This window comes from Macaca nemestrina, chromosome 12 (genome assembly GCF_043159975.1).
Source record: "Macaca nemestrina isolate mMacNem1 chromosome 12, mMacNem.hap1, whole genome shotgun sequence".
Lineage (NCBI taxonomy): Eukaryota > Metazoa > Chordata > Mammalia > Primates > Cercopithecidae > Macaca > Macaca nemestrina.
The window spans coordinates 31,573,087-31,674,884 of record NC_092136.1 but is presented as its reverse complement, the minus strand read 5'-3'; the positions used below and the strand labels follow the sequence as shown (position 1 = coordinate 31,674,884).

At 44.7% G+C, this 101,798-nt stretch overlaps 1 protein-coding gene and 1 long non-coding RNA gene across 8 annotated transcripts; both read right to left on the bottom strand.

Annotated features, from left to right (window-relative positions):
- Positions 1–7,632: 7,632 nt before the first annotated feature.
- LOC105471535 (uncharacterized) lies at positions 7,633–15,486 on the bottom strand. The gene is made up of 3 exons (XR_981196.3): positions 14,861–15,486; positions 12,666–12,780; positions 7,633–11,580 (listed from the first exon to the last, which is right to left on the bottom strand). It is a non-coding gene; the product is annotated as an uncharacterized lncRNA (long non-coding RNA).
- A 15,214-nt stretch (positions 15,487–30,700) lies between these two features.
- Positions 30,701–96,553, bottom strand: LOC105471538 (LIM domain only 2). 7 transcript variants are annotated; one of them, XR_011610699.1, is made up of 6 exons: positions 85,052–85,355; positions 72,813–73,089; positions 72,464–72,689; positions 67,678–67,893; positions 31,761–34,123; positions 30,701–31,535 (listed from the first exon to the last, which is right to left on the bottom strand). XR_011610699.1 is itself a non-coding variant. In XM_011724042.2 (6 exons), exons 3-6 carry the CDS (start codon positions 72,817–72,819, stop codon positions 62,424–62,426), a joined length of 669 nt encoding a protein of 222 aa, XP_011722344.1. In that variant the 5' UTR covers positions 72,820–73,089; positions 85,421–85,484; positions 96,274–96,553; the 3' UTR covers positions 61,640–62,423. The 7 variants fall into 7 exon arrangements, 5 of the variants coding, with proteins under 5 accessions (XP_070930991.1, XP_011722344.1, XP_011722352.1 ...); XR_011610700.1 differs by having other exon boundaries at positions 33,941–34,123; XM_011724042.2 differs by lacking the exons at positions 30,701–31,535; positions 31,761–34,123; positions 85,052–85,355 and adding exons at positions 61,640–62,643; positions 85,421–85,484; positions 96,274–96,553.
- Between the last annotated feature and the right edge of the window lie 5,245 nt (positions 96,554–101,798).

Sequence of the window (101,798 nt, the reverse complement as noted above, 5' to 3'; positions counted from 1 at the left end):
GAGTTTATACAGCAGGGAAGAAATGTAAGTGTATGAGAAAACAGGAACTCGGAAAGGGTCAGGAAGCAATCACGATGAATGAGGGGCCTGGAGTTTCATTGTGTGGATGCAATGATCTGGTGAGTTTCAGATCTTTGATGCTTTTTTTTTTTTTTTTTTTTTTGAGAGACCTGGTGGTCCTTTCCTGGAGGAAGAAACTCTGAAACTCTGATAAAAACAAATGTAAGTTTCAAGCTTTAAGGTCATAAGGGTCAATTTCTATGTTTATCCAAAACAAAAAACAAAAAACACCCAAAACTGTTGATGGGACTAGTGGGTTGGGCTGGAGTGCAGTGGCCGGATCTCAGCTCACTGCAAGCTCCGCCTCCCGGCGCCCGCCTATTTTTTTGTATTTTTTTAGTAGAGACGGGGTTTCACCGTGTTAGCCAGGATGGTCTCAATCTCCTGACCTCGTGATCCTCCCGTCTCGGCCTTCCAAAGTGCTGGGATTACAGGCTTGAGCCACTGCGCCCGGCCGCGGTGGGTTGGTTTCAAAGGCAGATATGACTGCCCCCAGGACTCAGTCTCTTGATTTATGATAAATAATATAAACTTTATTATAGGGAACAGTGGGGAAGGGGAATACTCACGAGTCTGTGAATCCTTGGGTCATGGAGAAGCCAGGTAGTGTTCTTCCCTTCCTTTCTTTTTCTTTTCATCCTTATTCATTGGGTACATTTTTCCTGCCCCGCCGCAAGATCCTAAGATGTGGAACTGCCTGAAGTGAGCAGTCTGACCACCAGGGGGCAGCATGAATCCATCGCTTTGTCTGAAAACAAACAGGTCCTAGTCAGCGGCCCTCCTCTCCATACAAGCTGAGTCTGCACGTTGGAGTCACCTGATGAGCTTTTAGAAAATTGCAGGTGGTGGGCTCACTTCAATTGCCATCTTCTGTCCTCGAGAGCGGGGCGTGGACATCGCCATTATTTAAAAGTTCCTCAGGTGAGCCTGATACACAATGTTGAAAACCACTCGGAGAAGACTCATCTGTGAAAACTGTAAAGGCTTTTAGGAATCACCCAGCCCAGCCCATCTGTTTCCATTTTGCAGCTTCAGGAACTGAGGCCCAGAGATAGAAACAGTAGGCTTAGGGGTGCTTGGAAGACAGCAGCAGAACCCAGGACCCTGACAATCGGCCCAGTTTCCTTCGCCCGTAGCACTTGGTTTTCCATATTTCGGCTGGGCCTGGGCATCAGAGGATACCAGGGACCACTTCCCTCCCCTCCAAGCGCAGAACGGTGCAGTCCCTCCTGGCTCAAGTTGCTCCTGGCTGACAGGAGAATTCAGAACTGGCCTGCAGGAATCAACTGGAGAACCTCCCAACCACGTGTGCACGAGGTTCAATGCCTGGAAACCGGAGGATGGGGACAGTGAGGTAGTGAGGACAGCCACAGTCCAGTCAAGGAGGGCTTCCTGGAGATGAGGCAGGAGGAGGAGATTGGTTGGATTTCAATGACCCATGAACGGTGGGGGCCGCATTTCAAACCAGAGGATCAGGATAAGTAATGGGTGTTCATGGGGCCACGGGTGTGAGTGGGGGAAGATGAGGGCCAGAGAGCACAGGGAGTTAACACTGTGGAGACAGAAGAGGGCACAACACCTGGGTATGTACCTTGACTCCCAGACAGAGGAACCAAGACCCTTTATGGAATGTTCTAGATCTCGACCTGGATGCATGAAGCACGGGAGGTATCTGAGCCTAGGAGGGGCACTTGGGAGTAAGCTAGACCTTAGAAAGACACCCCTGGGGGCAGCACCCGGGGCTACTTTAGGATCATGCTTTCCAGATCCTCCCAACACAGAAAAGAGGTGACTTTTGGAAGGTGTTCAGAGGTATTTGTGGAGTAGAATGCAATACTGAAGTAGAAGATTGCCCTTAACAGTGGACTGTTGAGGAGGACAGGACCGGAGAAAAGATTGGGAATGGAAGTTTGGTGAGCAGCAGGGACTCCATATTGGGGGCGCTTCTAGGTCTGACAGTTTAGGGGAACATCACGACCCCACGGGATAGTGGTGTTCAGAGTGAAGAGACATCGAGACATCCCTCTCTCTCTTCTCCTCTTTCTCCAGGCAGGACATTCTTTGGGAGTCCCAAAAACCCCGACCTGAGAAAGCTCTAGAAGCACTGCGTTAGCCCGCCCCCCACCCTGTACGTCTTGAGTGCTTTGCGATTCCACGGAGCTGTCTGTGACACGTCCAGCCCATCGCCGCCCTGCTCTGCCTGCCTCTCTGTGGGAGGATGGATCTGAGGTTCATGGACACTGCACTTCTCCTCTTGTAGGATTCTCTCCAGTAAAGCCTCTTCTGCATTTAATGCCACATGGCACTGGAGAGGGTTGCCTTTGTCCTTCTTCCATGGCACCCGGCCACACACAGGCACACCGTGTTCCCAATGCTGGGTGTTCCTGGAAGAGGCCTTGTTCCCCAGTACTGAGTGTTTTTGGAAGAGTGCTTGTTCCTGATGCTGGGCATTTCTGGAAGAGGCCTTTTTCACTGGGGCCTCCCTAAGAATGGAAGGGTAATAATTTGTTCCTAAACATCCTGGCAGATCCCAGCGTCTTTATATGGTTGGGATGGGGAGAAATGAGAGTAGCTACATGGATGCTAGCCTCTGTCTGCAAGGCAATACACACTTTTCAAAGCATCATGTCCGCTCTGTCTTTTGTGGTTCACCGGAGCCTTCTGAATTAAAGAGGAAATGGCTGGCAGGGATGATCCCATCTACCTGCCCAGCCAATCCAGCAGAGACAGGTGTCCCTTTCCCCTAAGGAAGCTCTGAGCGGACATGCTGTTTGCTCTTTTGGAGCATGTGCAGAAGAGGAGCTGGAGTCCCAGGACCATTAGGCGTGAGAGAGTTACTCCAATACAGGGCAAGGTTTTTGGATGTTCTGTATTGTATTTATCAATGCTTTTTATTGGGCTTCTAAACACTTTACAGTGTTCTTAGAGCCAAAAAACTATAAAATCATCAAGAACAGGTGCAATAATAAAAGCAATAATGATAATATGAGTAGCTATTCCTTCTCATATATTCGCCGTTTGCCAGGCCTGGTTCTAAGTGCCAGTAAAAGACCAGGCCAGAATTCCAGCTCAGATCTTATTTCTTACTTTTTATCACCTCACCTATAAGGTTTTAACAGGTGTAGGATTTCAGCAGTAAGAATAATTTGATGTGAAACCAAAGAATTCATGAGATAGAAAGACAAAAAATCCTATCCTTTTCCCCTAGGACTAAGGTGGCCGCCATGAGAAAGACCAGATTCTCAAGAAGAAATCATCTGTGAAGGATTTTGATCAGGCAACATGGGCATGCAGGTTTAAACACAGCCCCCATCCTGCCCTGCCTGGCAAGCCACTTTCTCCTATGTTCATGCATGTCTAGATTTCTCAGTGAAAAACACAGCTGAACTCATGAAAGCCTATCTTTAAAAAATATTAAGTAGCTAGTCTTATAAACCCCTATATATAGTGTCACTTCACTTTTTTCGTAAAACATGCCTAGTGGAATGGCAACAACTGGGAAAAATTCAGAGCTCAGCATTCATGTATTGAAAATATCTCTAAGTTGCCATAGGTGTTGGTTTATAAACTCCAGAAATAATTTATAAATAATTGTTTATATTTGCTTATATTAATACTTGTTTATAAACTCGATATTTTCATGTATTTATTTTTTAAGCTTTTTTTGTTAAACATGTAAATGTGATTATTTGCAGATCTTCAATATAATTATGTTTGGGCTATCACCATCCAGTTCAAGATTTAGAACATTTCCAACACTTTCAAAGGTGCCCCTTCCCATTCCATTACACGCCCCCCCACACCCAAGAGAACCACTGATCTGACCTCTATTCCCACAGATTCGTTTTGCATATCCTTGAGCATATAAATGGAACCACACAGTATGTCATTTCTTGTGATAAGATCCTGTTGCTCTACATCATGCTCTACATCTTACATTCATAAGATCCTGTTGCTCTACATCATGACTAGGATTAATCCATGCTGTGTATAATACAGTCATAAAACAATGCAGTACTGCAGGGGAAATGAAGGAACCGCAGTTCTATAAATCAATGTAGACACAATCTCAAAAATATAATATAGACATGAAAAATGATAGTTGCATAAAGTAAAAGTGAGGCAAGAGAAAAAGATTAAAATTTTTTAGGAATGAATTCCTGTGTAGTAAAACAATGTTTAAAAAAAGCATGGAAACATTTCACACAACTTCTAGAGTGATGGGTACATCTGCGGGGCAGGAGGGAGGAGGATGTTCACTTTATACTTTTCTGAACTGAGCACATTACGTTGTTACGTTGGTATACGTATGTATTATATATATCACAGTAAAACAAATGAAAAAAATAGTGCACAGGAAATGAGAAAGTAGGGAAAGTTAAGTACAGACACTTCCCTGAGACATCATCTTTTTTGTCATAACTGCTTATACCTTTATGTTAGTAAGTTTGCCTTCGCTAAGTTCCTCTGGCTGCAGATGTAGTTTCAAACGACAGCAGCATCAGCATTCCCATGGTCAACTATTTAATCTTTAACTGTGTTTAGGTTTGACTCAGATTTCACCTCCACCCTTCTCACTTTTCATTTTGATTACCTGTTTATAGAATGCCACATGAGTTTATCACTGGGAGACGGGGAGGCAACACAACAACATATTTTGCTATCTGTGTGTGAACTGAGTGAGAGATGTGCAGTAAGAAATCAGAGAGGCTTTGAAAGAAGTGGCATGATTGGTCACTGATCATGATGCACATCTGTCACTGATATAGTGACTTTTGGACTGAGGAGCCAGCAGTGAAGTTTGCACTTTATGCAACTACTTACAGTTAATATCCCTTGATAACTGAGATTTGAGATTTGAACTGTATTTTTGGGTAAGCTTGGTGTTATTTATTTAACCCATGGTGACTGAAATGTGTACATATTGGAACAATGCAAATTGAAGACTTTATATGTATATATGTATGTGTATTTATATAAAACATGTATATATTATTTAGATATGTATATAAAATGTACTGTACATACACACACTAAATATACATATACACACACACACTATATATATGTGTATATATATATTACACACACACACAAATATGTCATGGTCAACTAGAATTAATTCCAGGAATCCAAGGTTGGCTTAATATTCAAAAATCAATCAATGTAATTCATTATACTTTTTTAAAAAAGAAAAACCATATAATAATCTAAATATATACAGAAAAATATTTGACAAAATTTAATATGCATTAATGATAAAAAAAAAAAATCTCAGCAGACTTGGAATTTAAGGGAATTTTCTCAGCCTTTTCCTTATCAGGAGCATGTATGAAAAACCTACAGCATCATACTTAATAGTATGATATACTATATTTAGATATACTATATATTATATATATAAAATCCACTGGATACATATATATACACACTAAATATACATATATACATACACTGAATACTGAGTACTTTCTGAATACTGTATAACTGAGTACCTTCTCTTTCGTAATGGAAACAAGGGGAGGGTGTCTGGTCTCACTAGTTTTATTTAACATTGTGTTGGAAGTCTCAGCAAGTGCAAAACGGCATATAGATAGGAAAAGAAGGAACCAAATTTTATTTGCTGATGACATGATCATGTTTATAGAAAATCATAAAGAATCTTTTAAAAAATCTCCTGGACTATTAAGTAAATTTAGCTAAGTCACAAAATACAAGATCACTATACAAAAACTGATTATACTTTTATATACTAGCAATGAATAATTGAAAGTGAAAAAAAATTTTTTTTGAGATGGAATCTCGCTTTGTCACCCAGGCTGGAGTACAATGGCACCATCTCAGCTCACATGCAACCTCCACCTCCCGGGTTCAAGCAATTCTCCTGCCTCAGCCTCCCAAGTAGCTGGGATTACAGGTGCCCACCATCATGCCCTTCTAATTTTTGTATTTTTGTGGAGACAAGGTTTCATTATGTTGGCCAGGCTGGTCTTGAACTCCTGACCTCAAGTGATCCGCCTGTCTCTGCCTCTCAAAGTGCTGGGATTACAGGCGTAAGCCACCATGCCTGGCCTGAAAATGAAATTTTTAAATGCCATTTATAACAGCATCCAAAACTATGATATATATTCAGTGAAATTTTAATGAAATATGTGCAAACATGGACACCAAAAACTACAACACAATATTGGAGGAAAATGGAGATATATACTAGATTTATGGATCAGAAGATTCAATATCACTAAATGGCATTTCTTCCCAAATTGCGTTATGTATTCAGTGCAAACCCAGCACGCTTACTTTTTTTAGAAGTTGGCAAGCTGAAATTTACATAAAAATATGACCTTTGTGCCATAGAATAGCCTAAACAATTTTGAAAAATAACAAAATGCTGAAGGATATAATTTATTTAATTTTAAGACTTAATATAAATATGTAACAATCACATAATTACTGTAGATATAAGTAGAGAAATATAAACCAATACAACAATAGAGCATCTAGAATTAGAGCCATTTATGTGTGGTCAATTTATTTTTTTCAATTAAGGTGCCAAAGTAATTCAACAGGGGAAATGGTATTTTCAACAGATGGTGTGGTAAAATGGGATATCAATTTGGGGGGATAATTGAATCTCAGCTCTTATCTCACATCATACACAAAAGTTGACGTAAAATGGGTCAGAGAACTAAATATAAGAGCTAAGGTTATCAAACGTCTAGGAGAAAATATAGGAGAAAATATTGTAGCCTTTGGATAGGCAAATGTTTCTTGTGTAGGAATAAGAAGCATGAACCATACAAAAAAATAGTTGAGAAGTTAGACTTCATTTAAATCAAACATTTCTCTTCTGCCAACACTCCATTAAGAAAATGAAATTGCCGGGCGCGGTGGCTCAAGCCTGTAATCCCAGCACTTTGGGAGGCCGAGACAGGCAGATCACGAGGTCAGGAGATCGAGACCATCCTGGCTAACACGGTGAAACCCTGTCTCCACTAAAAATACAAAAAACTAGCCGGCCGAGGTGGCGGGCGCCTGTAATCCCAGCTACTCTGGAGGCTGAGGCAGGAGAATGGCATAAACCCGGGAGACGGAGCTTGCAGTGAGCTGAGATCCAGCCACTGCGCTCCAGCCTGGGCGACAGGGCGAGACTCCGTCTCAAAAAAAATAAAAAATAAAAAATAAATATAAATAAATAAATGAAATGAAATGGCAAGTTATAGCCTGGGAGAAAATATTTGCAATACATACAGCTGCATAGGGCTTGTACCTAGAATTTATAAAGTACTCATCCAACTCAGTAAGGAGACAAACCACCCAATACAAAAATGGGCATGGTAAGAAGAATTTTAAACTCTTGAAGCAGAAGAGAAGCTCCCCTGTTGGCCTGGAAACAAGCCACCATGAGTTCTATAGCTGCAGAGACATGAATTCTGCCAACAAGCACATGTGTTTGGAAGAAGACCTGAGTCTCAGATCACACCGTAGCCCAGGCTGACACCTTGATTGCAGACTTGTGAAACTTGGAGCAGAAGCCCATGGAAACTGAGAGACAAGAAGTGCGCTTTAGTTTTTGGTTTAGGCTGAGAAATGTGTGGTGATATGTAGAAAACTATAATACAGTAAGCAAAAGATATGCATATACTTCACAAAACAAGATATATGGATAGCCAATAAACACAAGAGGTTCAACATCAGTCACCAGAGAAATGCAAATTAAAACCAAAATTAACATTCCTCCACACACAAGCACAAAATCGAATGACTAATGTTAGGGGGAAAAACCTGATAATACCAAGGGTGGTGGTATCTGGAATTCTCAGAGACTGCTTTTGAAATGTAAAGTGAAGAACAGTTTGGAAGTTTCTCATAAAATTAAACATATCACATAGCTCACTTATTCCACTTGTATTTACTCAAGAGAAATGGTAACATATGTCCACACAAAGACTCATCGATCAATGTTCACTGCACTTTTTATTCATAATAGCCAAAAAGTAGAAACCACACAATTGCACACCAATAGGCAAATGAATAAACAAACTGTGCTGTAGCCACACAAGGGAATGCCACTCAGCCATGGGAAACCTTTTGAGGGTGATGGGAATTTATACAATGTGATGGCTGTGGTGGTGACTACACAGGTGTATACATTCGTCAAACTCATCTAACTTCACATCTTAAATGAGTGCATTTTATATACAAATTATAGCTCGGTCGAGCTGATTTTTAAAAGTTCACCATCCCAGCATGATTTGCTCAAAAATGATCCCACAGAGAGGGAAAAACTAATGATGCAGGTGGATAGAGGTCAATTACAGGGGGGATGTCCTTGAGTGGGAAGTAGGGTGGGGTCCAGCGCTTTAGAGGAAGAATGGCTATTAATAAAATCTGGGGTAGTTTACATGTTTTCTCAGTTAAACAGGAAGCAGTGTAGCAGCTGAGAGGAAGGAGAGGCAGGGCTGTTGGAGGTATGAGAAGAGATAAAAAGGTGTGAAAGTCATTTCAGAGAGTGGAGAGGAAAAATGGTCCCTAGGTCTGCCACCCACACCTTCCCACTCCCTGACACGCCCCATTCACCTTGAAACTCTTGATTCACATCCTTTTCCCCGTTTATTTGAGCAGCATGAAGAGGCAGCAGTGTCTGCTTAGAACCTTAGACTCGGTACCATTGTTACAGAAACTCCAGGCTACATGACCTGAGACTGTGTAGGGCTGGGCCAAGCCAGAAGTCCACAAGGTGGGGTTGCAGCCTCTGTCCCTGCACAGTGCTCAGGGTATCCTGTGAAGCTTCTGCTTCACTTCCCAGGTCTGCAACTCGCAGAGCGCCAGGGCTTTGAGAAAGCAATCGGCTCCCAGAAAGCAGCCTGATATTGGGGGGTCCTAGCAAGCAGGTGGGGGCTTGGGAAGTTCATGAGAGAGAATTCCATAAGTGGAATGATAAGGGTGATGGGTGGGGAGGGTTGGAAGTGCAAGGGCCCCTCATGACCAGAACTAAGAGGAGGGAATTGGCCTGACAGGCACGGAGACAGGACAGAAGGTCACACTGCCTGGGGCCTGAGACCAGAGAGAAGTCTTGGTGCTTAGACGTGGTTCTTGCTCTGCTCCTCTGGGTCTTCAACAGTGGCTGTGCAGAGAAGTCAGCTTTGATGCGAGCACTGCTTCCTAGCTCTTAGAAGCACTCAGGACGTAGTTCTTCTATGCCCTGAATGTCTGCCTCTCCCTGCCTCTGTCCCCCACCCTGGTCCAGCAGCTCCTGGACTAGAATCTTCCTGTGGCTCAGCCTGTGTACTTGGGTTTTCCCAGGGCTATGGAGTGTATGTGTAGCCAGAGCATCCGACAGGCTGACTCAGGCAGAATACCCAGCCTGGTCTCCCTGTGAGAAGGATGCCAACTCCAGCCTCATCCACTGGGACCAACCCTTCCACCAAGGGGACTTCATAGACATCTGTCACTTCTTCAGCTTTGATTCCTGTTGTGTCTCACCCTTAAGGGACTCTTACTTGGGTCTTACCTGGACTCAGATAGGTACCATCTGCCTTCCCTGGTGCCTGCATGGACACTCAACCTGCCAGAGTCAACTCCGAGATTTCTGGTTTTAACAAACGGTATTCACCACTAAGGAAGGTCACCTCAACTTAGAGCCTAAGAAAGAAATGTCTGCTTGTTTCCAGGAGCCATTTAGATAGTTATGGAGCTAGAATGTTACTAAAAATCTAATGCTTTTAAATAAAATTTTTCTAACATTTTTAAGCTCCCTAAATAATTACTGGTTCACAAAGAAGCCTGCAAACCACAGGACCACGGTCATGAGGTAGGGAGAGACTGGAGCCCCATTGACCTCTCTGCTCTGTGGCCCTCGACAGGGTGGCAGGAGCAGTGAGGTTTAAAGGAGTTATCTTGCTCAACTGACATCACTCTTTCACTCATGTGACATCTCTGCTTGGTGCTCATTGTGTAGAGGTAGTGCATGGAACCCGGGTAAAACAGACGGCAGTGCTGCTGGCCTGGTGCGTCCCAGGAGAAGTGGGAGCTGCAGTGAATCTCCCCAAGTTTCACCCAAAGTCCCCTCACCCCTCCCAGGTGAGAAGCAGCCAGGTGACACGTTCCTAGCCTTGTGTTAGTTGCATATCTTCTTTCTGATGCAGACAGAGAGACAGGACAGGGAAGAGCAACATAGAGCACAGGCATTGTGGGTCGCCTAACCCTGCCCACTCAGAAGAACACGGCGCTAATGAACCCTTCCTCAAAATGCCATCCCTCCCAAAGAGCACGTTAAATATGTGAGTTAGTATCCGGGGAGTCATTCATTGCCAAACCCTAGGGAATTTGCATATTTAGCTGATCCCTGGGAACTGGGCGGAGAGGCGGCTGGTACCGATATCCAGACCTCAGGCACCTTCTCTGATGGTCAGAGACGGGGCTTTCCCACCATAACCTTGCTGCACGCTGGGGTCCTGGATCCTTCCAGGAGTGTGAAGCAGAGGAGAAGGTATGAAATAGTTATCCGCAGTAGTGGGAGAGTGAATGGGCCAGACAGCACCAGAGCCTCACTGGACTGACTTGAGGTTAAAGGCCATGAATTTGACCATCGCAATGGAGGTTTGCTTTCGTTTTCCAGCCATGGCCAGCCATGTTTCTGAAGGTGGGAGTAGTAGGCAAACAGTTGATCTTGGCTGGGCTTGCCATTTACTGAGTAAGCCCGAAGAAGGGAGCTGTGGGTGTACAGTAAAGATTGATTATAACAAAGGGCCATGGAACTTAAATAGCATGCAATATGAAAAGATGTGAGAATAAATTCAGGTTGGGATTCCTGACCTGAGTTGTGTGATGTTAGAAAAATTCCCTAAGTTCTCCAACTCTCTTTCCTCATTTACAAGGCATCAAAGCACCCCCTTCCATGGGGTCGTTATGAGCATGAAGGATGAAGTTTGGGGGCAAGTGCTTCCAGTCTATAAGGTGCTCTGCAAACGGTGGGTCTGGCTTGGGAGTGAGTGTGGCATTACAGGCAGTTCATGTGCACGAATGTTGACCGGAGCATCCCCGGGCAGCACTGAGCTGGGGTCTGAGCTCCTGTGGTCCCTCCACTTTCCCTGGCTCCTCCTCCTGCAAAGTTACCTGGAGCCACCGGGGAGGCCCTCATGGGCATCTCAGATGTTCTCACGAACACATCTGCTCTTACTCATCTTGGCTGCTGCTGCAATGGACCTCCCAGGTACTTTTCTGCTCTTCTAGTCAAAAGGCCAGCCATCAGAGCCTGGCCTTGTGGCCCCCAGGATGAAGGGGGGTAGAGTTCCACCCAGGCTCCTCCTCAGACTTCCATCAACAGGTTCAGAAAGGTCTGCCCAAACCCCTGAGGCTCTGTGCAGAGACGCCTGCAGAGCTGCCCCACCGTCCTCCAGGTCCACTTCTCTGTCCATGGATGCCTCTGAATTGCAGGGCGGAAGTCATGCCTTTGCATGTGGTCAGCCAAGCCTCAGCTTCCTGTCACCTCCTCTCCTGCACCTAAAGTGCAGAGTCCTGTGGACAAAAACCATCAAAAATGACCCTCTTCTTCCCCTGTAGAGTGACAGGCTCCAAGCCCACCCCCTGCATCTCCTGGTGCTCTCTCCAAGGTCCGCCCCAGCTCTTCTCACCTGTACAGCAGCTATTTATTGCCTCAGACCTCCACCCCTGCTCCTTTCCCCCTTCCCCTGCCCAAGGTGGATCCTTGCATGTGAATCCAGACTTCTCAGAGATGTGTGTCCACTACCTATCCCCTCCCTCTTTCAGGGTTGCACCCCTTTCTGCGGATGCCTTCCCACAGTGTCTCAATAAGCTCCAGACAATTCCATCAGTGTCTCAAGCTCAAGTAATCAGCTCAACTCTTGCCCACCTTAAAAATCAAAACCAGGCCGGGCGCGGTGGCTCAAGCCTGTAATCCCAGCACTTTGGGAGGCCGAGACGGGCGGATCACGAGGTCAGGAGATCGAGACCATCCTGGCGAACACGGTGAAACCCCGTCTCTACTAAAAAAATACAAAAAACTAGCCGGGCGAGGTGGCGGGCGCCTGTAGTCCCAGCTACACAGGAGGCTGAGGCAGGAGAATGGCGTAAACCCGGGAGGCGAAGCTTGCAGTGAGCTGAGATCCTGCCACTGCGCTCCAGCCCCGGCGACAGAGCGAGACTCCGTCTCAAAAAAAAAAAAAAAAAAATCAAAACCAAACCTTGCTCTTTTCATTTCACCCAGCAGAGCAGTCTTCCCATTCCTGGGGTGATGAGACAGACTCACCCACACAGCACCTAGAGTTGAGACTTCGATTTTGTGCTGACACCTCCCAAGTCATTGACTCCTTCCCACATCTCTTCCAAACCACCATCCCACAGGCTGGCTGCCTGCTGGATGTGACCGCACAGACATCTCACACGCACATCAAAATCCGGTTTCAAAACCAGGTTACTCCCCTTTCCTCACATAAAAGCACCCCATCATACCTTCCCCAGTGTGACCCTCTCACTGGTGTACACCTTCGTCCTCACCATTGCCAAGACCCCCAAGCCCTTCTCTGGATTATTTTGTGAGCCTGCCATCCCACTCTGTGATTGCTGCCGAGGTCCCCTCTCACCTGGCCTGACGGCCACAGCGTCCTTGTGCCCTCCTTCCTCAGCCAGGGGCACTGTCAATCCCATCCTGCAGGGCAGAGGAAACAGGCAGCTCTCCAAATCCCCTCAGGCCTCTCCCTGCTCAAAAGACATCGATGGCCCTTCAGCCACATAAGGATGAAGTGCAAGTTGCCACCTGTCCGCACCGCGGCCTGTGCTCCAGGGGCTGTGAACACCATTCAGCTCCTGGAAGGTATTGTGCCCTGCTCCTCCAGTCGCTTGCAGAAGCCGCTTGCCCTGCCTAACACTCTTGCCTCTGCTCCTCCCTCTGGCCCTTCCTGCAGCCCTGAGCTTAGATGTCACTTTTGCACTGGGACTCCTCCTCAGGGCTTCCACGGCCTCATTCACATCACCAGTTACAGCGTCTTCCCGCAGTAACTGCACATGCCAGTCTCTCCCACAGCCTGTGAGCCGCATCAGCGAAGACAGCATCTCTTGCTTTGCGTAATTTTGACTCTCTGGTTAGTCCTAACAATTTATGGAGTGCCTGGGTGGGTGTGTGGATGGTTGGAGCTCAGGCTGGTGTGATCCTCAGCAGGGACCCAACTTGCTTTCTCTAAGACACCCCCAGCCCTCGCGCAAATGTTCTGGTTTCCGATCGAGTGTGCCCTCCCAGCTCACCAGACACGTGTGCCAAGGTGGAGTTCAGCTTTTCTTCCCACAGAGTGAGCAGGGGCATGTGGCCACCCTTTACTTCCTTTCACACAGTAATAAACTCCCTCCCATTGTAGCCATTCTCTTCCTGTTGTCCAAAACAAATTGCCTTCAAATGTGACCCAATTTCAGCACTTCTCACTCCCCCAAGGCCCTTTTTCCATCGGTTATACCCCCAGCCTCTTCTTCTCCATTTCTGCCCTGCTTGAAAACATGTCCTGCATGCCCCTCTGAAAAAAACTGCTAGGTGACCCATTCATGCCCCCAAGTTGTTGCCTTATTCCTTTTTTTTTTTTTTTTTTTTTGAGATGGAGTCTCACTCTTGTTGCCCAGGCTGGAGTGCAACGGCATTATCTTGACTCACTGCAACCTCCACCTCCCGAGTTCAAGTGATTCTCCTGCTTCAGCCTCCTGAGTAGCTGGGATTACAGGCATGTGCCACCACGTCTGGCTAATTTTGTATATTTAGTAGAGATGGGTTTTCTCCATGTTGGTCAGGCTGGTCTTGAACTCCTGACCTCAGATAATCCGCCTGCCTCGGCCTCCCAAAGTGCTGGGATTACAGGCTTGAGCCACCATGCCCGGCCCCTCAGTTCATTCTTGACCAGAGGTCTCAAGATGAGTGACCTACATCTGCCACATCGTTTCTTCTCTGCCTACTTGATCTGCACACCTGGCTGCAGCCCCACACTGCCAGGGCCAGCCTGTTCCTTCCCCTCATGCTGCTGGGTGGCTCCTAAAGGGCAGCGTGGGTACATGGGTTGTAGGACTGTACAGTTGTAGATTCAAATTCCAGCTGTGCATGTGTCTGGCTAAGCCACCTGGTGCCAGTCACTTTCTGTTTATGAGCCTCGGTTTCCCCATCTGTAAACCTGGGCAGATAGTAGTTCCTCGCACAGAGTTGCATAGAATTAATGAAATAAAGCATTCATGTGCACACTATGTGTTCCCCATGGTCATCCTGACCCCATTCTGCTTCTTAAAGTCCTCTCCCTACCAGAATTTCAGTGATGCGGCACTAGCTCAGTGTGACTTACAGCCTCTCTTTTATCCCTCTTAATGCACTGAGGCCGGCTAACATCGATGGAACCCTTTCTATGAACCAAGCAACATCCCCTCATTTTACTTTATCAATTTATAGAGCTTTTGCTATAGATACTATAATAGTACCCACTTAACAGATGGAGGTATTAAGGTACAGGGAAGGTAATAATGGCCCAGGAACACACAAGCAACAAGGCTCAGAACAAATCCCAGCAGTTTGGCTCAAGCCCCCATGCTGTCTCCAGTTGTCTGAGTGATCCAGGGTTTTTGGCTTTTGTTTCCTCCTCAAGCAACTCTCTCTTTCCCTGATCATTTATTCACACAACTTGATGTGTTTATTTCATACATCTCGGTGCCTGACTCACCTTGCCCTTCTGAGTTTGCCCTAAACTCCCCAGACTTGCTGGCCACCTCCTCCTGACACCCGTCTTCATCTCAGGACCAGAGAATCCAAACTTACGTCAAGCTCCTTCGTCTGTCTTTGAGGAATGTGATTCTGCAGCTCTGTCAGCGAATCTCACTCAGCCCTACGAGGCAGTTTCTTGTGAGCTTGCTGTGTCCTGTATTAGACCATAAGCCACCAGAAGACAAGACCCTGTCCTCGTGTGCCACTCTCTGCCTCGGGCATCGTAAAGGCAGATGAAACTCTCTTTCAGATCATATTCCCTTCCCATTTCTGTTTTTGCTCAGGGACCTATTATGTGTACTTTCTTCCTGCCTCTGAAATTCTTCCCTTGCCTCATGCCACCTGACCTCTGTCTCTCATATCCCACCCTCTCTGGTCAGGGCTGTCTTCCAACGTCTCAGATTCCTCACGGTTCCCTCATTCCAACTGCCAACTGTCACCCTGTCCCCAGCCCATCACTGCTTGACCATCACGATGGCCGCCCTACCTTCCCCTTATTTTTATTTTTTAATTTGTGTGGGTACATTATAGGTGTCACCCCATATATGTATTTACAAGGTCAGGAGATGTTTTTATACAGGCATGCAGTGAATAATAATCATATCATGAGAATGGGGTATCCATCCCCACAAGCATTTATCCTTTGTGTTACAAACAGTCTAATTATGCTCTTTCAGTTATTTTTAAATGTACAATTAAATTATTATTGACTCTAGTCACCCTGTTGTGCTATTAAATACTAGGTCTTATTCATTCTTTTAAACTATTTTTTGTACCCATTAACCATCCCTACCTATTCTCACTATCCTTCCTAGCCTCTGGTAATTATCTTTCTACTTTCTCTCTCCATGAGTTCAATTGTTTTTTATTTTTGGATCTCACAAATAAGTGAGAACATGTGATGTTTGTTTTTCTGTGCCTTGCTTATTTCACTTAACATAATGATCTCCAATTCCATCCATGTTGTTGCAAATGACTGGATCTCATTCTTTTTTATGGCTGAATAGTACTCTGCCGTGTATATGCACCACATTTTCTTTATCCATTCATCTGTTGATGGACACTTAGGTTGCTTCCAAATCTTGGCTACTGTGAACGGTGCAACAATAAACATGACAGTGAAGATACCTCTTCAATATACTGATTTCCTTTCTTTGGGGTATATACCCAGCAGTGGGATTGCTGAACCATATGGTAGCTCTATTTTTAGTTTTTTGAGGAACCTCCAAACTGTTCCCCATAGTGATTGTACTAATTTACATTCCCACCAACAGTGTACAGGGGTTCCCTTTTCTCCACATCCTCACCAGCATTTGTTATTGTCTGTCTTTTGTATAAAAGCCATTTTAACTGGGGTGAGATAACATCTCATTGTAGTCTTGATTTGCGTTTCTCTGATGATCAATGATGTGGAGCACGTTTTCATATGCCTGTTTGCCATTTGTATGTCTTTTTCTGAGAAACGTCTATTCACATCTTTTGCCTATTTTTGATCAGATTATTAGATTTTTTTTCTCCAGCATTGTTTGACCTTCCTAAATATTCTGGATATTAATCCCTTGTCAGATGGGTAGTTTGCAAATATTTTCTTCCAATCTGTGGGTTGTCTTTTCACTTTGTTGATTGTTTCCTTTGCTGTGCAGAAGTTTTTTAACTTGACGTGATCCCATTTGTCCATTTTTGCTTTGGTTGTCTTTGCTTGTGGGGTATTGCTCAAGAAATTTTTGCCCAGACCAATGTCCTGGAGATTTTCCCCAACATTTTCTTGTAGTAGTTTCATAGGTTCAGGTCTTAGATTTAAGTATTTAATCTATTTTGATTTGATTTTCGTATATGGCAGGAGATATGGGTCTAGTTTCATTCTTCTGCCTATGGATATCCAGCTTTCCCAGCATCATTCACTGAAAAGAATGTCTTTTCCCCGGTGTATGTTCCTGGGACCTTTGTCAAAAATGAGTTCACTGTAGGTGTGTGGATTTGTTTCTGGGTTCTCTATTCTATTCGATTGGTCTGTGTGTCTGTTTTTATGCTAGTTGTTTTGTTTACTATAGCTCTGCAGTATAATATGAAGTCAGGTAATGTGATTCCTCCAGTTTCATTCTTTATCTTGGAATAGCTTTGGCATTCTGGGTATTTTGTGGTTCCATATAAACTTTAGGATTTTTTTTTTTTTTTTCTATTTCAGTGAAGAATGTCATTGGTATTTTGATAGGGATTGCATTTAATCTATGGATTGCTTTTGGTAACATGGACATTTGAATGATATTGATTTTTCCAATCCATGAACATGGAATATCTTTCCATTTTGGGGGGTCCTCTTCAATTGCTTTCATCAGTGCTTCATGGTTTTCATTACAGAGATCTTTCACTTGTTTGGTTAATTCCTAGGTATTTAGTTTTATGTGTGGCTATTGAAAATGGGATTACTTTAAAAATTCTTTTTCAGATTGTTCACTGTTGGCATATAGACATGCTACTGATTTTTGTATGTTGATTTTATATCTGCAACTTTACTGAATTTGTTTATCAGTTCTAATAGTTTTTTGTGGAGTCTTTAGGTTTTTTCGAATGTAAGATTATATCATCCACAAAGAAGGATAATTTGACACTTTACATTCCAATTTGGATGTCCTTTATTTATTTCTGTTGTCTGATTGCTCTAGCTAGGACTTCCAGTACTATGTTGAATAACAGCTGTGAAAGTATGCACCCTTATCACGTGCAGTGCCATGATCTTGGCTCACTGCAACCTCTGCCTACACCTCCCAGGTTCAAGCAATTCTCCCACCTCTGGCTCCCTAGTAGCTGGGACTACAGACATGTGCCACCACACTTGGCTAATTTTTATATTTTTTTGGTAGAGACGGATTTCACCTTGTTGGCCAGGCTGGTCTCGAACTCCTGACCTTAAGTGATCCACTTGCCTCTGCCTTCCAAAGTGCTGGGATTACAGGCATGAGCCATTACACCTGGCTGGTATCAGTTCTTCTTTAAATGTTTGGTACAATTCAGCAGTGAAGCCACTGAGTCCTGGGCTTTTCTTTACTGGGAGATTTCATTACAACTTTGATCTCATTACTTGTTATTAGTTGTTTTCAGGTTTTTTATATCTTTCTGGTTCAATATTGGTAGGTTGTATGTGTCTAGGAATTTGTCCATTTCTTTTAGATTTTCCAATTTGTAGGCATATAGTTGCTCATATTAGCCACTAATGATCCTTTGAATTTCTGCAGTATCAGTTGTAATGTCTCCTTTTTCAGTTCTGATTTTATTTATTTGGATATTCTCTCTTTTTTTCTTAGTCTGGCTAAAGGACTGTCGATTTTGTTTAGCTTTTCAAAAACAAATGCGGCTTTTTTTCATGGATCTTTTGTATTGTTTTCTTCATTTCAATATCATTTATTTCTGTTCTGATCTTTATTTTTGTTCTACTAATTTTGGGTTTGGATTGCTCTTGCTTTTCTAGTTCTTTAAGATGCATCATTAGATTGTTTATTTGAAGTTTTTTCTCTTTTTTGATGTAGGCATTTATAGCTATAAACTTCCCTCTTTGTACTGCTTTTGCTGTATCCCATAGGTTTTGGGATGTTGTGTTTCCATTAACATTTGTTTCAAGAAATTTTTCAGTTTCCTCCTTAATTTCTTCATTGACCCACTGATCATTCAGGAGCATATTGTTTAATTTCCATTTATTTGCATACTTTCCAAAATTCCTCTTGTTGATTTCTAGTTTTATTCCATTGTGGTCAGAAAAGATGCTTGATGTTATTTCAATTTTTTTGAATGTTTTAAGACTTGTTTTGTGACCTTACATATGGTCAATCCTTGAGAATAATCCATGTGCTAAGGAAAAGAATGTGTATCTGAAGCCATTGGATGAAATGCTCCATAAAGCTCTATTAGATCCATTTTGTCTATAGTGCAGATTAAGTTTGATGTTTCATTGTTGATTTTGTGTCTGAAGATCTGCCCAATGCTGAAAGTGGGGTGTTGAAGTCTCCAGCTATTATCGTATTGGGGCCTATCTCTCTCTTTGGCTCTAATAATATTTATTTTATATATCTAGGTGCTCCAATGTTGAGTGCACACATATTTAAAATTGTTATATCTTCGTGGCGAATTGAGCTCTTTATCATTATATAGTGACCTTCTTCGTCCTTCTTATTGTTTTTGTCTTAAAATCTATTTTGTCTGATAAAAGTATAGCTATTCCTGCTTTTTTGGGTTTCCATTGGCATGGAATATTTTTTCCTTCCCTTTATTTTCAGTCTATGTGTGTCTTTGTAGGTGAAGTGTGTTTTTTGTAGGCACCAGAACAATGGGTCTTGGTTTTTCATTTATTCAGCCACTCTATGGCTTTTGATTGGAGAGTTTAGTCTATTTACATTCAATGTCATTATTGATATGTAAGGGCTTACTCTTGCCACTTTGTTATTTGTTTTCTTGTTGTTCTGCGGTCTTCTCTTTCTTTGTTCTTTCCTTTCTGTCTTCCTTTAGTGAAGGTGTTTTTCTCTGGTGATATGATTTAGTTTCTTGGTTTTTCATTTTTTGTGTATCTGGTGTATGTTTTTTGCTTTGAGATTACCATGAAGCTTGCAAATACTATTTTATAACCCATTATTTTGAGCTGATAATGACTTAACACTATTTGCATAAACAAACAAACAAGCATGGCCAGGTGCAGTGGCTCATACCTGTAATCCCAACACTTTGGGAGGCCGAGGCGGGCAGATCACCAAAGTCAGGAGTTCGAGACCAGCCTGGCCAACATGTGAAACCCCATTTCTACTTAAAATACAAAAGTTAGCCAGATGTGGTGGCGCACGTTTGTAATCCCAGCTACTCAGGAGGCTGAGGAAGGAGAATCGCTTGAACCTGGGAGGCAGAGGTTGCAGTGAGCCAAGATCCTGCCACTGCACTCCAGGCTGGGTGACAGAGCAAGACTCCATCTCAAAATAAATAAACAAACAAACAAAAAAGCACCCCCCCCCAAAAAAAAAAAAAAAACCTAATACAAATGCTGTGGCCTCATTTTGTCTCACCACTTTTTAACTTTTTGTTGTTTCTATTTATATCTTATTATACTGTCTATGTCTTGAAAAGTTGTTGTAATTATTATTTTTGATTAGTTCATTGCTTAGTCTTTCTACTTAGGATAAGAGTAGTTTACAGACCACAGTCAGTTTCATAATATTCTGTGTTTTCCTGTGTACTTACTATTACCAGTGAGTTTCATACCTTCAGGTTATTAGTTATTACCCATTAATGTCCTTTTCTTTCTGATTGAAGTATTCCCTTTAGCATTCCTTGTAGGACAGGTCTGGTGTTGCTAAAATCCTTCAGCCTTTGTTTGTCAGGGAAAGTCTATTTCTCCTTTATGTTTGAAGGATATTTCTGCCAGATATACTATTCCAGAGTAGAAGCTTTTTTCCTTTAACACTTTAAATATGTCATGCCACTCTCTCCTGGCCTGTAAGGTTTCCACTGAAATGTCTGCTGCCAGACATATTGGAGCTCCATTTTATGCTATTTGTTTTTTTCTCTCTTGCTGCTTTTAGGATTCTTTTTTTATCCGCACCCACTCACCCACACAACCACTCACACACACACTCATTCAGTCATTACCCACTCACCCACACACCCACTCACACACACACTCATCCACTCAGTCATTACCCACTCACACACACACCCACTCAGTCACTCATCACCCACTCACACTCACACCCACTCACCTACTAACTCATCACCCACTCACACACACACCCACTCACACCCACTCACCAACTCATCACCCACTCACACACACACCCACTCACCCATTCACTAACTCACTCACCTACTCACTCACTCACACACACACTCATTTACCCATTCACCCACTCACCTCCTCATTCACTCACTCACACACTCACCTACTCACCCACCCACTCACCCACTCACACACAGACCCACTCACCCACTCACTCACCCACTCACCCACTCATCACCCACTCACCCACTCACACACATACACACACACTGACCCACTAACTCATCACCCACTCTCACACACACCCACTCACCCACTCACTAACTCACCCATCATCCCACCCACCAACTCACTCACTCACCCACTCACTCACTCATTCACTCACATACTCACCCATTTATCCATTCACCAACTCACCTCCTCATTCACTCACCCACTCACTCACCCATTCACTCACCCACCCATTCACCCACTCAAACACACACCCACTCACCCATCAGCTCACACACACACACTCACTCACCCACTTATCTCACTCACCCACTCACCAACTCCTCACCCACCCACCCACTCACTCAACAACCCACTCACTCACCCACTCACTCACCCACCCACTCACTCACTCATCCACTTACCCACCCACTCACTCACCCACTCATCCACTCACTCACTCACCCACCCACTCACTCACCCACCCACTCACCCCCCTACTCACTCATCCACTCACCCACCCACTCACTCACCCACCAACTCACTCACTCATCCACCAACTCACTCACTCATCCACTCACCCACTCACTCACCTACCCACTCACTCACCCACCCACTCACCCACCCCCCTACTCACTCACTCATCCACTCACCCACCCACTCACTCACCCACTCACCCACCCCCCCACTCACTCACTCATCCACCTACCCACCCACTCACTCACCCACCCACTCACTCACTCACCCACTCATTCACTTACTCATGTGCTCCACTCTAGTGACATTGTTCTCTTTGTTGTTCCTACAACTTCCCAGCAAACTCCTGCCTTAGGGCCTTTGCTCTGGCTGTGCTTTCTGCCTGGAATGTTCTCTCTTTCTTACTCTTTGCTCAAATGTAACAATCTCAATGAAGTCTACCTTGATTGTAATATTTAATTCTGCAAACTGCCTCCACTTCCAGGCCCACATGCACTAACCTTGACTTAATTCTTCTTCCCTTCATAGCACTTACCTCTTCTAATTTAAGTGATTTATGACATTTTTAGTTTATGGTGTGTTCCTGCCCACTAGAATTTAAGTACAAAAAAGACAGGAATATTCTTCTTTTAATTCCCTGATATTTTTCAGGTGGCTGTGCTCATGGCACACAATGGACACTATAAAGGTTTGTTAAATAAATGAATGAATGATGGAATATGTGTTCCTATTTTTTCATTGACTGATTTGTGACCTTGAGCAAGAAATTTCTCTTCTTAGGGCCTATTTCTTCCCTATTAAAGGACGAGGTTGGTTCTTTCTAGTCTGTTCAGGGTTGCACAGCATCCTGCAGAATCTTCCAGGATTATGGACAAAAGACATGGACAAACCAAACTCAATCCAGGTTTTCTGCCATTCAAATTGCATTTAGGGGACAAAAATCATGGAAAATAAATTTCTTTTTTTTTTTTTTTTTTTTTTTTTTTTTTTTTGAGACGGAGTCTCGCTCTGTCACCCGGGCTGGAGTGCAGTGGCCGGATCTCAGCTCACTGCAAGCTCCGCCTCCCGGGTTCACGCCATTCTCCTGCCTCAGCCTCCCGAGTAGCTGAGACTACAGGCGCCCGCCACCTCGCCCGGCTAGCTTTTTGTATTTTTTAGTAGAGACGGGGTTTCACCGTGTTAGCCAGGATGGTCTCGATCTCCTGACCTTGTGATCCGCCCGTCTCAGCCTCCCAAAGTGCTGGGATTACAGGCTTGAGCCACCGCGCCCAGCTGGAAAATAAATTTCTTGCTGTAGGAAATCATTGACCTGGTCATTTACTATACTCTTTCCTAATGTCCATATTTATACAACTTTGGAAATAGACATCCAAACAAGTGAAGTAGCCTGGGGCCTCATTAAAAAGCACTTCTGAAATGGATATGTAGAGTATGATGTTCTTTGTGAAAAAAAAAATTTTTTTTTGAGACAGTCTCTCTCTGTTGCCTAGGCTGGAGTACAGTGGTGCAATCATGGTTTACTGCAGCCACAGCCTCCTGGGCTCAAGAAATCCTCCTGCCTCAGCCTCTCAAGTAGCTGGGACTACAGGCATGCACCATCACACCCAGCTAATTTTGTATTTTTTGTAGAGACAGGGTTTAACCATGTTGCCTGGACTCCTTTGTGAAAATTAAAACACAGAAAGCCACACGATATACTACTGTTGGCTCCTCATCTTTATAGACAAGTATAACATCTATGGCAGTCAATCACCAATTCCATTAACATGGTTTCCTCTGAGGATAATGGTGCAGGCAGGGATACTATGGACTCCTTTGTGAAAATTAAAACACAGAAAGCCACACGATATACTACTGTTGGCTCCTCATCTTTATAGACAAGTATAACATCTATGGCAGTCAATCACCAATTCCATTAACATGGTTTCCTCTGAGGATAATGGTGCAGGCAGGGATACTTGAGATTGTGGGCCATAGCTATATCCTCAGTGCTTTACTTATGAGAGAAAGAGTGCTGAGACCAGCTCGGCCGTGGAGACCCTAACCCAGCGGCGCTAGAGGAATTAAAGACAAACACACAGAAATACAGAGTGTGGAGGGGAAACTCAGGGGTCTTACAGTCTTAAGAGCTGAAAGCCTGGAACAGAGATTTACTCACATATTTATTGACAGCAAGCCAGTGATAAGCATTGTTTCTATAGATTATAGATTAACTAAAAGTATTCCTTACGGGAAACAAAGGCGTGGGTGAAATAAAGGGATGGGCTCTGGCTAGTTATCTGCAGCAGGAGCATGTCCTTAGGGCACAGATCACTCATGCTATTGTTTGTGGTTTAAGAAGGCCTTTAAGCGGTTTTCAGCCCTGGGTGGGCCAGGTGTTCCTTGCCCTCATTCCGGTAAACCCACAACCTTCCAGTGTGGGCATCATGGCCATCACGAGCATGTCACAGTGCTGCAGAGATTTTGTTTATGGCCAGTTTTGGGGCCAGTTTATGGTCAGATTTGGGGGCCTGTTCCCAACAAAGAGAAACTTCTGATGCAAACATTTCAAAATGTTAATGTGTGTTAAATCCAATGGGCAACTTTAGTATTTTTTCCTAGCTCTCTATTTGACATAGTTTATAATGGAAAGAAAATGATTTTTAAGCAACTTCGATAGAAAAGGTAGCATACCACCTCCTTGGATCATAGCTTAGGCACAGGAGTCCACAAAGTGAAAGGCAATTGCTCAGGTCCGAAGTATGATAATCAGAAAACAGGTGACCAGTTGAGCTCTGGCTGCCAGTATCCTGGCCTGTGTTTCCCTTCCTGGCCCACTTCCCCTGGAAGAACAGGACATGAAGGTGAGTTTCTGAAATCTCTGCTACTCACTATCCATCGCAGTTAATGGTCAAGAATAGATCCACTTGTGTGAGGCCTGTAGCACTCCCACCTTTTTTTTTTGAGACAGAGTCTCACTTTGTCTCCCAGGCTGGAATACAGTGGTGTGATCTTGGGTGACTGCAATCTCCGCCTCCCAGGTTCAAGTGATTCTCATGACTCAGCCTCCCAAGTAGGTGGGATTACAGGCGCTCACCATCACACCTGGCTAATTTTTGTATTTTTAGTAGAGACAGAGTTTCACCATGGTGGCCAGGCTGGTCTTGAACTCCTGACCTCAAGTGATCCATCTGCCTCAGCCTCCCGAAGTCCTGGAATTAGAGGGGTTAGTGTAGCTCCTTTCTTTTGGCCAATTTCTCCATTTTTGAATGGGAATATTTACCCAATACCTATACGCCACATTGCATCTGGAAAGTAACTAACTTGTATTTTTATTTTACAGGCTCATAGGTAGAAGGGATTTGCCTTATCTCCGGTGAGACTTTGAACTTTGGACTTCTGAGTTAATGCTGAATGAGCTAAGACTTTGGGGGGATTGCTGGGAAGGCATGATTGTATATTGCAATGTGAGATGGATATACGATTTGGAAAGAGCCAGCAGCAGAATGATATAGTTTGGATATTTGTCTTGCCTAAATCTGATGTTGAAATGTAATCCCCAGCTGGGCGCAGTGGCTCATGCCTGTAATCCCAGCACTTTGGGAGGCTGAGGTGGGTGGATCACTTGAGGTCAAGAGTTTAAGACCAGCTCTGGCCAACATGGTGAAACCCCATCTCTACTAATAATAGAAAAATTAGCCAAGCGTGGTGGTGCACGCCTATAATCCCAGCTACTTGGGAGGCTGAGGCAGGAGAATCACTTGAGCCCGGAGGTGGAGGTTGCAGAGAGCCAAGATCATGCCACTGCACTCTAGCCTGGGTGACAGAGTATGAGACTTCATCTCAAAATAAATAAATAAATAAATAAATAAATAAACAAACAAACAAAAAGAAATTTAATCCCCAATGTTGAAGGTGTGCCTGGTGGAAGGTGTTTGGATGATGGGGACGGTTTCTCATGAATGGCTTGGGTCATCTCCTTGGTGATAACTGAGTTCTTGCTCTGATTTCACACAAGATCTGGTTGTTCAAGAGTTTTGTGACATTCTCTCTCTCTCTTTCTTCCTCTCTGGCTCTCTCTTCCTCTCTCTCTTTCTCCTGCTTTCACCATGTGACGTGCTAGCACCCCCTTTGCCTTCCAGCATGACTGTAAGCTTTCTGAGACCTCATCAGAAGCCAAGCAGATGCCTGGCACCATACTTCCAGTACAGCCTGCAGAACTTTGAGCCAATTAAACCTCTTTTCCTTATAAATTACTCAGCCTTAGGTGTTTCTTTGTAGCAATGCAAGAATGGCCTAAAAAACAGACCAAAAGGCACCTTGAGTAGGTCACGTTGGTCTTCCTATAAGCAGGGTCTACTTCAACATATAGGGGATCCCTGCAAATGCTGGCCTTAAACTGAATACATCCCATCTCAGTCCCATGCAATGGTGGTGTCTCATGTTGATTCAGATCTTTCAATTCTAGAAAGGAACTCTTACTAGAGCTCTTCGAATTCTAGGGTGAAGGAAGGCATCATTAACCCCTTACTAACAATGGGAGAGAGGGAGGCAGGGGACATGGGGGGCGTTAAGGATTCCCAAAGTTCTAGAATTTGCTTGGTGTCACTCAGCAATGTGGAGGTGGCCCTAGAATATCACTCCTTGGCCAGTGATTTTTCCTTATCTGATTAGAAAATAAGGATGATGTTTAGTGGAGATTCATTTATCTTTACCTTTGAGCACTGATTCTAATCTGACTGATAACAGCACATGGTTATACAAATGTATGAGGGTATTTCTTGTGTTCCTTCTTTATTTTGAAATTGTGGCTCTGGGCTGCTGGCCAATAGCCTCAGATGGATTCCCACAGATAGATGTTCTTATTCCACAGGATCCAAATCCCAGCCCAGGCCTCAACCCTACACATCTTGATAGTCACAATAGTACCCATGACCCTTTCATGATGTAAGACCTTTACTGTATATTTGAAGATACAGTTAAAAAAATAAATCTGCATGCAAAATAATGTGTGTCTTTTGGGAACCACAAAATGGGCCTATATAATCAACCTCTAGGTTTAAAAATGAATGTTGAGTACCTCTTACATGCCAGTCAGTGCTCTGTATATAGCTGTGAACAAAATGGACAAAGTCCCAGCTCTCATGGAAATTATATGTGTGGGTGCTGGAGTAGCATGAACAATGAGTACACAAATGATATGTCCATCCCTGAGTGGGCAGAGTTCCAGAAACTATCAAAAACTGAGAGGACCTGCCTATGTGCTGACTTCTCTCTCTTTCTGGAAGTAAGCTTTGATGAAAAAGAACACAAACTAAAAATGTTATGAATGTTCAACACACCCATTCCTCCCTTTGAGGGCTAAGATGAATTGGATCAAATCTTGTGAAGAGTCATTGTAACTGCCATGTCCCGGGGAACAGCTCGGTCCCCAGAGGCTGCTCTTGTCTTCAGAACTTATCTTACCCAAAGCCTCTCCCAAAGAGTATCTGAGTTACAAAGAAAAATGAGTTTTGCTTCAGCCCCTGCCATGGCCCAGCAGTATATTTTACTACTCTTTGTCTCTCTAGATTTGCCTATTCTGGACTCTTCGTATAAATGGAATCATACAATAGGTGGCCTTTTGTGCCTGACTTCTTTTACTTATGTTTTCAAGGCTTATTCCTGTTGTAGCATATTCAGTACTTCATTCATTTTTATTGCCAAATAATATTTCATTGTATAGATATGCCACATTTTGTTTATCCACTCATTCATTGATGGACATTTAGGTTGTTTCTACCTTTTGATTATTAGGAATAGTGCTGCTATGAATATTTATGTGCAAGTTTTTGTGTGGACATATGTTTTTAATTATCTTGGGTATGTGCCTATGAGTAAAATTGCTGGATCACATAGCAACTCAATATTTAACTTTCCAAGACACCAAAAATCTGTTTTCCAAATGGTTGCACCATTTTACAATCTGATCAGTAATGTATAAGGGTTCCAATTTCTTATCCTCATCAACATTTGTCATGAGCATCTGCTCTTTTTTTCCCCCAAATCATCTTTTTTCTCAGATCCCTCACTTTTTGCTCTGGCTCATAAAATACCTCTAAATGTTGCTGAAATGCCAAGATTAATTTGAATCAAAGCTTGGGCACTTGCATGGGGAAAGAGAACCTGACAAGTTTCCTGCTGTTGTATTTGCTGTTCTGACTCACAACGCCCACCAACAACCTCATTGCTCAATTTCCGTATCAGTTGTTCTTCATCAGATTCAAGCACTGTTAGCGATTGTCTCTGAGAGACATCCATCATCTGTCTTTTTGAAGTCAAGCTTACATTTTCTGAACAAAAGAAAATCCAGCTTTAAGCTTCTCTAGCTCTGGTTTGCTTCATTCAGGACTCTTTCTCCTCTTCGTGTTTTACAAAAGACCTTGTCAAATGTTGAGCTATTTCCAATCTCTTTCTCCTGGTATCTTCTTCTCTCTCTTTTCCTGTGTTTTTAATCTGCAGATTTTCTACTTGCATTTGGTTGATTCTTCAAGCCTCGTGATTGCATCTCTATGTCTAGTCACTTCCTCAGAGACTTTATTTTCTATGCTGGTACTTCCAAAAAAGGCCTTTATTGCTCTAACTTATCTTCATACTGCTAATATTATTAGAACTTCTCTGCTTTATTTGAAAATATCTTTAAACTGTTCCTCGGTGACTAGATATCATTTTATCTTGAAGACAAGAGGCTTCCCCAGAAGAAATTGACACCCTGCATTGCAGGCTTCCAGATCATCTTAAGAAAAACAATCGGCCGGGCGCGGTGGCTCAAGCCTGTAATCCCAGCACTTTGGGAGGCCGAGACGGGCGGATCACGAGGTCAGGAGATCGAGACCATCCTGGCTAACACGGTGAAACCCCGTCTCTACTAAAAAATACAAAAAACTAGCCGGGCGAGGTGGCTGGCGCCTGTAGTCCCAGCTACTTGGGAGGCTGAGGCAGGAGAATGGCGTGAACCCGGGAGGCGGAGCTTGCAGTGAGCTGAGATCCGGCCACTGCACTCCAGCCTGGGCGACAGAGCGAGACTCCGTCTCAAAAAAAAAAAAAAAAAAAAAAAAAAAAAAAAAAAGAAAAACAATCCCTCCTAAGATCTTTAGACAGGGGGTTCAGGATGATGGAGACTGTACTGATGTCCAGTATAAAGGATGGAGGGGAAGGAATATTAACCAAAACAGCCTTGAGGCCAGGCCCCAGTCTGTTAAGAAGAAAATTTTTTGAAAGTTCCCCAATTCACATTGGAGCCACATTCAACTCGCTTTATAGGTGTTGAAACAATCTCAGAGGGGCTGATTGACTAGGTCTGTCTGACTCTAAAGTTCTTTCTGTTGCACCCTGCTGCCTCCCCAAGTGAGACAATGGGAAGCTGAGCTCTAAGCTGTGGGGTTTCAACAATCATCATGAAATACCAACCAAATATATGTACATATGCATATATAATGGTGTATAATATATATCACATGATGAAAAGATGACTTTTTTTTTAAAAAAAAGCTAAAAGTCCCTGAATAAATCTTATAGGGATATTTTAAGAGTTCAGTGAAAAAATTAGTGTTTGTAAAGTGCTCAACACAGAGCTTGGTCCACAGTAAGTGCTCAATAAAAGGAGCTGCTATATACTATTATTGATAACTATTATTAATCCTCATCATCATCACTGTCAAAACAAGGCTCACAGACTTAAACTGCACATATGTTATAAGAAAAGGTGCCAAAACCCGAATCCTGGACTATTAGCTACATATTCCACTATCTTTCAGCTAAACTGTACGGCTCTTACTGGGTAAATGTAGCCAAGTAAAACATGGTCTTCTATTAGTGTGGGTAATACGTTCATTTCAAGATAGCGTCAAATCCAGGATCTGTCTGACTCCGTGCAGAGAGCAAGCCCTCTCTGCGTTGCATTTGGGAAGGGGCCTCCTTTGCTACTCTGCGGGGCTCGCTGGATCTTGTTCTCTCCAGGTTGGAGGACCCCCCCATTCCTGAGCAGCGGCTGGAGGAAACCCCGCCCTGGGATCCCACGACGTCCGTAGGAGGCGCCTCAATAGCCAGCCTGGAGCCCCGCAGCGGGGTGGGGGAGAATTCTGGGCCCGGGCTTGGGTCCCCCTTCCCCAGGCATCACCTAATATTACCAGCCCTCTCCCCGGGTGCCCCCGAAGGCATCAAGCCAGGCACCTCGTCGCTGCCTCCACCGCGCCCTCCTATCCCTCCTCCTTTCCTCGCCTTCGCGCGGGACGAAGTGGCCGGCGATGTCCCGAAGGCGGGGCGTCGGTTCCTCCCCCTCGGCGACCCGGCTCGGCTCGGCTCGCGGGGACCCTGCAGCCCAGGGGCTCCCCACACCGCGCCTCCAAAGAGCCAAGTGTCGAAAGCCGCCAGTCCCTGTCAGCGCGGGCAGGCGGGCCGGAGCCAGGTCCCAGCGCCTCCCAAGGCGGGGGGGTGGGGGCGGCCGCCACACCTGGACCCGCGGACACCTGGGCGGAACTCCAAGCCGCAGCGAGGGAACGGCTCTTTGGAAATCAGACTACCTGGATCCCGGTTTTCTCCGCATTCATTTCCCTTCGTGTTCCCGAGTTCCACCAAGGGGAATTGAGGTCCGGTGCTTTCAGGGTCGCAACTGGGTTAACGGGGGAGCTCTGGGGACCCAGACTCGACTGGGACATTGCCCGTGGAGGAACATGGTCCTGTGGTCAGCGCAGAGCGGTTATCAGGCAGGACCTCAAAGGGAGGGGAAGACCGTCCTCCGACCGTCCTCCTCCCACCCAGAGACACCTCCCTTCCACAGGGATCCCCAACCCCCGCCCCACTCTCTCCAGTTGCCAGCCCCAAGCAGCATTATGGTGGCCTCCAAAACGCACAGTAGACACCTGGGCCCCCGCGTTAAAGCTCTGTCCACACCACACCCTAAGGGTGGGCTCTCCTGGGGGTCTGTCCGCCCTTGGAAGGATGTGACCAGAAGAGGACAGCTCCCCGCAGCATCTGGACAGAGAATTCCAGAGTCTTTAGCAGCCAGCAGGAGGGACACTGGCTGAGAGAGCACATCCCTGGGCCCCCAGGATTTTCCATCCAGTGGGAAGGTGGGAGTCCCCAGCAGAGCTAGAGCCAAGTTCTCTAAAGTGTGGAGTTCTTGCTGGGGGCGAAGGGCATATTCTCTCTTTCCCTGCCTGTCTCACTTACCTGAAGGGCTTCTCTCCGGCCCCCTCCCCACCCCATATTTAATTTTTCACTCTCCCTTCATTCCTCTGAGTACTCCCTTCTTACCTCATTTCTTGCATATCTACAGGGGTGTTCCATTTCTTTTCTCCCCTAGCATGTCCTTCGTAATAATAATAATAACAATAACAATAATAATCATAATCATAATAAAATAGCTTACTTAGCACCTGCTGTGAGACGAAGACTTGTGAGTGCTTCATAGATGAGCTCACTTATGAGCTCATAGATGAGCTCACTTAATCTCTGTAACAACCTCATCCTGTGCACATTGGTATCATCCTTGTGATGAGGAATTGAGGTCCCCAGAGATAAGGTGTTTGCCAAGGGTCACACAACTATCAGAGCTGGGGCATGAACCCTCACGCACAGTCTGGTTCCAGGGTCTGGTCCCTTAATCACTGTCTGCTGGGCTTCTTTGACACTTTTGGATTTGATTGAAGCAGCAGAATCTTCATATGGACCACAGGAGTCTTAAAGCAAGCTTCACCTTTTCTCTGGACCCTGTGATCTCTGCATCTTCATAGCCATGCTTATAACCCATGTTGCTTTTAGTTTACATGTCATCTCGGCATTTGCTAAGGTGCTATTCGAACTTTCCAGTCTTGAGGCAGACTCCTTAGAAGGAGTTAAGAGAATAGCAAGGGTAAGCAGTGCCCCCGTGTGGCCAAAATGGTGGTGGCAGGAAAACCAACGAGAAAACACAAAGGCAAATCCATGAATATGAGGGTCAGCTCTAGGTTTGGCCTCCCCTTTACAAGTTTCTCCTGCACCTTCCACCCCAGAAAGTCTGGCTTTGATTTTGTTCTGGACATGGCAATTTATACTTGCTTCTTATCTTGTATTCTCTCCCTTCATGTGGATTGGAGCCCCAGATGTGCCCAGTCTCAGATTCCAGTCTGTCCTAGCCATAGAATACCAGTTCCCTCAAGGACAGAGGTAGAGTCAAGATCAGGACCAACAGGACATCAGAGTTCAGGGCTCTCTGATGAATTCAAGGAGATTCTTATTTAATCCATTCTCCATAGGAAACATTGACTCCAGGAAGAGGTTGGTGTGGGCTGCCTGGGAAAGGAGATTTGGCAGCATATGTTGGCTGGCAGTGTTCTGTTCTGGCTATCTTAACCTTAAGGGGTAGGGAGGTTCTGTCCTCAGACCCAACTGAGTTCCCATCATCCCCCACCGCCCCACCATGCCACCCATCACTGAATACAGGGATGCCCTGGAGGCCAAAGTTCCCCTAAGTGCTGGCTTTTCAGTTTCTCTTCCCAGAACATCAGACTGACTTACCTTTGGAATAACTTGGAATTGCAGACTGAGCATAATGCTTCTGGTGATACTGCAGGATAACCTGAAATGGGCTGCCCTCCGGTAGGGTTATTGGGCAGAGTAAAGGTCAGGATGGAAGTCTGCCACTTTAGCCGAGCCCAATTTATTATTTATCTAGAGACAAAGTCTCGCTCTCTCATCCAGGCTGGAGTGCAGTGGTGCGATCTCAGCTCACTGCAACCTCCACCTACCAGGCTCAAGCGTTCTCATGCATCAGTCTCCTGAGTAGCTGGGACTACAGGCATGCACTATCACACCCGGCTAATTTTTGTATTTTTAGTAGAGACGGGGTTTCGCCATGTTGGACAGACTGGTCTTGAACTCCTGGACTTAAATGATCCACCAGCCTCATCCTCCTAATGTGCTGGGCTTACAGGCATGAGCCACTGCACCCAGCCAAGAAATTAAGTATATTTTCCTTCTATTTATATTTTGTAAGAGGCAGAACCAGGATTTGGACCCAGGTGTCTAACTCTAGAGACTAAAAGCTTTCCATGATACCAAGTTGCCTCACCTGAGCCCGATTTAAAATCAGGTGATCCCAGGTATACAGGACTCCAATAGGAGTCAATGCTATTTTCTTGCTGTTGTATTTGTTATTGTGATGATTCAAGTTTAGAAAAAGAAAGAGCCAAAAAGTTCAGCTGAGGAGCAGACAAGACACAAAGAACTCTGAGTTCTGCCTGGGGAAGGAGCAGGGGACATGAATTACCTTCCCCTTCTAGACACAGGACTGCAATAGGATAATCCTCTCCCAGCTTCCAAATAGGAGTGGCCAAATGTAGCAGCAGGAGGAGCTAGGGGCAACGTGATTGCAACTCCCACCTCTATCCAGAGAACTGGCCCTAAAGCACCTCACCTGCTGTTTCACAGAGAGGCTCGTGGTCTCCAGCATCACCTGAGAGTTTCTTAGTAATACAGAATCTTAGGTCCCACACCTAAACCACTGAATCAGAATCTGCAGTTTAGCAAGATCCTCAGGTGATCCCCATGTTCATTACAGTTTGAGAAGCACCTAGAAATTGACCCTTCACCTTGTTATAACTCAGTACCTTCTCTTGTGAATCAGGCACAATAGCACCTGCTTGACTCACCACTCCTGGCTGTATGAGGCTCAGAGAGGACAATGTAGGAAGGAAGTTAGAGACGGAGGTGCTCAGGAAGTTATCTCTTGTGGCCCCTCTGCCTTCTGCCCTCCATGGAAGCCCAATCTCTCTCTTTCTCAGTGGGAGAGGACTAGCAGGTGGCTCTTCTCTGGAAGAGCAGAGGAAATCAGGGACCCTCCACAGCCCATCCTCCATGGCCCCTGGGGGAATCTCTGAAGACTCTAGCTTTTCAGCTGAAGTTTACGCTGTAATTGACACTGTGTAGTCCAGTAGAGAATTTTGCAGAAATAAATATGAAGCTTATATTTGGGTTTTTAAAAAATCAAATTAGGCCGGGCGTGGTGGCTCACACCTGTAATCCCAGCACCTTGGGAGGCTGGGGCAGGTGGATCACCTGAGGTCAGGAGTTTGAGACCAGCCTGGTGAACATGGCAAAACACCGTCTTTACTAAAAATACAAAAATAAGCCAAGCGTGGTGGTGCATGCCTATAATCCCAGCTACTCAGGAGGCTGAGGCAGGAGAATCTCTTGAACCCAGGAGGCAGAGGTTGCAGTGAGTGGAGATTGCACCACTGCACTCCAGCCTGGGTGACAGAGCAAGACTCTGTCTCAAAAAAAAAAAAAAATCAAATTATATAGCAAATTATTTATGTGTATATATAGAGATATTAGGTTGTTACAAAAGTAATTGTGGTTTTTGCGTTGTTAGAATTTGCCGTTTGATATTGGGATAAAACATAAGGCAAGAAAAGATAAAGTTAAGAACATAATTCTTAAATTATTTACATTTAAGAATGTAAATAAATGTGGTTATCTTATACATCATTTTAATGGGCATTTCTCGCTTTATGTTTTTTTGCTAATGACTTATTACTTACTGTTTATTTATGTTTATTTTAGACTATGGAAATGATGTTAGACAAAAAGCAAATTCGAGTGGTTTTCTTATTTGAGTTCAAAATGGGTTGTAAGGAAGCAGAGACAACATGCAACATCAGCAATGCATTTGGCCCGGGAACTGCTAACCAACATACAGTGCAGTGGTGGTGCAAGAAGTTCTGCAAAGGAGACAAGAGCCTTGAAGATGAGCAGTGTAGTGGCCAGCCGGCAGAAGGTGACAACGACCAACTGAGAGCAATCATTGAAGCTGATCCTCTTACAACTGCACAAGAAGTTGCCGGAAAACTCAGTGTCGACCATTGTACTGTCGTTCGGCACTGAAAGCAAATTGGAAAGATGAAAAAGCTCGGTAAGTGGGTGCCTCATGAGCTCAGCAAAAGTTTAAAAATCATCGTTTTGAAGTGTCGTCTTCGTTTATTCTACGCAACAGCAATAAACCATTTTTCAATCGGATTGTGATGTGCGACAGAAAGTGGATTTTATACAACAACCGGGGATGACCAGCTCCGTGATTGGACCCAGAAAAAGCTCCAAAGCTCTTCCCAAAGCCAAACTCGCACCAAAAAAAAGGTCATGGTCACTGTTTGGTGGGCTGCTGCTGGTCTGATCCACTACAGCTTTCTGAATCCCAGCGAAACCATTACATCTGAGAAGTATGCTTAGCAAATAGATGAGATGCACCGGAAACTGCAATGCCTGCAGCCCGCATGGGTCAACAGAAAGAGCCAATTCCTCTCCACGACAACGCCCAACCCTACGTCGCGCAACCAACACTTCAAAAGTTGAAGGAATTGGGCTACAAGTTTTGCCTTATCGGCCATATTCACCTGACCTCTGGCCAACTGACTACCACTTCTTCAAGCAACTTGACAACTTGTTGCAAGGAAAACCCTTCCACAACCAGCAGGATGCAGAAAATGCTTTCCAAGAGTTCAAATCTTGAAGTATAGATTTTTACAGTACAGCAATAAACAAACTTATTTCTCATTGGCAAAAATGTGTTGATTGTAATGGTTCCTATTTTTACGAATGAAGATGTGTTTGAGCCAAATTATAATGATTTCAAATTCATGGTCTGAAACTGCAATTACCTTTGCACCAACTATATGTGTGTGTGCGTGTGTGTGTGTGTGTGTGTATATATGTAATGTATTTCTAATAAAACATTTTTCCTGCTGTTTCTCCAGTGCCTAGAATAGTGCCTGGCACATAGTAGGGGCTCAGTAAAATATGCTGAACTAATGAATGGGCTCTATGAACCTTCTTAATGTTCTAAAAGCTAGCATTTTATAGATAAGGAAACTGAAACATCAAAAAGTTAACTTCCATAAGTCCCACAGCTAATTTCTTTATCTGTAAAATGGGTGTATAAATATTGCCTTTCTCATTATTATGGGGAATAAATGAATTACCATGTAACACCTTACGGAGTGTGTCTGAGTCAGTGTTAATGCTCACAATTAACTGTCTATGGGCTGGGCGCAGTGGCTTGTGCCTGTAATCTCAGCACTTTGGGAGGCCGAGACAGGTGGATCACAAGGTCAGGAGTTCGAGACCAGCCTGGCTAACATGGTGAAACCCCATCTCTACTAAAAAATACAAAAATTAGCCGGGCGTGGTGGTAGATGCCTGTAATCTCATCTACTTGGGAGGCTGAGGCAGGTGAATCGCTTGAACCTAGGAGGCAGAGGTTGCAGTGAGCTGAGATCGCGCCGTTGCACTCCAACCTGGGTGACTGGAGTGCAGTTGCCTTGGCCTCCCAAAGTGCTGGGATTACAGGTGTGAGCCACCATGCCCAGCCCTAAAATTTTCTTTACATTAATGTTTCCACTCAAGCTACCATCCCATTTCTCTCCTTTTACCATCTTTTAAAACTCCTTTTCAAAAAAGTAGGTCTGAAAACTAATCTATGCTGTTACAAGTAAATAAATCAGTTATTCATCAAGCTATATATATTTGTGTGTGCTTTGAAATATATACATATATATATTACTTTAGTGAAAAGTAAAGAGAGAGAGAGTAGCTTAACTAACCTCCTCCTCTCCAGTTTTCCTTCCCTCCTCTCCCATTCAATCATTATTCTCCCTTGCAAATTGGCTTCCATGCATAGTGTCAAAACTGTGGCCCCTGCCACATCTCAGCTTCCTCACTATACACTGTCACCATGCTGTCCTGACATTCTCCCGTCTCCAGTGTCCACTTGATGCTTTGAGTTCTTTGTCCGCTTTATGAGTCTTGCTTTTCATAGGGCTATCTACACCTGGGCGGCCTTTGGTCACTATCTCTGCCTGCTAATGTTCTGCTCCTTTGTCGAGATCTAACTCAATTCTGCCCCCTTGTCAAGATCTAATGCCTCCTCCTGGAAGCCTTCTCTGGTTTCCCCAATTCTATGTCACCATTGCTCACTTAGCACTTTGGGATAGTGCCTCTTGTGGGCCAGGTACTGTCTGAGGTAATGGAATACATTCAGCCCTGCATTAGTTATTGGCTTAATATTAAGTTTTGCTATTTGCATCACAAGAAATACAGACTCATTTAAGATTGACTTCAAGTACCTGAGGTTGTATAAAGGTAACGTCTTACCACCTTTCCATCTGAGAATTTGTCTTCTGAGAATAGAAAATAGTAATGGATTCTTGGCCATTGTTTGTAAGCAAAGCATGCCAGAGCTCATGTCACTGTTTTCTAGTAAGAAGCTGTGAGTTTGCACTGAAGAATTATAATCAAAATGCGTAAAGCTCCCTCCCCTACCTCCACTTAAAGTTCTTTTGTTTAGGGATCCTCCTGGTTCATCTGAAAGCTCCCTAATTTAAGGGACAAGTCTTTTTTCCCCTTAAAAGGTTTGCCTGGGTTTATAACTCCTCCCCTTCTCCCACTTGCTCTGTCGCCCAGGCTGGAGTGCAGTGGCGCGATCTCGGCTCACTGCAAGCTCCGCCTCCCAGGTTCACACCATTCTCCTGCCTCAGCCTCCTGAGTAGCTGGGACTACAGGCGCCCGCCACCACGCCCGGCTAATTTTTTTGTATTTTTAATAGAGACGGGGTTTCACCGTGGTCTCGATCTCCTGACCTCGTGATCCACCCACCTCGGCCTCCCAAAGTGCTGGGATTACAGGCGTGAGCCACCGCGCCCAGCCTCCCACTTTCTGCAGAGTCAATGGATTTAGCCTTGAGAAGATTCTACGTACAGCTCTGCCCTCTGTCCTGGGGCAAGTGATGAAAATCTCCAGCTCCCAGTGTGACTCGGGAGAGTAGACAGCCTTCTGCAGAAGTTAAATTATAGACTGTGGCCCCTCCCCTGTTTTTCTGCTAATAGTATGAATGAGCAACACCAGACTGGACCTCAAGAATGTTTTTCCAATTGGAATTTCTCTCCTCTGACAGAGAATCGAAAGCAACTATAGTAAAATCTAGGCACGGTGATCTACGTTGGGCACTGCACAAGCACTCCTCATTCAACAAGGTGCCGTTCACATCAGAGACCCTTTATTATTCCGATAATTTTTATATGTTTATTTTTATTTTGTTTATTGGAAAGATTGATGATTTATATATTTCTTACAACTTCCCGGCAGATGGCAGTAAAGTGTCTTGTTTTAAGACGTTTACTGCATTTTGTTCGGTGTCCATTTACAAAGGAAAAATGGGTCAATATTCAAAATCAACAACATGTCTAACATCATCTGAAAATAACTTTTACTTCTAAACAAGGAATCACTTTATCTAATTGGTAGGTGAGTGTTTAAAATTTTGTTTTAATCCCTATTGTTATTAGAGCTCTGGCTAATTAATATTTCATACTGCATTTCTCATTATCTGCTGTGTTCGTTGCACCCAAAAGGTATTCCTGAATTCCTCATTTAAATCTACAAGAACTTTCACTATTCGATTGATCACCATCAAATGACATACACGCAAATGATCCACAAAATGAATTACATGCACATAAATTAGAGATTACCACTGTGATCTGGCTAATTCTATAATGGAAATCGCTTGTGCATATCCTGTTAATAAAAATATTAACGCTTGATAATATTTAGCAGTTTGTTAGTTCTATATTTTGTATGTTATGTACATGTAAGTTCCGAGATAAAATACCATTGATTTTTTTGCTCACATACTACAAAGGAGTTTCTAAAATTAATTTCAGAATCAGAAAACATGGAAGGAAATCAAAGACAATCAATTAGACTACTGAATATATTTTTGAAGAAGATAAAATCGGGGGCAAAACTGCTAAATTAGGATGTGAATTTAATTTCAATATTTACATCAGACGTAACTTGAGGAAAAACTGGAAGAGAAAAAGAAAACATTAAACTAGATTTTCTTTTCCCCATCCAGGTACTTGGCTATGTAATTTGAATTTTTGTCCACAGAATACTCCAGTTGAAATTTGTCTACAAAATGTATACATAAGAAATTTAACTTTTCGTTATATTTAACTGCTATCAGTACAGGTAGGAAGTTTTCAGAAATTACTTATTCATAAATTCTTCCTAATGATAAACTGACCATGCCCCTTATTCTACCTTAATGGTTTCTGTGTTTTCTCTATATTGCAAATTCTTCAGGGATGAAAAAAATGTATCAACTGAAGAATAAAGATGTGAGAATGGGTTGGCAGTACTTATCACATAATACTAATAAACAGAGGGTAAATGCACTTCAACAGTGTTAAGAATTCAAAGATTTGAAATATATGTAATATATTAAGTGATAAACAAAGACGCTATGATAATGAGAAGCAATATCATGTGCACATAATATACATGACTCAGCTTTGACAAAGCAACATCTAGGGAGAGGATTATCCAGGAAACTACTAGTGCAGTGATGAAAATTGTCTTCCGGTGGGGCATGATGGCTCCCGCCTGTATCTCAGCACTTTGGGAGGCCAAGGTGGGCGGATCACTTGAGGTCAGGACTTTGAGTCCAGCCTGGCCAACATAAGGAAACCCCATCTCTACTAAAAGTACAAAATTAGCCAGTCATGGTGGCGTGTGCCTGTAGTCCCAGCTACTCGGAAGGCTGAGGCAGGAGAATTCCTTGAACTCGGGAGATGAAGGTTGCAGTGAGCCCAGCACTCCAGCCTGGGCAACAGAGTGAAACTCAGTCTCAAAAAAAAAAAAAAAAAAAAAAAAAAAAAAAAAAAAAAAAAGGGCCGGGCGCTGTGGCGCAAGCCTGTAATCCCAGCACTTTGGGAGGCCGAGACGGGTGGATCACGAGGTCAGTATATCGAGACCATCCTGGCTAACACAGTGAAACCCCGTCTCTACTAAAAAAAATACAAAAAACTAGCCAGGTGAGGTGGCGGGCGCCTGTAGTCCCAGCTACTCGGGAGGCTGAGGCAGGAGAACAGCGTGAACCTGGGAGGCGGAGCTTGCAGTGAGCTGAGATCCGGCCACTGCACTCCAGCCTGGTCGACAGAGCCAGACTCCGTCTCCAAAAAAAAAAAAAAAAAAAAGACAAAGAAGGAAAGAAGAAAGAAAGGAAAGGAAAGCAAGAAGGAAGGAAGGAAGGAAAAAACGAAGGAAGGAAGGAAGGAAAAATTGTCTTCCTTAGCAAAAACTATCAAAAATTCAGTAACATATGGCACACTGATACCAAATAATGTTACACAATTTTAAGGAATAAAATACAAAACCAAATAGTTAAACTGATAGCAGAGGTAATGAATGAACTAATTTTGAAAAAGATGAGAAATGATAAATATTATCTTTACTATTTTAAATACAGTCTCTGGTATAAGCCAGGTAGAACACATATTAGAACTGTGGATTTCCAAAAAGCAAGCATTTCATATGTGGACGTTTGGGCGAGGGAGGTTGTCCAGTAGATGACAAAACAAAAGAAAGCATGTAAAAACTTTTAGAAGACTACTTACAGAACTGAATGTAAAGAAAAGTTACATACAGCAATGCCAAAAGTATGCGTGGAAATCATAATGGATTGCAACAGAAGATCCTAAAAAAAATTCTAGACCATTTTATACTTTTTGTTATGTGTCTTTACATTTGATATTGAATGATGTAGCAAGTATCTATTTTACAGCACTAGATTTTTTATGTCATCTGAGAAATTATATAACTACTCTTTTTTCTTTTTTTTTTTTTTCTAAAAAAAAAAAAAGGGATACATGTGCAGAACGTGTAGGTTTGTTACACAGGTATACATGTGCCATGGTGGTTTGCTGCACCTATTGACCCGTCCTCTAAGTTCCCTCCCCTCACCCTCCACCCTCAAACAGGCCCTGGTGTGTATCGTTCCCCTCTCTGTGTCCATGTGTTCTCAATGTTCAACTCCTACTTATGAGAACATGTGGTGTTTGGTTTTCTGTTCCTGTGTTAGTTTGCTGAGAATGATGGCTTCCAGCTTCATCCATATTCCTGCAAAGGACATGATCTCATTCCTTTTCATGGCTGCATAGTATCCCATAGTGTATATGTACCCCATTTTCTTTATCCAGTCTCTCATTAATGGGCATTTGTGTTGGTTCCATGTCTTTGCTATTGTAAATAGTGTTGCAGTAAACATACGTGTGCATGTGTCTTTATAGCAGAATGATTTACATTCCTTTGGATATATACCCAGTAAAGGGATTGCTGGGTCAAATTGTGTTTCTGGTTCTAGATCCTTGAGGAATCGCCATACTGTCTTCCACCATGGTCAAATGAATCTACATTCCCATCAACAGTGTAAAAGCATTCCTATTTCTCCATAGCCTCACCAGCACATGTTTCCTGACTTTTTAGTAATTGCCATTCTGACTGGTGTGAAATAGTATCTCATTTTGGTTTTGATTTGCATTTCTCTGATGATCAGTGATGTTGAGCTTTCCTTCATATGTTTGTTGGATGCATCAATGTCTTTTTTTGAGAAGTGTCTGTTCATATCCTTTGCCCACTTTTCAATGGGGTTGTTTGTTTTTTTCTTGTAAATATGATATAATTAACTCTTTTTGCTTCAACTAAATGTTGGAATATATTGTAAAGGCATTTATGGAACATAAAATTTTAAATCATTGTTGAATATAGGATGGGAAACTTGAGTAGATGCCGTCTTGCTACTAAAACTTCATTAGAGAGAGTGTGCAATGCATGTTGATGATATGAATAAAAATGTAGATTCTAAAATGCAAGTCAGAAGTATACTGAAAATATCTTCTTTAAAATGCGTTATTCAGCACAAATTAGGAGTAAAGATAAAGTTAATGTTATACGCAAAATTAGACAGGAACCCAAAGTCAATATATATAATTCCCTTGAAAGCATAACATTATGGGCTTAGAAAATGTTTTATGAAAAATTAACTTACGATATTCACACAAAGATATTATTACTGATAAACAAGTTGCAGGGTTTCTCAACATTAAGCCCAATTTCTCCAATATAAAAATACTGGAAAGAAGAGGAGGATTAATTTATTTTTTTCCTTTCTTTTTTTTTTTTTTTTTTTGAGACCCAGTCTCACTCTGTCACCTAGGGTGGAGTGCAGTGGCGCAATCTGGGCTTACTGGGCTCAAGGGATTCTTCCACCTCAGCCTCCCGAGTAGCTGGGATTACAGGAGTGCACCACCAAACCCAGCTAATTTTCCTATTCTTAGTAGAGATGGAGTTTACCATGTTGGCCAGGCTGGTCTTGAACTCCTGACCTCAGGTGAAAATCCGCTTGCCTCAGCCTCCCAAAGTGCTGGGATTACAGGTGTGAGCCACTGCACCCAGCCAGGAAGATTAATTTCAAATGTCATTTCTACAGTCAATCCACCTGTGATCCCAAATTTATTTCTATTTTTCTCTATATTGGTTACAGTCATATTTTCTTTAAAGGAAAGATTTATATTGCAGAAGGAATACATGGTCTTTTCTGTGTCTTAGATTAGTATTTCTCAAATGTTCCTGTGCATATAGAACATGGGGGATCTTATTAAAATGCAAGTTCGGATTCAGTACCTCTGGGTTGGGACCTGAAATTCTGCATTCCTAACAAGCCCCTGAAGATGCTCTGATGCTGGATATGTGGAGTAGCAAGGTTCCAGATATCTCATGTGATTTGAAGAATTGCTGTAAATATGAAGCACCAAGGCTGTGTTAAAAATGTATAATTGAAATTGATTGTTGGCCAGGTGCGGTGGCTCATGTCTGTAATCCCAGCACTTTGGGAGGCCGAGGCGGGCAGATCACGAGGTCAGGAGATCAAGACCATCTGGCTAACATGGTGAAACCTCATCTCCACTAAAAATACAAAAAATTAGCCGGGCTTGGTGACAGGCACCTGTTGTCCCAGCTAATTGGGAGGCTGAGGCAGGAGAATGGCATGAACCCGGGAGGCAGAGCTTGTAGTGAGCCAAGATCGCGCCACTGCACTCCAGCTTGAGCGACAGAGTGAGACTCCCTCTCAAAAACAAAAACAAAAAAAAAGAAATTGACTGACAAGCGTATTAAAGACTTTTATAGATCATTCATCAACGTATGAAGCCCTAAAAACCTGAAGTTGTCTTTTAAAATCTAATGTTCTTTCACTAAAATATTGCAAAGTCTTTGTTAAAATAACTTACTAGATCCATTTCCAAATAACTTTGTGCCTTTCAAGATACAACTAATTTTGCCAATAGCAATATCAGTGGAGAATGTGGCTTATCAAAATTAAATATATTAAGCTGGGTACAGTGTCGTGTGCCAGCAGTCCCAGTTACTGGGGAGGCAGAGAGGGGAGGATCACTTGAGACCACAAGTTCATATCCAGTCAGGCAACACAGAGAGACCCCGTCTCTATAAACAAACAAACAAAAAATTGAAATATGTTAAAACCAATGTAGGCCAGGTGCCGTGAGCTCACGCCTGTAATCCCAGCACTTTGGGAGACTGAGGCGGGCAAATTGCTTGAGCTCAAGAGTTTAAGACCAGCCTGAGCAAACGTGTCTCTACAAAAACCCATCTAAAACAAACAAACAAACAAAAAACTGGTTCTGGTGGTGCACACCTGTAGTCCCAGCTACCTGGGAGGCTGAGGTGGGAGGATCTCTTGAGCCCAGGAGGTCAAGCCTGCAATGAGCTGTGATTGTGCCACTGCATTGCAGCCTGGGGACAGAGCAAGACCCTGTATCAGAAACAAAACAAACCAACCAACGTAAGGCCTACACTCAATAAGAAAAGTCTACCAATCTGATGATCACTTCCATAAAATATGAGCTATAAAACAAGTAAGCGTCGAAACTGTCAAACAGAATTTTACATCCACAAGGATGCCTTCTTTACAACAAATTATTAGATCCAAGTGACTTTGAGTTCTTAATATGATAATGAATCGTTTGAATTTTTCAATTTTTTTTTTTTTTTTTTTTTTTTTTGAGACGGAGTCTCGCTGTGTCTCCCAGGCTGGAGTGCAGTGGCGTGATCTCGGCTCACTGCAAGCTCCGCCTCCCGGGTTCACGCCATTCTCCCACCTCAGCCTCCCGAGTAGCTGAGACTACAGGCGCCCGCCACCACGCCCGGCTAGTTTTTTGTATTTTTAGTAGAGACGGGGTTTCACCATGTTAGCCAGGATAGTCTCGATCTCCTGACCTTGTGATCCACCCGCCTCGGCCTCCCAAAGTGCTGGGATTACAGGCTTGAGCCACCGCGCCCGGCCTTTTTCAATATTTTATAATGAATTATTTGCTTACCTAATTTACATGGAATTACTGTCATTAGTCATTGTTATTATTGAGAAATAAATAATTTAACTTTTTAACTTGAGGAAAGAATAGCGTTTTCAAATTTGTACGAAATGCCATATAGGCTGATGATAGCCCTGGTTTGGGTAGTGTACTAAATAAAGAATGAAATTACCCATGGAACTTACCTGCCTGGTCTCAAGCTCTTCATATCCTGAAATTGCTCAGCTGGTTCAAATAATCCAAATATAGTCCGACCCAGAAGGGAATTTTAATGGGCCACCAGATAGATTGTTAAAAGGTTACCTGTGGGACCAAGGAAAACAGGATTCTTGGCCGTGGATCTGCCAGGAAGACCAATTACCAAATCTTCACGGGAAAAATAGGAACTATGGACCTGCATGGCATAGAATCCTGGAATTGGAAGCTTGTCCAGGGTCTAAGGCAGCTCCAGCTATTATGTGAATATAAAGCTTCTTTATCCCCTCCCCAGTAGTCTGCACTCCAGCCATTCAAATAACCCATCCTCTCCCTCCTCCTTTCCCTTTCCTTTCCTTTTCTGCCTCTACTACTGATCTCTGTGTAGCTCAATTAGTAAGAGAATCTGACTGGACTAATAAGGTCACTCTTGTTCCTGCTGGACAAAATTCTCCTAACCCCAGACTCGTGTTAAAAGAAACCCTTGGGAAAACTCTTCTAACCAGGGGACAGTGGATGGGGGCCCTTCACTTACCAGGCTGGGGATAAAAACTGACTGTGTAGAGAATCTTTTGAAAACAGTTCTTCGTTTAAAACACTCTTGATGGACATTATCTTTATAAACAGCATTTATTTTCCTGACAAGTAGTACCTGCTTGTTTTAGAAAAATATAGAAAAAAGTAAAGAAGAAAAATAAAATAATCACTGTCCATTTTTGTTGTTTTTTCTTCTAGTTAAATATGTTTGTGGCTGGGTGCATGGTGGCTCATGCCTGCAATTCCAGCACTTTGGGAGGCCAATGCAGACAGATTGCTTGAGCCCAAGAGTTCAAGATCAGCCTGGAAAACATGGTGAAACCCTATCTCTACAAAAAAAAAAAAAATTAGCTGGGTGTGGTGGTGCATGCCTGTAGTGCCAGTTACTTGGGAGGCTGAAATGGGAGGATCACTTGAGCCTGGGGAGCAACCTAGGCTGCAGTGAGTCATGATTGTGTCACTGTACTTCAGCCTGGGCAACACAGCGAGACCCTGTCTCAAAAAATATCTATATCTCTCTAAATATAATGTATATACATATATATGTTTGTATGTGTATACTTACATGTGTATTTAAAACATATATAACATTTGAGATTATGCTACACATATTCTTTTTTCATTTATTTTGTGAGTTTTTTTCTAAGTGATAGAAAAATTCTTCATAAACACTTTTGCTAACTAGATCCCTCATCTTCCGACAAGAGATGTGCTATTATCAGCAACTTCACTATTGTAGGACAGATGTGGATTTTAACCAGACTTCGCCTGTATGAAAATGTTGGAGGGGTAGCTGTGAGGACAACTCACCGTATTGTGCCTGGGGTTTTTCACCCCTAGACCTGACAGAAGAATTAGCTGGTTTCTGTCTCCAGGTCAGCTCTGGCAGCCAGGACGCCATCCACCAAACACAGGCTTCAAGAGGGGGAAGGCCTGGCACGGGGATGCGGTGCACCAGCTTCTTCTAAAGGGTTACAGGATTAGAGAGCTGAGCTGAAGGGGTGCACCTGGAGGCAGTCCTGCACGCTGGATTTACAACAGGAGCCTGGGAGTCGTATAAATGAGTAATGCTTCATGATGCTCTTTTCCAAGCGAGCTGCAAAAATTGGCAGGGGCCCTTCAGTGTGCTGTCGATGTGTCTGGAATTCAAATAATTTGATTCTGAGATACAATGACAATGGGAAGCAAGGCATTACCTTGCAAGAATGATGGCAGAGACAGCTGCTGCAACCAGCATCCATGGAAGAGGTTGTGCGAACAACTGTTCTCCCTTTGCCGTCCCCCTGAAATCTCTATTATGCCTCGCTGCTACTGCCCTTACTCAAGGGCATTAAATTAAAAAGTAATGTAGCTGGTAATTCTTCCTTTCTTTTGCCCTAGTTCAGGCAGTGAAGAATGGAGAAAGTGAAATAAAAACCTTGACGGAAACTGATATGTCTCTTTAAAAAAATGATGCTGACATTAGACACAGCTCAGGAGGGTACAATTTGAATATCGGGTGGCATTGCAACATACAGTATCACTTGCTTTCTTTGCTTTAAAATTTGTCCTTGTTGGCTGAACATGTTAATATTTTTCCAAGGTGTAATAGCTGGGAGGGTTCCATCAGGAATAACAGGAGATCTGGTGAGCACTGGGTTGCTTTATCTTCCAAATCGTAAGGGATTTTGCTTGTGCTGGTTGTCGCTTCCATTAGAGGAACTGATAAGCAGATTCTGACTTCATTTGCCCAAATATAGTGCTCTTGTTGGTAGAGCATTTAGCTTCTCTGAAGCACTTTTTTATTTATTTATTTATTTATTTATTTATTTATTTATTTATTTATTGAGACGGAGCCTCGCTCTGTCGCCCAGGCTGGAGTCCAATGGCACAATCTTGGCTCACTGCAACCTCCGCCTCCCAGGTTCAAGCAATTATCCCGCCTCAGCCTCCTGGGTAGGTGGGATTACAGGCACCCACCACCATGCCTGGCTAATTTTTGTATTTTTAGTAAAGACGGGGTTTTGCCATGTTGGAACCAGGCTGGCCTCGAACCCCTGACCTCAGGTGATCAGCCTGCCCCAGTCTATAAAGTACTGAGATTACAGGCGTGAGCCACCGTGCCCTGTCAGCACTTTATTTTTTTAAGTCTTTTTTTTTTTTTTTTTTTTTTTTTTTTTTTTGTCTAGGCCATAGCATTCTGGAGAAGAGCTCTAGACAAGAACTGTGAGCTCTTAGTTGTGATTTCAGATTTGTTGTTGCGGCTTGCTATCTCTGGATCTCCCTTTTTTCCATCTAGAAAAGGAAAAGTGTTGGGCTTTCCTCTCCAGATTCCCAATTCCCTGATTCTGTTATCTGATTTTATAATTTATTACTGATGGTTGCACTGGCAAAATTCCCAGATATTTTGACACCACCTTTCCTACAAAAGTCACAGTCCGTTAAAATGAATTTGGCAAACAACATTTTGACTTTTTCTTAACGTCATAAATACTTAGTTCTCAGAATGTGAACATGTAAATAGTAATGGCAACCAATTACATAGTATTTACTATGTAACAGGTATGGTTCCAATGCTTCATTTAGTCTCACAACAAACCTGTGAGATATGTAGACAGATAAAAATTATTCTTCTAGCTTTACAATTGCTAAGAAATAATGTATAATATGTCCTGTTTCTGCTACCGAAGTACCTTGGACAGACAGTCAAAAAGGGATAAAGAATGGATAAAAAATCATCAACGGCATGCCCCTAGATCCAGATTTTCTCCTAGATTCATGAATTCAGGGTAAAACCTTGGACAAAAAGCCAGTGTCCAAGGAGCACAGATAAATTCAGCAGTGGTATCTGTTCACTTTCATGAAAACTGTCTAGAAACGTGGTCACAGGTTCATACTGACCTGTCTGGATGAACTTGAAGGTTTCTTTCTTGCTACAGAGTTAGGATTGCAACCTGCCTGCATGGAGAACAGGATTCCTTCCTAATTAGCAATTGCTTCTTTTGTAGCTATTGCTCCTGGAGCCAGAGCAACCCACTGGTGCACAGGGGAATCCTGGTGTGCCCAGAAGTGGTTACAGTGAGCCTAAATCATCGACACCCTTGGCAAGACTATGGGGCCCCAGCAGCTTCCCCACCATACTGCTGCATTCCATTCTGTATGTGCCAAGTTACGCAAATGAGTAGGAAACACCAGTAGAGAACGTATTCTCTCTTTCCTACTTGCTGTCACTGAGAATGAGAATTCAACCAAAATGTCCATTTCACTTCAAGGTAAGGAATTCCCCATGGAACAGAAAAAGAGAAAATCATGTATAAAACAGAATCGCCACTCAAAAGAATCCAGAGTTATGCCTATTCCAATGCTGAACAGTTTCTTCAAGAAAATGAAATCATATTTATTTAGGGTTTCTCTTTCTCTCTCTTTTTCGTGTGTGTGTGTGTGTGTGTGTGTATGTGTGTGTGTGTGTGTGTGTCCCAAGCAAGGTAAACTGTTCTTCTTGTACCCAAAAATACTTTTAAAGACCAAAAGTAATGTGTAGGTCAGCCCTCGGACAGTTACTGCTACCATCTTGTATTACCGCTAGACCACAGTGATCCAGAAATGATGCCAAGGGAGAATCTACTCAGCTGGGCCTCTCTTGTTCCACACAATCTAGGGAGTCAGGTTCTTAGCCTTGCAAGTCTAGATGTATGATCTTCTCAGTGTCCCAGAGAAGACAGGCTATGGGAGGGCAACCCATACAAACCAAATTCATGCAAGGTTAAATTATAGCCCAGAATGCGATGTCAACATTCTGAAATTAAATCATCCAGGCAACTGGTAGTTACTCGGGAGACTGATGTGGGAGGACTGCTTGAACCTGGGAGGCAGAGGTTGCAGTGAGCCGAGATCACGCCACTGCACACTGCAGCCTGGGTGACAGAGCGAGACTCCGTCTCAAAAACAAAAACAAAAACAAAAACAAAAAACCTACAAAACAAACAAACAACAACAAAATAATTACCCAGGCAACTGGGCCCTCCTAGGGAAATCTCCCTGCAAGGAAACTATGAGGGAAGCCAACCCAGACCAGGAGGTCATCGAATGAGTTTTGAGGCTGTTGAGAAGGCTCTTAAGTGAGTCTGAACAAAGGCAAGAGGCCTAGAAAGTGTCCCTGAGGGCGAGGCACAGGGTGGCTCATGCCTGTAATCCCAGCACTTTGGGAGGCTGAGATGGGAGGACTGCTTGAGCTCAGGGGTTTGAGACCCGCCTGGACATCATAGCAAGACCTTGTTTCTAATTTTTATAAAAGTATTTTTTAAATTACACAAAAAAGAAAAGAAAGTGTCCCTGTATTGGTGATTGGATAGCCTGCTAGGCACAGTGCAAAGTGCTTTATATATACTGTGTTGTTTAATTTGGTCCTCATAACAATATGTGATATTCTGTTATTATCCCCACATTACACCTGAGGAGACGAGACCCAAAGAAGGTAAATTGTCCATTGTCACACAGCTGTTGTTTATGGCCAAAGGGTACAGAAAACTGTGTTTACATATTTTTAGCTCTGTCCAGTAAGAGACCATGAGTTTTTTAACAATAAGCTTTATTGAGGTATAATTTACATATGATAAAATCTACCCATTTTAAACATTCAATTCAATGAGTTTTAACAAATTCACAGTTATGTAATCATAACCACAGTCACCATACAAAACAGCCCCGTCCAACCCTTATCTCTAGCTTTTGACAATCACTGATTTGTTTTTGGTCACTGTAGTTTCCCCTTTTCTAGAATTTCATATGAATGGAATCGTGCAGTGTGTAGCGTGCCTAACTGGCTGCTGTCACTTAGTGCAATGCTTTTGAGACCCACTCATGTTGTATTTGTCAGGAAAATTCATGTTGTAGTTTGCCATAAAAAGGAAAAAAACAGATATAGTCTTCTGTTTGTATATCTTCTTTAGTGAAGCATCTATTCAAATCATTTCCCCATTTTAATTGATTTGTTTTCTATTACTGAGATGTAATTATTCTTTTCAGGATACAAGTACAAGTCTTTTTTCAGACACATGTTTTGCAGGTATTTTCTCCCAGTCTATTACCTTGCCATTTCTTTTTCTTGATGGTGTCTTTGCAAGAGCAACATTTTAAAATTTTGGTAAAGTTCATAATTGTGTTTGCCTCTTCCTATTAAGACAGAGGAAATCACAGCTTAATGTCAATTTTTATAAATAATTTATTGGATTGGGCGTGGTGATTCCCAGGCTGTGCATTTATTGTACATTCAGAACTGTATAAGTGGTGTCTTGAGGTTTTGCATTCTCAGGGAAAACTTTTGTTTTCTGTCATCCAGAATCTAGATAGAGGTTGCAAACTTCCTTGACATCGCTCTGTGCCTGTGGATAGATTTTTTTTCCCAGTCCACCCCTTCACTGTGGATGTAGCCCTTTGCTAGCTCTGCCTTATGTAGGATTCTCACTTCTAACCACCCATTCACAACAATCCTCAATCTATTCTCCCCGCATGGAGCCAGATGGTAGTGGCCAGTAACTCCCCAGCGCATCTCAGTGCCAGCTTTATGCAATATTTCTCACCTCTATTTATTTCTGGACCTGATGTTTTCTATATTTGTTTTTCCTGCAGCTCAGTTTTGCATCTAGATATCTTTGGATACATTTTATTCATCATTAATAGGTGTTGTGGTTATCTTAGGCTTCCATTTTGCCCAAACTACACATTCTCCAGCTTAGGTTTTACTTCATCTTTGTGCACAGCTGGATCTGACTTATTTCACCTTCCCCTGTCGGGTGATGCTGGGTTTGTGCCTTCCTGTTCATCTGGGTTTCATTATAAGCCATGGTAAGTAGAATCAGAAGATTTACATTCCTTTCTAATGACCCCAGTTGCCCAGCAGTTAAGACCGACTATCTTTTTTCTCTCTCTCGTGTTTTGAGACAGAGTCTTGCTCTGTCACCCAGGCTAGAGTGCAACGGCATGATCTGGGCTCACTGCAACCTCCATCTCCTGGGTTCAAATAATTCTTCTGCCTTAGCCTCTGAGTAGCTGGGATTACAGGCACCTACCACCTTGCTTGGCTAGTTTTGTATTTTTTATAGAGACCGTGCTTCACCATCTTGGCCAGGCTTGTCTCAAACTCCTGACCTCAAGTGATCCGCCCGCCTTGGCCTCCCAAACTGCTGGGATTACAGGCATGAGGCACTGTGCCCAGCCATCTTTTCTCTTTAATCACATATTCAAATGAATTTTTTTCTTTTCTCAATAACTCATTTCCCCTGATCACACTAAGCAAGTAAAACCTTAGAGACCACAGCAAATTGTGTTGCACTAAACAACTAAGACAATATTGCTTCAACAAAAATCATGCACAAGATGGTTTAAAAAGTCCCTATTATTAGTAGTAAAAACAAAAACTTCTTTTAGTGCCAGCGAAGTCATTTTAGCTACCTTTGAAATATATCTGGAACCTGTTGATATAGGTTGGATCTGTTTCCTCACCCAAATCTCTTGTTCAATTGCAAACCCCGCTGTTGGAGGTCAGGCCTGGTGGGAGGTGATTGGATCATGAGTAGCTGGGATTACTTCTTGAATGGTTTAGCACCACCCCTTTGATGCTGATCTCACGATAGAGTTCTCACAAGATCCAGTCATTTAGAAGTATATAGCACCTCCCCCCACCTTCCTCCTGCTCTGGCCATGTGAAATGCCTCGCTTCCCTTTTACCTTCCACGGTGAGTAAAAGCTCCCTGAGGCCTCCCCGGAAGCAGAGGCCACCATGCTTCCTGTACAGCCTGCTGAACTGTGAGCCAATTAAGCCTCTTTTCTTTATAAGTTACTCAGTCTCAAGTATTTCCTTATAGCAATGCAAAAATGGTCAAATACGCTTGACTAGTTTTCTCTATCCCCATTTTAACACCTTAATTCAAGCCACCATCATCACTCATCTGGATTATGCAATAGCCTCCCAGCTCATCTCTCTAGGGTCCTCCATGCACACACAGTTAGAGTGATCTTTCAACACACTAATCAGAGTATGTATGTCTCTCCTGCCAAAAATATCCCAAAGTCTTGCCACTGCAGTTAGAATAAGATCTGAGCTCATCTTCAGCCTTGTAAGATCCTGTATGATTTGGCCACATGTATCACCTTTCCTCCAGCTACTTTGGACTTTTTGATGTTCTTTGAGCGCGACAAGTGGGTTCTTGGCTTCAGACTTTCACTTGCCTGTTTCCTCCATTTCTGAATGCCTGTATGACTGAATCTTTCCTGACATTCGGTCTTAGCTCAAAGTCACTGCCTCACAAAGGCTCTTCCTGACCACTCCCTCCCTCCCTCCTCCAAAATGACAACCTCTCTCTGCATCTCTTGACATTCTATCACATTGTTCTATTTTATCCTAATTCATTGATCGCTCTCTGAAATAAACCTGTTCATTTATTTGTGTACTTATGTATCGTGTTTCCTCCCACTAGAATGTAAGTGCTGGGGTAACAGGGACCTTGCTGTCTTGCTCACCACCGTATTTCCATTACTAAGAACAGTGCCTGGCCCCTAGGAAATGCTCAATACCTATTTACTGAGTGCACGCAAGCATGAATGCCAGCAACTGTTCTCACTGCTTCATGTAGATTACCCATAATTTTTACAATGATATGCTAATGTAAGTATATTATCTTCATTTACAAATGAGAAGACCAACTAGAACCACATCCGTTTGTCTCCAAAGATGACTCTTATACATTTACACTCCCTCCCATTTTGTTAGGTAACATTAAACGCAATGAAACATTTATTGTTGGTAAATGCTTTTAACATTTTGTTTACATTGGCTGTATTAATTTTTTTTTTTTTTACACAGGGTCTTGCTATGTCATCCAGGCTGCAATGCAGTGACACAATCTTGGTTCACTGCAGCCTTGACCTCTCAGGCTTAAGTGATCTTCCCACCTCAGCCTCCCCTCCCCCCAGTCCCTCAAGTAGCTGGGACCACAGGTGTGTGCCACCAGGTCCGGCTAACTATTTTATTTTATTTATTATTTATTATTATTATTATTATTATTATTGAGATGGAGTATTGCTCTGTCGCTCGGGCAGGAGTTCAGTGGCACAATCTCAGCTCACTGCAACCTCTGCCGCTGGGGGTCAAGCAAGTCTCCTGCCTCAGCCTCCTGAGTATGGGATTACAGGTGTGTGCCACTATGTCCGGCTGATTTTTGTATTTTTAGTAGAGACGGGGTTTCAGCATTTTGCCAGGCTGGTCTTGGACTCCTGACCTCGTGATTCACCTCTCTCGGCCTCCCAAAGTGCTGGGATTACAGGCATGAGCCACGGCACTCAGCCCTTATTTTATTTTTTGTAGAGACAGGAATCTCGCTATGTTCCACAGGTTCATTTTGAACTCTTGGGCTCATGCGATCCTCCCACCTCAGCCTCCCAAAGTGCTGGAATTACAGGCGTGGGCCACGACACCTGACCTAGGATTTGACTTCTGTCTCTTTTTCCTTAAAATAAATGGGAAAGTAACTTCCAGCAGTCCGAAAAAATATATGTTATTTGGTTATATAAAATGAAGTTTTGAGAGATAAATTAATGAAGCTAGAGGCAATATAGTCTAGGATGAGATGAGCTAGATTAATTAAAGTCTCGGCTTTATCCCAAGCCTCAGTTTCCTCTTCTGTAAAATTCAGATAGAAATATTTGCTGTGTGGGGTTGTTGTAAAGACCATAAAATACTTAGGATAGTGCATCTGCCTGGCAAATGCTCAGTAAAGTCATGTCTAATAACATTGATGATGATAGTGCCGCCAAGAATCAGAATTCTATTGCTAGAAAACTGTAAGAGACAAGTTCCATTCACTGAGTGAGAGGTTGGGCTGGATAAGTTCAAAAACTTTTTCAGCTTTCCACTAAGATTGTATTATTCTGATCAGTGCTTTTCAAACTCTGGAGTTTTTAACTTTCAGTCTACCGTGGATTGATACTTTTGTACAATATAATAAAAAGTGGATGACTGGAAAAATAAGAATTTTAAAACGCATACAAAATAAAAGCCCCAATTTTCAAATCTGGGTTCAACAGATGTAAAATTACTCCTTCGAATTGCTGTAAAAATTTCTAAGTGTATTCCAGTATACCGTATCTCCTGGAAAAAAAAAAAAAAAAAGCTCCTAAATATCTTTTAATTATAGCTTGTTGCATAACACATTGCCCCAAAACTCAGTGGCTTAAAACAGCAATTATTTATCTTGTATCACTTCTGTAGGTCAGAAATTGAGGAAGAGCTTTGTTGACTGATTCCGGCTCGGAGGTTTTTCAAGAGGTTATATTCAAGATATAAGCTGGGACTGCAGTTGTCTGAGGCTTTGACTGGGCCAGAGGCTCTGCTTTCAAGGTGGCTCATTTACAAGATGGGCAAATGAATGCTGGCTGGTGGCAGGAGGCCTCAGTTCCTCTTCACCACATGGAGCTCCCAGTAGAGTGCTCTGAACAACTTCAAGGCATGACAGCTGTTTTGTTTTGTTTTCTCCAGAACAAGTGATCCAAGAGACAGCAAGGTGGAAGCAACAAAGTATTTTAGGATCTAACCTCAGAAGTCACATTCCATCATTTCTGCAATATCCTATTGGTTAGACAAGTTAGCCCTATTCTATGTGGATGGAGACAACACAGGAGGTGAAGCCAGGACGCAAGAATCACTGGGGTCACCTTGGGGAATGGCTACCACAAATGCTTCCTCCCAAACTCCATACTTACGTGTCTGTAAAGCAAAGTCTGAGGACCAAATTCCTAGAGATCATCTACTGTAAGTTCCTCAGTTTGCAAACGAGGAAACAGACCTACCTAAAGACACACCAGTAATTAGTGGCAAAATCAGGTTTCCTGATTTCAGTGTTCTTTCTGTCACATCACACAGGCTATTTTACCTACTATATATCTATTTTGCCTGGGATGTAATTACAGGGGGGCATTTGCCTTGAGCTGCTCATCAAGTAATTAGAATGAATGGGGTGGGGTGGGGAGCCTGACACAGAGATGCTGCTGTGGGTTTGCTGAGGCTCACAACAAAGCCATCTTTAAAGTGGTCATCAAACAGGATAATTCAGTGAGCCCAGTTCAAAAGCATCACAATGTGACAATGGAAATTGACTTGATTTAGCTTCAAAGATTCTATTAACTCAGAGAAATGATGATTTTCCGGGAGAATTAATACATGGTCACTGGTAAAGAATGGAAGTGACTTCAGGGCTTTGAAACATCTTTTAACTCAATTCTTAGATGTACATACAAAACATTATAGCTTAGATTCCTGCCCCTATAATACACACATTTCAGGGCCAGATGATTACCTCTTGATCCTAATTACAAAGGAAATGCAGAGTTTCTGGTAATCTCATTTTATAAGGTTGAGAAAAAACGTGCTTCCGAAATAAGCACTAAGTGAACCTTCTAAACACATTCTTCGCATTATGGGGGAGTGGGTGTGGAGAGGGGAATTACTTGCTTGAGGTACTTTCTTTATTTGTAAGGTCAAAAGTGCATTAAAGTTGTGACAAATGAACAGTAGTACATTACTGAATTCTAGACTATATTTTCTCCTCTCTTTATCTGCCTTGTTCTTCTCCTAATCAAACCATAAAGCCCAAAACAAGAAAAAGTCAAGATTTGTGAGGTTTTTTTTAAAAAAATACCTTTTTATTTGGAAATAGTTTCAAACTTACAGAAAAGTTGCAAGAATAAAAACAGTGTACCAGTATAGCCTTTACCTAGACTCACCTATTGTTAATATGTTAATCTCATTTGTTTTATCATTTCTCCTCTCTCTTTCTCTCCTCTCTATCTCTCTCTCCCTGTCTTGAAACACACACACACACACAACTTTTTTCTCAACTATTTAAGTTACATATATGACAGCTCTTTGATGCAGGAGTTTTTCTCCACTCCTTCATCAGACTTGCGACAGGCGTGCCCTGTTCACTCGGTTCTCCATGCTCAGGCTCTTGTTGGGGGGAGCGGGTGGGTGAACGAGGGCAGGATCTGGCCGGCTGCTTTGGGCACCCGCAGGAGCAACCTCCCTGCAGGCCCTGCAGCAGTGCCCAGGTGGGGGTGCCTGTGACCCCCGAAGCCCCAGAGGGCATGCTACAATGCTCTCTTAGCTCCAGCATCTGTGGACTATGGTGTGTTATCAGCTCAGTGGGCCTCTTGCCTCATTGCATGGGGAGGCTGCCTCCACCAGTGAGGGCAAAGGGCCAGTGTGACAGCCTTTTTTGGGTACCCTCACTCAGTGGGTCCGGAGCTCTTGTTCAGCATCTGAGAATGAGGTCGCACAGACACTTGCGTGGAGGTGGAGAATTGTATTTATTGATGGAGATGGCTCTCAGTGGAGAGGGGAGCTGGAGAGGGGCTGGGATGGGCAGATAATCTTCCCTGAAATCTGGCCTTCTCTAGCTGGCTCTTCTCTGAAGGTAAGCCATCTCTCCTCTGAAGTCCAGCTCTCCCTCTGAAGTCAAGTCGCCTCTCCCCAGTCAAGCTGCTTCTCTCCTCTACTGAGTATGGGGTCTACACAGGCACAGGATGGCGGGCGGTGGGGTGGGCCATAGGGAGTTTTGGAAAAGGCAACATTGAATTGGTAAAAAGACATTAATCAGAAAGAACCAATGGGGAGAGAGTGGGCAAACGGGGATAGAAGTTCTCACTTTGGGCAGAGGGTTGCAGGGTTTTCGGCTGGAAGGTGGGGTTTTCCCAGGGACCCACCCCTGTCTGCCTAGAATTTCTCTGCTTCCTGCCTCTATCACTTGACTCTTAAATATTTCAGTGTGCATTTCCTAATAATAGGGACATTCTCTCACATAAACACAGTACAATTACCAATTTCAGTAACATTTTCATTAACACCTAATACTTTTTTTTTTTTGTAATTGTATCATTTCAACACCTAATACTTTTTAACTAATCTATTCATTCATACTCTGACTTTATCACTTGACCCAATGAAGCCCTTCGTAGAATTTTTTCCCTCCAGCACTGGATTGAGTACAGGGCCAGGTGTTGGATTTAGTTGTCAGGTCTCCTTAGCCTTCTTTAACCTGAAACATCCCCACAGCTTTCTTTATTCATGACACGAACATTTTCCAAGAATAGAGTCCACACTCCCCCCACCACCAACTTTTAAAACTAGAATGTTCATCATTTTGGGTTCGTCTAATAATTTGTCTCATAATGAGACACGTTATATATTCTCAGCAGAACTATTAAAAAGAGTGATCCTGTGTCCTTTTCAGGATATCATATCTGGAGGCCTGGGATGCTCATCTGCCCCACGTAGATCACCTGGTCAAGGTGCTATTCAATTTCTCTACTGTGTAATTAGCATTTTTCCTTCTTAAAACTAGTGAGGAATATATGGGAAGGTACTTGAAGACCATCCAAATATCCATATCTTGCTCTTTGTTTCTCTGTTGAAATTTACCATTTATTGATAATGCTTGCTTGATTCTATCTTAACTGTCACAGTTGCAAAACGATTTTTCCAGCTCTCATGCTGTCTTCCCATTTACCAGTTGGCATTCAAGATTCTGCTGTAAACATGAGTCCTTCCTTCTCCCTCATTTATTTATCACTGGTATAAACTCATGAATTCTGCCCCCTGCCATGCTTAAAACTCATTACTATCCTTAATTCATTACTGTCCTTAATTGTTTTGATAATCAAATTGTCTTAGATTTGGCTATTGAGAGCCTCTTTAAGCTGGCTCCTTTGTCTTTATGACATGTTTACATCATTTTTTTCATTTCATTTATTTATTTAGTTTTTACTATTTCCTTACTTTCTGGCATAACAGGATGCTGCAGGCTTAACTTCTATCTTCCTTGCCCCTTCCCTGCAAATTCCTGGGTTTTACTCCCTACTTTGATTTTGATTTACCATTTAGTCTTAAAATTATAGAAAACCGGCCGGGCGCGGTGGCTCAAGCCTGTAATCCCAGCACTTTGGGAGGCCGAGACGGGCGGATCACGAGGTCAGGAGATCGAGACCATCCTGGCTAACACGGTGAAACCCCGTCTCTACTAAAAATACAAAAAACTAGCCGGGCGAGGTGGCGGGCGCCTGTAGTCCCAGCTACTCAGGAGGCTGAGGCAGGAGAATGGCGTAAACCTGGGAGGTGGAGCTTGCAGTGAGCTGAGATCCGGCCACTGCACTCCTACCTGGGCGACAGAGCGAGACTCCGTCTCAAAAAAAAAAAAAAAAAAAAAAAAAAAAATTATAGAAAACCTCATCTTCCCTATTTATTTACTTACTGGCCCTCTGTCTTAGCTACTCATGCCATAAATATTTGTCCCTTCTTTTCCACATGCGTGACACTGGCCTAAATGCTGTTGGCGATGATAAAGAACTTACAGGCTAGTTTCAGAAAAGGCCTTCTTCTCAAATCAGGTTTTAAAGTAGAGAATAGGTGGGAAATGGTGGCTCATGCCTGTAATCCCAGCACTTTGGGAGGCCGAGGTGGGCAGATCACCTGAGGTCAGGAGTTCGAGACGAGCCTGGTGAAACCCTATCTTTACAAAAAAATACAAAAATTAGCCAAGTGTGGTGGTGCATGCCTGTTATCCCAGCTAGTCGGGAGGCTGAGGCAGAAGAAATCTCTTGAATCCAGGAGGTGGAGGTTGCAGTGAGCCAAGATCATGCCACTGTACTCCAGGCTGGGCCACAGAGTGAGACTCCACCAAAAAAAGAAAAGAAAGGAAAAGAAAAGAAAAGAAAAGAAAGAACTAGAGAACAAAGTTTTAAATAAAACAAAGAAAATATAACAATCAGGCTAGCCATGGTGGCTCAGACCTGTAATCCCAACACTTTGGGAGGCTAGGCAGGAGGATCGCTTGAGCCCAGGGGTTCGAAACTAGCCTGGGTGACATAGCAAGACCCTGTCTCAAAAAAAAAAAAAAGAGGAAGAAAGAAAGAGAGAAAGAGAGAGAGGGAAGGGAAGGGGGAAAGGAAGAGAAGGAAAAAAAGAGAAGGGAAGGAAGGAAAGAAAAAGAAAGGAAGGGAAGGAAGGAAGGAAGGGAAAAGAAAGGAAGGGAGGGAAGGAAGGAAGGAAGGAAGGAAGGAAGGAAGGAAGGAAGGAGGGAAGTATCTTGGGCACTATGTGCCAGGCAGGTGCTACAGTCTGGAAAGGGTAAACCAGAGACTGTCCCTGAGTTTGTGGAACTCAGGGTTCAGGGTTTAGCAGCAACAAAGGAAGAGGAGTTTCCTGATGACTGTGTAGATTCCTGGGTCCCATCCAAGAGATCTTGATTCTGCAGATTTGCAGTTTGGTCCAGGAGCCAGCATCTTCATAGTTTCTCCTATTAATTAGAAGATTTCTAGTACTGAAGTTTGAGAATGATTGGATGAGTAGCTGTAAATTGGAGATTGAGGGGGCTACCTGGAAGAGGAGGGGCTTGAGCTGAGGGTCCAAGGTCAAGTCACAGGTCAGCAATGTCCACAGGACCCAGATCTTGTAGAAACTGGAAATTAAGGGCACCCCACCAGAAAGTGACAGCATCAAAATTTAAGCCCTTCACCGGCTGGCCTCCAGCCAATGCCTGTACACAAACTGGGCTCACTGAAATACTCATGCTGCAAGTCAAGGTCCCCAAGTCTTTGCTCTTCCAAGTCCAAGGCCATTTCAAATGTCACTTCCTCTTTACTCCAGACAGACAGGCTTGGGCCAATTTAATTGTTCCCTTATCTGCGTTTCCAGAGCACTTTTTACATTGCTTTATTGAGGTGCTAATCCTGTATCATTGTGCTTTGTTTACATTTCTGCCTAGACTAAACTCAAATATCCCCAAATAATCTGGGATGGAAGGTGTTCATGCTCCCTCTTTTGCAGATGGGAAACCTGCTGTTCAGTGAGGTGAGACTTCGAGAGAGCAGCAGGGCGCAGGGTGAAGCACCTTGGTTAAAGCGACTTCTGTCACTTCTCAGCCGCAGGACCTTAGAAAGTTTCTTAACCATCTGTGCTTCATTTTCCTTGGCAGCACAATGCAGGTGATAAGCAGTAGAAACTGCCACCGAGGCAGGTTATGTGGCCTCAAGGAGTTAATATATGTAAAACTAGAAGAGGGCCTGGCAAATGGCAAGTGCTGTGTAAATGGTTATTAAGCAATTAAAGTCATGTCACTGGAATTCAAATCCAAGTCTTCAGATGATAAAGCTCCTAGATGCTTGTTCTATTTTAACTTTGTAGGACTCCAAGTTTTCCCGAAACGTAGTAGTTGTCTTAGAAGCAGCAATAAAAGGAAGCTGGTTTGCAGTAAAAGACATTCAAGAGATAAGAGGAAGAAAAATGTTCCAGCCAACTGCTTTAATGAAGGCACGGACCAGGGAAGAGAGCAGATTGTCAGTTCTCCTGACCCTGGGTCTAGAGCACACACCGTAACACATTCATGCAAGGACCACCAGGGTAGACCTTGGGAGCTGGTCCCTCTGAGTCTCTTTACACGTCTTTCCTCTTAAGTCAGTTGTGGGTTAGATATTTGGGCCCCCGAGGTGATATGCTACAAAGACTGCCTGCGCATCCACAGTTCTGCAAGACGGTGCCATTGACAAATGGAAAAGGTCAATTATTGCTTTGTTGAGCATGACAAAAATATTGGCTGATTTCCTGAATCTTAATGTGTGTTGTGCTACAATGGGGATTAAGAATAAAGTTTACATTTCCAACGCAATGATCATTTGTATTTTTACTTAATGCTACTTATAAGATGATTGCACAGATAGAATCTATTACCATTATTATTATTACTGTAAATATAGTTTAAAATGGTGAATTAAATTGTGATCGATTTTGAAGATGATGTGCAGAACAAATGAGTGACGAATGTAGGCGAAAGTTTTCAGTTTAGGGACCAAGGGTAGACAGTGTCTACATGTGGAAGAGTTTCCGTGATTAACCTTTGCATCAAATATTAATAACTTAGAATGCTTGATTTTCCTAACTGGGAGCTGTTTTCGAATAGCCATTCTCAAACTTGAGCATGTGTCAGAATCATCTTTAAGGCTTATTAAAATACAGGTGGGGCACGGTGGCTCGTGCCTGTAACCCAACACTTTGGGAGGCCAAGGCAGGTAGATCACTTGAGTCCAGGAGTTCAAGACCAGCCTGAGCAACATGGGGAAACCCAATCTCTACCAAAAATCCAAAAATTAGCAGGGCGTGGTGGTGTGGGCCTGTAGTCTCAGCTACTACAGAGGCTGAGGTGGGAGGATTGCTTGAGCCCAAGAAGTCAAGGCCGCAGCGAGCCAGGATCATGACACTGCACTCTAGCCTGGGGGTCACAGAGAGATCTAATCTCAAAACAAACACCCCACAAATTGCTGAACCCCATCCCCAGATTTTCTGATTTAGGGTGTCTGGGGTGGAGCCCATGAACCTGTTTCTTTATTATAGTATGTTCCCAGGTGATGTGGATTCTGCTGGTCCCCAGAGAGTCTGAGAACTATTGACTCAGAACAAACATCCCGTCTCTGATAGCGCCTTTCCACCAGGTGAGCTGGAATGCAACGTAACTGGATTTGTTTTAAATAGGCCACCTTACGCAGTCAGATTTCCCAACCACTTTTAGCATTTTACAGACCAAGAGAGCCGTGACTTCGTTATTTCTCACTAGAAGAAAAAAAAATCATTTGTCTCTCTGTCCTGGGATTTAAAAAAAATTTTTTTTAAAAAAGATCACAAACCTTAGGAAGATTTTAAAGGAATCTTCTAGTTAACTGTAGCCTTAGCTGCATGTTTCTTGTGTCTTAATAACTAAACGCATTTAGACTTCTTGCATTTCCCAGTACTCTAAGGAAATCATTGAAAAGCTGCTTCTTCATCTAGGTTTGTCCTTCATTGGGACCCTCTTGGGCTAGCGCGCTTCGAGGTGATGACCAGCAGGTGGCGCTCTGCATCAGTTCATGGGGGCGGCCTGACTCGGGTGAAGGCAAACACACAAACCAAGGTGCCTGCTTTAAATCCTCAAAGTAAAGGTCCTCTTAACCACTTGTCATAAAACACCCTGAGACGCCCGTCTTGGAAAATCGAAGTGTCAAGCTCAGCATCTTTGCCACATTTCAAACTAGGTAATTACCTTCTCTCCCAAAGGGAATCTGCTTTATGTATTTGTGTCCTTTCTAGGTTACAAGTTTCCCAAAGGCAATGATCTTGCCTTCCACTCACTCCATACAATGCTGAAGTGAAATGCATATTTTACAATAACAATTTAATTATTCTACATTCCTCTGAGCTACATGATGACCTGTTACATAATTGCCAGTAATATAGAAATGTGCCTGCCTCATACAAAACCTTGCAATCCATTGAAGTTTTTATTTGACCTAAGAGTAAATTGCTTATTTACTTCTCCTTTACAATACAAAAAGCAGAGCATTTCCCCGCCATCCCAAATTATAAGTCGTAATCAAATAAACAACACTGCATTTCAGTCTGTCATTTTTATTAAGCCTGCAGAGCTGGTTTTTTTTTTTCTACACACGACAAATACTTTGATATAATCTAGGATAATAAAATAGTTGAACAACTTTTTTTTTAAGATTTATATTTGTATAGAAACAATCTGTGGAGCTCCTCACCTCGAAATGAAGGTGTCTAAAAACAGTGGTTCATCAGCATTGCTTTAAATAATTGTTTGGTTAAAAGTTGTGGTTTCCATTCTCAACCAAAATGTGTCTCCATGCAGTTTTCCTTGGGTCCAAAGCTTAAGGCCCTGGGAAGGAGGCCAAGAAAAAAAGAATGGCCACTCCTTTCTGTCCTTCCCTTGTGTGGAGGACAGTCGTTGAAACAGGGGTGTTACAAAACCCAGGAAGAAAAGAAATCAATTGCACATCTCTAGTTTGCAAGCATCAAAGTCACAACAAGTCTTTACACAACAACTCCCTATCTGTGGATATGAAATTCCATCATGACCACACAGTGCCTGCTTGCCCCTAAATGTTCCTGTCTTCTGCTAATCATGTCAGTTACCACAGATGGCTGTGGCCGCAAGCTCTCCCTTAAGGGCTGGTCCTCTGTCACCTTGAAGTGCCAGCCCTTGAATTATGCCACTTGGATGCTATGCCTTGGTACCCAATAAAGGTCTACCATCCCCTAAGAAAACCCTTACCCCACCCTCAAACCCCCAAAGTGCCTAAGAGTGAAGACGAAGATGCCATGGAGACGGTGTCTTCAGTGAACACCTCTCTAAAGATGCCCGGGGACTCGGGCCTATATCATCCCATTGATCTTAGTCCACTCGTAGATGTCCTGTTCGCACACTATGTCGGAGTTGATGAGGAGGTATCTGTCACCTACACAGAAATGCTTCTGACAGGCGGCACATTTGAAACATTCCAGGTGATACACTTTGTCTTTCACCCGCATCGTCATCTCATAGGCACGAATCCGTTTGTCACAGGATGCGCAGAGACCGTCTTGCCCAAAAAGCCTGGGGCAAAAGAAAGAAAAGCTAAGAAGACAGTGAAAGGGACAATCCTGGAAGACAGGGCTCAGGGATGAGCCCTAGAAAGGAGGCCGAACTTTCAGGATGTCAGGAAGCCAGGAAAGGACAGCTCCAGAAGGAGAGCCGGCTAGTGCGGTCTTTCCGAGCAGGCAGAGGGAACTCAGATGAAACTGGCATTTGGATCTGGCGTAACTCCTCCCTTTTCTGAGCCCTCTCGCCGTCTGCAGCAACTGCTCACCATTCCCCTGGGCTGCCCCCTGGCTGCTCCTCTGTGGGCGAGACTCTCAGCTGATGTGATCTATGATAAGGAGTTAGGCAAGTATTACCTGTCCCCTCCCAGGGGAATCCTCATTTCAGAAGAGCAGCTGGAAGGAGACCCTAAGGGTCCCTCTGAGAGGGTACTGACCAGGAATGCAATAAAATGGGCATTCTTCTGAGGCTCCCAAACTCTATCATATCAACAGCCACGGATTCTACCCATGGGGAGAGCTGACCTTGAATACCTCCGAGCTGCAAAGCACATCTCCACCTGCTTATTCGCTGCGGCCCCAGCTGCTGGGAGACAGGGACTTCCACAGAAATCACGCAGTACAGCTAATCGCGCCTCTGAGATATAGAGGACAAACAGCATCTCTCCGCCATGAATGGAAGATCTTAATTCATGGCCCTTGCTGCCCCAATGTCATGAATCAAAAGTGAAACTTTTTTTCTGACATTTAAACCAAGACTCTGCCAAGCCTCAGTTGATCAGTCACTTATTTCAGGCAGTATTCAGTGTCAACGTGGGAGATAGAACATGGCAGGGCTCAGTGCAGTGGTTCTCAAAGTGTTGGTCCTGGGACCAGCAGCATCAGCACTGCCTGGGAACCTGTTAGAAATACAATTTCTCAGGCTGGGCGCAGTGACTCACACCTGTAATCCCAGCACTTTGGGAGGCTGAGGCAGGCAGATCACTTGAGCTCACAAGTTTGAGACCGCCCTGGGCAACATGGTGAAACTCTGTCTCTACAAAAAATACAAAAATTAGCCGGGTGTGGTGGTGCATGCCTCTAGTCTCAGCTATTAATACTTGGGAGGCTGAGGTGGGAGGCTTTAGCCCGGGAAGTGGAGGTTGCAGTGAGCCGAGATCATGCCACTGCACTCCAGCCTGGGTCACAGAGCCAGACCTTAACTCAAAAAAAAAAAAAAAAAAAAAACCCAACAAATTCTCAGCCCTCCTCTCTCCCTACCCAACTGAAACACCCTGAGGAGAAGGCCCAGTAGTCTGTGTTAACGAACACTTCCAGGGGACTGGATGCAGGCTGACATTTGAGAATCAACAGCAAAAGTGCAGTAACACAAGTACCGGAAGCAGAGTAGACCCAGCTTCAATGTCCTGGTCCAGCCCTGAGTGACCCTGGAGAGACCTCTGATTCTAAGCCTCAGTGAAACAGCAGCCATCATAGGCTCCACCCCACTCAGCTGTTAGAACAACCAAACGAAGCATGTCAGGGCACCCATGGTCAAGGGCTAAGCCAACGCTGCTTACGTTTTAACACATTTTGGGTGTATTCCCAGCTGCACCAGTCTTGCTGCAGGAAGTAATTTTCACTCGTGGCTGAAAACATAGCATATTAGCAGGTGGTTTCTACATAAAACCTTTAGGACAGTTTTAGGTGAGTGCTTGCTCTTACTGGAAGTTCTGATTGATTTCAGGATATCAGAGAATCAATTGGTACATTCTGAGAGGTTGTAGGAGACGTAAGGGCAGTTGACACATTTTGCAATATTTGGGCAAAATTAATGGAATTGAGAAGAGGTGGTCCATGAGTGGAGAGGCTCATTGTTCGGGCCAGGGCCAGCTAATTTTCCTCCGAATCCTGCTTTCCATTTGAAGATTTCCGAGTGTTTCCAAAGCACCGCCTGGGAGCAAACTCATTACTGGGGGAGAACATTTTATCCCAACGTAGCAGATGGTGGAGCGGCAGGTAACCGCCACATTGGAGGTCACGGAGTGGAAAGACAGTTCTGGTTTCCTGACTGTTCTGTAAGTTAAGTTTGGGCCTGAGCAAGGATGAACGACTGAGAAAACAGTGTGCATGGCATGAATCCAACCGCCTGGGGTGGGCGATCCTTAAGGAAGGAGGGAGCTTATTAAAGGGAAGTCAGGGGGTAAATTACAATCCACATCAGGCAGCTAATGAAGGGAAGGACAAAGGACGAATATGGGAGAGACAAGTTCAGGTCCCAGCATCACCTCTAACTTACCAGGTGACCTGAGCAAACGGAGTCCCCTGCACAGGCTTCCGTGACTTAAGCCGTAAAGCAAGGGAACTGAAAGAGAAGGCCCTTGTAGCCCTTTCCAGCTCTGGGATTCTGAGATTCTAATATTAGCAAAAAATAAGCCAGGAATTGACACCTTACTTGAACATTAACCTCTGGCACCAAGAATTGGTATCCTAGGCTGGATATGCCAGAAGTGGCCCCTGAGGCAAGGATTTATGTGCCAGTGATTTATGAATGATGCATTCTCAGGAAAAACCTGGAAGGCAGCAGGGGAGGCTGGAGGGAAGGGGAGGAGGCCAAGCCAAGTTGTAACCTCAGGCAAAGTCCCTCAGAGGGGAGGGACTCTGGAATATAAGTCATGCCTGGCTTCAGGCAAGGCTGCAGGGCTTGGTACTCCTACCATGTCTGTCACTGGTTAAGGTCCGTTGGGGGTGTAGCGGGGGGAGGCATACTTCAGGCTCTAACAGATTCAGGTGCTGGCTGTTAAAAGCAAAACCACTGCCATCACCACCACCCCACCACTCCCAGCACACTAGAATTAGTGAAAAGGGATCCAAGGAGATCTGGCTCAGCACAGACATGAACAGTTGCTCCCAGGTTCCCAACAACACAGCAGAGTTGAGGTTCCGCATGGGGGTCTCATGAATATTTGAAGCGAAATGTCGGAAAAGAACTGTAACAGGCAACTCAGCCACTGGAAATCCTCATGGGGACAAGTTATCCTAGGGGTGAATTAGAATTCAACCCCATTACAGTCACTCTTCCAACTTGCCTGTTCAAAGATCCTGCCAGATATACCAAGAATGCAAGTAAACAAGATCTTGGCTAAAGGACCATCCCTGAAGCAAAAGACAATTTTTCTCCTCTGTCAAGAGGTGTCCCATCTTAAGCCCTCTGCTGCCCATTTTAATAACAATAATATAAATGTTAAAGGATGGCTGGAAATGCCTGCACTAACGCAGAGTTAATTAACATGTTGCCTAGGAATGTGGCAGGGAGAAGAATTATTTCATGTCACCAAGACACAAGTTAATTAACATTGGGTTCTCCCAGACTGTTTTTTTTTTTTTTTCCTTCCTCTCCTTTTTGAAAATGGAAAGGATTAACAAGCCCAGGCAGCAATGGTTTTATTCCTGAATGTTATATAAAACGGTAGAGATAGGGAGAAGCCGGGGCTCTTCTGACCTTACTCAATCTGCACTTCATTTAATAAGATTCAAATGATTTGACAGGGATGGAGTCAAGGGTCCGATGGGATTCATTTACCCGTCTGCCTTCTCACTGACTTGGCAAAGTGGGAGTGAGCAAAACCAGGTCTGTATTTATCCCAGTTCTATTTTTTGGGACTTAAAAAAAGGAAAACTGACCAAAATTATAAGCATGATCATTGCAAAACCCTACTTATTTTCTCGGAACCACCATATCTGCAAGGACTGCAAGGACTTTATCTGGGAATTCAAGAAGGACAAAAAGCTTCTTCCATCAGTCTTTAGGTAAAGCCTCCTTCACTGTGAAACTGCCTGCAGTTTTTCGGTTTGGTTTTGTTTCTGTAACGTCAAATGCTCCGAGGGCAGGTTGGAGGGGAAAAGCTGGCCCAGCAGCCAAGGGCGCTGAGGTCTCAACAAGCTTCCATGGGTTGGATGGTCTGGGTGCATCAGGGAAGCATGCCTCACAGACCCTCTGCTCCAGGAAGACGGAGAAATCCTGACAGCTACACAGTTGAGCAGATCTGACAGTAGAGGGCACAGAGAGTTACCTCCACAGCAGCTCCTCGGAAACTAGAAACGCTAGTACATTCTAGGCAAAGGCATTCACAGAGTGCTGGAAAATTCGGATGGCCAACGGAAGCATGGGAGATGTCCTCAGCTCCTGTCTTACTTGGCGTGGTCGAGTTCCTATTTTACCCTTCCATTCTTCCATCCCTTTGCTCATTAGATTGGAAAATAATGATTACATCATAAGGATAAGTTATAAGAGCAGCTAACATCTATTTGATCCATACCGAGTCAAGTAGTTTATCTGCATTATTCCATCAAATCCTCCCCACATCCTTAGAGGTAGGTGCTATTATGATCCCCATTTTACAGATGAGGAAATCGAGTCTTAGGAAGGTTAAGTAACTTTCCCAAGGCCACTAGGAAGCAACGGTGTTGGGACTCGAACCTCCAACTGCCTGCAGGGCCTTTGCCTTCTGTTCTTCAAAGACTGCCTTCCTGCTATGAGTCAATGCTTGGAGCTCCACATGCTTTCTATTGTTAAATTTCTCATCATATAATACTTGAGTCATACAAAAGAATATTTATAACATATATATGTGTGTGTGTGTGTGTGTGTGTGTGTGTGTGTGTGTGTTCTGAAGCATTCAAATGAGGTCCTCAGAGCCCACCTCCTAAGTTAGAAACACTCCCAGTTCCTCTGATCCTCCGTGCGTACTCCTCCTCAACCCCATCCCCTGGCTTCTCCCGCTCCCCAAGGGAACAACTCTGAATTTTGGGGTTACAATTCTCTTGCCTTTAAAGATATTAGTATTTTACCACATAGGAACGTAACCCTGAAAATATGCTTCTCAAACAGGAAGAAATGCCCTCTGCTTCTTGGCAGGGGAGCTGAGACTCAGTTTCTGCAGCCTGACCTCTTTCTATAGGTGGTGTCTAAGCCTGGAACAGGGTCGGGGGCAACATGCACAGACTGCAGATGTCCAAGGACCCCCCAGCCTCCCTTCCGAGGGCCCCAGTGGAGTGCCGCGGAGAGTACCTGAGATAGTCTCTCCGGCAGAGCTTCCGGCCCAGTTTGTAGTAGAGGCGCCGCCCCACCTCGCCCAGCCGGCAGCCACAGAGGTCGCAGCTCAGGCAGTCCTCGTGCCAGTACTGGTCGATGGCCTTCAGGAAGTAGCGGTCCCCGATATTCTGCTGGCAGCCGCCGCATGTCAGCAGGGACGGGGGGATCTGCAGCACCTCATCCACTGGTTCCCTGGAGAGAAGGCCAAGCATCAGGGACAGCCTCACCAGGGTGAGACCAGCACCGGGGGTCCCAGATCATTTTGGGCCAGACAGGGTACCTCACCTGACTGCCTTTTGGTGACCTAAGGGAGAAGGGACAGGACAACACATCCCTTGGCCAGATTGCAGAGTCCCAACAAACCTTGGGTTAAGACGGGAGAGAGCCAGACCTTACTCCCTAGATCTCTAAGAAGTCAACACAAGGCACCAAGAGGCATCAAAGGCAACTGCAGGTGGCACTGTGCCCCTGGCCCATGCCCAGCACTACCTGGGCACCTCTGGTCTCCTTCTGCTTTTTCCCTCTCTCCCCGCTGACTCTCCTTCTCTGTCTTCACAGATTTCCCTCATTTTCCTCCTCCTATACCCTGAACCCAAGGGCACTGCCTAACCTCAGAGGAGGCACCCTGGACTAAAAGAGTCGCTCACCACCAGGGCAGCGGACGACCCAGAGAGCTAGAATCTGCAAATCCCCTGTTGAATAAAGTGCCATCCTCCCTCCAGCCCTTCCCACCCGCACAAAAGCAGAGGTGAGGAAGAAAGAAGAATGAGACCAAAAATTATTTTAGGCTGCTTTCTCTTTCCAAAATAAAAATTCCATCAGGATATAATAGGAATTCTCCTAGTTTTACTCTTTTACAGAAATTCCATTTTCCATTCTTCCTACTGAAGGAATACTTGGAGGAAAATCCCATATTGTAAGGCCATTGTTACACTTATGAAGAACATCAAATAGGCCTTTCTTTCCTTACCTGAACATTTTTATAACAGTAAAGCTGATTCGGATAAAGTTGATTTGAGGAAGAAAATGAAGTGGGGGCAATGATTATTTCAAAGAGAGTGGAAGGCAATTAAACAGTCATTGACATCTCAATCCAGCAATTGTTAATAGGCTGTGACACGCGTTCTTTCATTAATGTGCCATGCATAGTATCTCTTGTTCACTTTGCTTCACTGGAATCTGAGTACTTTTTTAACATTTAAAAATAAATAATTTTGCTAAAAGAAAATAAACGAGTGGAAGGAATTATTCTAGTGTCCCCCAAATGGGACACAGGAAACACTTAATACTTGTTGATTTGTAATAATTAGCAAGTGTTCTCTAGAACCTTAAACACAAATCTATTTCTTAAAAATCTATTATGTTTCAAAAACCAGACCTTCTTCCAACTGTAAAATTCCCAAAGGGAGTTTCCTCCTGGGTGCCCTGCAGGTATAAATCCACGTCTCCTATTTCTAACTAGTACTAACTTACCAGGTGACCTTGTGTCCTAATTGGTCTGAGCCCACAAAGCCCAGCAGTCATTATACTTGGGGACAGGAGGCTAGGTGGCTCAATGTCTATAACACTCTTGACAACTTCAGAGGATTCTGTCATGTGAAGAAAGAAGCCTTTCTTGTGAATATTTAGGAGTGTTAAAGCCATGCCCACACTTTCTAGATACAGTGTAATAGCACTTCATGAGATTATCATCTTTGGAACAAGAAAATGTGAAGTTCAAGTTAGTTTATCTGGGAAAAAAAAAAAAATGGCCAGGCACAGTGGCTCACGTTTGTAATCCCAGCACTTTGGGAGGCCAAGGCAGGAGGATCACTTGAGCCCAGGAGTTTGAGGCCAGCCCGGGCAACATGGCAAAATCCTGTCTCTACAAAAAATATAAAAAATTGCCCAGGCTTGGTGGCATGAGCCTGTAGTCCCAGCTACCCAGGAGGCTGAGGTGGGAGGATCACCTCAGTACAGGAAGTTGAGGCTGCAGTGAGCACTGCACTCTAGCCTAGACAACACAGTGAGACCCTAGCTCAAAAAAATCAAAACTATAGTTACTTTTTTTTTTTTTTTTTTTTTTTGAGACAGAGTCTTGCTACAAATTTGTAGCCCAGGCTGGAGTGCAGTGGCACGATCTCGGCTCACTGCAAGCTCCACCTCCTGGGTTCGCGCCATTCTCCTGCCTCAGCCTCCCAAGTAGCTGGGATTACAGGCATCTGCCACCAGGCCCAGCTAATTTTTTGTATTTTTAGTAGAGACAGGGTTTCATTCACTGAAGCCTTGCTTTCTTTCCTTTGTTTCTACAGATTGTATATAAGGACTGCCATTTTCCCTTCTAATAAGTAATACCCTAGCGTTTTTATGTGTATCAACTCGGAATTGCATCTCTTCTCTTTCCACAGCCCATGGTCTTACTCTGGGCTTTCAAAACCACTCATGGGACCTTGACAGACATTGGATGTCCCGATGCAGATGCTGCCAAAGGACTGTGAAAGAGGATAATTTGCCCTTAGCTGGTGCAAAACTGCCTGGAATTCAAATGAACTGCTCTTGTTACTCACAGGGGAGGCAGTGGGGGCCACCAGTGGCATAGCAAGGGAATCTCTGTGTTCATGAATTCTGGCTGGCTTTCTGTCCAAATGTTTCATTTGCATATAGCTAGGCAAATCTCCATCTGTAATTTGGAGATGCTGATTGTAATGACCCAAGTCGGCTTTGAGGAAGTACACAATGAAGCATCTAGTAGGATACTGGACAACAGGAGGAACGTAAAGTAAAAGAGTTATGGTGATGGCCTGAGATGAGATGGAGAAGTAAAGTATAAGATATTGGCTCTGTCTTTCTATAATTAATTGATAATATCACATTATACTTAGTGGGCAATCCAAGACAATGAATGAGATTGATTCACCCTCAAATTAATATTTTATATTCTCCCAGACCCTTATCTTGAATATTACACCTGAGTATCATTTCAGCCTGGATTTCTGGGATAATCATAACAATTTCTAAGGGGGTAGAGAATGTGCTGCTGCAGTTTCTCAACTAGCTTGTCCCTCTTTGATCAGAAACTATCTTCGCTGGGCAAATAGTGAAGTGAAGGAAGGAGCTGGTGAGCCTCCAGCAGTAGATACCTGCTGTGTTAGGAAGTTAGGATGTTTCAGTTTTCTAACCTCAGTGAAAAAGCACAAACTTTGAAAGACGCAAACTTCCTTCAGGGAAATGAAACCTTCAGATTTACCTTCTATTGAAAGTATTAGTGACTAAATTCTGCTGATCAAAAAGGCATGAGGCACCAATTCATCCAATTCACTCCCTTATTGTGTTACTATGATCTTGCCCAGTCTCTGAAACTCAAAGCTCAGTTGTAATTTTAAGTTTATTTTTTAAAAAGTGATCAAACCACCCTTTAAACCCATTGTTGACATAAACATACTTTTAAAAAGAAATGTTATTTTTCTCCTGAGAATTTGTTGAAGGAAGTGGGGGTTTTTGCTACAACAAACCTAGCTCATTACAGAACTGGTGTCTTAACCTTCAAGACGGAATAGTGATGTTTATATTCTCATTGGATGGTGGTACTTCCTGTGTTTTATGAGAACATGCTGAGCTTTTATGCTGCTAACTGAGGGTAAAACCCAGGTAAATAAACACCATAGAAAGCCGAAATTGAAGGGTGTATGTGTGTGTGTGTGCGCGGTATTTCAAGCAGGAAAGCACAATTCTTTTAAACCAGGAAAAGAAAAAACAAAACAAATGTCTCTTAAAAGCACAAATGGACAAGTCATTAACCAGCTCCTTTGGTCTTGTGTAACAAATCCCTTCAAAGGATTAGAGGGGGACTTCAAAGGAATAAAAATTCTCAAAACCAGACAGCTAATGACTCTTCAAAGGGCATTTGCGTTGACAGGAAAATGATATCTTAAACACCCCTTGCTACCCATGTTAACACTAAAGAATTGGTGAGAGATAGAAAAACATTCCAAACCAGTAGTACGAGGCTCAGAAAACAGATGCGGTCAATGTTCATTAGAGCTCTCGTTCCCTGACCCCAAACCCTTTTGAGACTATGCTAAAAACTACGAGACTCTACTCCCTAGAAGAATTCACCTGTACACAAAATGGTGCATTAACTTTCGAGGTTCACAGGCCCCCATCGGTGGACCCCGAGGAGGGCTACACGTACTCAGATTTACTCCGGATTTCGCTGCTCTAGAAATCCCCGGAGGCCCAGAGCCAGCTCCGAGGTGGACGGTCGGACCCCTCACCCGCCCGTTACCCGCGCGGCTGGCAGCAGCTCCACCTGCGGACCGGGAAGGCGGCCGCTGGGGACCCTGGAGGCCTCCACTTGGAATGTTCCCCTTTCCAAGACCAAATGGACAAAGAGAAAGGGCCGAGAAGGAGAGGTGAGAAGGGAGCCGAGTCAAGCACGGAACGCTCTCCGGACTGCACCTGCACGCCGCCAGGCTCCCCTTGTGCCTGCTCCCGTGCAAACTTTCTGGCCCGCGGTGGCTTTAGGCAGCGTCCTGATAGCCTGGAGTGGCCCGCAGAGGCGCCGAGCCGACCCCTCTCCCTGCCGCCCACCGCCCAGTCCCTCTCCCAGCGCCCCCGAAGTCACCCGGGAGGAAGAGGGAGCCCAGCGCTCCGCGCAGGGGGCCAAGAGCACGCCGCAGGCGCGCACCTGGAGTCCCCTCGAGGGCCGCCCGGGTCCCCCAGCCGCTCCGGGACGCGAGGCCGTGGACACCGGGGGTGGCAGGGGCAGGGGCGCCGCACTTACTCTGAAGGGTCCAGGCTCTTCCTTTCGATGGCCGAGGACATTGGGGAGGGAGGCGGCGTGCCGGGCGGCAGGGGCGCTCCCTTTGTGGCGCGGGGCTGGCCGGCTGCCGGGGCTCGGACCCCCTCGGGTGCTCGGGCGCCGCCGCCGCCGCTCCTGCGCCTCCGCTTGCTCCGGCGCTCCGGCGGCGAGCTCGCCCCTCCGCGCTCAAGGACAGTCACCGCGCTCCCTTCAAATGCCAAAGAGAGAGAGCGAATCACCGGGCTGCGGGCGCGCCGCGGCCGAGGCGGGGGCCGGGGCGCGCAGCCTGGCCCCGGGCGGCTGCAGCTGCTGCTGCTGCTCAGGACTTAACCTTCCATCCCGGTCCCGCCGCCTCCGCCGCCCGGTCCCTCTCGCGCGCTGTCGCCGGCTCCGCGCCGCCCGCGGGGATGGTGCACGCCCGCCCGGCCGCCCCGAGCCCCTCGCACCTTCGGCCCGGGTAGCGGGCGCTGCTCGCCGCGGAGGGCAGAACGGGGGCGGCGGCCTGGGGGCGGGGAGGGGACTGTGCGTCTCTCCCCGGGCTTCCTCCTCTCTCGGGAAGGTCTATTTTCGCTCAGCTTCCCTCTGTCTCTGGTTTCATTTCCTTTTTCCTGATCACGATTCAAATACAATAGAAGGAAATCACATTTAAAGAGACAGCTGCCCGGTTCCCCCACCTCCCCTTTTTTCTTCTTCTTCTTTTTTTTTTTTTTTAACGGGGCTCCTGGGGATTAGCAATACAAACAGCAGCATCAGGACTGACTTGGCTTCTTAAAGGGGCCAGTGTCGGGGACGGGGAGATCCGCTCAGCTAACACTTCTCCTTGGAGAGGAGGCTGGGCAGCCACTAAATAATTCTTCAGGGCTTCCCCCCTTCAGCCTTTCCCTTTTGGTTTAACTAAGGCAGAAAGTAACCCACGAACAGCTCGAGCAAGCAAGAAAAAACAAGAATGTGAAATAAGCACCTACAGAAATGCAAGTGTTCCGAGTGGATTTTGAGCCCGTCCCAGGTTCGAGATCCCAGGTCCACGGACGCCGAGCACCGGGATGCCCCGGACAGCGCGGCTCTGCGGGCTACCGGCTGCGGGCTCCAGGCTGCGGCCGCGCTCTGCAGAGGCGATGGGGGTGCGCGAGCCGGGACTGCACGGGCTGGGGACGCCTGAGCAGAGTCAGGGCAGCTAATCCCAGAGGGAGGGTGGCTGGGAGGGACTTCGTGGGGCCAGGGCTCCTCTCAGTCGGCTGGTGTCGGAATCCCCTCCCTCAGCACCTTTCAGAGAGCGGACTCCTGCGGTTAAACTGCCCCCCCTGTAAAGTGCCAGTAGTACCCCGACCAGAGAAAGTGTTTTTCCAGTGATCCAGAACAGTATTAGGGAGATTATTTTGCCCTGGGTCAGGCACAGAGAAAGAAGGCGGACTTGATTTGGGGTTTCAGGCTTCCCCTCTCAGCCTCCTTCTAGAAAGAGGTAGGAACACAGAGGGTAAGAGGGGAGGCCAATAGTCTGCCCTTCCATGGAGAAAACGTTTGTCTCTCCTGGGCCTCAGAGGTCCTTGAAAATATCTGCGTTCGGAAACTGAAAGGCCTATTTGTGCGTGATGCCAGTCACTAAGGCTTGCAAAGAGGGAACGTACTTTCAGGATCCATAGTTTTATATGATCAGTCTGGATCATAGGCATACATTTTTGTTCCCATTTTCAAGATGGCACATGGGCCTGGATGAGCTCACCCTGAAAGATGGTAGTTGAAGTCAGAAGTGAATCCCTGAGTGCTTCATTTTCCCTGTTCAGAGCCAAAGCTTCATGACTTGTTACAAGTATAACCATAGTTTACTACTGCCTGCATGCTTTCGTCATTTTCTGGTCCCTGTGTCCCAAGGCTTGGGTCCCTCGTGGGTATAATCAAAAGCTGTGTGTGTGTGTGTGTGTGTGTATCTCAAAGAAAGCCTTAAGAGCAAATTTTTGTCCAAGTGGAGCCTTCAGTATACAAAAAGACTTTTTTACGGCTGTGCTTGGTGGCTCATGCCTGTAATCCCAGCACTCTGGGAGGCCCAGGCTAGCCTGAGCAACACAGTGAGCCCCCATTCCTACAAAAAAGAAAAAAGAAAAATAATTAGCTGGGTGTGGTGGTGCTTCCCTGAAATCCTAGCTACTCAGGAGGCAGAGGTGAGAGGATTGCTTGAGCCCAGGACGTTGAGGCTGCAGTGAGCCATGATCGCACCACTGCCCTCCAGTCTGGGGAACAGAGTGAGACCCTGTCTCAAAAAAAAAAAAAAAAAAGTTTTTTTTTTTTCCCAATAGACCCTTGTTTTTAATCTAAAAAATAAAATTCTTAGAATTTTAGGCAAGCCGAAACTATGTGATAAATATGTAACCTACCACACTACCACACTACTTTCATTTCTAACAGAAATGAAAATAAACATATAGGTTGTGATGAACAGTTCACCTACTTTAACCAGTCAATGTGGTGGTTAAATGCTGGAATTTTGGAACCCAACTGCCTGGGTTTGATTTAGACTCTTAAAACATATCAGCTAGCACGGCCTAGGAAAATTATTTAATCTGAGGAGGCAGTATGTGGTAGTAGCTCTGGAGTCAGGCTACCTGGATTCTAGCCCACCCTTGACCACCTGTGTGAACCTGGGCTCACAGCAGGAATTTAAACTCCCAGTATCCTGGCCAGGCTCAGTGACTCACACCTGGAATCCCAGCACTTTGAGAGGCCAAGGTGAGCGGATCACTTGAGGTCAGGAGTTCGTGACTGGCCTGCCCAACATGGCGAAACCCCATCTCTACTAAACATACAAAAATTAGCCGGGTGTGGTGGGACATGCCTGTAACCCCAGCTACTCGGGCGGCTGAGACAGGAGAATTGCTTGAACCCCGGGAGGCGAAGGTTGCAGTGAGCCAAGACTGCCACTGCACTCCAGCCTGGGTGACACAGCGAGACTCTGTCTCAAAATAAATAAACAGATAAACAAACAAACAAATAAAATAAACTCCCAGTATCCTCATCTGTAAAATGGAGATGACAGATCCTATTGCCTAAGTTATTGCGGGGATTATATGAGTAGTGCACAAAAGGGTGGCACATAGATTTGTAATGGCATGGGGGTAATAACAGATATGAGGTTGCTTGCATGAAAAGCAACTGGTATATAGTAAGCACTCATAAATGGCAGCTGCTATGTTATGGCAAAGGGCATCATGAAGATAATTTTAAAAGAGCTTGACATTAAATTTAAAGGTGAAATGGGGGTTTAAAATAAGACTTGCCCACCCAAATTTGGAAACTATTTCCTGTGTTGTAAAAGCAGGAAACAGGATCCCTTCACCTCACCCCCTTCTCCTAAATAAAACATGTAAGTGTTTTCTATTTTCATGGTCATTATAGTGGTGACTAAATGACCTGTTTGCATCTGCTTGGGTGTTGTTTGTTTGTTTTTTGAGATGGAGTCTCTCTCTGATGCCCAGGCTGGAGTGCAATGGTGCAATCTCAGCTCACTGCAACTTCCTCCTCCTGGGTTCAAGCAATTCTCCCTGCCTCAGCCTCCCAAGTAGCTGGGATTACAGGTACCCACCACCACGCCCAGCTAATTTTTTGTATTTTTAGTGGAGATGGGGTTTCGCCATGTTGGCCAGGCTGGTCTCAAACTCCTGACCTAAGGCGATCCACCTGCCTCGGCCTCCCAAAGTGCTGGGATTCCAGGCGTGAGCCACCGTGCCTGGCCACATCTCCTTGTTTTTATTTAATCTGATAAATTATTACTTTCCTTGTTACAGTTCTGCATGGGGCTTAAGTCAGTTGTTAAAATAAATATATCCTTGGGTTCCAAGAGGTAACCTCGGAACAGCCAACTTCAGGGCATAAAGTTTCTTTTTAATAATATGCTTCTACTTTGACCTGAGAGTGTAAAGAAAAAGAGATTACTGCATATGACTTTGGGTCAGTTTCTTATCTTGCACAACTCTTTGGGGAGAACTTCCTTAGAGAAGGTGAATATTTGAAATGGTATCTTAAGATTTCAATTTCACACACAGTGGTTGTAAGAAATAACTGCCTGCCGGTGGGATTTCATTCCTATTCAACGGGCAATTAAATTGCTCAAATTTAAGTTTAACAGTTAGAATCAAGTCTCAAAATGTGTTCTTATTATGAATAATTTTAAAGCAATCATGACCTTATTGTATCCTCCCATAACAACTAGTACATGCCTTATGCAGAAGAGAGACTCAGGAACTGTGAGGTGATTGGGACATGTAAAACGGTTCTTTAAAAGTTGAGGAAATCTCTATTTGATCCCTGCCAGTGGGACTGAAATTTCATTCCTTTTCCCTTTCCCCCAACTCCTTGCAAATCTTCAATATTCTAAAGTCTAGAAAATGCTCAAGTTTTCCTTCCTGAATAAGAATGCTAGAAGAATGAATCAATCTACATCATGGCTCTGACCCCAGATGGATCATTTTTTTCCCCCTGTGGGCATTTTCTATTCTTTTTGCTTATTACATATACAATTGTTTTCTAGGGAAGAGCAGATTCAAGTGACTAAGGTTACATTCCTTTGCTAAAATGGACTTCTGGTAGAAATCAAAATGCAAATATAATTGAGAAGATCCCAACATTATGATAATTTACCTCTCTCTCTCTTTTTTTTTTTTTTTTACAACCATTGGAAGCCAAGTTGCAACATATGCTTTGTCACTTGTGACATTCCTATATTAAAATATGACATTTTGTTTCTAAATGTGGCATTCAGGAACAAAAATAAAGATCTGTCTTAATAGGGGTTCAGCTCCCATGGAGAATTTTTTAAACTATTCAGTTGTCACAGGCATCTTGCACTCAGACTCATTTCAGAACATTTCAGGACCAGCTGATAGATAAGTTTTCACAGATGTTAGGCCTATTAGTAACCTTAGTGATAGGCAAATTCGGTTTTCTGTATAGTGAAGAGCCCAAAATACATCTTTTAAAAAATCCATTTCAACTGAGTCTTAGGATGAGCGTAGAAGCTCAGCTGTTTGCTAGCTGTGTGATCTGGGGGAATTTACTTCACCTCCCTGAACCTCAGTTTCTGTACCTGTCAAGTGGAGGATGGAGGCAATCATAATGTCACCAGGGCCAGAACTAGGATGAGGCCACTGGGGTGCCTGCTTGCCTCACAGGAGTTTTGAGAGGATTCAATAGGATATGTATAAAAATGCTTTGCACAGTGATGCTGCACAGTAAATGGTCAGAAATGATAGCTGTTGGTATTACCCCATCTTTCAGAAGTAATCACCACTGTATCAGGAAACAACAATCTCCCAGCCAATCAGGACATCCGCCAAAGAGTGCTGAGACGGGTGCTGTAGAAAGCGCTGAAGTTCACCTAAGACCTTGGTAGGCCTCAGGCCAGAAATGCAGGGCTGTGCCCATTTGGGGGCCTGGGTAGGCTGCTGACAGCTACATTGCTTCTCTGCTACACTGACTGCTTCAGCCACATCCCTGATTCTTCATCTGATTTTCCCCCTTCCAACAACTTTCAAACCACCATTTATAATTTTAAAAAGAAGCCAAACAAAGCACTGAAGGAGCCGCCCCCAAATGTCACCATTTCTCAGTGAGTTCTTAGCAGTGTTAAGCTCATAGTGTGTCCTAGTGGAAGGGGCCTGAGAAATGGGATTTTCTAGCTTGCTCCTTGGAGCAGTAGGAATTTGAAAGCGCCTCCCTAGTGGGTGTCACCCACCCCGCTCCCACTGCAGCAGTTCTGCGTTCATTGACCTTGGGCGTGTTGCCCAACCTCTCTGCATTTGAGCTTCCCCATCTGTAAAGTGGGAGTATTCAGAGTACCTGTCTCATGGAGCTGTTCTAAGGAATCTGTGAAATGAAGCAGATCACAGAGGAAAGTGGCACACTGTCAGCTTATATGGAAAATTTTGCTTATAAAAAGAGATTCTAATTGTAAAATGTTTGGGCAGCTGGGCACGGTGGCTCACGCCTATAATCCCGGTACTTTCGGAGGCTGAGGCAGGTGGATCACCTGCGGTCAGGAGTTCAAGACCAGCCTGGCCAGCATGATGAAACGCTATCTCTACTAAAAATACAAAAACTAGCTAGGCAAGGTGGCCAGCACCTGTATTCCCAGCTACTCGGGAGGCTGTGGCAGGAGAATCGCTTGAACCCGGGAGGCAGAGGTTGCAGTGAACTGAGATCGTGCCATTGCACTCCAGCCTGGGTGACGAGAGTGAAACTCTGTCTCAAAAAAATGTTTGAGCACCCATTGATAATTCAAACCCTTTGATGGAGAAGGTAAATGAGACATACAGGGTCAACAGTTCCTTCTTCCGCCTCAGGCAATCGTCAGACCTTCCCCACCTTCCCTCTTGGGTACCAAACCCTGGACTTCAATTGCTGCTTCAAGTTCAAGGTGGGAGTCAGAGCCAGGTGGGCTGACTCACTGAGCTGTCTTTATGATCTTTGTTTATACAGTCTCTCTCCTTTCTGTAGCTATGCAGAGGTACCACACCTGAGTGACACACCACAGTGCCTGGGTCCCCAGCACAGCATATTTGAGATCCAAACTCACTGTGGCCTGGAAGGCCCTATTATCTGGCTTCTACTGCCCACCCTGTCCTTTTCTCCAGCATGCCCCTTCACTCTGTCTGCTTGAACCACACTGGCCTTCTTCCTAGTCCTTAAAACAGACCAAGCTTACTCCTACTGTAAGACTTTTGCACTTGCCCTTCTCTCTGCTTGCAATGCTCTTCCCCTGGATCACCCCATGGTTCCCATGTACTTCATTCAGGTCTCTGTTCAATATTTCATCCTCAGAGGGGCTTTATAAGATCCTGTTTCTCCTCACTCTCCATCCCTGTTATCCTGCTTTGTTTTTCTTCCTAGCATTACCACTGCCTGCTCTTTACTACAGATGTACGTGCAGGGTTTTGGTGTGTGTTTTGTTTTGGCCTTTCCTCCCAGCTAGAATGTAAACTCTGGGAGGGTAGAAATTCTTTCTGACTTGTTCCCAGTTGTGTCTTCAGCACCTAGAATGTGCCTAACTGTGGCTGGCCCTCAATAAGTATTCATTAAAAGAATGACTGTACAAATGGCAGCACCATTCCGCTTGGCCAAAGCATGCCTGCATGATGCCCCCTGGGTGAAAGTGGAGAAGGAACTTCAAGGTCCTTTGTTTTTCTTGAGCATCATTACTGGGAGAAGAATAAGGGTCCAGATACCATTTGTATTTGGGCCCAAGAGTTTGGTTTGGGAAAGAGATCAGGCTTTTGGCTCCCAGGAACAGAGAAACGGTGGTGTCTAGAAGCCACAAGGCCACTCTTTGAAGCCTGACTCTCCACTGCAGAACCTCTACCCTCTCCAAGGACTGAAGTGTAGAATGCAGTCAATCATATGAGTAAAAGCAAAGGCTTTGGAGAGAGAAAGCCTTGTGTTTGAGTCTTGGCTCCTTTAAGTATGTGGTTTTAGGCAAATTAAACAGTCCTGAACCTCAGTCTCATCATGTGCAAAACAAGGATAATAATATCTTCATTATGGGTTGTAGGAATAAAATGAGATCATGCATGCCAAATGCTGAGCCCAGTGATCAACATAGAATAAGTGCTCAACGGATGGCAGCTATTATTAGAATTAATTAAGCAAAGAGAACCTCAGAGGACAATAGTCAGCCAGGGCAGGGCTTTCTTGGATAGACATAGATGGATAACTGGAGTTCTGCCCTACAAGGGCTTAGTTCAAGCAAGGTGGGGTCAACATTCTTGCCTGGGGAACAGAGTGTCTTGTCTTACCTCTCCCAGTATGTTGGCCTCCACGGGACAGGTGAGTTAGGTTCACAGAGGCCTGGCCGAGGCTCACATTCAGGAAGGCAACATGAAGAAGGTGCCAGAAGCCATTCCTGGCCATTGGCTCTTCAGAGTCACGTGTCACTGATCTGAGACATTGCACCCCAGACAGGCTTTCTATTGGAGGAAGTGGGAAGGATGGGGACAGGCCGCTGCTGGGGAAGCTGTGTTTTCTGTCATTTGGGCCATCAAAGGGCGCTGAGCCTGGCAGGGGAAGGTGATTCTGACCTTTCTGATGGCACTTGCCCCTACAAGCTGTCTCCCGATTCTTTTTTTTTTTCTTTTGAGACGGTGTTACGCTCTGTTACCCAGACTGGAGTGCAGTGGCGCGATCTCGGCTCACTGCAACCTCTGCCTCCTGGTTTCAAGTGATTCTCCTGTCTCAGCCTCCTGAGTAGCTGGGACTATAGGTGCCCACCACCACACCTGGCTAATTTTTGTATTTTTAGTAGACAGGATTCCACCATATTGGTCAGGCTGGTCTTGAACTCCTGACCTCAGGTGATCTACCCGCCTTGGCCTCCCAAAGTGCTAGGATTACAGGTGTGAGCCACCGTGCCCAACCTGTCTCCAGATGCTTAAGCGACAAACCTCAGCAAGAAGGAGTAGAGCTGGAATCTCGTCTATGATGCTCCCTAGAAACACCCATTGTTGAGGGAGGTATCCTTTGGCAAAAAACAGAGGAAGAGCTGCTTGTTTTTTTCTGCCAGTTTTTGCTGCTTCCCTTCAGTCACCCGTCATGTGTTTTATTGCCACACTAACTGATCTGGAATACTGTTTTCTTCCCCGTCAACACCATGCTCAAGAATTTGCAATGGTTCCCTATCGTCTATGACCATCCACAAGTTGCTTAACCTCTTGAGACCTCAATTTTCTCATTTTATAGAGAAAAGAGGCAGACTGGAAGGTTAGAGCTGAAATTCTATGTGTGATTCTGTCATTCTAGCAGGTCAAGACCACATTTCCCATGCTTCCATTAAAGGCACCCTGTAATCCTGCTCACTCCATTGATCCAACTTTATATCCCACAGTCCTGGACCCTGAACCTTCCCATCCAGCCTGTTCTCCTCTCTGATCTTAAATATCCTGCCTCTGCCATTTATGTGCACTGTGTTATTCTTTTCTCTCTGTCGGGGATGTCTGCTTTCTCCCTGTGTTAAAGCTTTGGTACTACAATAGTAGAGTGATTAAGAGTAGAGGCTTTGAGATAAATAAACCTGGCTTCAAGTCTCTGCTTTACAACTTACTATCTGGGTCATCTTAGGAAAATCTCTGAGCTTCAGTGCTTGCAATGATCAAATAGACAATGATAAATGTAGGGTTAGGAGTAGTCATTGAGATAATGTATGCAGTGGGCAGAGCACAGTGCTTGGAACATAGTAGGTGCTGAGTACATGGCAAAGATTATTGCAGTTAGTATAAAATCCTCTCCAGTCTTCTCTGCTTCTCCATATCTTGTCCAATGTGGACCCAGATCAAGCTACATCTTTACCCTGAAGGTTTCTCTGTCCCCTGAAGCTCATGGTGGTGATCCCTTTCTGAGTTCTTATAGTCCTTGGTCCTAGTGCCTAGCTAGGTGCCTCATTGGATTCTGCCTTGCAATGCAATAATTTCACGTGTGTGCCTGCAACATCTTGCCTTAAGTCCCTAGAGAAGAGAGACCATGGTTTTCATCTTCACTAGCTCCCAGGATACTGATAGAAATATGGAGATACTTAATCATTCCTTTTGAATTGAAGCCTTCAAATATCACATTCATGTCATCAATTGCCCAGTTCCTAGATTCACACTGATATTTACAAAGCCCTGAGTGTTGTTGCTTTGGTGAGGAAGTCCTCCCCAGAATCATTATTGAAGACAGAGCATGCATTATCACAAACCTTTTAAAAACCTGGTAACTAAAACTGTAACATTCTTAAAGACAACCTAGGGGAACAGCTTTATGACATTGGATTTAGCAAGATTTCTTGGATATGACACTAAAGGCACAGGCAACAAAATTAGAAATAGGTAAATTGGACTACATCAAAATTTAAAACTTTGGTGTATCAAAAGACACCATCAACAGAGTGAAAGGGCAACCCCCACAGAATGGAAGAATATATAAGTCATATATCTGATAAGAGATTAAGATCTAGAACACACAGGCCGGGCACTGTGGCTCACGCCTATAATCCCAGCACTTTGGGAGGCTGAGGTGGGTGGATCACCTGAGGTCAGGAGTTCAAGACCAGCTTGGCCAACATGGTGAAACCCCCGTCTCTACTTAAAAAAAAAAAAAATTAGCCAGGCGTGATGGTGTGTGCCTATAATCGCAGCTACTCAGGAGGCTGAGGCAGGAGAATCGCTTAAGCTCAGGAAGGAAGACAGATGTTGCAGTGAGCTGAGATCGTGCCACTGCCTGGGCGATAGAGCCAAGATCACGCCTCCAGCCTGGTTGACAGAGCGAGACAGGCTCTGTCTGGATTTAAACAATCCAGTTTCAAAATGGGCAAAGAATTTGAATATCCATTTCTGCAAAGAAGACATACAAATGGCCCACAAGCTCATGAAAAGATGTTCTACATCACTAATTATTAGAGATGCAAATCAAAACCATAATGAGATACTACTCCGCACCCATTAGGATGGCTAATGCACAAGTGTTAACAAGTACTGGTGAGGATCTAGAGGGTTTGGAGCACTTGTGTATCCTGGTGGGGATGTAAAATGGTGCAGCCATTATTGAAAACAGTATGGCAATTCCTCAAAAAAAGTAAAAACAGAATTACTGTATGATCTAGCAGTTCCATTCTGGACATACACCCAAAAGAATTGAAAACAGCAACTCAAACAAATATTTGTACACCCATATTCACAGCAATATTACTCACAATAGCCAAAAAGTGGAAGCAACAAAGTGTCTATCAACAGATGGATTTTTTAAAGTGATATATACATACTATTATATATATACACATATATGTGTGTGTATATATATGATATATATGTGTACACACACACACACACACACATGATTCCACCTGAAAGAGAAAGGAGGCCGGGTGCGGAGGCTCACGCCTGTAATCCCAGCACTTTGGGAGGCCGAGGCGGGTGGATCACGAGGTCAGGAGATCGAGACCATCCTGGCTAACACGGTGAAACCCCGTCTCTACTAAAAATACAAAAAACTAGCCGGGCGAGGTGGCCGGCGCCTGTAGTCCCAGCTACTGGGAGGCTGAGGCAGGAGAATGGCGTGAACCCGGGAGGCGGAGCCTGCAGTGAGCCGAGATCTGGCCACTGCACTCCAGCCTGGGCGACAAAGCGAGACTCCGTCTCAAAAAAAAAAGAGGAAATTCTGATATAAGCTACAACATGAATGAAACTTGAAGACATTAAGTGATATAAGGCAGTCCTGAGAGGACAAAGACTGTATGACTCTACTTTTGTGAAGTTCTTAGAGTAAACAAAGTCATAGAGACAAAAAGTTGACTGGTGGCTGCCAGAAGCTCAGGGGAGGGGACAGTTATTGTTTAATGGGCAAGACATTTCAGTTGGAAAAGATTAAAAAGTTCTAGAGCTAGATAGTGGTGATGGTCACCCAACAATATTTATGTGATTAATGCCACTGAACTGTACCCTTGGGAGTGGTTAAATGTTAAATTTTATGATATGTGTATTTAACCCCCACACCTCCCCAAAAAAATCTGACAAAAGTTAAAGACCATTCCCTAGGCGTAGCTCTGTTCCTGCATGCAGAATTTTACATATGGTTCCAGGGAGCTCATGATCCTCTCAGTTCATCTGTGGACCCATTCGACAACCGAGTGTTAGGGGGAAGCCAGTCTCATGAGCTCCAACACATTCTTCAGTGCACTCAATGGCAATCCCGGCCCACTTAGGCCTTTTCGAATAGTGCTCATCCCTGACTTCTGGCTAGACTTCTTTTTTTTTTTTTTTTTTTTTTTTTTTTTTGAGACGGAGTCTCACGCTGTTGCCCAGGCTGGAGTGCAGTGGCGCGATCTCGGCTCACTGCAAGCTCCGCCTCCCGGGTTCCCGCCATTCTCCTGCCTCAGCCTCCTGAGTAGCTGGGACTACAGGCGCCCGCCACCGCGCCCGGCTAATTTTTTGTATTTTTAGTAGAGACGGGGTTTCACTGTGGTCTCGATCTCCTGACCTTGTGATCCGCCCGCCTCGGCCTCCCAAAGTGCTGGGATTACAGGCTTGAGCCACCGCGCCCGGCCCTGGCTAGACTTCTTTACAGAAGCCCATTTGGCTCCAAGGACAGGAAAAAAGAGTGCAGGTGGTTATTACGCAAAGCCACAGCATTAAGGAACTCAACATTCTTCTAGATATCTGCCCTCCTCTCTGAGAATCCAATACTTAGAGTGTAGCAGGTCCCAGCTCCATTTGGGGTGGCGGTGGTGGAAAAGGCGGCGTCTCGGATAAACAGAGCATCTTTAATGCCTGCTCAGGCCAGAGCCCCTTTCCAAAGACTTCGAGACCGCCGTGGGCCTGCTGACTCCTCTCACGCTTTCAAGCTACAGTGCTTCCCATCACATTGCAGAAGGCCGCCTCGGGTCATATCTCACAAAGGAAGAGCTATTAACAAATATTCCATTTGTATTTCCTGCGTGGCCCTCCATCTGGAAATATCTTTTATCTGGCAACTTTTGCAAAATGAACTGAATCTTGAACGAGGTCTTGGCAGGTTTATGCTAGCCTCTCTATCACTCCAATAAGTCATCTCCATTCTCACCTTCACAAGGGTCAAGCAGTTGTGACTTGGGATAGGAGACGGGGCTGGCACGGAATGGTAGCAAGTCATCTGGGCCCCGAGGCATCTTTTTAACCCTGAAAACGTCCACTTGGAGGGCAAGAGCCAAATCTAAAAAATTATTATACATACTGTCTTTCAGCTTAAATATGTATGCTCTCACTCCAAGTTCAGATCACAATTTACAATTCCACATTTTGTAATTGTTAAGTGCAGTCTGGCTTCCCCAAAGACTGCAAGCTCATTCTGCCCATCCAAGAGCCTTCTTAGCTCAGTCTCTGGCATGCAGTAAGCATACAATAATGGAAGGAATGAAGGAATGAACAAATGAATTAATTAAACCCACCTTACCTGCCTCTCCACTAGTTACTTCAAGTCCAGGTTGAAAAATACCTTCTTTTCAGAGCAGTTGTTACTGAAAGAAAATGAGAGGAGCCCTCTGGTTTAGACGGCTAGAAGTAGAAAGGAGAAAGAGAGAGAGAGAGAGAGAGAGAGAGAAAAAAAAAAAAAAGAATTCTTATCTTCAGTTAGAGAAATGTTTCCACAGGTCCTTGATAAACTAGGGAAAAAGACCCCCAGGGCTTTCTGATAGCAGGCGGGTGTCCTTGATAGTGTGACGGGTGGGGCAGGCGGAACTTTGGCATCAGGGCTCAGGGATGGATTCTAACGGTTTCTTTGCTGGTTGAAGAGGCTGCTTCCTGCTGACTTCTTTTTTTTTTCTTATTCTTCATGTACCAGCCCAGCTTGTGAATGCAAAGGAGTCGTCCCTTTTCCAAATGAACAGGACTGGTGTGTCAGGTGGCCTTGCCATTGCACGCACCTGCCGGTCTGAGAAAGTGAGTGTTCGTCTGTGTCTGCGACTGTTTGTGTCTCATGCTTTGCAAATCTCTTATCCCTCTGAGTCTCAGAAATCCCCCATGAGTGAAAAAGGGCAGGTAGCCTGGTGCCCATTTGATAGGAGAGGAAATGAGGCCAAAGCCCCTCCAAATCTGAAACATGCCTAAACTAGAGAACTGTGTGACCCTTATTCCTTAGACTTGGGCATTCTTGCTCACAGGCATGTCTTGAGTATTTTTCAAGACGAAGAGCTTTCATGAGGCAAAAGCCAACATACAGATACCGTATTACCTGTGGCATTTATTGGATTTGTCTCTTGAGTGATTCAAACAAAACATTATGGTTATAAATAGATAGACCTAATTGCTGCAAATAATACCTACCTTTTATTGAGCACTTATTATGTGCCAGACATTTTAAATGCTTGATCTTATTCAATTCTGATTAAAAAAAAAATACCTCCTGGCCGGGCGCGGTGGCTCAAGCCTGTAATCCCAGCACTTTGGGAGGCCGAGACGGGTGGATCACGAGGTCAGGAGATCAAGACCATCCTGGCTAATACGATGAAATCCCGTCTCTACTAAAAAATACAAAAAACTAGCTGGGCGAGGTGGCGGGCACCTGTAGTCCCAGCTACTCGGGAGGCTGAGGCAGGAGAATGGCGTGAACCCGGGAGGCGGAGCTTGCAGTGAGCTGAGATCCGGCCACTGCACTCCAGCCTGGGCGACAGAGCGAGACTCCGTCTCAAAAAAAAAAAAAAAAAAACCTCCTGAGATCAGTAGTATTATTCCAATGTTACAGAGAAGGAAACTGAGAGAGAAGTTTCAATAACTTTCCCAGTGTCATACTGGAATTTAGACCTAGGTCTTCTGACTCTATGCCCTCATCTCATCCACTATGCCAGTGTTTCCCAAATTTCCTACGTTTGCATGTTAGGAATACATATTCTTAGGCCCATACCCAATCTCCCAGATTAAGGGAGAAACCTCAGAAGGCCTTTCCTGATCTAAAAAATAGCCTCCTCCCGGGCACTAACACACCGCTATTTAATTTTCATCATTATATTTGTCACTACTTGATATTTTCTTATTTGTGTATTTGCATATTGTCTTTCTTCTCCACTAAGGGATGAGTTCCATAAGTGCAGATACAAGATGTCCAAAGTTTTAATTTCTAGCAACTGACTAACAGGGATGGTACCTAGGAAGTACTCAATACATATTTATTAGATAAGTTAGTAGACACTGTCCAAAGTATTGTGTTAGGAAGAATTGTGAGTCTGGACCCAGGTTCTGGAGAGAAGAGCAGAACACTGGTGTGTGTCCTGAGATTTCGGCGTGGGAAAATGTTGGCACATATGCCATGTATTTGCCATCCGAGAGAAAGAAACTCAGTCCCCCCAAAATAAGAGGAAGATGACACAGCAAGTCAGTAGGAGAGCCAGGTAAAATACAATCACTTCTTTCCAAGACCTTTATCTCTTACTTGGAAGTCAAAATGAACACGTTTGTAATGGAGAAGACATCCACGGTCAACAGTGAGGTGCTGACCAAAACTGCAATCAGATTGGATTAGGGAGCGATCAGAGTGGACATCAGCATGGAAGGCTTTCTGGAGGAAGCAGAAAATCGAGTTGCCCCTTGATGAGCAATTATCTGGAAACTTCCTTTGTTTTCAGGCTTGTACTATGAGCTTTACATAGAGTGCTTTTTTTAGGCCCTTGCAACACCCTAATGAAGTAAGTATTGTAATCATAATGTTATGGGTGATGAAACTGAGTCACAGAAAGGCTACAGAACTTGCTCCAGATCACAGAGCTACTAAGGATGGAGTAGGAATTAACAGCCAGTGATTTCAATAATGGTTTTCTTTTTTTTTTTTTTTTTTTTTTTTTTTTTTTGAGACGGAGTCTCGCTTTGTGGTCCAGGCTGGAGTGCAGTGGCCGGATCTCAGCTCACTGCAAGCTCCGCCTCCCGGGTTTACGCCATTCTCCTGCCTCAGCCTCCCGAGTAGCTGGGACTACAGGCACCCGCCACCTCGCCCGGCTAGTTTTTTGTATTTTTTAGTAGAGACGGGGTTTCACCGTGTTCGCCAGGATGGTCTCGATCTCCTGACCTCGTGATCCGCCCGTCTCGGCCTCCCAAAGTGCTGGGATTACAGGCTTGAGCCACCGCGCCCGGCCAATAATGGTTTTCTTAAGCAGAGCAGGTGTGTCTGGTGGGAAACAGCCCAAGTAAGGGTCTGGGTATGGAGTCAGTTGGAGGAGCTGGAGGTGCAGTTCATAGGTAGTAATGAAGCCAAATGGCTGCAGAATTGGCCCATAACAATATTCCAGTGAAAGGAACCAGATCTGCTGTTCACTCCCATTTGAAGGCATTGGATGCCGAAATGCACCACACCTGACCCAGTGATCACAGGCAATTCAAAGGTTTATTACTTATGCAGGCATAGGCAGCGAGGGGAGCCCCTGGTGGAGGGCCCCACTGAGAAGAGGGCTCCCTGACCTCTGGGGAAGAGAGAGAGCCTGGTGCTGGGGACCTAGGTAGATATAGGACAGGAGCCCACCTGTTGAATAATGCCGAGAGGAGGTATGGTGGGAGATTAATCTTAAGTGATCTGCTCTGGTGGGGGTCAGGCTGGGGGTAGTCAATCAGAAAGAGCAAGGGTGAGTTTTCTTGCATGTGATTACTAGGTGCTGCAGAGGTGAGTGGGGCTGAGTGGGTGGTGAGGGGCGGGGGTGCCCTGATGGTTTCTGCCCCAGTGGGTGTTAATTGTTTGGCCAAATGACATTTTGCTGGGAGCAACTTTTTGCACTCAACTCAATTTCTTCAAAATTCACTCCCTAACGTTTGGTTCACCATGCCAAGAGCTAATATACTTGTATACAGGCTGTACCAATTTTACATAGCCAGTGCAGTATGTAAGTCTACTTGTGGGCAGGAGGGCCTCCTAAAACAAGGTCACCCCAGGCTATAGGGGACATCCAAGTCCTAGGGAGTTCAGAGTACCACATGTAGAATTTGGTTTCGGTTTGGTGGCACATCCGTTGGGCTATTTGGATTACTTTGCCTGCAATATTTATCCACGTCCAGCAGGATACGCTATGTCCTCTGAGAGCGTATACTCCTTCTGGGAAGCTGGCATGTCATCTGGAACTAGTCTCTTATCTGCCACTCTGGCAGTTAGGTGTTTTTGCCCTTCAGTGAAAGCTTCCAGTGCTGCTGATTTTTGTGCTACAAGGGCTGATAGAACCTCGGACCTTTCTCTAATGTATCTGCTAGTTTTCCTGGTGTGATCATATGGTAAGACCTTACTCCCACTCTTCTAGCCCCAGGTCATGCTTACACCCAGGACAATGGGTAGGAAGACGGCCCATCACCTCTGACTAGTGACCAGCAGGGTTAAACTGCAGAACAGTTAGAAAAATGTGAAGGGGGTTGTCAGAGTTAACAGTGTGCCGGTGAGTTTAGGTAGTTGGGATGTCAGGAGGAAGTTATCTAGGAGTGGAACAGGTGAAGCAGGTTCCCTCTGGGGCTTCCAATCTCTCATATTCCTTTAATATCTGGGGTGAGCCATGACACTGGTTGTGCTATGTGGACCTAGGAAGATACAAACATAGGCATGTATTTGTACATTTGGATAGATGCATGATCTGGACTCATGAGCCAGGGACCAGACTGGATAACATCTGAGCCAGCATAGGACAGGGCAAGACCTAGGAGCCTAGACCAGAAGTGTTTGGTGTTGGTGGTTTTGTGGTGCAAATAAGGGAGTGGCCTGCTTATGGGGGCAGATTGGAGGCCCAACATTGCATGAGGTCCAGCCACTGGGATGTGGCTTTATCTATGTGTACATACAAGTTAGCCCGGAGATAGCCTTAGGCAGTAGAATTGCTTTGGGAGGCCCAGGAGGGGAAGTTCGGCCACAATAGCAATGAGGTTTATTGTGCCCAATGGGGAGGAAGTGGGAGGAGAGAGTTATAACTTTGGTGGCCTGTCTGGTGGCCACCCTTTTCAGGTATGTGACAAATGCTGATTAAGGGATCCCCCAAGGGAAGCTGTTTGTGCTCCAGCAGGGGGGTCCCTTGGTAGATGATGTGGGTTACTGGTGGGCAGCCTCCAGGATGTAGTGGTTGGCTGGGATGTGGTCATTACCTGCAATGTGGCCATTGTCTCCCTGGGCTGGTACAATTTTTTTTTTTTTTTTTTTTTTAGCTGGAGTTTCGCTCTTGTCACCCAGGCTGGAGTGCCATGGCACAATCTTGGCTTATTGCAGCCTCTGCCTCCCAGGTTCAAGCAATTCTCCTGCCTTAGCCTCCCAAGTAGCTGGGATTGCAGATGCCTGCCACCAAGCCTGGCTAATTTTTTTGTATTTTTAGTAGAGACGGGGTTTCACCATGTTGGCCAGGCTGGTCTCAAACTCCTGACTTCGGGTGATCCATCCGCCTTGGCCTCCCAAAGTGCAGGGATTACAGGCAGGAGCCACCATGCCTGACCACAACTCTTAAGTCAGATTTGGGTCATGGAGGTATAGGCTGACATCTGGAAGGATGTCACAAAGATGCACAAAGCAGAAGGAGTGCTTGAGGGCACATTTAAAAGGGGTGCTGGAGGGCACCACATGCCCTGGGCTGCCAATTGGGCATCATTACTATGATAAAGGTAGTTTGTGGGGGAGGTGGGACTAAACATGCAGGACCACATTCCTTTCTGTTTGTCCTGATGGCTCCTCAGGATGATGTGATATTCCTGGCCCAGGGTGTTGTAGAAGAATTATATATTCCAAACAGATAGGGATGACACTGCAGGTGCAGTATTGCCCAGGTGTCCCAGCACTGAGTAGGGAAACTGTGTCCCAGGCCACTAGCCATATCAGGCATAGCAAGCTATCAAAAACCAAAAGTTTCCACAATAACATTTTCAGTTTTTAGAGTCTGTAATAGCATTTAGGGCTGGCCTTTTCTAATGACAGGGGCATCTGTATCCCACAGCTGTGAGTGGCTCTCCGTGCTTTGGCATCCGTGGTGGGGAATAGACAGCGCCGGCCATTGCTATTTTAGAACACTAATATTAGGGGGCTCTTTCATCTTCCTCCGAGATCCACATGGTGGTAGGTGTCAGTTCAGGGGCCAATACTTCTATTCCCTATGGAACAAGCTCCACAGTAGCCAGCCTTTAAATCCATCACAACTGGTAAATGTGTTAGGGGATGGGAGAGCCTCATTTCCAGGCTGGTAGAAACTTGTTGTCAAGGACTTCACTGTTCCATCCATAGCCAGAAGGTCCCACTTATTATTGCCATTGGTTTGACACCGATGCTTTGTGAATTGTGGATACACTGGAAAAGGACAGAGGAATGAAGGATCGGAGGAACAGGAGGAGCAATCCCACAAGGCAATCCATGGCTTGGAACCTGGGACTCTTGTCAGAACTAGTAAATGTAAAACAAGGGCATTTTATTATGGATGAGGGGCCCACAGGGGCAAGTATCAAGGGAGATAAGAGCAGTAAGAGAAAACTGATTTGGAAACCACAAGCCATTTTGTAGCTTTAAGAGAATATATATCATTGTGGAGTTTGCTGTAGCCTGGTGGGAGAAGTAAGCCAGTGACAGACAGGAATATATGTCCACCATGGTTAGGGCATATTGCGGGATTGGGGAACCTGAGGGAAGGACCCATTACCATGAATTTTCCATGGTGAGTGTGGTCAGTTTCCTCAGTGATTCTGCTAGGAGTGACATATTACACCCACCCATATTTCTCCACAAGTATTCAATATGTTGAATATGGGTGGGCAACGTACATGCAGTATCTTATTGTGGAAGGCCTTAGTTGCTAGTCTCCAAGACTGTGGATTTATTTATTTGTTTGTTTGTTTATTTATTTATTTAGTTTTAGTTTTAGTTTTTTGAGACAGGGTCTTGCTCTGTTGCTCAGGCTGGAGTGCAGTGGGGCTATTGTGGTTCACTGCAGCCTTGACCTTCTGAGTTCAGGTGATCCTTCCAACTCAACCTCCCAAGTAGCTCTGTGCACCACCACACCTGGCTAATTTTTTTTTTTTTTTTTTTTTTTTTTTGGTAGAGATGGGGTTTTGCCATGTTGCCCAGGCTGATCTCAAACTCCTGGGCTCAAGCCATCTGCCTGCCTCGGCCTCCCAAAGTGATGGGATTACAGGTGTGAGCCACTGCACCCAGCCAAGAATGTGGATTTAATGAGCCTTTAGTCCATGGAAGACTCTTGAACAGCGGAAGGATGTGAGTGGAGTTGCATTTGGGTTGGGTTGGGGTGGGGAGAGCCTGGAGGTGAGGCTACTGTGCTAGGAGCTTAACCACCAGTGAAGGGTTGAAGAAAGGAGTTAGGGGCAATGGGAGTGACTGAGTGGGCAATGACAGAGGGACCCACGTGACTGGCCAAGACTTGTCTGCAGCAGACAAGGAAGCTATAGCCAGGCAGCTGCAGGGCTATTGATAGAAGCTGCCATGGCTTGAGCACTTGCTCTGTGCCATACTCATACAAGTGCATTCGTATATGATCTCGCTCATCCCTCACACTGAGGTCATTTGTGGGATGCAAATGGCCAGTCTTATGCTTCTGCCTCATCCACACAGGCCAGGGGCCATACTCTGTGCCGCTGCCAGGGGGACCCTTTCATAAACTGCATCAGATTGTCTCACTCCTCTGCTTGAAGCCTTCCCAAGGCTTCCTTCTTGGCCAGAGTAAAAAGCCGAAGTCCTATAAGGCCCTGCATATCTGGCCCCAGCCCTCTCTGTGTCGCCTTCTCTTACACTCCCTTTCTCCTTCCCTCCCTCTGCTTCAGCCACACAGGCCCCCTTGTCATTCTTCAAACTCTTGCTTTAGGGCCTTTGCGCTTCTCCTTCTTCCAGGAACATTCTTCTGCAGATGTGAGTTCTTCTTACTGGAAAGGTCTTCCTTCATCACCTGAGTAAGACACTAATAACCCAGGCCAGCACATTCCATTTTCCCTCACTCTGTCTGTGTTACTTTTCTCCCTTGCACGTATTGCCATCTGGCATACAATATGTGTGCTTGCTTATTTGATTGGTGTCTGTCTCACCCTCTCAAGTTTGTAAGCTCCTTTCAGGCAAGAGCAATGTTTGTTTTGTTGAAGTCTTCGTATCCGCAGTGCCTAGAACAGTTCCTGCTGTGTATGGGGCGCCCAGTAAACGCTTGCTGAGTGGATGAATGAAGTGTGTATTATCATCCTGATTCGATGAAAGGGAAAACTGAGGCTCAGAAAGGGTAAGCAACTTCTCCAGGCAGGACAGCTAGTAGTTGCCAAAGCCAGGGTTCAAGTCTGACTACAAACCCTGTGCTATTTCCGTTAGGGTAGAATACCCTCGAGGCTTGGATCTTTGTAACTGAGAAAATTGATCTTTTTTTTTTTTTTTTTTTTTTTTTGAGGCAGAGTCTCGCTCTGTCGCCCAGGCTGGAGTGCAGTGGCCCAATCTCGGCTCGCTACAAGCTCCGCCTCCCGGGTTCATGCCATTCTTCTGCCTCAGCCTCCCGAGTAGCTGGGACCACAGGCGCCCACCACTACGCCTGGCTAATTTTTTGTATTTTTAGTAGAGACAAGGTTTCACCATGTTAGCCAGGATGGTCTCGATCTCCTGACCTCATGATCCACCTGCCTCAGCCTCCCAAAGTGCTGGGATTACAGGCATGAGCCACCACGTCCAGCCGAAAATGGATCTTTAACAAACAGAAATGGGGAAATTGAACGGATTTGGGTAATAGGGGAGAGATGACAAGTTCATTTGGAACTCTGCTCTTCTTTAACTGCAGTGGGACCTCAGAGGCTAGGGGTAGCCATTTGAGCATCTTCTGTGTGCCAGGCGCTGTGCTGGGCACTAAGGATTTAAAAATAAACAAGACACCATCTGTACCCTTAGGGAGCTCACCAGCTAGGGGTAAAGTGTCCAGGACACACTCTCTGACTTCCTGTTGTGGCAGCTAACCATAGCCAGACCAGAGCACGGAGATGAGCTGGCAGCCAGACTCTCCAGGCCAGATACGGGCCAGGTAGCAGCATCTGACTGTCCTGTGCGTCTGTTCAACAGAATCGCTGAGCAGTTCTGTTGTGCCAGACAAAGCAGTAACACTAGCGATACAGAAGCAGGTCAGACAAGGGTCCATTCTCAGAAGCTCACAGCAGTGAGGAGGAGGCATCCTTCACTCATTATTCATTCATCCGTCAGCTAGAAAACAAGCACTTGCCATGTGCAAGGCTTATAAAATTTATAACACTTATGAAAACACTCCTAGGCTCTTGTTATAAAGCAATGAAGAAAAGAGAGATGATCCCTACACTCAAGGAACTTACAACCGAGTGGCGATGCGGAGAAAAGAGAACTCTTAAATGCTCTTGGTGGGAATGTAAATTAGTACAGTCTCCAGGAAGAACAGTATGGAGATTTGTCAGAGAACTAAAATTAGAACTACCATTCGATCCAGCAATCCCACTACTGGGTATCCATCCAAAGGAAAAGAAAGTATTAGATACCTGAACTTGTAGGTTTATTGTAGCACTATTCACAATAGCAAAGACGTGGAATCAACCTAAGTGCCCATCAATGGATGATTGGATTTAAAACTGTGGTGTATACATGCGCAATGGAATACTATTCAGCCATAAAAAAGAATGAAATCATGTCTCTAGAGGTCGCATGGGTAGAACCGGAAGCTGCTATCTTAAGTCAAAAAAGTCAGACACAGAAAGACAAATATCACATTTTTCACTCATAAGTGGGAGCTAAATAATGTGTACACATGGCCATAGGGCGTGGAATGATAGACACTGGAGACTCAGAAGGGTGGGGGGAGGATGATGAGAAATTAATTAATGGGTACAATGTGTGTTATTCTGGTGATAGATACCTTAGAAGCCCTGACTTCACGACTATGCAATTTACACATGTCACAAAATCGTGCTTGTTCCCCATAAATTTATATAAGTTTTTATGTTTTTGTTTCTGTTTTTATGAGACGGAGTTTCTCGTCATCCAGGCTGGAGTGCAATAGTGACATCTTGGCTCACTGCAACCTCCGCCTCCCGGATTCAGCTATTCTCTTCTCTCAGCCTCCCGAGTAGCTGCGATTACAGGTGCCTGCCACCACGTCCGGCTAATTTTCATATTTTTAGCAGAGACAGGGTTTCACCATGTTGCCCAAGCTGGTCTTGAACTCCTGACCTCAGGCGATCCACCTGCCTCAGCCTCCCAAAGTGCTAGGATTACAGGTGTGAGCCTGTAAGATTTTTAAAAACTTAGAGGTGAGTAATTATAATAAGTGATATTATTATTACTCTTATTAACAATGACAATGATGACTGATGAGGGCTAAGTGTCAGCTACTATCCAAGCACTTCCATGATTTATTTCTATTATTTCTCACAATGACCCTATGGGTACCCCTATATTACAGATGAGAAAACTGAGACTGCCATCTTTCTAAGGTCTAAAGTGATTTTCTGGGAGCACAAACAAGAGCTTAATTAATTTTAACAGATAAAGACAGAAAAGGCTTCACAGAAGAGTCACCCTTTCAGGGCAATCTAAAGAAGTACAGGTTTTCTTTAAGCTGAACCATTAGGGCAAGAATCTGGAATAATATCTGCTTCAAAGGGGAGTTATGCAAAGTCAACAAGATAAGATGTGTAAAACCCAAGCACAGTACCTGGCACAAAGTAGATACTCCCAAATGTTTGTTCCCCTTCATTGATCCTCTGTGGTAGAAGGAACTTGTAGCCACTTTCCCCATCCACCTTGGTTTTTTAAAAACACCCCTTGAAGTTATAACCTCCTTGGGAGCCAAGGCTTCTCTGAAGCACCCCATTACAATCTTTGCCCTCAACTCAGGACTGGAATGTGTTTGAAAATGCTAACAAGGACAGCAGCCCCACCTCTTCTTCATTGCCTAAGGTTGTTAGGCAAACACACACACACATGCACACACACTCACACAGTTGCTGGGGAGATCATGGTAAACACAAGCCTCTCTTTTGGATCAGAATAATTGAGTGGTCTCCCTTTGTGGCCAGTGTACAGGAACAAATTAAATGGGTAAATTAGCAGTTCCCGAAGACATTAGCAACCAGCGGCTCACACAGCAAGCGCCTGACTCACCGTGGGGCCTCTCCAAGTCACAGCCTATGAATAGGCTCTTCCTCCCTCCAAAAGAGAAGCCAGAGTGCCCGGAACACCATAGGGGAAGCTTGAAGGCTTGTACCCCTTTGGAGTCTTTTTATTTTAAAAGACCGATTTAATTACCACTTCTTCTGGCTCCTTGAAGACGAAAAAAGTTCCCTTTCAATCCTCCATTCATCGGAGAATTAATGAAGCCTACTCACCGCAGATGATGTAATCCTGGTGGCTTCCCCCATCAGATCTAGGCTGCCTGCCCCACGGATACCTTCTGGGCTAATTGCCTGCTTTGCACCTGTTCCTTCTCGGGAGGCCCTGGCACCCTAGCACCTGGTGCCTGTGCCATCTCCTCTCTGCCAGGACACCCACGGGCCCTTGTGAATAGCAAAGCCCACTTCAAGGCTGAGGGCAGGTGGGGGTATTTCCTTCTCAATTCTGCTCAAGGCCCGTTGCTGTTCTTTGAGGATGTTGCAAATCCAGGGTTTGCAGGGCTGGGCCTCTCGGTGGCCTGGTTGTCTATCTGATAGGGCGGAGCCTTCACCCTTGCAGTGAGCTCTGTCACACAAGATGTGCTCCGTGTGGAATCCTAGCCATCAGGGGATGTCCTCAGCAAGCCCTACAGGGCCCAAATCCTAACTCAGACCCTCATCCTCCTACTCAGAACGTGGAGACATGTGATCCTCAGTTTGGACGAATTCCAAGAGACCTTCCAATTCCAAGAAGCCGTCTTTGTTTCTGTTCACACATAGCTCCCTCTCCCTCCTAGGCCTTCCCCCTTTGAAACTTCTCGCCTACACCATCAGCCTATATTGACTTCTCCTTCTTGCACAATGCATTACTGTATTATCCCAGTTAAGAGAGGCTGCAGGTTGTATCAGAAAGTTCAGAGGCTCACATGACCTGGATTGGAATTTGGCTCAGCCACTGACTAGCCAGACAAACTCAAATAAAGTACACAGCTTCTCAGCACCTCGGCCCCCTCGTTCATAAAAAATCAGGGACAATGGTATCCACTTTGCAGGGTTGTTGAGTGGATTAAATTAGACAACACAAGGAAAGAGCTTTCCTAAGTTCCAATGCCATGTAACACATACAGTATTGTCTTACCCAGCAATAATTTTGGTGCATGGATCTGATCATCTCTCTTTTTTTTTTTTTTTTTTTTTTTTTTTTTTTGAGATGGAGTCTCGCTCAGTCCCCCAGGCTGGAGTGCAGTGGCACAATCTCGGCTCACTGCAAGCTCCACCTCCCAGTTCATGCCATTCTCCTGCTTCAGCCTCCAGAGTAACTGGGACTACTGGCACCTGTCACCACGCCTGGCTAATTTTTTGTATTTTTTTTATAGAGACGGGATTTCACCATGTTAGCCAGGATGGTCTCTATCTCCTGACTTCGTGATCCGCCCACCTCGGCCTCCCAAAGTGCTGGGATTACAGGCGTGAGCCACCGCGCCCGGCCGGATCTGATCATCTCTTGATTAAACATGGAATTCTCCTAATATGGTTGTTTTTTTGAACTCTTCAGGGTCTGAACAGTTATAAGTGCACCGAAGTTGGGTCTTCATGAGCTGAATAAAAGGGGACTCCAGCTCTCTTCTCTTTTGTCCTTACCGTAAAGTTCTTATCAGCTGCTCTCCTGGCCCTGCCTCTGACTCTGGGCTTTGGGGCCATTACAGGTTCTCCTTTCCTTCTCCCCCTCTGAGTCCTGAAGTCCTGGTTTGCAATCTCTGTTGCCGTTCTCTGGAATGGCTGCTTCCCCACGCGCCCCTGTCTGTCAGCTCCCTCCCCCGCATGCATGTCTGTCTGCTGGGCAAGGCCCTATTCCAAGGTGACATCTCACCGGGCCTCACCCACAAGTCTCTTCCAAGCATTAGCAGCCCACCCCAGTCCAAAGATATCTTTTATAGCTGATCTCTGGCGGCACCTCCTACCTTCCAATTAGGAGCCTGTCAACACCCGGGCCATCACTCTTCCTGCAGCGGCTGACAACATACATGCCTGCCGCGGCTGCTCCGGGAGAGCCAAGCAAAATTATTTCCGTGGTGGTGGTGGCCTGAGCACAAGAGTCGGAATCTAGGTGAATCCGAATCTAGTTGTGCCTTCTCACTTTGCGAGGAGGTGATTTATTTCTCTTTGAATTGGCAGCACCAAGCATCATGCCTGGCACACAGTAGGTACTCATAAATGAACACGTGTAAATTAAATGGAAAAGGCCAAAGACACATTGCTAGCTTGCAGATTCCCTTTCTCAATGTCTAATGACATCCAGTTCATTTCTTTCTCTTACACGTGCAGATCAGAAAGTTAGCTCATAACTCATCTGTCGTGATTTTTTTCTTTCCTTTACTTCTGTGGTTGAAAAGAAATTTACCCCAGAAACGAGAGAGAGAAGATGCCTGATTCCTTTGGTCCTCCCTCTTCGATCCTCTCTAAATCTCCGGGTCATGGTAAGGCTCTCTGAAATTCAGGGCCATTTTCAGACGCTGGAGCTGATGAGGGAAGTATGACACAATTGAACATTTTCTTATCTGGCAGTATGGTCTGGTGGTTAGCATACGGTCTCTGCCAGTCGGAAGTCTGCCTTTCTATTTCTGGGGCTTAGGGGAAACCATGAAGCAACAGTCTTTGCAGCCTGCTCACTCTTGCTTTCTCTTTCTCTTGCTCCTGTAGAGTTCACATTGGACCTGCTTACCCACAGCAGTCACCAGCTCAACCAGGGAAGGAAACGCACCACCCTGCTAGCCCTGCTTCAGCCTTGGGTGAGGCTGTGAAGACTGGTGGTAAACCGATGAAAGATAATCCAAAGAAATGAAAGTGAGGGTGATGAGCAGGAGAGCGGTTTGGGGCTGAGGGTATGAAGATGCCATGATGACTGACTTAACCACATCAAACTAAACCATGTCTCCTACTACAATTCATCGGCCTGAAATTGTGAGAGGCTCTCGGGGGCGGAGATTTCGCTGGCGAAGGGGCACCCTGTGTGCCTACAAGAGGAGGTGGGAGGGAAGTTAACCTTGCGTTGTCCTCCAGGGTGCAAATCCAGACGTGGGAAAAAGAGGGAAGTTCTTTTATCTGAAGTAGAAAAAGGTCAGGGAGAGAAGGAGAAACACGCAGAATGGCAACAAATTTGATGAAATCAGAGAGGTACAAAAAGAGAAGAGTATTAAGATCAGATCTTCTGAAGGGCAGAGAACTACAATGACACACTTGCTTTATTGCTGGACCTAGGACAGTTTATACGGCGGTTCGGAAAGACCTCCTGAGGGGTTATCTGTGTCAGCCCAGGCCAGCATCTATAGAAACATGAATCTCTGAGGAATTCTGTTACATCTGAGGCCTCAGAGTACATAGAGATTTGAACAGCCTTGAAATCGATAGGAAACTTTCAACATTTGATCAGTCGAATTATCCTACCATAACTCTACAAGTTCTTGAGCCACATCTAGAAAGAACAAGGCAAGTTAGGGAAGAATCATCATTTAACATGCCATTTCCTTCCTCATTTCTACCCAAATGATCTTTAGGGCTCAATTCCTGCTACTGTTGCTGTGTTTCGCAACCAGGAAGCTGTGAGACCTTTGGGTTATCTTTAGAGTGAGACCCTCTAGAAGGTTTTAGGCTGAGCCTTGGGCTGGGTGATCAGATGGCATTGGCCTTGGGCTGACCATTGCTTTGGAGTTGTGAGAATTTCCTCTCTGCAAAGGAGGTTCAAACACTATGTTTTCTCGGCTAATCGTACGTGCGTTACGTAGAGTGTCAGACTATGGTCAGAATATAGTGTTTTACAGGATCCCAGTGTTAATATCACAGAAAAGTACAGCTGACATTATGTGATGTAGGGTGCTTTAAAAGAAAAAAAAAAAATTCCTCTGCAGGGGGCAACACTAAGAGAAGGATACTAGCTTCTTTCTTTTTTTTTTTTTTTTTTTTTGACAGAGTCTCAGTCTGTCGCCCAGGCTGGGGTGCAGTGGCGTGATCTCCGCTTGCTGCAACCTCTGCCTCCTGGGTTCAAGCGAGTCTACTGCCTCAGCCTCCCGCATAGCTGGGATAACAGGCACCCGCCGCCATGCTGGCTAATTTTTGTATTTTTAGTAGAGACGGGGTTTATCCACATTGGCCAGGCTGGTCTCAAATTCCGGACCTCAAGTGATCTGCCTGCCTCAGCCTCCCAAAGTGCTGGGATTACAGGCATGAGCCACCATGCCCCGCCAGGATACTAGCTTTGTGACGAGAAAAATCTGGGTTTGAATTCTGTCTTGGCCCTTACTCAGGCAAGCCACTTACTCTCTCCTCCTCCACTTTTCATCTGCAAACGAGGATTACAAAACCCTCTTAAGGCTGTTGTGAGAATTTGATCAGATATACAATTAGTATAATCTCTGGCACATAGCAAGTTGTAATTTATTGACCCTGTGTCCCAGAGTGCATGTGGAGACTTAATTTTTAAATATTAAAAACGAAGTTTTCCCTGGGTTTCCAGTCTGTTGATGTTTATGGAGAGAAAGCTTTCAGCTGACAAAGGCTATCCAAGTGACAGAGCCCATTTCAGGATGGCGACTAAGGCTAATGATGTCCTGCTCTTAAGTGGAGATCAACAAATGTTAAACAGGGGCCCCACCTGCTCTACCAGACAGCAGCAAAGTGCTTGTCTCATTTTCTTTCCAACATGTTACCATCCTTGTGTCACAAACAAGGTAGTTTAAGCTGGGTCTAGACATGTCTGAACCAGTCTGGAAGACAATAGGACGCCCTCCCCTCCCAGACCTAATTACTTGCCGGATCAAGGAGCCTCTCAGAGAACAATGTGTCCCATGGAGAAGCAAAGTTGAAGGGGCATTTGTTTTATTCAAGAACAACAGGAAATAGCAGAGGGAGAACAGCTCTCGGACCCCCAGTGGAGTCCTAGAGCAAGACAGCTATGATAAGAGAGGGAGTGAAAATTGAATGAAAGACTTTTCACTGAGATATCCGGGGAATAGCACGACAGAAAGCTCTGGGGCCAGCTGCTTGACTGTGAATAAAGATGATGGCACTGGTGGCTTCAGAGGATGGTGCCCTAAGGGCCAGTTTCGGTGACTTTGGTTTGGGCAGCATCACTTACCTTTGAGGTCATTCACACTTACACATTCACTCATTCATTCATTCATTCATTCATCTAACACATTTATTGAGTGGCTATTATGTGCCAGGTGGGGCATCAATGCCTTTGGTGTAGAAATGAGTATCCTTGATACATGTGAATCCACAAGAAACATTCCTGGGATTTGCTCCCAAAACTGTAGAGGGGTGGGGAATGTGACGGATCTAGCACCCCATAGTGCAGGAGCCAGGGGAATCCACCAACTCCTGCCTGGTTACTACCTCTGCGACCCTGGTTTTATCTGAAGGCTTGTGTGGTTTGGGGCCTGTGGTACTCATCTGTAAAATGAACTGGCTCGACTGCATGATCTCTCAGATCTGTATTTTATTTAAACTTCTACAGGCTGAAACTCTTAAGTCCTCATAATAAGCAATAATGAATCATGTACTAGACATTTTGAAAGCAGCATATATTACTTTGTGATCCAGCTTGACAGCTTGAATTATCAACGTCCGAAATGATCCCCATCCCTCATTCCTCCCCTTTATCCTCTCTATGGTAGGATCAGGCACGACGTTGCTTCAGCCCCTTCAGCCATGTAGATTTACAGGCCCAGAAATGTTCACTAATTTGGATTTCAAAGTGAATTTTT

What these genes read in the sequence shown, in the direction of transcription:
- LOC105471538 (XM_071074890.1), bottom strand. Translation starts at nt 85,120, where the DNA reads ATGACTTGCTACCATTCCGTGCCAGCCCCGTCTCCTATCCCAAGTCAC. An exon ending in CGGCGGGACCGGGATGGAAG is followed by an intron (nt 72,690 to 72,812) that starts GTTAAGTCCTGA and finishes TGGCATTTGAAG; the next exon opens with GGAGCGCGGTGACTGTCCTT. An exon ending in AAGAGCCTGGACCCTTCAGA is followed by an intron (nt 67,894 to 72,463) that starts GTAAGTGCGGCG and finishes CCTTCTCTCCAG; the next exon opens with GGAACCAGTGGATGAGGTGC.